Source organism: Juglans microcarpa x Juglans regia, chromosome 5D (assembly GCF_004785595.1).
Source record: "Juglans microcarpa x Juglans regia isolate MS1-56 chromosome 5D, Jm3101_v1.0, whole genome shotgun sequence".
Taxonomy (NCBI): domain Eukaryota; kingdom Viridiplantae; phylum Streptophyta; class Magnoliopsida; order Fagales; family Juglandaceae; genus Juglans; species Juglans microcarpa x Juglans regia.
The window spans coordinates 15,273,431-15,417,609 of record NC_054602.1 but is presented as its reverse complement, the minus strand read 5'-3'; the positions used below and the strand labels follow the sequence as shown (position 1 = coordinate 15,417,609).

Genomic DNA, 144,179 nt, shown 5'->3' with positions numbered 1-144,179 from the left:
TTATCTTTTCAATTTGTAACACCTCAATGGAAAGTGCAAGTCACAAAGTCTATACTCCAAAAAGACTAGCCAATGATACAATTAGAGCATCATTGAAACATTATAAAAAGTAATAACTTCTCATTCCCAAACAATATGGCATACACCACATACCCTCACTTATCATATGGGGTATCACATTATTCTTGTAACTCCCAAGTTTCTTCTTTTTTTAAAGAGTATTCATCCGTCATAAATTAGGGTTATCGATAAAATTAGGATACCAGTCTCTTTTTTTAAAGAAAAAAAAATCTCTCTTAAGCCATGCACCTTCTGCTTCAGAGCTTCAATAGAGGGAAAGTGATATTTAAACTTGCAGCATTTTTTGCCAACCATAAACCTCATATTATGAAAATTGGGAGTAGTTGATCAATCAAGTGATAGCGGTAAAAATAAAACCAAAAGTTTTTAGCCACATCATCATGACATGAGTCCAAAAACACATGATTCGCTGATTCACAATATTGAACGAAACAACATGCACAGATCGAAGGAGAGGTTATACCACATTATTATTAAATATTGTCATCTAAATGAATACCATTTATATGCAAAAGTTTTCACACAAAACAACAATCTTAGTGGAAAGAAGATCATTATAATTCCAAAATGGGGAAAACGGATAACTTCTTGGATTAAAGAAGGATAATTAACCAATAGTGGAAAGTTTCAAAGCACAAATGATGAGGATATTTCATTTTTAAATTCAAGATTTGTACATAATTAAGAATATCTCATTTTTAAATTACCTTTCATTTTATATCTTCCTTTAATTACTGATTTTCTTGCCATGTGGGGCAATTAAACAGGATATTCAAATTTCAGATGTAGCTTATGTGCATGCAGATGGCTAATTTCTTTGCAACATAAATAAATAAATAACGGAGGGGAAGTTTAAAACAGGAAGTTTATGGTAACGTACGTTATCGACATTTCCAAATAATTAAAACCATGTAAGAAACTGACATGAAGCTATTTTTTAGAAATTAATTTCATAAATAAATTTCAAAATTTTGCATATTAATTGTACGTCCTATATATGCAGAAATTAAAGAGGGGAATAAAACTGACAGCTCATTTACTTAATTTGTTCGATTTAGGACATTATTATTGCTTATAAATAGCATGCAGCGAAATTGGCATTAAATGAAAATTAAGTCGATCGACCGTCGATTTAAACACCAGCAATTGACCCTGATGATCTCGGGAACAAGAGCTCGCAACGAATTAGCAAAGGAACTGATCTAGTCCAAACAAGATGAAGGCCTCATGCCCACCTTCACTCCCAATATTATTCGCGATTATTCTGTTCTCAATCTCATGTACAAATTCAGAGCAAGTTAATCTAAACATGTTTTTCCGATGCCTTTCAAATCATTCTTCAATCTTCCACCCAATCTCTGAGACCATCTACACCCCCAACAATGCCTCTTTTCTCTCAGTTTTGAACTCTCATATAAAAAACCGCAGATTTCTAACATCTGCAACCCCAAAACCGCTCACTATTATAGCTGCCAAACACCAATCTCATGTCCAAGCAACTATTGTTTGTGCAAAGCGTTATGGCTTGGAAACCAGGATTCGAAGTGGTGGCCATGACTATGAGGGCCTTTCGTACGTATCGAATACTCCATTTCTAGTCCTCGACATGTTCAATCTTCGTGCTATAGACATTGATATAGCATCCGAGACTGCATGGGTTCAGGCTGGCGCTACTCTTGGCGAGCTTTATTATAGAATCGCCAAGAAAAGCAAAGTTCATGCCTTCCCCGCCGGGGTGTGTCCTAGCCTAGGCCTGGGTGGACACTTTTCTGGTGGTGGATATGGAAACCTGATGCGAAAGTACGGCCTCTCTGTAGATAATATAATCGATGCGCAAATAGTCACTGTCAATGGATCGATCCTTGAAAGAAAATCAATGGGAGAGGATGTGTTTTGGGCCATTAGAGGAGGTGGTGGAGCAAGCTTTGGAGTCATTCTTTCTTGGAAGATAAAGTTGGTACGAGTTCCATCCATGGTGACAGTGTTCAACGTTAAAAGGACATTAGAACAGAATGCAACAGATGTTGTTTATCGTTGGCAACAGGTTGCGGATAAGCTACCTGAAGACCTCTTCATAAGGGTAATGCCACAAGTAGTGAATGGAAGTCATGAGGACAAGAAGACTGTGCAAGTTTCTTTCATTGGCCACTTTCTGGGGAAATCTAAAAGACTTCTCCCATTGATGAATGAGAGGCTTCCTGAACTAAGATTGGAGCAAAATGACTGCAGTGAAATGCCTTGGATTGAGTCTACACTTTTCTGGGCGAATTTCCCCACTGGAACTCCCACGGATGCTTTACTCAGGCCATCCAAGGCAGATTTCTTCTTCAAAAGCAAATCTGATTATGTCAAGGAACCGATTCCAAAGACTGGCTTAGAATCGATATGGAAGTTGTTGATTGAAGGAGTAAAGGTATTTATGCAATGGAATCCTTATGGAGGAAGAATGAGTGAGATTTCAGAGTCAGAGACTCCATTCCCACACAGGGCTGGAAACATATTCAAAATACAGTATTTCGTGTTGTGGGTGGAAGAAGGAATAGAGGCTACGAACTATTATCTTAATTTTTCAAGAACCCTGTACGAGATGATGACACCGTACGCATCGAAGTCCCCAAGGGAGGCTTTTCTCAACTATAGGGATCTTGATATCGGTATTGCAAGTTCAAGTAATAATCGTACGATCCTTAATAGCAGTGCAAGAGTGTACGGGGGTAAGTATTTCAAGGGCAATCTGGACCGGCTGTTGCGAGTGAAGGCAAGCATTGATCCCTCTAACTTCTTCAAAAATGAACAAAGCATTCCGCCTCTTCCTATCTAGCCTTAATCCTTAAGCGGTTCCCAAATCCGTAGACCGGTCGAACTTGTTAGAGCAAATGAGCCAATTTTAGTGGCGGCCAAGAACATTTATTTTTATGGGCGACTTACTTTTGTAATTTAATAAAGAAAAGAATAACAGTTCTCTTCGCGTCTGTTCATCTTTCCAGCAAAGTACATGCAGAATATTTACGTGGTTAGATTTTGAAGTTAATGAAAGAAGAAGATTATATACTAGTAGTGCAAGAAAGTCATACTAGCAAGTACTCACAGGTAGAAACAGAAGAGAGATCAAACTATATGGATATTGGAAATCATTTATAAAAGCATTATATCAAATATAGGGTTGGACCGCATTTCAACAAGATTGAAAAAATATAAAGCAAAGACGCGATATATAGCCCTGCTTTCATAGTAGATTTTGGGGATATGAGAAAATAAGTTGCATAGAAGCAAGCCTTGGTTCTAGAGCTAGTTTATCTTTTCTTCCTTTTTTTTTTTTTTTTTTTTTTTGTAGTGAGGAAAATGATACTCTAATTTATTGATAATGAATACCTCATATAAAAGCAAGTCAACTAATGCCTAGGATTGGGAATACCTATGCGATCTAAAGCATCAAGACCAACCATATTTTGAGGACTTTGTAAAAGGAAAGAGAAACTTACCTCATTACCACGTGCACCGAATGAGACAAGACTATCAACTAAAGCATTGCCCTCCCCATAAACATGATGGACTCTAAAAGAGAGAAACCATTTTTTTGATGCAAAATATTATCTCAGATATCAAAAAATGGCCGAGGAGGCTAGGAATTGGAATTAAACGAGTTAAACACAAGCAGGGAGTCTGATTCCACAATAAAGTCCGACACATCCAATCGGTACCATAAAAGCAAGTCAATCTTTAAAGTTGAAAGCTTTGCGAAAGTGTTGTCCCAATGCCCAATAAACAAGAAAATCAAACAATAACAAAGTTATTAAAGGCTTCCTTAATATGCCCCCACAACCGGTACGACTAGGATTACCTTTAGAAGTACCATCAATATTAAGATTGAGAGTTCCCACGGGGCAGAGATCCACTTCACAACGAAATGCCTCTTAGTTGGAAATATGAAAGAGACTTGAGGACCGAAGCACTGGAATAGGACAATAAAGATTTCGTGACACCCCGGTTTATAATAGTTAAGAATACAATGCACCTAATATACTTCTAACAATATGAAATAATCGCAACTGGTAGTTTTTATTTTTAGCAATACACAATGTACCAGAATATTAATCCCAAAATAGAGACACTTTCTTTAATATTCACATACACAAAAGTCATAACATTTGTCCAACTTGTCTGTAAACAAAATAACACACTATTGAAGACAAATCTCCATAATTACAGACATAATATAAAACTAAACTAAAAACCAAACCGCTCACGTAGCTCAGCTATAAGCTCCAAAATAAAATCCAAAAGTTGGAGGACCAACTCTGGCCATGACCAACCCAAGGTTCCTCCTCAATACTATTCAATGTCATCCAACTGAGGGTGTACGGGTTCTCTAATCCCTGACACATCGTCTACCATTGAAATTTATAAATCTCAACAAGTAAGGCTCTTAAGCTACTAATAGTATAAATAAGTATGCTTGATAATAACAGGACATGTATGCTTGATGCACGTGGACTTGCTTATGAAAGACATGGCATGTTTGCTTACTTAAGATAGACTTATACATAATATCTTGTCCCATGGGGTTGCCACAGTGTAAACTTGACACTTTTTGCTTAACTAAAACTTATTTCATGACATGCTTGCATGCTTCATGACATATAGTCGTAACATGTGACATATATTCATGATTGATATACATAATAGTATGACATTGCATAACATGATTCAATTTAATAAAATTAAAGAAAATATGAATATAACTTGCATGAACATTACCATCATACATACATAAGCATATCTTAAGTAAGTTAGGATCTAACTTACAAAATTTCATGCGTAATGTAAATGTAATATAGGCTAAAATCAGAGACGTTCTAGGGTTATATATTCTCACTCAATCCTCATAAGAACATAATCATTAACTTTGGGCTAAATTTTCAAATTTACCCCTTGACTTTTGGAAAATTACAAATTAGCCCCTAAACTTACGAAAATTGCAAATCGACCTCAAAACTTATCAAAGTTTACATACTTCATGTAAATTTCATCCTAAATCTAAATATGGGCTTAGAATTTTTAAAAACTAAGGCATTTGGTTATGCAATTCAAATGAGATGAGATGAGATGTTTTGTTGAAAATTGAATAAAATATTGTTATAATATAATTTTTAATATTATTATTATTTTGAGATTTAAAAAGATTGAATTGTTTATTACATTTTGTGTGAGACTTTGAAAAAATTGTAATGATGAGATGAGATGAAATGAGATAGGTGTGTATCCAAACCGAGCTAAACCCTACCATGAGAACTCTTGGCCGATTCATATAAAGGCTAAAAACTATGATTTTGCTTGCTATTTGGTCATTTAACACGCAAACATGCATGACCGAAATTGAAAATTCTCCGATATCATATTTTTATTTCTAAAATCATGCCAAGACGTTAAATCATATATTTTATAAAAACTCAAACTCACCATTTCAAAGAATAACACAAAACATCAAGTTTTGGTCAAGCCGAACCTATGCTTTGTATTCTCAGCCTAATACTTTCATTTCTTCGTACATCTTCCTTGCTTTCTGACACCCGTTCACTGAAGACTTGAACCTCATCCCAAACCACTACGTAATTTGTCCTTATTAACGGTCAACTCATCTGTTGGAGGCCTTGTAGTCGTGGGCCCTTCATCCTGGCCTAACCCACTATTGATACTCATAGGTAAACTAGTCATATTTTCTTCATTGAATACATAATTACCTTGATATTCTCCCCTTACGCCTGAAAATCTTCCATTAAGTCAACTGAATCTCCATTTTGAAATCCTCCCTCCAACTCCATTAACTCGTGAATTTTTGTTCTTCCTATAATACTGTTGATATGCATTGCCCATTGTAGCCGTAGGACTCTATCCGGAGCTGTGCTAGTCCCCACCTGCCCCATCCTTTCTCTTCTCTAATCCACCAAGGTCTTTCTTGGCCTGTTTCGTATAGATCACATTACTACGACGTCGTCCATAAGTCTCTGCTCGAAACCACGACCCAAACTGATCTGCAAGTTCTATCCTAGTAACTCGCTAATTATCCCTTTGCTTACATTCCTGAGTATCATGTAAGATCCGTCGACATTTAAAGCAAAATCGAGGCAGCTTTTCAAATTTCAACAGAACCCAAACTCGGGTACCATTAACGTTGATTGTTAGACCTCAAGCAATCGGCTTTGTTAAATCAATTTCAACTTTAACATGTAGAAAATTCCCCCACCCCACACCTTCATCTTTCACATCCACCTCTTCTACCTGCCTATAGAACTTTCTATCTGCTTCCCAGTATCTCAATTCATGCACACTAGAGGAAAATTATGCAACTGTACCCACACTGAGGCGTGTTCAAAACTCACCTTCCTTGCTTGTATAAAGCCATCAAACTATTTATTGTGATCAAGCTATTGTCAAACAACCATGGCCTACCGTCTTCTACTCTCTATTTATCCACGAGTATCAAATGTAATAATAAAGACATTTGGTTCGACCTCCTGGAATGTAGCCAGTTTGCTCAACTCCACACTTTCGCCATTGTGGAAGAAATGAACATCTTGCCAATCAGGCATTCTAAGCACACCTTACCGACCAAGCATTTTTCTTCTTTCTTCTGCACATCGTTTATAATCCCTCCATCTGGTTCAATCTCTATATGCTTTTCTTCTATTTACCTCAGTTGTTCCCATAGATATTTTATGCCTTCCATGTCTTCCTCCTACTACCTTCGACTACACACTAAAAAGAACACCTCTCACTCCAGAAGGAGACTCGAAAGAAGAAACTCTCACACACCTCTATTCTCTCAAGAGAGAAAATAGAGAGGAGACTTCTGAACTATAGAAATGTTGAGTTGGGTACCAATAGGGTTGGGAGTTGTAGCTACTCAAAAGCTAGTTGGAACACCCTGCACTCCCACGGATAAGAACGACATTATTTTTATAAAATCTTCGGGAACTGACGTGCTAATACTGATCTTGACTTAACAATTCTTTTCCTAATGAAGTGTCAAATACAGAAGATTACGTAAATAAATAAGTCAACCTTTATTAAATACTTAAAATCTAAAAGAGAATTTGCGGAAACACTTCTTTAAAATCAATAAAGTCTCACATTCTTATAAAAAATAACTTATTAAATTAAAAATCATAAAAATGAGCATAACATAATCTGTCTAGGCCTCTGTCTCGCCTTCCTGGGCCAAGTCTTGTCCTGTATTCTCATCCTCACAAGGATCATCACCTTGGGTGGGTAAAACATAAAAACATACAAAAATGAGTCGAATACTCAAGAAACAACACATCATACAGTAAACATAATAAAAATAAGAATTCTTAGAGAAAATATGCATATTCATGATTACGCAAGCAAATAACATTAACTTGAACTTGAACCGTGCATGAAATGCATTAACTTATCTTTTACTTATCGTAGGCCGGTACCCACTATTGACTCCCGTAAATTAGGATTAGCGAATCTAACTAGATTTTGATTTTGCCTATGGCCGCAAGTAGTGGAGTCCATATATAAGGAAGACACACAGACTGGGTGCACTACCAGCATGTACAACCTGCCAATGCAATATGCCTATAACATATAGTACCGTCTTCATATCATAATATAGGCCGTTATGTAACAACTGAGCCTAGTGCCAAGTTTTTTTTTATATTTTCAGGTTAAGTATATGAAAAAGCCGGGGGAAATTTTTCGAATATTACTTTATGGACGAAGATAATTTTTTTAAACAAGTTGGATTTTTTTTTTTATTTGAGTTTGAGTCAGGGCATATAATTCGTGGAAAAAGCCCAAGCCTGTGTTACCTTATTTTTTTTTTTTTACGTACCACCCGTTTCACGTTCGTTTGTTTTTCCTCTCCATGCACGCCACTTTCCCTCAACTACACTTGAATCAGTTTTTCTCCACAGCATGCACATTACTACCTCATTTCTCTAGGATTTTTCCATCGCCAATAAATAAATAAATAAATATATATATATATATACGTACCTGCATGTTAGTTTACCAAGCCTATAGCTGCCACAAAAACTCCCGCGGCAATCTCCACCCACGCACTCACAGAAGCAGCTCCATCCGCAAACCAACGTCCACCACAAGCTGCCACCCTCCACAACCTCCATCCAGTTACAGTTGTTGTCTCTACACCTCCACACCCACAGCGTTAGACCTAGTCTACAGCCTAGTTGCACGACCTCACCATCACAAAAGCCCATGCCCGTATGCGCTCAACCGAACGAAAACCACCCCCGTGCGATTTTCCCCCTGCACAACGGAAGCCTCTGGCCTTTGCCCAGCCCCTTGTGAAACCGTAAGCCACCGTGCCTAGCCACACGAAGCCGCCTACTGTAACCTCCGTTGCAAGCCACAAAACTCCCCTGTTTTAGACAGCCGAAACAAAGTGATTGTTTTGCCCTTCGTGAGCCACCAAGCCACCCTCACTCCTCACCTCAGCCGTGAGCCACCCAGTTGCACCACCTTTCCAGAGTCAACAACAGGAAGCGACGCTAGAAGCCTCCCACCAGCCCATATTCGCCGCACTATTCTCTCTCGGTAGGCCCGAGTTTCTCTCTGTCCCTCTCTCCCTCAAGGTTGACTCCCTCTCTCTCTCTCTCTCTCTCTCTCTCTCTCTCTCTCTCTCTCTCTCTCTCTCTTTGTGTTTAGCCGCCACCTCGCCGACGTAATCTCCTCCACCTCCCAATCCTCGCGCTGCTCCTCCACTCTAGGCGAGTATGGCATCTCCGTTGCATGTGTTTGGTCTCAGTTTTTCATTCCTTTTTTTGTGTTTGTTTTCCCAAACAGTACAAACTTTTTTTTCTCCAAAATGCCCCCATATCAGAATGGTTCAATGGGCATGAGTTTTTTTTTTTTAAAACTCGCTTGCATAGTTTTATTTGAGGTATAAGAATATATATAGAAAATATTTATGCTTTTAAAGCAACTAGTTGAAATATTTTACTACCAATTTTCAGTTGAGAATAATAAGATGTTAATTTTATTTTAAATACTTTAAGACGAATTAAGTCTATTTTAATTAAATGGCATTTTTTTTTTTTGCCTACCTTAATAGATTTTTGATATAATTATGTTACCCAATTTTATAAATTGATCTCATTAGTAAATAAGTTAGATTTTGTGTTTTGTTCGGCCTGATTATTGGGACATTGATGAATTTGAAAAATGTGACGATATTTTAGGATTACGTGAAGTTAGGTTTTTGAAGAAATAAAATAGGTCATTTTAGAAGCTTAGGATTAAATCTCGAAATACATAATTAATTGGAAATTTACGAGAATTACGTGATCATTTTATAGGTAACGATTAATTAGTGTTCGATATTTTTTAGGAAAATTCTGGAAAAGCTAAGAAGTTCAGGTAAGTGGGGTTCTTATACTAGACTTTGCATAAAATAAAATGAGTTGAGGTTGACTTTTGGAAAATATACATATTTGGTTACGAAAATAAATTTGAACTACCTCAGTTATTTGTTCTGCATTATTCATGAGATTCTGTTTAAGAAGAAAGTATTTTCTGTCATGACTGGTGTAGAAATGAGCGTATTTTTGACATTCTGTTTCTAAACTTTGAAAAGAGAGCGAATATGAAATTTTGTGCATAAATTATGTTGTGATATAATTTTGTTCTATTCTGAAGATTTTCTATACTCTGATATGATCTGATGTGATTTCTGAAAACCTCTAGCATAACATTCTGTTTTTGTTTATGTTCCGTTCTGACCTTACCACGAGTGTAAAATTGTGGCCTCCGTTTGGGTTGGTACCAACTTTTCTGTTTCTCGTGCACCCACTTTGGAAACAAAGTGGTTTTCTGTGTGGTCTTTCCTATGTGCACACTCGGGGATCCGAGAATGAATAAGGGGAAGATTCACATTTTGTTTCTGCTTGGTTAACTACCGGAGTTTGCACAACCCTATCACGGGGGTTAAACATTGTATTTGTTCTGATATGATAAGATAAGATATGATGTTTCAATTTATTTATGCCAAAGGGATTTTGATTATAAATATTTTCGAATTTTCGCTCTAATATTTTTTATAACACGTTCTGACACTTCATTTTGAAAACATTATTCTGATTCTGCATTCTGAACTCTGTAAATACTTATGTTTACACACTAGTATATGTCCTCTGCTTACTGAGTTGTTAATAACTCACCCCTTATCTTTATATATTTTTTAGATAATTTTGATGGTTCAGATATTTTTCAAAAGAGTATGAAGTTTTAGCAAGGTGTGATGATCGTAGTGGAATAAGTGTCTAAGGGTACAAGTGCTTATTTGAGAGTCATAGTTAGTAAACTGATTTATTTTTCGGGTATTTTGATTTGATGATTTAAGGATATTTTCGAGTTTATGGAGAATTTCTAATTTATGTTATTGAAAATTTCTTTATTGTCCCCATGGAGGAACTTAGATATTTGGATTGATTAAATGAATTAATATTTTATGAAATTTTCTGGATTTTATAGTTGTGTTGTTTAAGTTGATATTAGGTATTAAGAGCTAACTCTCCAGACCTCCGGGAACGGGGCATTACACGTTACGTATCTTATCATTCACAATTTATCATAATCATACTTGCATAATTATCATATCTTGTCATATCATACCATAGGTTTCAAATGAAATTGCATATTTCATAAAATGTCATGATACATGTTTCCTTACATAAATCAAGATTTCTTATAAATATCTTGATGCATAACTCTTCACATAAAATCATGAATTTTCATAAATATTTTAATGCATTAATCTTCACATATAATCATGATTTTTCATAAATATTTTAATACATAACTCTCACATGACATCGTGGATTTTTCATAAATGTTTTAATGCATAAATTTGCACATAAAATCATATATTTTCATAAGTGTTTCAATGCATATGTACAGCTAACATGAAATATATGCATAAATCATCACGTTCATAAATTGATCATGGCTTGGGTACTTAAAAATGAGATTCCAATAGAGGGTGTACATACATAATACTTTTATAAAAGACATGTCGTTTACCGTACATGCGTGTAAGGGTATGGTCATTTTACTTACCTCGTAGCGTTAATCCAATATTTTCTAGGTGCAACTAATTATCAAGAAAGCTTGAGGGCTACATACAGTTGTGCTCAGGCAACCAAACGGTGCACAGCATTAAAATGGGGTAGTGGGTGTGTAATACCCCATATGATAAAGATAAAAATAAGTAGTGTATGGAATCCCACATTGCTTGAAAATGAAAAGTTCTTGCTCTTTATAAGGTTCCAATAAGGCTCCAATTATATCATTGATTAATTCTTTTGGAGTATAGGCCATGTGGTTTGGACCTTCCATTGAGGCATTACAGGGTCAGGGTGACACCTTCCATCGTTGGCAACAGAGGTGCAACGGCTGGTTTTGATGCTCTGTTTCTGTAGGGCTAGAATAGTGCCTCTTTGGAAGTGCAACGATGGCTTAGGGTTCACAGTACTGAAGACTTGTTGTTGTAGAGGGGTTTGTTTCCAGTGGTTCTACAATGGCGTGGTTGAACTTTACCCATCGATACCGAGTGCAGGAATGTGGGCATGTGTGTGCGTGGGGCTGGTCTACTTGCAAGAGTGAAAACAGGGCTCCGTTGGTGGCCCTCTGCTTGGTTGTCGGACTTGGGAGGAGCATGCAATGTTGTGGTTGCTGGACTTCACATGGGGGTGGACGGCTTGGGGCATGGGTTGGTTTGAGGGGAGAAGGAAGTAGCAACGTGTTGTCTTGCTTGCGGGAGAGGAAATGCCATGTAAGTGGGTTGCTGGATGTGCTATAAGGGCTGAGGGGAGGTGGTTTGTGAAAGGGAAGGGCTACTGTGCATGGGTTAGGTCTCTTGGAGGTTGCTACGTGCTGGGTGTAACCAAAGAACTAAACTAGGGCTTAAATAAGAATGTGATGCATGTTCAGTGCATGTAGCTAAGTGTGTGTGTGTGTGTGTGTGTGTGTATATATATATATATATGAGGAGTCGGTTGAAGAAATTTAACATGAAGAGACTTGCAGAGTTGTAACTCTGTTGGGAGAGAATTCTATTAGGGTGTGAATCTTAGTGGAAAGTGGAGACGTGCATGGCTAATTAGAATTATAGAGAAACCAACATTGGCCTAACGAGTTTGGATTCATCCCATGGATCAAATTACCAAATAAATAGATTTCACTTGGTTTATAAAATATTAAGTGAATTTAACCTAAATATCAAGCCAAATAAAATTTTGTAATTTATCATAAAAATTTTGGACATGTGACCTATTTAAAATTATTTGTTAAATCTCAAATGAGTTTTTCATAAATATTAACCTCGATAATTTAATAGTTTGCGGGCTATTCTAAAATGACCTATTAAACTTAATGTAAGCCCAATAAAATTATCCATATTTCATCTCTAGTAATATTGGATAGGGTGGTTGGGAGACCAAGTATTTTAGGGAAAATTTCGACAGGTTGGTAAAAGACTTTGGTAGAGCCAGATAACTTCTTTCGATATGAACAAAGCATCCCTTCTCTTGCACCATGGACAAAGTGTACAGGTAGGATAAAGCAAATGCTTCGAACGCATCTGATGATCAGCCTACGAAAGATGCAAAATAATGTCATGTAAAGTACGACCCATTTTCTGTTTTAATATTCACAATGCTTATGTTTTGTGATAATAATTTAATCTAAATATTATAATATTAATCTTAAACTATTAATAGGCTTCAATGGTTAGATTTTAATGGCTGGAACTAAACGTCTATAGTGCAACCTTTCCTAATTTAGGGATACAGAGTGTAATAATTCCTTATTTATAAATTAAGTAGACCCTTTGATTAATACTCCTGAGATTTTTTAATCCTATTGTTTTGCTCCGCCGAAGCTGATATGTTGGCACTACTGTTTAGATATCTTTATGAGAAATGATATTTGCCGTCGTAATTGATCTGTAAGCGCTACGCAATTTTTTTTAAAAAAAAAAATGAATAAATACAGGATTCATATAAAAAAAATAATTAACTTTTTAATAGTAAACTTCAATATTTTTCAAAAGGATTGTGCAACACTTATGCACTACACGACTGTATCTATCATTATTCCATAAAAATAGGCAATTTTCATGTCACTTGTGCATAATATATATTCTCGGGGCTGTCATTGCTTCATAGCAAAGAAAACTATTTAATCTCCAGAAATTTATATTTTTTTCATATGTATTATGGGTGGTTAAAATTTTCAAGATTTTGAAAAACAAACTTCAGATCATATCATTTCAGACTATTTTATTACTATTTATTATTATTTAATATTTATTTATTTTTTTTATTACTATTTATTATTTTTTTATTATTATTCACTAATCTTCTCATGTCATCTTAATATTCAAAAGCAGCGTTACTCACACGCAGTTAAGGAAAGAGGTAAATATCTTCAATACTCCACCTTTTGCATCCTTGGATAGGATGATAGGTGGACAACAACCAATTTCCAGTAAAAGAAAGCATCAACGCGTATGAGGAAAGCATTGAGATGATGAGATAAGATGAACTGAGATTATTTCTCAATTCAAATGGAACAACGTGAAGTTTAAATAGTGAATTGAGATGAAAATTAAATAAAATATTATTATAATATTAGTTTTTAATATTATTATTACTTTTAAATTTAAAAAAACAAAATTATTAAAAATTATAATAATTAGATTAAATAAAATAAATTAAAATAAACTCTCAATCTAGACTGAACCTAATTTGAAAGTGGTAGCAGCATGCAGTGATTGTGAGACCCACACTCTGCAAGCATCTGGCTCACGTGCCCAACGAAGATGCTCGGGGCTTGCTTCACGGAAAATATAACAATGAAAGGACCAAAACGAGATGGGCGGGGTATGGTTGATAATGGAAGCTAAAAACGTGTGGATTTGAACAGCAACATTATTGTTAATTAGAATATTACAGTACATAGAATATAGTATATATGGTAATATAATTTATTTTCTATTCTATTTAATTAATTTAGTGTATAAATCAATCATATCAATAAATAATATCATCGATTTATTGTTTTTACATTTTTTTTTCTCCAACTTCATTTACTTTTAAATAGAGGGATATGTTATATACTAAAAAGTAATTGACAATAACAAAGATGTAGTACAACTCCACAAAATCTCTTGAGAAATGCTTTCGGAATCCAAAAAAAATCTCGAATAGAATTTTTTTTTTTTTTTACCGAATGATTAAAAAAATATTTTTTTAATGATATTATGAATTTTTTATTTTTTTTAATAAATATTTATGATGATTAAAAAAATACATAAAAAAAATTTATACTATTTAATAAATTTTTTAAATCTTGAATTCGGGATCCGTAATAGTACTCAAATCTCTTTTTGTCATTTTCTGTTCTTCGTCTTTTTTTTATTTTATTTTTATCATAATATCATGGCATGATACCGAATCCCGATATCTCCCACGTAATTATTTCTGTCTGTACTCTTTTTGTTAGGAGGTGTGTTCCTTCATTTTGATATTTACATAGAGTGGACACCCACCGAGCGGGTGCCCCCGCTGGGTCAAATTTAAAGGTTGTTTTTTTATTTTTTTATCACATTATTCTTTTAATATTTTTTAAACAAAAATTCATAATATTATTAAATAATATTTTTTTAATCTCTAAGTTAAAAAAAAAAAAAAAGGTAGGGGAGCTCCCAGCGGATCCCTAGCTTTTTCGATTTACATAACACACCACGTCTAGTTTTACGATATTTTCGTCTTTTAGCGTGTTCTTTAATAATTAGTACTTTTTCACAGAGATTTTTGTTGCCGAAAATAACTACTTTCGGCAAGTTCTACTCGTCAAATATGGTCTTGCAAGACAAAAAACTATTTCCGTGGACTTTGTGGCTCGCAGTGCCGAAAATTGATTAAAGAATTAGATTTGATCAGGAATACGACGAAAAGTATGTATTTAGGAATGAATTAATTATAAAGAAGATGTATAGACTCTAGCTAGCTAGCTACAGCATGCATTAACAATTTTCAATAAAATATATTTCCTGATATGCTTAATATTATAAACTACAGCAAATTGGTATAATTAATTTTTGTAGCACCAAAAAGGAAATAATTATGATTACAGAAGAGGTAGGTATCATTATCATTTTCAAATAAAAACCATGTAAACAGTTGAGAAAGAAGATCTATTTAATTGGATTTGATTTCATAATTAATTAATGATCCATTAATTGTTTAATTACCTTGCATGCAACGAATTAATAGCATTAGTTGAAAGTTTATATAAGTATAACGTTCATGATGTCTTAGCCATGATCAGTACTCTCATATTGATCTTATAATAGTGTTGCAGATCACACAAACAAGAGCTCAAACCAACGAATTATTTGGCAGAATGAAGACCTCATGCCAGCGGCCAACTTCAATCCCAATCATACTTGCAATCATTTTGTTCTCAATTTCATGTGCAAATTCAGAGCAAGTTAATCTAGACATGTTTTTTCGATGCCTTTCAAGTAATTCTTCACCATTTTACCCAGTCTCCCAGGCCATCTACACCCCCAACAATGCTTCTTTTCTCTCAGTTTTGAACTCCTACATAAAAAACCGCAGGTTTTTGACATCTGCAACCCCAAAACCTCTTGCTATTATAGCTGCCAAACACATTTCTCACATCCAAGCAACTGTTACTTGTGCACAGCATTATGGCTTGGAAATCAGGATTCGAAGCGGTGGCCATGACTATGAGGGTCTTTCATACGTATCAAATAATCCATTTATAGTCCTTGACATGTTCAATTTGCGTGCTCTAGACATTGATATAGCATCCGAGACTGCATGGGTTCAGGCTGGCGCTACTCTTGGCGAGCTTTATTACAGAATCGCCGAGAAAAGTAAAGTCCATGCTTTCCCTGCTGGGGTCTGTCCGAGCGTAGGCTCGGGTGGACACTTTTCTGGAGGTGGATATGGAAACTTGATGCGAAAGTATGGCCTCTCTGTGGATAATATAATCGATGCGCAAATAGTCACTGTTAATGGATCAATCCTCGATAGAAAATCCATGGGAGAGGATGTGTTTTGGGCCATTAGAGGAGGTGGTGGAGCAAGCTTTGGAGTCATTCTTTCATGGAGAATAAAGTTGGTAAGAGTTCCATCCATGGTGACAGTGTTCAATGTTAAAAGGACATTAGAACAGAATGCAACAGATGTTGTTTATCGTTGGCAACAGGTTGCGGACAAACTACCAAAAGATCTCTTCATAAGGTTAATGCCACAAACAGTGAATGGAAGTCAGGAAGGCAAGAAGACGGTGCAAGTTTCTTTCATTGGACACTTCTTGGGAAAATCTGAAAGCCTTATCCCTTTGATGAATGTGAGGTTTCCCGAACTAAGATTGCAACAAGATGACTGCAATGAAATGACATGGATTGAGTCTACTCTTTTCTGGGCAGATTTCCCCCTCGGAACTCCCACGGATGCTTTATTAGTCAGGCCATCCAAGGCAGATTTCTTCTTCAAAAGTAAGTCTGATTATGTGAAGGAACCAATTCCAAAGACTGGTTTAGAATCCATATGGAAGTTGTTGATTGAAATAGGGGAAAATGGATGGACGCAATGGAATCCTTATGGAGGAAGAATGAGTGAGATTTTGGAATCAGAGACTCCATTTCCGCACAGGACTGGAAACATATTCAAGATACAGTATTTCGTGAAGTGGGTGGAAGAAGGTACAGAAGCTACGAACCATTACCTTGAACTTTCAAGAACTTTGTATAAGGTTATGAGACCGTACGTATCAAAGTCTCCAAGGGAGGCTTTTTTCAACTATAAAGATCTTGATATCGGTACTGCCAGTTCAAGCAATAATCGTACAATCCTTATTGACAGTGCACGAGTGTATGGGAGTAAGTACTTCACGGGCAATCTAGACAGGTTGATGCGTGCGAAGACAAGCATTGATCCGTCCAATTTCTTCAAAAACGAACAAAGCATTCCCCCCGGGCCTTGAGCCTTAAAGCGGTTTCCAGTACATTTCTATGGCTGACTTAATTTTAGAGTTACATAAAGAAAAAAACAACATTTCTCTTCGCGTGATTGTATTTCTCTCCCATGATCACCTGCACAAACCAATTTATGTACGTGGATAGATCAAGAAGTTAATGGAGAAGGATTCAAAGAATTTAATTACAAGAGATCAGTATTCTCAGACTTATTCAGCTAAGATAAACATGCCTTTCAATGTGACCACTGATCTTGCATATAGAAAACATGATTAAGAAGATCTCATTTTTAAACCTTTCATTTTATGTCTTCCTTTAATTACTGATTTTCTTGCCATTTAGGACCAAATTAAGGGTCATGTTCAGGTTTCAGATTTAGCTAGATTTGTACATAATTAAGAATATCTCATTTTTAAACCTTTCATTTTATATCTTCCTTTAATTACTGATTTTCTTGCCATGTGGGGCAAACGTACAGGATGTTCAAATTTCAGATGTAGCTAGCTAGATTTGTAGCATTAGTGGAGTAGTATATATAACTTATGTGCATGCAGATAGCTAATTTCTTTGCAACATAAATAAATAAATAACGGACGGGGAGTTTCAAATTTGGTTTAGGGACTTAAAATATGCCTACTTTTACAACAGGAAGTTTATAGTAACGTTATCATTTCCAAATAATTAAAACCATGTAAGACACCTTTTTCACAAATCGCAATCTCTTTTTTCAGTAATTGTATGGAGAATAAAAGTTGTATAGATGAGAAGTTATATAGTGCACAAAAAAATTTCATAAAATTAAATTCACAAATTGATGTGTTTTTATATGATATGTTAGTTTATTAGTTTACAATCAAACATATCACATCGATATATGTCAGTTTATGAGTTTATTTTTATGAAATTTTTTTTATTACTAAAGCATTTCTCTATATACAAACCGGTAAACTCACAAAGAAAAACCAAAAAACTAGACTATCTGATATCCATGCTTGTTGATTTTTACAAAGACCGTTGTACATACAACTAGTAAATTAACGTGCCTCAGTAAGTACAACATAATATCCCACAAAGTAAATTATATGGCAAGGCATAACAACATGACTAAACCAACAATTATCATCCACCTATGCCTGTGGTAACACCTTCAAGTGGATGCAAAATGCATCAACATATGAAATTAGGCAATGCCCAAGTACATAGGAAGTATATTGCAGATGAATCTAATTACAAGCTAAGCGTTGTGAAAAACAACATAAAAATCATTAAAACTAGTCTCATTCAATATAATAGGCAAAGCCCAAAGTAACAAAATTTGAATGAAAAAGTCCGTAAAGCCTCCTGATGAGCATTCCCTATTATCAAAACAGCAACCATTCATCTCATTCCAAGTACACCACTTTAAACATAGAGACACCATCTTCCAAACAGTCACGATTTGACAATTGCCCCGAATTCCTCTCCAACCTGACAATTAAATCTACCACCCTCCTAGGCATTACCCAAGTAAAGCCTTAACTACTTAAATCTACCCCGAATACCAAGCCTAGTGAAGACTTCATTAAATAAAACCTTAACTACTTCGCAGTGAAGAAGAAGATGATTCATCGATTCACCGTTTCTTTTACACATAAAATACCAATATATTATGTAAAGACCACACTTGCTCAGCTTATCGGTAGTCAATGTTTTCTCATGGGAGGACAACCGGCCGAAGAAAACAATCTTGAGAGGAACATTACTCCTCCAAGTGCACTTCCAAGGGAAGGCAATGGAAGAATGGGATGACATAATCTTATAATAGGATCTGACCGAAAAGTTATTATTCCCCGAATGAGTCCAAAGCAACCTATCATCCCCTCTAGCCTTTAAATTTAGCGCGTATAGTGCACTATAAAATTCAATAATATCACCCACCTCCCAGTCCTAGGCAGCTCTAATAAACCTCACAGACTATTGAAGAGAATCAGTAGAAATGTCCATGTTGTCAGCCACTGAGGCACCCTTATCCAGTGCAATCATATAAATAGAAGAGAAAGCATTTTTCAAGACAACGTTACCACACCAAATATCGTACCAAAATCTGAGTCGTGTTCCCCTTCCTACCTCAAATCTAAAATTACTGAAGAAATCTTCCCATCCATTCTGGATAAATTTCCAAGTTCCCATACCATATGCCACTTTTACTGCATTTGAGCACCAACCTCCCCCAAATACACTCATATTTAATATCGATAACATTCATCCAAAGAGCATCCACTTCCCGATGATACTGTCATAACCATTTCCCAAATAGACATTATTGAAGGTTCTCAACTTTCTAACCCTCAAACCACCACAAGATAAAGTGGTATAGATCTTATCCCAATTAATCAAATGGAATTTTTTTTCTCATCCTCTAAACCTCACCACAAGAAATCACGAAAAATCTTCTCCAATCTATTCACCACCTTTGTAGGCAAAGAAAATAAAGATAGAAAGTATGATGGGAGGTTGGATAACGTGCTCTTGATTAGGGTGATTCTACCACCTTTGGACAAATAAATCATCTTCCAACCTGCCAACCTACATTCAATCTTTTCAAAAATCTCATCCCACGTTGCCTTGGATTTATGAGGAGCCCCTAAGAGCAAACCAAAATACCTCATGGGCAAGGATGACACCTTGCAGCCCAAGATAGCAACCAATTCGCCTAAATTATTAACCAAGCCAACAGGAAACATTTTAGATTTCGATAAATTCACCTTAAGGCTAGAGGCAGCTTCAAAACAAAGCAAAAAGTCCTTAAGAAATGAATTTGGTCAGGATCCGACTCATAAAGAATCAGCTTGTGAGCCAGCACCGAGACATTTATGATACCATTCAATGAACCAGCACTGAGAAACCTGAGATAAAGCCCATTTTCGCCACCACCTTCAACATTCTTAATCAGCACATCTATTACTAAAACAAACAAGAAAAAAGATAAAGGGTACCCTTGTCTCAAACCCTGAGAGCTATTAAAAAAACCTTCAAGAGTGCCATTAACCAAAACCGAGGATCTGACGATGGTGATGCAATGTTTCATCCAATGACACCATCTCTCCCCTAATCCATACCTACCAAGTATATAAACCAAAAACTCCCAATTAACATTATCGGAAGTCTTCTCCATATCCAATTAATATAGAATACTTGGGACATCGGCTCTGACTCTACTATCCAAGTATTCATTAGTAATGAGGACCGAGTCAAAAATTTGTCTTCCCTTGACAAAGGCATTTTGTGACTTCGAGATGATCTTCCCCATAACTTCACTCAACCGATTAGCTAGAACTTTTGAGTGTGCTCTCCAACACTCTTAACACATGAAGCACCTATTTCTCGTCAAACGATCTCTCCAACCAAGTAACGCTGGATAGATCAATCGAATAAAAAATCAACCTGTCAACCTTAGGTCTCCAATGGTATTGCTTCGTGAGAAGCTTATCATAAAAGAGAACAATGTAATTCTTAATTTCAACGCTGTATGTAAGTACCCTATCTTCCAAACGAAGAACCTCAATTGCATTATTCCTTGAATGGGAATTAGCTACTTTGTGAAAAAAAGTGTGTTCTTGTCCCCTTCCTTCAATCAGAGAGCTCGAGATTTTTTTTTCTCCAAGAAATCTCCTCCATAAGAGTGATTTTTTCTATCTCAGTCACAACAGCCATTTTCCTTGTCTTATCTTCAACTGAGAGGTCCCCATCAACCTCTTTTCATCAAAATAGTGCAGCTCCTGAAAAAGAATATTCCACTAATCATTAATGTTCCCAAAGACTTCTATATTCCATTTTTTCAAGTCTTTTTTCAGGGCTTTATGTTTTCCAGCTTAAACAAAACTAGGAGTGCTTGAAAACTGATATGAGGACCACCACGATCTAATCTTGTCTGTGAACCCATCTACCTTTAGCCACATATTATCAAATGAAAAGTGTCTCCACCCCTCATGAAGACTCTCACAATCCTATAAGAGGGAGAAATGATCAAAACATAGCTTAGGAAGGCATTTTTTGCATAGTTAGCAAAGTGAGCCTACTAAGAATGAGAGATAATAAATCTGTCCAACCTAGACCAAGCCCTCTATTAGACCAAGTGAAGTCTCCCCAACCAAAAGTAGATTAACCAAATCCAGCTTAAAAATTAGAGCTGAGAAATTAGTCATGGTTGAACCCATACTAAAGTCCCCCAACCTATCACTCAAAAACCAAGTGATGTGAAAATCCACTCCAATACACCATGGGTAATCCCACCAACTGCACAAACTAGCAATCTCATCCCAAATGAGCCTTCTATTACTATCATCATTAGGCTCGTATACGCCAACAAAACCCCACCCTAAACCATCTTCAACATTCATGAAACACCAAGCCACCAAAAATTCACCAACATACTCCTCCACCAAATTAACTACTCTCTTATCCCACATAACTATAATACCCCCTGAGTCACCCTTGAAAGCATGGGAGGCCTATCCCGCTAAGACCAACCCGACAAACTTCTCATTAAATTTCTATCAAAAATATTTAGCTTTGTCTCCTACAAACAGATTAGGTCAACCTTCCATTTTTGTATCATATTCTTCCCCCTTGAGGCACTTGCTTGGGTCCTTCAGCAGCCAAACATTCCATGAAAGAATCTTAGGCTTCAAAAAATCCCTAGGAGTCTCCTTATCATTGTGCCTCCCCCTACTAGCACTTTCTTCCCTTACATCATAATTGATAGAACAAGAAAATCTCTTAAGCTCCCTTTCTTTTTTGGAGGCAGATCTAGCTAAAAGGGGTTGCTCTGCTTCAATGGCAATGAGAGAAGCTTTAAACTGATCTCCAAAACCTTCGCAAGAAATCCCTACACAATTGCGAATTCCATCCATCTTCTGAAGGACCCAATCTGAAATGTAAGCCAGCTGACGAAGGCGCTGGAGGCAAAGAACAGATAAGGCTAGGCTCGTCCCCAGAATCCTCGAATTCCTTTAAAGAAACAACAACTCTAGACTCCTTGCAAGCCAACTGCAGTTTAGGCCCATCCAATGACCCATCGTCCGAGAGCACCACATCATCTAAAAGAGCCCCATCCTCTTTTTCCAAAGTACACAACACCCTAGAAGGTACCTCAGCAAAGGCAGCTACAACTAAGAGTGACCCCATACCATCATAGGAAAATGATTGAGGGCAGTCAAAAGGCTGAAAAGAACCATTGTTGCCTTGAGGATAGGCAGAAACTCCAATCCAAGCCAACCCAACGGAAGCCATCGCCTTTTCGCAGTTGTTCACCCCTACTTAGGTCGAGAACTGCTCCTCATTTCGAATTGGAAGGTCATAGCAGCCAGAGACCCTTTTTTCTGTCAAGGACAAGCTGTCGACGACCTGAGGAAAGGCAGCAACTACATTTCAAGCCAACCCAGCTAACGATGTCATCTCATCATAGTTGTGTACCCCTCATAAGGCTGGGGACTACGCCTTATTTGGAATAGAGGGTTGTCGGCGGCCAAAGACAATTTCAGTGTCATCAACAAGGTGACCAGAGTAACCGCCGGCAAGCTTGAGGTCATTGAGCCCAAGATAGATGGCTCTCAAGCCCGATATGGACTCTTTAACCTGCCCCTCAAGATGGACAGGCCTGTGAGTTAACCCCCCAATATTCGAGCCCTGTCCTTTCAACTTGTTTGTTCTTAGATCCAGCCCATTGATAGATGTTGTGTTTAATTTAGGTTTCACCACAAGCCCAGGCAACCCACAACCCAAACCCATAACCAGGCTCAGACCCATGTCAACTTTGTTCATTAATTCACTAACTTCTTCCATGACTCCTGACAGTTAAGCTTTAACAGCCCACAAGACCCCTTCCACTTCTCCCATCCTCGAGCACCTGCCAGAGAAACCCCCCCCCCCCTCGCACCACCACCACCACCACCACCACCCATGCCAGACTTCACAAAGCGATAATTGGCCACAGATGGAGTATGATCCTTATCACCTTCACTCCTTATTAATGCCTTCCCACTATCAACTTGTCAACCCCTATGACAAAGCTACTCCCTACTAGAGAACACATTGGTGACCTCAAAACCGATGCAAACGAGGCACTTTTGGAAGGGAAGAACCTCCATGCATTCATCCCACTACCAAACTCCCCTCCTCGTCCAACACCTACACTCTATTTGCATTCTCGAAAATAGAGGCTTTGAAGCCAACAACCAATCTAAGGTAATATGTGAAACCTTCCCATCCTTTACCCTTCAAACCTTCAAGGTTAGCCAATAAACCCCTTCTCCTACCATTCTCGAACTCAAAACAGTTGCAAAAAACAACCCTTGAGTTGACTTGGCTTTGAATGGTGAGAACTCTGTTACCCATCCTCAATGTTTTGAAGAAACCTTCACGCGGAGAAAAGTCTAGGCATTCCTCCACCATCTTTGCCACCCATAAAGTTGATATCTCAATTAAGAAAATAAACATAACCAGCCATCTACTGCTTTCGGTAATGCGAATGCTGTTACCACCCTCTTTCGAAAAGTCGAAAGTTTTGTATTCCACCGTTAAACAACTATCACCCTCCAGAGCAACTCTAAAAGAAAAAGGAATAGAAACAAAAGAAAAATAAAGAGAGGAAAAAAAGGGATGGAGAAGATTTCCGACGAGCGTCATGAAATTAGAAGTGAAAAGGAGTAGAAAAAGCATAGAAAAGAGACTAGAGGGCTTGATTGGGGAGTGAGATGAGATGAAAATTTTGTGAATAATAGTACGATAGTTTGTGAATAGTAGTGAGATAGTTTGAGTTCAGTATTTTTTAGGTTTTGGGAAAAGAGAGAGAAAAAGTTGAATAAAAAATATTATAAAGTTTAAATATTGTAATAATATAGTTTTATAATATTATTTTTGTTTAGGGATTTGAAAATGTTTGAATTATTTTTTTATCTTTTATTTGAAAGTTTGAAAGAGTTGTAATGATTAATTTGAAAATTTTATATTTGAATTATGTTTGAAAATAAGATGGTGGAATGAGATGAAACGAGATTAGATAAAAATTTTGTGTCTCTTCTAAAACTCCAAACTTGTCTTAGATAGAGATAAATTAAGAAGGGAGATTTAGCCGGAGACGGAGTTACATAAGAACATGACGACAGAGAGAATTCAGATGTACCTGCACAGCATATTGTGACAGCCCAAAGCATGAATAGAAATTAATAGTTTGTATTTCTCTTTATTTTTTATTTTTTTATTTAAAAAAAAATTGTTTGGGATAATAATATATAATAATTTGGGAATTAAAATGAAATTACATATCATTACAAGACAGACTTTTAAAATAGACCAAGGTTATCCTCACTATTCAACTGTCTCGTTTATTTTCACAAATAAGATAAAATGATATCAGATAAATTGAGATAAATATTGAAAGTTGAATAAAATATTATTAGAATATATTATTTTTATTTTAAGATTTAAAAAAGTTGAATTATTTATTTTATTTTATTTTATATAAAAATTTAAAAAAATTATAATAATTAGATAAGATAAAAAATTTTGTGAAAGTGATGGAGTCAGACCTGTCATATCTTCCAAGAAAATAAGAAACGAAAGGAAAGAAAACTTAGGCGTGTTAAAAATGTGTATCACAGCTCATCCCCAAGATTTTAAGAACCGAAACTTCCTACTCCTTTCTTGCCTTTCGAGTTCCCTGTGTCTCTCTTTACATAATACATCCATCATGCCAATTAGAAAAAACGTTGAAACCCAATTAGTGCTGGAATTTCATAATATTAAAAACGAAAAAGCTGGGGAAACAGTCTAACCCACACCAAATGAGGACACAAGCGTTATCAATACTAGCAATTTTTGTTATTTTTCTCGCCCATGTTTCGATTGCTGCTTCAGATCGAGCCCAAGAAACCTTCTTACAATGTCTTTCCGACCATTCTCAATCCTCTCTATCGATCACTTCTGTCACCTATTTCCCCAACAACTCTTCATACACAGATGTCTTGCAGTCCTATATTCGAAACCTCAGATTCATGTCTCCTGCAACCCCAAAACCACTGCTCATCGTAACCCCCACCCATGTTTCTCACATCCAAGCATCGATAATCTGTTCAAAAATCCATGGACTCGAAGTCAGGATCCGTAGTGGTGGCCACGATTATGATGGCCTTTCGTATGTATCAGATTCCCCGTTCATTATCATTGACATGTTCAATCTAAGATCCATATCTGTCGACATGAAAGATGGAAGCGCTTGGGTGGAGTCCGGGGCAACACTCGGAGAGCTGTACTATAGAATAGCTGAGAAGAGCAAGATCCATGGCTTCCCGGCCGGAGTTTGCCCCACAGTTGCGGCTGGAGGCCATTTCAGTGGAGGTGGTTACGGCAACATGATGAGAAAGTACGGCCTGTCGGTGGATAATGTCGTTGATGCAAAAGTTGTCGATGCTAAGGGTAGAGTTTTGGATAGAGAATCTATGGGGGAAGATCTTTTCTGGGCCATTAGAGGAGGAGGTGGAGCCAGCTTCGGGGTCATACTTTCCTGGAAAATCAAGCTGGTTGGCGTCCCAGAAATTGTCACGGTCTTTAGAGTTGAGAAAACCTTGGAACAAGGTGCTACCGAGATTGTTCATCAATGGCAACATGTTGCTGACAAGATTGATGAAGATCTCTTTATCAGAGTGGTGGTGCTACCTGTGAATAGAAAGCAATATCAGACAATAAAAGCTAAATTGGTGGCTTTGTATCTTGGAAATTCAGAAGATCTCATTTCTGTTATGGATCAAAGTTTCCCTGAATTGGGTATACAAAGCCAGGACTGCATCGAAATGAACTGGATTGAATCGGTGCTCTTCTGGTCTAACTACAGAAACGGTACATCCCTGGATGTTCTGCTTGAGCGACAACCTCAATCGGAAAAGTTCTTGAAGAAGAAATCAGACTATGTCCAAAACCCCATTTCAAAAAAGGGTCTTGAAAGCATATGGAAGAAAATGATGGATTTAAAGAAGCCAGTACTAACATTCAATCCCTATGGGGGAAAAATGAGTGAAATTTCTGAGTTTGAAACGCCATTTCCACACAGAGCAGGGAACATGTACAAAATCCAATACTCAGTGAACTGGAAAGAGGAAGGTGTGGAGGCATCAAAGCAAAACTTGGATCGAATAAGAGGGCTTTATGATTATATGACACCTTTTGTTTCAAAGTCACCAAGGGGATCATATCTGAATTATAGAGATGTTGATTTGGGTACCAATGGGGTTGGGAATTCAAGCTACTCAGAAGCTAGTGCTTGGGGGACCAAGTATTTTAAGGGAAATTTCGACAGGTTAGTACAAGTGAAGACTTTGGTAGATCCAGATAACTTCTTTCGATATGAACAAAGCATCCCTTCTTGCACCATGGACAAGTGTACAGGTAGGATAAAGCAATTGCTTTGAACACCGTACCTCTGATGATCAGTAATCAGTATAGGAAAGATGCAAAAAATTGTGATGTAAACAAGTACATATTTATTGACATTTCAAACTGAAAAATCCATAGTAATGCTCCTTTTGATATTTCTAGTATTGCTGAATTGCCAAAGTTTCTTTTAGCAATCTGTTGGAGGCATTAGGCTCTTAATGGTTTTAGTTGATTTTCTTTTAGCAACAGTTTCTCTTGGTTTTGAGGTTTGTTTTTATAACCCAATGCTTTGAACACCTCTAAAAAAATGTTTCTTTTGTTTGGGAGTAGAAGAAACCCAACGCTGAAGCTGATCTGTTAATGGGGATACTGGTTAGATATTTTTATAGGCAATTCTCATGTCAATTGTACAGAATATTTTCGTGGCTGATCATTGCTTCAAAGCAAAGAAAACTATTTTCCAGAAATTCATATTATTCTCATATTTATTGTGGGTGATAATGGAAGCTAGAAATGTGTAGATTTGGTCTGTGTCTGCTCATGGCGTGGAATGTCTTTCACAAAAACTAATTTTTAGCGAAACAAATGCACAGGACAGTGTTAAAAATCATTAGAGTGATATTATAAATAACTTTTTTATAAGCATCTACACCATATACTATTTATTATTTACATGACATAATTTGATTTAAAAAATAAATTTTAAAATTTGAATAACTCTATTATAAATCAGTTAGTTTGAAATAGATCAATCATTGGCTCTGATACATATATCAAATCACATTATTTTGAGCCTTGATTTTCGTAAAATTTATTTATAAATTTAAAATAAATCTACAATAAGATGAGATTAAATTATTTCTGTATCCAAACGAGCCCGTCTCTTTCTCACTTGAGTCTCCCGAATCAATTAGAACTGAATTCATGTAGTATTTAGCTTAATAAATAACTTGCATGATTATTTTTTAAATTAATCGAAATTTTATTCTTGAATATCAGATATTAATAAAATAAATAAATAACTTGCATAAAATATTGTTAAAGAGATTGCAATCATTATACAGTAGAATAAATATAGATAGAAATCACTGTTAGGAGCAACCATTTTACACACATGATGTGGTATCATCTAGACCACATATCTCTCGAGTCTAAAATAAAAAAGTAGAGAATTAAAAGTAATCATATAGTGAATGTAAAGTGTGCACTGCTACAATAACTTCTCTCTAACATTACTCAAATTTAAAAGTCTTGAAAGAGTAATTAGTCAATGGCAGTATTGGTATGCATGTGGTTTTAACGGGTAATTCCAAAAAATAAAAATAAAAAACAGTCAATTATGTCGCCAATTAAAAAATTAAATAAAGAATTATGTCGCCAATTAAAAAAGTCGTACTTCTCGAAGCAGTTGCCCGTGTTGTCTACTTTGGACTTATGGTTACTACTATGAGAGCAAACAACACTGTAAATTAAACAACTTTAGGCCAAACCTTTCTACAATCATACCAACCTCTCAACTTGGAGGCTCTTAACAAAACCCAAAAGCGAAAATCTCCATGCACTTTTGTCAAATACAAGGTACGGAATTTACCCTGAATTTCCAACTAAAATTTCTAAAAAGAAAATGATTAGAGCGCCGTGATTTGCTGTCAAAACAACTTGGGTTTTCTGAACAGGAACAACCTCAGACCTATACCAATTAGCATTGTCTCTATATAAAGACAATGAAGTTTTCAAGCTTGAAACTCAAAAACAGTTTGGTTCCTAAGAGAAAGAGAAACTAAAAGATATTTCAGTTACCGATGAGAAAATCGGGCTGTTCTACCTTTCTTTCTGTGCCTTCCATGATTCCTCTGTTTCTTGTTCTTATTCTTCTCTCTGCCTCATGGGCAGCCGCAGACTCGGTGTATGCTACGTTTGTTCACTGTCTGTCTAAGCAAACAAACAAACCCAACCAAGTTTCCCAAATGGTTTATGCTCAAACCAACGCTTCCTACACATCTGTGCTCCGAGCCTACATCAGAAACTCCCGCCTCAACACCTCCTCTACCCGAAAACCTGTGATCATTGTGACCCCAACGCAAGAATCCCATGTCCAGGCCGCCGTGATTTGCTCAAAGAGCATTGGCCTTCAGATCAGAACCCGAAGCGGCGGCCATGACTACGAGGGCATCTCTTACATCTCCGATGTGCCGTTTCTACTCCTCGATATGTTTAATCTCCGATCCATAAATATCGACCTTAAGGAACAAACAGCTTGGGTTGGAGCCGGCGCCACGCTCGGAGAGCTTTATTATAGAATCTGGGAGAAGAGCAAAGTGCACGGCTTCCCAGCCGGTGCTTGTCCCACCGTTGGCGTTGGTGGGCACATTAGCGGCGGAGGGTATGGTAACATGCTGCGTAAATATGGGCTGTCGGTGGATCATGTAATCGACGCCAGGATTGTCGACGCTAAGGGTAGGATTCTTGACAAGGCTTCAATGGGGGAAGATCTGTTTTGGGCAATCAGAGGAGGAGGAGGAGCAAGCTTTGGAGTGATACTTTCGTACAAGCTTAATTTGGTTCCTGTTCCAGAAACGGTCACAATTTTCCGGGTTGAGAGGACATTGGAAGAGAACGCGACCGACATTGTTTACAAGTGGCAGCAGGTTGCCACCACAACCGATGACAACCTTTTCATGAGGTTGCTCTTACAGCCTGTGCGTTCCAAATTGAATAAGGGGGAGATGACTATTAGAGCTTCGATCATAACCTTGTTTCTTGGAAACGCTGAGCAACTTGTTTCATTGTTGGGTAAAGAGTTTCCTGAATTGGGTTTGAAGAAGGAAAATGTCACGGAAACAAGTTGGATTGAATCTGTCGTTTGGTGGGCTAACTCCGACATTGGGACGCCCCCAGATGTCCTGCTCGACCGAAATCCCGACTCTGCAGATTTCTTGAGGAGAAAGTCAGATTATGTGCAGAAGCCGATTTCCAAAGATGGGTTGAATTGGCTATGGAAGAAGATGATTAAGAGTGGAAAAACAGGTTTGGTTTTCAACCCGTATGGTGGGAAAATGAGTGAAATTCCTGCTTCTGCTACGCCTTTTCCACATCGTGCTGGAAATTTGTTTAAGATCCAGTACTCCCTAAGTTGGGAAGAGGAGGGAGTTGTGGCAGACAAGAATCACACTACTCAGATAAGGACGCTTTTCAGTTACATGACTCGATTTGTTTCCAAGAACCCAAGAAGTGCATATCTGAACTATAGGGACCTTGACATTGGTGTCAATCGCAATAATAAGAATAGCTATGGAGAAGGGAAGGTTTATGGTGTCAAATACTTCAACGACAACTTTAACAGGTTGGTGAAGGTTAAGACTGCAGTAGATCCTGATAACTTCTTCAGGAACGAGCAGAGCATCCCAGTTCTTCCAAGTAAGGCATAGGATTTAATAGTCACACAGATTAGTTGCTGTATGATTGGCATTGTTAGCATAATTCAGATGAATTGAATTCCGTTGCTCTGTGGAGTGATTGGTTTAGTTAGAATCTGAAATCTCTCTTTGTAACGGTCAGCTAGTTTTATCTTTATCTTTATCTTTCTTTCTTTTGTTTCTGAGGCATGATTGGAATCGATCTCTGTTAGTTCTGGAATCAGTTGGAAAATAAAACCCTTGCGTGATAGACGGAAGTCTGCCTTGACTGAAGAATGACTTGACCATAATAATCAAGTTGCTCTCACTTTTTCTTTTCTTCTTATTGGTTCCTCGTGAAGATTTTAGTTGTTTGGAAGCTTCACAGGTCTTTGACTGGCTTTATTCCTTACTACACGGTTAAGCAACGAGCAGTGCCTCCTTTCAATTTATTTCCTGCTATCAAGTTTCATTGTCACGTGCATTTTCTGATGTCTCTTGACTTCTACTTACTCCATCTCATTGGATTCACATGCAATGGTTATGGACCCTCCTCAAAATAAGCACAAGACAGATTATGTTCTTCTCATCGGTACAGCTATAGAAGTGTCTGAACTCTGTCTTCTGCCAAACCCTGTTCCTAATTTCCTATCAATGAAGATGGTGTTCATTTTGTTGTTTCTATTTGCAATGAAGGCACAATGTAGCCATCTCAAGCTTGTCAGGTATTATTGCTCCATCTAGGAAAGGCTTCTTTGTACATGAGCTATACTAAGGTCATATCATTAAAATTATTTGTATAACCACAAGTTTTTAATGAGAATATAATTTTTTCGAACTGCAAAACTGCCTGATAACTACTCAGGGTTGTGGTTTCTCATTAGCCGTTTAGAGCTGGTTTCTTGTTAAGAAAGCAGAGAAAGACTGTAGTGCTTATAAAATATCCCTTTCCCCTTCTATTTAGTCTCTGCTTTAGTGATGTCCTCTCCTCTGCATCAGCCTCCCAATATGACTATACATCGGTTAATGCTGATTGCAGGATTCCACTCAGGCGTGAGCGGCTGGTCCACGTCCATCTTATCATCATGGAGATTAGTGGGAGCATCTATGTGGACAATGCTATTTGTAAACATCTTGAATATATGAACATAATATTCTGTTTCTCATAGTTAATTTTACTTTTACAACTTGATTGTTCGATTGCCAGAAAATAAGTAACCATATTGTTTGATTTTTTTTCCTTTCAAAGAAAATGCACGTGCATGGAAAAGGAAAAGGCTCGCAAGTGAAAGCATTTGAATGCCATCGGGGATGCTTATTTATATTTCTTTCCTTCCATAGATATTGCCATGCCATTTCAGATATGGTGTTCAATGAAGCTGCTTAAAGAATTCTAAGAAGAACAGATTTTCATATTGATTGAATGTGGGTATACACGTCTATATAAAGAGTTTACATGAGTACAATAACTGTTATTTGAATATTTGAATTATACAAGTGATAAGTGATAAGTGCTATCTCTCTGACTCATTAGATAAACTTAATCTTGAATCTTGAGCTGTTGTTGAGGTTGTTGCCGAGGTTCCAGGATGAGATTTATCTTCAATACGCCCCCTCAAGCTTAGCGGGAGTGAACATACAATGAGGTTGTTGCTGAGAAGTTGAAAACAAGCATGTGACAGGGGCTTGGTAAGAATGTTTGCAATTTGGTCTTTGATGGGCATAATTGAACTAAGAGTCTTTGTTGAGCTACAAGTCCTGAACGAAGTGAAAGTCGATCTCTATGTGTTTCGTGCGAGCATGGAATACGGGGTTGGATGAGAGGTATGTTGCACCAATATTATCACACCACAAAACAGGTGCAGTAGTGATTGGGAAGTAAAGTTCTCAAAGTAGTGATTGAATCCATTGAAGTTTAGCAGCAATGTTTGCTAATGATTTGTACTCAGCTTCAGTGTTGCTGGGAGCAACTATTTGTTGCTTTCTAGAGCACTAGGAAATGAGGTTGTTGCCGAGATAGATGCAGTAAGCACCAGTGGATCGTCGATCATCTGAGCTGCCAACCCAATCCGCATCAGAGAATGCTTGTAAGGAGAACTTGGAGGATTTGGAGAAGAAGAGACTAGTGGAAATAGTATGCTTCAAATACCTGAGGATTCTCTTAACGGCCTGCCAATGTGGAAGCAAAGGATTGTGCATCTATTGACACACACAATTCACTGAAAAGGATATGTCAGGCCAAGTAAATGAGAGGTATTGAAGGTCACCCACAATGCTGCAATAAAGGTTCGAGTCAGAAAATGGTTCACCAACATGTGCAGAAAGAGAGCAAGTGGATACCATTGGAGTTAGAGAAGGTTTAGCATGGTCCATCTTGCTACGACACACCAAATCAACTATATACTTGCATTGTGTGAGGAACAAACCATTCGTAGATTGAAGTGCTTCCAAGCCAAGGAAAAAGCTGAGTGTACCAAGATCCTTAACTGCAAAGTCAGCATGAAGCAGCTTAATGATTGAGTTAACAACAGTTGTGTTGAGCTAGTGAAGAGAATATCGTCTACATAATGAGAACATAGACTACCAACGATTTCTTCTTGAGAACATAATATCGTCAGCTTTTGAACCCACAAAGCCAAGTGCTTGATGTCGACTGCCCTAACTTGAGAACCAAGCTCGTGGGGCTTGCATGAGACCATATAATGCTTTATGAAGGTGGCAGACATGATGAGGCAACTAGGGAGGAGAAAAGCTAGGAGTCTGGGTCATATACACCTCTTCAGATAAAAGGCCATGGAGAAATGCATTCTGAATACCAATTTGTCGAAGGCACCAACCTGAGGATATGGCAATGGATAACACAATTCTAATGGTGGTTGGTTTAACAACTGAAGAGAATGTCTCAGAGTAGTCAAGACCTTGTTGTTGGTGATAACCATTGGCTACAAGTCTAGTCTTGTAGCGTTCTATAGAGCTGTCAGCACATCGCTTAATGCGAAAGACCCAACGACACCCAACGATATTTTTTTTGTGTTTCGGAGGAGTCAAAGACCAAGTGCCATTACGAAGTAAGGCATTGAATTCAGTGTTCATGGCTTCTCGCCACTATGGATATTTGACTGCTTCAGTAAAACAAATTGGCTCAGATGGGACATCAGTAGAAGCAGCCAATAAAGCACGGGGAAGGGGATAACGAATGGTACCATTGGTGGCATGTTTTGGCTTAAAAATGTTATTTTGTGATCTTGTGACCATTGTATGAACATGTTGATGGAGCAGCAAAGGAGGGAGCTGAAGTGTCAGACATTGTTGGCTGAGTTGCTGGCTAAATCTTCAACTGTAGTGGAGCACACCAGAGCAGACCCTGGTTGATGAGGTACACTAGGGACAGATATATCAGATTGTTGTAGTTGCGAGGTGTCCTGTACAAAGGTGCTAGTTGCTTCAAAACAAGGTAAGGGTGAGAGATTAGAGGGAAGAGAGGCAGTGGCTATAGAGGATGAGTTCATATTTGAAAGAGTAAGATAAGGAAATAGACGTTCATTAAAAAAAAATGCTTGGACACATAAACACAACCAGAGGAGACATCAAGACATTTATTATATCCACGATGACACGAACTGTATCCAATGAAAATGCAAGTTTTGGAACATATTCAAGCTTATGATTGTTGTATGGACGTAAGCAAGGCCAACATGCACAACCAAAAACACAGAAGAAGTTATATGGAGGTTTTTTATGGAACAACACTTCAAATGGAGAGTGATTGTTTAAGATAGGAGTGACTATATTGTTTATTATATAGCAGACAGTGGTAAATGCTTCTTCCCAAAATTGATGAGGCATAGAGGAATGGGCAAGGAGGGATAAGCCTATTTCAACAATATGTCAATGGTGGTGCTCAGCGGATCTATTTTTGTTGGTGGGTGTGTGGGCATGTAAGACGATGGATAATGCCATTTATTTGGCAAAATGATTGAAGCTGATGATATTCCCCACCCCAATCACTTTGAATAGATTTTATTTGTAAGTTGAACTAGCTTTAAATTGAAGGAAAATAGACATAACATCATATTTGAGTTTAATTGGAAATAACCAGATAAATTTACTGAAGTCATCAACGAAGCTTACATAATAACGACACCCAGAATGAGAGATAGTAGAGGAAGGCCCCCATACATAAGTGAAAATGAGATCTAAAGGCTTAGAGGACTTGGACGTAGACGTAACAAATGGTAAATTATGGCTCTTGTCCATTTGACATTCAAAGCATACAAGATCTCTTTTATTGGAAGACAAAGGTAGGTGAAAACGAAACACTACTTTGGACACAGTTAGATAGGCTGAATGACCAAGACACCGATGCCAATCTTTGAGAGAAACACGAGCACCGAGAAGACCCCAAGGAGAGAAGAGGAGTGAGAGGGTGGTTGCATGGAATAGAGACCGTTATGAAGTGGTTCACGATGAAGTACCATTTATGAAGAACAATCTTTGATGAGAAAATGATTGGCATGAAATTCAAAAAAGATATTGTTATCTTTAGCAAATTGTTGCACAGAAAGAAGATTTTTTGAGATGGCAGGAACATGTAAGATGTCATTGAGCAGAAAGTTTTTGTTGGAAGTAAGGAATTGAGAGGAACCAATGTGAGAGATAGCCAAACATGTGCCATTGCCAATCTGAATTTGATCTGTACCAGTGTACTCATATGTCCTGAGATTCAAGTTGCTGAGATCAGTAGTGAGATAGTGTGTTGCTCCTATGTCGGGATGCCATTCATTATCGGAACCTTGTTGGGGTGTGGCTAGCAAAGTTTAGGAAGGAGACTGGGAGGTGTTGTTAGTTTGATAGGAAACATCAAAACGATGGAAGCATTTTAAGGCTGTATGGCCAAGCTTCCCACACACTTGACATGTGGGATGAGAGCTTCCTATGGTTGAGTTTCTAGAAGAGGAACTTTGGCCTCTATAAGAGTTGCGCCCCTTGAATCGATGTTCGGAACTTGGAGAACGTTGACCACATGCCCTGTTGGAGTATTGCTGAAAAGCCATATTTGCTTAAGAGGTTTGCAAACTAACAAAATTATGTTGGCGCTCCAGAGAGAGAAGAGATGGTTGTAAAGCTCTTCAATACTCATAGGGTCGATGTGGGTGGTGACAGAGTATGAATAATACGCGCATGAAAATGAGTGTTGTTCATTCTCTCAAGGGCTAGCCAAACTTTACGAGAAGTGGTATATCCAATCATTTGGGCAAGAATTCCGTATGTCAAGGAAGACATGAGGATGCTGAGCAACACAAGTAGGCTAGTGTGTGGCTGCCATTAGTGTCAAGTATGGGAGAGGGAGATGGAGTGGAACCATCAAGATATCCAAATACTTTCTCGTCACGTAAAAATGGAACTATTTGAGCTTTCCAAAGTAGAAAATTGTCCTTGCCAATTTTGACAGTGATTGGTTGTGGGATGTTGATTAGGGGAAATATAGAATGGGTACGTTAAGATGCAAAGGAATCATTGTTAACAAAGGAAGACATAATGACATTGGTCGGATTGGCTCTTGATACCATAAAGAATTCTAAGAAGAACAGATTTTCATATTGATCGAATGTGGGTATACATGTCTATATACAGAGTTTATATGAGTACAATAACTATTATTGGAATATTTGAATTATTCAAGTGATAAGTATTATCTCTCTGACTCGTTAGATAAACTTAATCTTGAATCTTGAGTTGTTGTTGAGGTTGTTGCCGAGGTTCCAAGATGAGATTTATCTTCAATACTGCTTTCTGAAGCAACGAGTTAAAGAGTCTATGCCCCGACTACTTCAGGCACATACAATCCATAAAATACCACATATCCATGGCACTAAAACAGTAAGGTAATTTGCATTCAATAGCATAACCTGAATATTTAATAGAATGGCTTGTATAACCTACAGGCTATACGTTCCTCTAGGAATCTGGCTTCTAGGATAGTGTTCGGTGTTCCTATATAATCGAGAAATTGGAAAATCAAACTCGAAGCAAATAGACATACATAGTCACAAATGGGAAATTCAAGTCTGTTGCCGCATCTTTCTACACCACCAATATTTCCTCTCATTCTTCTTCTTCTCCATGTCTCTGTTTCATGGGCAGCCCCCGATCCAGTCTATACCTCCTTTTTTCAATGCTTCGCAGCCCAAACAAAGCAACCAAGCCTACTTTCCTAGATTGTTTATGCTCAAAACAATCCTTCCTACACATCAGTCCTACGTGCCTACATTCGCAATGCATGGTTCAACACCACGTCCACGTCAAAACCTGTCATCATGTGACCCCAACACAGGAATCCCACATCCAAGCCTCCGTGCTTTGCTCCAAGCAAAGTGGCATTCGTATCAAAATCCGTAGCGGTGGCTATGACTATGTGGGCGTCGCGTACGTCTCCCAAGAGCCATTTATCATCCTTGATATCATCCTCATACGTCTCTAAGACAAGTGACCCATGCGTGTGGGGGGGGGAAGAGAGAGAGAGAGAGAGAGAGAGAGTTGGGCCCATGGATGCCCCCGTCCTAATACCATGGGGGATTTGCCCCCAAGGCTGTCCACCAACTCCACCCACTGCCCATAGCAAGATATTAGAGAGCTTCCACACACACACACACAGAGATTGCGATCGCGACCAAACAGGACTTTAAAACATAAAGGGAAGAGAGAGAGAGAAAGAGATGAGGGGGGAAGGTTTTAAAACAAAACCGTACCCCTCTGTGTGAGAACGAGTGCCCCCGCCTGCCCCAGGCAAGGGTCGGACTAGGGGCAGGCCTGCTGGATACATAGGCCCAACGCCCACCCCAAGTTACTGTAGAGGAAAAAGTTATTTTCTTAGATATTCATTATGATTACTACTAAATACAATCCTAGCATGTATAAGTCATATATAGTTCCTTTGAAAAAGGTGAGGCCTACAATGAAAATGTGTACTTTTCATGTGGGTCCCAGGTGTACCCCACTTTTACACTTCTTTTCAAATGGACTACATGGGACTTATATATATATATATATATATATATATATATATATATATATCCTAGGATTGTACAAATCATTTGTCATTAGTTATTTGTTGCTTTTGAATGGACAGCCACTAGCTTGCTAAGGGTGTAAATGAGTCAAGTTCAAACGAGTAGTGGATGGTAAAGACTCATTCGTTTAATTCTTATTCGAACATGAGTCAAGCTCGTGCTTTTCATCGAGTCTAGATTTTGTGTTAGCGAATAACTCATTTAATATTCGAGAGAGTTTGAGCTTGTTCACGAGCTGGTTCATATAGATAGAATAGGTTAATTATATTTTACTTTATAACTTTATCTACAAGTTTTGACAAACAAATTTTGCCTTTTTGCTAATATCTTTATAAAGTTTATATATACATATATCAATTATTAGATTTATAATGATTCAAGTAACATGATTAGTATTAGGAACATGATTTCCTCTTATATCTTTAAATATTTTAAACATTCTCATTATAAATATAGAGATAATACTATAAAAATAATAATAAATACAAAGTTATTCAAGTTTCTAGGAACTTATACAAGTCGAGCCGAGTTTATACGAATTTTATAATTTAATAATTGATTATAATCTTATGTTTGTGGACAGGTCATTTAATAAACGAATCGAGCCGAATTCAAATTTGATGAAGTCGATCGATATTGAGTGGATTGTTGAGTAGTATTGTTTATCTATGGCTCTTATTTGTTCCAATGCCGTGTTTATCTACATATATTGTTTGAATTCCCATGGGATTTGGTATGGGATCAATATGGCATTGAATAAAAGTGTAACCAGTCCGGTCTGGTTTGATTTTGAACAAAATTTAGGACCGAACCGGTATGCACCGATTTGGCATTTTCAAAAATTGATTACACACTAGTTACCCTCCTAAACTGGTACCTCTGGTTTTATCAGTTTTGGTCCGATTCACTCCGGTTTTCCGATTTTAATAGTATTTGTATTAGGGCATAAAATGTAATTAATATACTAATATACATTATTAGTGTACTAATTAATTAAAGTAAAATGTAATTAATATACTAATGTATATTAATATTAATAATGTATTATGTATTTTTTTTTTTTTAAGAAATAGTCGAGGCCACATGTCCAAGAGTGGCCTCTACCCAAGATTATTAATAAAAACCCTCACTTAAGGCAGAAGAATATCTTAAAAACAAACCAAACCATCCAAAAATCAATTAAACAAAACCAACCACTAACTCCTATACAATCTGCCAGCAACAGCAACCAAACTAAAGCAAAAACAAGCCTATCTCACGTAAAACCAACCAGGTCACAGAAAAATGCAAATGTAATACCCCAATTATTCTCCAATACTCAGCAGCCCTAAATAGTCCAATCTCGGCAATCCCCTCGTTGGACGAGGCAATTCATATGAGTTCCTATATGTACAATTGATACCCTCCTTCCCCAATCTTGCCAAAAAATCTACCACTTTATTTCCTTCGCAAAACTGATGAGTTACCCTGTATTCAAAAATCTATTTAACTTCCTTGAGGTCCTCCCAATAGTCTCATAAATACCACACTGTACAAAAACATTTTTCCAACCATCGCACTACTAATAGAGAGTCACATTCTATATGCACCTTTTGTAAACCAAGCTCCTTACAAATCTTTAAACCTTGAATTAAAGCACGAAGCTCTGCTTCATTGTTGGTACCATAGGAAAATTTTACTACAAAAGCGACAATTAATTTCCCTTCATCATTATGAACAACACCACCTCCTCCACAACTCCCCGAATTACCCCTACAAGCACAATCAACATTTAATTTAACCCATCCAGCTCTTGGTTTACTCCAAAAAATTACTTTTAGGCGCTGCCGACTGCCATGGATTATAAGAATGCCAAGTTCCTTCAAAATCTCCCCATCCAGTCTTGATGCAGAGCCAACCCTTTTCAGTTTTCCAGAAATTAAACTCAACCATTTCTTGATGGATATCCACACACTCTCAATTGATTCTTTTTTCCCTTCCATCTTAGCCAAACATCTCCATCTCCAAAGTTTCCATGATATCAAAATAGGCAACAAAACTATTATGACCCCCTCTTGGCTAGTCTTCCTTGCACATCTAAACCAAAAAATGACCCGCTGCCACCAGTTTAATGAATCTAAATAATTTACCCCCAACTCAAGGGATGCCTTCTTCCATAAAACATTAGCCATATCACCCGTGTTCAATACATGTTCCCTATCTTCAATTGCACCCATCTGACAGCAACTACATCTTGATACTAAAGAAACACCAACTTCTTGAATCCGTGCATCTACAGGCAAGCAATTAAATTTTTCTTTCCACATGAAAATTGAAGCTTTTTTTGGAAGTTCTAGTTTCGGCCCTTTCAATCTAATCAATTCCCATGCTGAAGCCGTAGAAAAACGTCCATCAATGGATGGCTTCCAAACCCGAGTGTCTCCACCTCGACTGCCACAAGGGATAGTAGCTCTTATTTCATCGGCCATATCATGTCCTACTAAATTTTCCAGCAACTGCACATCCCAAGTATTATCCACCCAAACTTCTTTAAGTAATAATTTTGGAGTTAACACAGCATCAAAGAAACAGCCAAAGGACCATTCGACAACCATTTGTCAAACCAAAGGAAATATTTCCTTCTCTAACCTTAATAATCAAATTCTCCAATACTTCTGATAATATTTTGGATATGGACTTCCACAATCTGGAATCCGTACTCTTGCTCACAGCTCCTGTACATTGGTCTCCTCTAAAATATTTTGCTTTAAAAAACTTTATCCATAAATTCTCTATAGACAAAATTCTCCAAGCTAATTTCATGTGCAAGGATTTCTAAATATCTTCAAAACTTCTAACACCAATTCCTCCCTTCACTATAGGCCTACACATGGATGCCCATGAGCACCATTTTCTCTTAGAGTCCCCCCAAAAGAAACCCGATAAGATAGAATTCAACTTTCCCAACAAAATCTTTGGCACAACCAAGACAGCTAACAAATGAGTTGGCATACTACATAAGACATGTTTTAAAAGAATCAGTTTACCTCCTTGAGAAAGAAGTCTCCCCTTCCATCCAGCCACTTTGTTCTTCACCTTCTCCACCAACGAGTTTAGCATACGAGAATTGACTCTTCCATCAGTTACCGGTGCCCCTAAATACCACATGGGTAGGCTGCCTTCCAGAAAACCCATCATTTTCAATAAAGTTGTACATCGAGATGCACTTTTTTTTTTTTTTTTTTGAGAAAAACATAGAAGACTTGTCTCTGTTTATCAACTGCCAGACCAAGCAGAATAAATCTCTAGAATTTTTGAAATACCTCTTAAAGACTTCCTTTCCCCATTAGAAAAAATTAGTAAGTCATCTGCATATAGCAAATGCGGAATTAGCGGAGCACCACGGGGATGAACATAACTCCCTATCTCATTTTCAGCAAAACCTTTATGCAACAAAAGAGATAATATCTCTTCCATTAAAATAAACAAATAAGGCGACAATGGATCCCCTTGGCGTAGTCCTCTTGAAGGTTGAAAAAATCCCTTATATGTCCAATTCATCATTATGGAAAACCAAGATGTTTTAATACACAGCCCCACCAGTTTGCAAAACTTATCCGTAAACTCGAAAGCCTTAAGAACATGGATTAAAAAATCCCAATTGACTCTGTCATAAACTTTGGCCATATCTATTTTCATCATGACATTATCTCCACAATGCTTCTTATTGATCGACTGAATCATTTCCTGAGCCAAAGAAATATTTTCAAAAATGCTACGACCTGGAATAAAAGCACCCTATTCTGGAGAAATTATTCTGGGCAGAAACAGTGTCAATTGCATCACCAAGATTTTTTTTTGTAAGCCACTGAACACAAACTAATTAGCCAGAACTTGTCAAAACTCTTCGAATTCTGCACTTTTGGAATCAAAACTATGAACGAAGAAGAATAAAATCTCGGCAAAGAAACTCCCAAGAAAAAATCTTCTACTGCCTCCACCAACTCATTTTTCACAATATCCCAACAGTGCATAAAAAATGCCGACCCAAATCCATCAGGCCCAGGACTACTGTTCTTCGGTATAGACCACAGTGCTTCCCTCACTTCCCTTTCGAATGGTGGTCCGCAAAGTCCCTCATTTTCCTGGATTGAAATAACTGGCCTCACTAACAAAGATAAATCAACCTGTAGAGTTGCCCCTGCCCCATTCAAAAAAAAAATTTAAAATGATTAACAGCCCCACTGTGTACCTCCTCTGGCGATCCGAGAATAACCCCATCAGCGAGTGTCATGGAAGTTATCATCGACTTTCTTCTCCTCATATTGACCACTGCATGAAAAAACTTAGAATTCTGATCTCCATCTTCTAACCGTTTTTTCTTGGTAATTTGGGATAATCGGATCTCCTCATTGCGCTCCCAATAATTAAGCTCAGCCTTCAAAACCAACAATTCCATCTCTAACTCTTCCTGGAAACCCGACTATAATTGAAAATCAACTTGCTCAATCCTCTCCTCAAGCTCCTTAATGGAATACAACACATGCCCATAAATCTTCTTATTTCAATTCTTCAAAAAAAAATTTAATTTCTTTAATTTGGCCGCAAGCTTCAGAAGACCCTTCCCGCTTACAGATTCTTTCCATATCAACTCCACTTCCTTCAAGAAAGAAGAATGTTGCAACCACATGTTTTGAAATAAAAAAGGCGTAGCTCCATATCTCTCCACACCACTCGGCCCTTTAATCAGTAAATGTGCATGATCCGACGATTTCCTGGACAAGCACTCCAAAAATACTGACGAAAATGCTTCCAGAAAAGTCGAATTCCAGAAAAGCTCGTAGCTGGGCTCAATTGGATTTACTGGTGCCCATTACACCAAGTCATCAATCTGCCCTTAACTGGCAAATCCATTAATCCACAAAAATCCATACACTCGTTAAATTCATCCATCATAATGGATGGTCTAGGCACTCCCCTATCCTTTCTCCGTCATTACAAATAATGTTAAAATCTTGAGCAACCAACCATGGAATGTTAACACTAGCCGTGCTCCTCAAAGAATTCCACAGCTCACGCCTTTCCACATACCTACATTTGGCATAAACCAAAGACAGCAACACTTTCATACTACCTTTTGTGATTAAAACCGTGATAACCTGATCAGTCATATCCACCATATCCAACATTAATTCCTCTTGCCAAAGAAGCCACAATTTTCCATCCATTGATGCATTTGAACAGAAATTGGTAAAGCCCAAAAACCTTGCCAAATCAGCCAATTTATCTTCCCCTACAAATGGTTCTGCAATTGCAATAATCGGACACTTAAATTAAGAAACCAAGCTCTTTAACCGACACTTAGAAGTGCCAATTCCGCGCACATTCCATATCATCAAGTTATCAATCATAAATTCATTTTAGCAGGGCGGGATAAAACCCACTGAGAATGACGGAGTACCTAACCACTATTATGTTTCAACCTGGAAGCCAATGCCTTTTTTCCACTCTCCGAATCATAGTCTTTCTCTTGCACAATCTAATTTAATGAACCTTCCACTTCCTAATCAGATTGATGCTCCTCTTCCACGATATACTCCATTCCCCCTCCTTCTGAAGCCAAAACCTCATCAATTGCCTTAGTTGATCCTCCAACCTCCCAAGCCAATCTATTCTCATCATCTCGGACCAAGAAATCCACAACTGGAGAACCCATCAAGACAAGCGGTGGACTATTTTCCTGTCCCTACGCAACCACCTCATTTCGCCCATCTATAGTACCCTCATCTACAACACCCACATCCTTACCCCCTGATTCTCCCCACTTGAGACAATGGTCCTTCCTTCTCAATACAAACTAAACCATTCACCACGGGTTTATTCTCCTCCACCCGAACAATTTCTTTGCCCTTCTCAATTTGACTTGATATACTAGGTTGGCCTTCCTGCAACTCCTCCGCCACTGGTGGCTTCAACAAATTCACCACAGGATCCTTCTTCTTCTCACGCCACATTTCTCTCTTGCCCTCATTTCTATCCGGACCCACTCTTTCCTCCCTGTTTTTAATCCCGCGTTGTTATCCCACCCTACAAACCACCGAGGTATGCCCCTGCCTCTTACATTTCTCACAATAAAAACCCAATTTCTCATACTTCACTGGCTGCCAGATCTTCTTATTAGCCACAACGATCGGAAAACCTTGAACCAACTCAGCCGACAAATCAATTTCCACACAAATACATGCACCAGTTGCTCTAGAATCGGCCAACGTTGTGTGATCTGTACCTAGATACCTTCCAAATTGACTAGCCAAACCTTGGAGACAATCTTTCCTATACAAATGCATCGGCAATCCTGGAAGAAAAACCCATTGAACAGCCGAAGCTGGTTCTGCCTTTAAATCAAACTCTCTGGTCCAATGCAAAATTTGAAAGCTGCAACCATCTATTATTTGACCTTTCCTTGCCCAGCCATGGACGAAATCTCTCTCACTACCCATTTGTACTAACACATGATAATTGTCCATAAAACTCACTGTCGAGATCTCCAGCAAGCCACAAGTTTTCACAATGGCTAGCCTCACTCTATCAATCAATGGTCTTTATCTAAGGAATTTCAAAACCAAAGCAAACTGAAGATCCTCTGCAGCCTTACTCATCTTTGCCTCTGAGAAAATAAACCCCATTTCTCCATCCACCTCCATCAGCAATCGAAGCGGAATCTTAAAACCCTGAGCATAATTTGATCTTGCTACCGCCTGCGCATAGGATTTCGGAGGAAACCCCCACCCATCTCCCCTCCACGCCCGCAGTCCCACCATCTGACCCAACAGGCGCCGATGACGCCGAAAGGCCCGAGGGTGCCCCCATGAAGGCAAAACCTAGGCAAAAACAGAAACACGAAAAAATGCAAGCCTTCCGAAATACGCAGACTGAAAAAACATTTTACCTTTGCCCAACCAGAATATGTATTATGTATTTATCAAAATGAATATGTTGAGAATTTATTAGGCCATAAAATGTTATTAATATATATATATATATATATATTATGTTTAAAGCATATGATCAAATAAATTTTCATGTTATAAATTATAATAACATTATCTTATATATAATTATAATTTATATTATTATATATATAAATTATATATAATATTAAAAAAAATTAATTTAAAATATATAATATAGTGAACCGGTCAGGTCCTAAAAAGCATAGAACCAGAACCGAACTGGTACCGGCTGGTTTTGGAACTAAGGGAACCTGTCTCGGACCGGTTCCACAAGTTCAGGCCGGTTTTCCAATTAATTTTTACACCCCTAACTTTGAATACTAATTGTTACGTACCCAATTACTCGAACATATAACAAGATATGTTAGTTAATTAGAGAACCCTTCTTTGTATAAGGACGCTTCAAGAGGTCATATGCCTCCCAATTAACAAAGTTAGGTGATCATCATGATATTGATTCGGTGTATGTTTGATGCCTTTATTATTAACAAGAATGGTCTCATAAAAGCTTACAAAGGAGATTTAGACTTCATTTGGGAATACAATTGTTCTCATCTATTTTTAGATATTCTCAAACTATTTTACTATTATTCACAGAACGTTTTATTATTATTTATAAAGTATTTCATTACTATTCACAGATATCTTGAGATATTCTTAGTATCCAAACGAGCTGTGGCCAAATACTGCCTAACTTATTTAAAAGACTCTTAATATTAATCCACTCCCTTTGTGGGTAAAAACTAATATAAAATCATAAATATCATCTTAAATTATTCTAACTAATTATTATTAATTATCCCTATATATATAATAAATTGCATACATAATTATCCCAAGGTAAAATACGATCAAATACCTCATGACACATGCATCCCTTTTGCTTTTGGGAGAATTATTAATTGGTAGGGTTTGAGAGGAACCTTGAACTTCTTACGATTTTTAATAGAATCCTAAGCACCCGTTGATCGACGTTAAAAGTTGTTTTTGTCAAGATCGATCATAAATATTCTTCTCATTCTTTCTATTAATATGAAAATAAAAGTAAATAGACCCTAAACTCCAATTAATACTATGACTCTAATTAAGATCACCACTTGACAAGACTTACAAGACTCCAGCTTATTTGAACACGCAATTTGTAATTAATTAGACGCCAAGACTCCTTACATTAACGTAATAAATAAACTAAATAACACGAACATGATGACTCTTGTAAATAGACTCTAGCAAGTCATGATCCCCTTGCATGTCATCTTCAACGGTACTCATCATGTCGTCACACCCGGCAAGTTTCAACATGCAGCATGTCTTACCATGTGATCAAAAGAAATTCCAAACGGTTTGAAACCTCTGAATTCTAAAGGTTGACCTCACACAATTTGAAATTTTGGACGGGTTGAAACCATAATCAATGCCAAATATCTCGGATTACTTGGAAGTCATTACAATATATATTAGACGACTTTGGGATTTAGTACTACGTACAGATTATATATATATAGCTAAAAATTATATGGCATTTAGGAATGAAGCACAGAAGCCACTGATGGCATTTAACTTTCGAGAATAATCATGTATGGATCGACTTAATTAGAGATAATGTTATATTTATTATAGATTATGATATTAAATATGTGAATTTATTAGATGTGGATTATTATTTATTTTCGTGAACCATTATCTCAAAGGGATGCATTGGTTCAATGGTAATGATGTGTCCTTTCAAATGAAATGATAGGAGTTCAAAATTTCACAAGTGCACTTTGATTTATTTTGTGGAATAAGTGAATTTTTGGACTTGAACAGACAGAATGCTTAGGTTGGCCAAGCCTTGCACGTGGTTCAAAGAGTCACATCGCTCGGGTGGTTGCACATGGGCTGAATAGACACTTTGATAGGGTGCACTGCATCATTTAATTGAAAAGATGCTTATGGGGATTCGAACCAATGCCCTCCATTCTCCAAGGGAGGCACCAGACCACTAGGCTAAGCAAGCCCCCTTGGTCTTTAAGTGAAATATCATGACCTTTAAACTAGTAACTGCTAGTTGAAAAGTCACAAGTTAAGAGTGGTAGTCTTTCACATGGTGTCACTTCATTCTCTATAAATAGAGGATGAGATCCACGAATTGTAACATTTCATTCTCTCATATTTTCAGTCACTTACACAATTTTGTAAAAAAACTTTGAAGGAAAAACTTCAGAATTGTTATCTATAGTTTGTGACTTTGTTGTATCCTAGAGGTGAATTGTTTGTAACCCAGTACCAAACTCTTGGAGTGGGGCAATTATCACATTAAAGATTGTGTTCTACAAACCTCAAAGTTGCATTCATCTTTTTAGATTATTGTATCTGCACAATTGCTTCAACAATTTTAAGGTGATAATCGCAATGAGATCAAAATCTGATATGGCAACTTTCAAGATAATCAATCAAGAAAAATTTACTCACTGGAAAGACAAGTTGATGAAAATTTCCTACATTTTAGATTCGAATTTGCCGATACTTCCAAAACCCAAATCTGACGATAATGATCAAATCAAGGCAGAATGCAAGAAGCGCGAAGAAGATGAAGTGGTATGTAGAGGACACATTCTAAATACACTTTTCGATTGTCTCTACGACTTGTTGATATCAATCAAGTCAACAAAAGAGTTTTGAAAGGCATTGGAATTCAAGTATAGAACTGAAAAGTAAGGTACAGATAAATTCCTTTTTATGAAATCTTTTAAATTTACAATGAATTATAACACTTCTTTTATGGATCAAGTCCATAAATTGTAAGTTTTGGTGAATAAATTTTGAGATCTTAATGTTGAAGTTTCTGAACCTTTTCAAGTTGGGGCTATTATTGTCAAACTTCCTCCAAGTTGAAATAATTATAGAAAGAAACTTATGCACACAACAGAAGATTTCACTATAGAGCAAATTCAAAAACATTTATGAATTGAAGAGGAAACTAGAATTCGTGATAAGAAATTATTTTCTCAAAATGGCTCTAAAGTGAACTTCGTTGATGAGAAAAATAAGTTTCAAGGTATTTTTGGAGCAAATAAGAGAAAATATAATGAATTTTTCAACAATGGTGACAAGTCCAAGAAAATAAAAACTTGTTACAGTTGCGGAAAGAATTGGCACTTTAAGCATGAATGTAGGTATAAGAATAAATATAAGAAAGAAAGTGGCAATCTCAATAGGGCAGATCTGATCGAAAATGAGACATCAGAAATAGTGCTCATGGTCTCTGAAATGCATATTAGCTTGATTACAGAGTTAAATATGGCTACAATAACCGAGTCTTCTAATTGGTGGTATGATTCAGGTGCTACAGTTCATGTTTGCAATCAGAAATGTCAATTCAAAAATTATGAAGATGCAGCAGATGGACATGTAGTACTAATGAAAAACCACAACTCTGCAAAAGTTGTGGGAAAATGAACTGCGGAACTTCAGTTCACGTCTGGAAAAAAAAACTTATTCTTGTCAATGTTCTTCATGTCCCAAAAATAAAGAAAAAAATTTTATCTGCAAATTTGCTTTGTAAGAAGGGTGTCAAAATAATTCGAGTCTGATAATGTAATTTTTTTCAAATGGGGTGTTTGTTGGAAAATGGTACTTTTGTAATAGGATGTATAAACTAAGTATTCATAAAATAAGTTTTGATTTTTCTTATATTGTTGAGTCTTCTAGTTTGTGGCATAATCGTTTAGCACATTTGAATTTTAAATTTTTAAAGTTTATGTATAAACATAGTTTAATTATATATAATCATGGAAATGGTGCTAAATGTGAAATTTGCATTCAAGCAAAAATGTCGAAAAAACATTTTTCTAAAACAGACAGAAATACACAATTATTAGAACGTGTACATTCTGATATTTGTGAACTAAATTGTATTTTAACTAGAGATGCAATAGATGTTTTATTACTTTTATTGATGATTTCTTAAGATATACGTGTGCATACTTAATGAAAAGTAAGGATGGCACTTTCAATATGTTCAAATCTTATAAGTCTGTTGTTAAAAATCAAAAGGAAAAGAAAATTAAGATACTTAATAATGACAGAGGTGGTGAATATTTTCTTACTGAATTTTCTTTATACTGCGAGGAGCATGGTATAATACATCAAACTAGTGCACCCTATACCCCACAACAAAACGGTTTAGCAAAAAGAAAAAATAGGATACTAGCTTATATGTTAAATGCTATGATTTTTAATGTAAAATTGCCATTTAATTTGTGGGGAGAAGCATTGCTCACGGCATGTTATTTGCATAATAGAATACATTCTATGAAATTCAAAATTTCACCATATGAATTATGGAAAGGTAGAAAACCAAATCTAGAATACCTAAGGGTATGGGGCTGTTTAGCCTTATATAGAGTTTCAGACCCAGAAAGAACAAAATTAGGTCAAGGGCAATCAACAGTGTTTTTGTATGATATGCTAAGAAAGCATATAAACTTTGGATTTGGATTCTAATGTTATAGTAGAATCAAAGGATGTGAAATTTATTGAAGATAAATTCTATGATGACTCTAAAGCAGTAATAGATCTTACTCAAACACTAAAATCTGACTTGAGTTTGAAAAGGATTTGTATCATTCCTAACACATTGACTGAACCAAGTAGAAGTTAAAGAGTTAGAAAAGGGAAAAACTTGAATCCAGATTTTGTGTCATCTCAGGCTATTATTTTCCTTTTGGAAGGAAATGGAGATTACGTTTTAAAGAAGAGACTCATTCTATTAAATATAGAAGGAGATCCAAAAAAAATTTAAAGAAGCTATGACTTATGGAGATGTTGCATTTTGGAAAGAGGTGATAAATGATGAAACAGACTCAATATTGTCAAACAATACTTGGGTTTTAGTAGACTTGCCTCCTGGATCAAAATCTATTTGTTGTAAATGGGTATTTAGGAGAAAATACAATACAGATAGGTCTCTTCAATATTTTCAGGCCAGATTAGTAGCCAGAGGTTTTAAACAAAAAGAAGGCATAGACTATTTTGATACGCATCTATTAGAGTGCTTATGGCATTAGCTTCAATATATAACTTATTTGTACACCAAATGGATATTAAAATTGCTTTCCTAAATGGTGAACTAAATAAAGAGATGTACATGGAACAACCAGAAGGATTTGCTATGCATAGGCAAGAAAAGAAAGTTTGCAAATTAATTAAATCATTATATGGATTAAATCAATCACCACAACAATGGCATGAGAAATTAGATTTGGTAATTTTATATCATGGATTTAGGCATAATAATACTGATAAATGTATTTATTCTAAATTCACAAATTGTTATGGTGTTATAATATGTTTTTATGTGGATGTCTTGCTTATATTTGGAACAAATATGGAAGGAATATCTGAAATTAAGAAGTATTTATTTTCAAAGTTAAATGAAGGATCTTAATGAAGTTGACACTATTTTGGGTGTCAAAGTAAAGAAATATATTGGGATTATGCTTTATGCCAATCTCATTACGTTGAGAAAATACTTCTTAAATTTCAACATTTAAAAATTAAAGAAGCAAATACCCCATATGACTTTTCATTTAAATTAACTAAGAATGCTGGTAGAGTGGTTGCTCACTTAGAATATGCTAGTGTAATTGGTATTTTAATGTATGCAGTGCCTTACACTAGGCCAAATATTTCTTTTACAGTATGTAAACTTTCTAGATATACGAGTAGTCCTGGAACGGAGCATTGGAAAGCAATTGGTGGAGTCATTGGGTACCCTAAAAGAACTAGTTTGTTTGGACTATATTATACTAATTTTCCTATTGTACTAGAAGGATATTGTGATTTTAGTTGGATTACTAGTGCAAATGATAATAACGTTACGTCTAGTTGGGTTTTCACCCTTGATAGTGGAGCTGTTTCATGGGCTTCAAAGAAACAAACATGTATTTCACATTCTACAATGGAATCTGAATTTGTTGCCTTGGCCGCAGCGGGCAAAAAGGAAGAATGGCTGATGAATATGTTATTTGACATAAAATTATGGTCATAACTGATGCCAGCCATTTCTTTGCACTATGATAGTGAAGCTACTATGTCTAGGGCTTATAGTAAAGTCTATAATGGAAAATTTAGACATATTAGCTTGAGACATGAATATGTTATCACTATTGTATATGTGCAATCAAGTAAAAACTTGGCGGATCCTTTCACAAAAGGACTCTCGAGAGATATGGTGAATAGTACATCTAGTGGAATGGACTTGAAACCTTTCTTTTAAAAAAAAAAAGTCATCTATAATAGCAACCAAACCTTACACTATTAATAAATAGTCTAAGATTTAATGGATAATCACAAGTTATAGTTATGTGGCTGGGATAATACTGAAATTAATTTAATGTGAGAAACCCTTCCAAGATGGTCAGTGCCGGCTATTACGCTAATTGTAGGATGAGTATTATACTCTTAATGAAGTTCAATAGTTGTATAAGTGTGTAAAGTAACAGAGACAAAAAATGAACTTTACCTATATGAACATAAGAGGTGGGGACAACTTCTAGCAAAAGTTTAAGATTTACTTTTATAAAATGTTCATGAATGTTGGGATGGAGCACTTGGATTAGTACAAATAATTGGTGAGTTGTCTCGCTAAAATTGAATAGAATCATGTGTGTGGTATTTCCATTCTTAACGTATCGAGTCTATAGAGTCTTGATTTAAACCTAGGCCACCATTGACTTTGTTACGAATTTGAGATAGTTACACTAATTGAAGGTTTAAGTCGAGATATACCTTCTTGTATGCTGAGGTTATTAGTATTTAACTAAAATTTTAATATCGCAATCTAAGTGGGGAATTGCTATATTTATTATAGATTGTGATATTACATATTTGAATTTATTGAATGTGGGTTATTATTTATTTTCATGAACCACTATATCAAAGAGATTTATTGGTTCAATGGTAATAATGTGTTGTTTCAAATAAAAGGATAGGAGTTTGAAATTCCACAAGTGCACTTTGATTTATTTTGTGTATTAAGTAAAGTGTTGGACTTGAACAGACACAATGCTTGGGCCCGCCAAGTCTTGCATGTGGACCAAACAGTCACAACACTTCGGTGGTTGCACATGGGCCGAATAAGCACTTTAATAGGGTGCAGTCTTTCAAAAATCAATTTAATTGAAAAGACACTTTTGGGGATTCGAACCAGTTCCCTCCTTTCCCCAAGGAAGGCACTGACCCCTAGGCTAAGCATGCCCCTTGGTCTTTAAGTGAAACATCATGACCTTTAAACCAATAACGAGCAGTTGAAAGTCACAAGTTAAGAGTTGTGATCTATCTGCAGTTGGTGATTTTGTTGTGTCCTGTAGGTGAATTGCTTGTAATCCAGTAGTAAATTCCTTAAGTGGGGGCAATTATCACATTAAAAATAGTGTTCTACATGCCTCAAAGTTGTATTTATATTTTCAGATTACTGAATACGACACAATTTCTTTAACATATAACATTATTGATAATCAACTTGTTTAATAGTCTGTCGATCACACCGGTCTTGTTTAGTTATGGTACTGATCATGAATATGTAGCGCTATATATATATATATATATATATATATATATAGCTTGTTGATCATTCATGATACATGTTTTTCATTTGGGCCCTCGAATCATTGAAAACCAAACATGACGGCCCAAAAAAAAAACAAATTAACAACATATATATACAGGGCTGTAAAATGAATAGGCTACTCGACAGGCAGCTCGAATTTGACTCGATTAAACTCGAAATCGACTCGAATCGAATATTAAATGCGCCGTTCGTAAACACAGAATTAGGCTCGATTATTAAAGGATACAAACTCGTATAAAACACGACCGGCTCGAATAATGTTCGTGAACAAACTCGTATGAAACTCGACTCGACTCGTCAGCTCAACTCGTATATATTTATACATATATAATACAATATATTTATATTTATATAATAGCCAAAAGTTATTTATGTATTATTAATCATGTATATAGAATTATAGTGATTATAGTTATAGTCCAATACATATACTATAAATTTAATTTATAATATTAATATATCATACTGATATATTTATCTTATTCTTATCAAATATTGAATTGTCATATAAATTTTATGCTTACAGGCTATAGGCTATAGAATATAGTCATATATTGACTTATAACTCATCACTTATGATTCTATCATTCTATGAAGTATTATTGAAGACTTTACAATATTGTTATTAATCTATCGTAATATCGTAATATCATTATATCATTATTAAAGGCTTATCACTTATGATTCTATCATTCTATAAAGTACTATTAATAACTTATCACTAGTTATTAATCTTATTACTTTTATATGATTAATCACTAGACTTTAGTAATATAGTATTCCTAAGATTATATAAACTATAGTAATATATATATTTAGTGTTAATATCTATTGTTATTAATTAATAAGCTCATACTAGTAGACTACTAGACTAGTGTCTATTGTGTAGTGAGTCTAGTGACTAGTAGTAGTAGTCTAGTATTAATTGTTAAATAATACATATGCATTATAACTACAAGCATAAATAATATTATTATTTTATACAAATATAAGACCGTAGGGTATCAATATTTAAATATCAATATACTCATTTTCCTGTTAATATACCGTATTGGTACATATAATAGTATTATTATATTATACTAATTAATATAACTATAATATTATATTATGAGTACTAAATTATAATCTTTGATAAAACATAATGTTAGACAATTTTATATAATTAAATGCTATAAATAAATATAGTATTTTTTACAACACTACTTGCTAGTTTTATAAATTATAGTATATAACAATTAACATATATTATAATTTATGGACTATAGTATTTTTTTTTTTTTAAAATAGAATAGAGTAGTAATAGTATAGTATTTAATTTTGTAGTTATTTAACTTACTTTGGTGCTATGGAGATATTGAGGGCCTAAGGCCATTGGATCGAACAATCTATATTGTGAGCCGTTGATTCCATACCCTAAAGCTAGGGTTGCAAACTTACGCCCCTGCTTAGTCTTATGCTGTTTCACTGTCACTGTCTCACACTTCGACTCACTTCTTCAGACCTTCTCTTAGAGCCATCGAGAAACCCTAGCCTCCTATGCTTACGCCAGTTAGCTCCTAGTCGATTTTCATGGAATCAAGGGTTGAATCAAGAGCCTTGATTCTTGAAGTCTTGCAGCTAGGGATTCTCAAAGGGCCGAGAGTGATACCGACTGCAACTGCAAGAAACCCTAGCAGATACAGCCAGCGACCATATTTTCAGGGAGCCGTGGCCATAATCTCAGCCTCTGAGATCGCAGCCTGGCCTCGACAAATGGGTCATTAAATGCATGCATTTATGACTCTCAATCAACTGAATCCTTGATTATGTGGTTCGTGGTTCTTTGGTCCATTGATTCGTCCGTCTATGAGTCGATTACCCAGGTTCTTTAAACTGTTGGTTCAAGAAAAGGCTATATAACAAAACTGTTGGAGTCAAATTTTTTTGACTTTGACATCTTTTAGTATCCTTGCTTCTGGAGGCACCTTGAGCCATCAAAACAAAGTTGTTTTGATTTTAGTTGATTAATATAACCTATATGGTCAATGTTTATATGCTTATTTTATGTTTTTGTTTTGTATTTAAAAAATATTAGACCCTAGCAAATGGATGATTCTATGAACGAACTTGATCCGATGGAGGAGTATGAAAAAGAAAAGTCGATTGGGATTAGCTTAGTAGAGCCCATAATTGATGATGATGGAGACACTGCAAATACTAAGGCCCCTAATACTGTCTCTACTGAGGGCCCAGTAGAAGTTCAAAAAGTAGCATATGATAGAAAGAAAAGAAAGAGGACTTCTATTGTATGGAATGATTTTGTCGAAATTGAACGAGATGGGACTAAACAGCCTCAATGTAAGTGGCGTAAAACTTTTTTTTAAAACATCTCGATCAAGTTCTATGACTATACTACGTAGGCACTTGCTAACTTATTTGACATACATGGGTTCTAAGAAAAAATAGATAGTCTTAGCAATTGAGTCTAAGGAGGCAGATGGTGGCTTCACTGTCTCAAACTTTACTTATGATCGTAGTAGGGTCAGAGAGCTTGCCTCTCATATGACATTTTACCATGAATATCCATTTTCTTTAATGGAGTATATGGTATTTAATAAGTTCATGAGTACAAACACTCCATATTAGGAAAAAATATCTCAGGCTGCTGTAAAGAATGAATGCATGAGAATTTATAAGACTGAAAAGATAAAGTAAAAGGCTTTGCTTAAACTTAATAACAAAGTTCATACCACAACTGAGATGTGGACTTCTTGTCTAAGACTTTCAAATATGGTAGTAACATGTAATTTTATAGATATTGATAGGCATTTTCAAAGGCGTATGTTGAACTTTTGTTGCCACCTCCACATACTGGTCTTCTTATTGCTGATGCTTTAGAAAAGTGTTTTCAAGATTGGGGAATTGAGAATAAAATTAGTTCAATTACTGTTGTCAATGCAAGTTCTAATGATGTTACCATTAAGATCTTGAAAGATGAATTTAGATTGAAGAAAACATTGTCTATTGGGGGGAAATTGTTTCATGTATGCTGTTGTGCGCATATAACTAATTTGCTTGTGCAGTATGGACTTGGGGAGATTAGGCAGATCGTTGATTGTGTCAGAGATGGTATAAAATATCTTGTAGCATCATAGAGTAGGATAAAATAATTTAGTGAAATTGCAAAACAGTTGCAATTGCCCTCAAAGAAACTGATTTTAGATGTGCCTACAAGATGGAACATCACATATTTAATGTTGGATGCTGCAGTTCAGTCCAAAGAATTTTTTCCTAGATATGGTGATGGAGATAACAGTTTTGAATGGGTTCCAACTGTTTAAGAGTGGGAGCAAGTTGAAAATATTTGTCAACTACTTGCGATTTTCAATGAAGTAACCAATATTGTATTTGAAAGTGATTACCCAACAGTAAACTTATTTCTTTCTAAAGTATGGAGAATGAATGACATCTTAGGTAACAAGAGTAAAGATGAAAATGAGTACATTAAATCAATGTTAAGAAAAATGAGTACTAAGTTTGAGAAATATTAAGGGAATGTAATTTATTGATGGCAATTGTTGCAGTGTTAGACCCCAGATTCAAGATGGTTCTGATCCAATTTTATTTTCCTTTAATTTATCAAGAGCTGGAAGCGTTTAAGAATACTGAGCATGTCTCTCAAGTGTTGCATGAGAGACATGCTCCCTGCTAGGAGCGGTGGCTGTAGAGCCACCCATATATTTAATTTATCAAATTTAGGAGTATGCAATTATCACATACTCAATTTACAATTAGAGGATCCAAATGCAATCCCCTCAAATTAATTATCTAATTTAACACTCCTTGGCTATTTATTAATTTCATATCCACATGATCATGATCTTTATTACCTTTAATTACAGTCCTATGATTTGAAATGCACCATTAATTTAATTGTAAACTGAGTGTGATCTTACATGGCATATATACTTTTAGCAGATGATCTAGAACTAGGAGGCAAAACTGGTACAACAATCATCCACTAATTATTGGAATATGGATCCACAAAGTAGTGGCCATAGTTAAAAGAAAGCTCAAACTAAGATAACATTAAAATTGGTGCATGCACTACTGTACTATGATACATATCAAATCATGGTGGCATTGTTGAATCCTCCGCATGCAGGGGCGCATCTTTTGCATTATTCCCATAATGATAATAAGAGATCTACCAAAATTAAGTGGAGTTTTGATTTAATGAACGAGATATCATGTGTTTGTATAGAGAGAGAGGGGTTTCAAATCAACAAATATTATTAATATATGCGCATGGTAGGTGAGTTGAGTTGATTTGTTTGACTACTCATGATTTATATAGACTATAGAGAGAGGTTCGGTGCTTTCAAAAAGGTTGAAAATGAAGTTTCGTTTTGGTCTTCTTCTGCAGGTAGGTACGTAGCCATGGCATAAGTGGCTGTGCAGTGTGCAGTACTATTTCTGGGCTAAGAAGTCTTGCAGGCGATCTGGCGCATTAAGCGGCATCCATCCTCAGAGCCCTACATTGGTTTTTTCTATGGAAAATGATAGGCCAGCGGCATCCCGTTACATGTCCCGTTCCCTTTTTTTTCTTTTTTATTTTCTTTTTTTTGTAGTTTTTTTTTTTTTTTTTTACTAGTGATTAAGAAAATGAATTTTTTTTAAAGTTTCAAATATTTTTAAACAACATTTTCCTTACTATTTTCTAAATCATTGAGTAAAAAAAAAAAAAAAGAGCGGAACATGTAACGGGATCTCTAGTATTATCTTTTTTTTTTATATGCATATATAAATTTTTTTTTTTATATTTTACAATTAGCATCATTGCAAATTCTATAATTTAGCATCCACTTGAATTTTTTTCCTAAAACTTTATCGGATGGTTGGGAGAGAGGAGGGGAGGAGAGAGAAAAAAATAATAAAATTAGATTTGGAGAGTGAACAGTATATTTTTAAATTTATAGAAACTCTTCGTAACTATGCAAATTTTGTTATATCATAATCTAATGCAATCTAATTTATAGTCATATTATGTAAATATATAGATGCATATGCAGATGCATAATTCAATGTTGGTCGGTGTGCTTGTCCAATAGAGTATGATTTTATAAGGCATATATATGTGTGTATATATATGTTTTAAATTTGATCATCTCATCACAATATTGTTGTACGTAGTATATTTTATATATGCTGTTATCATTTAAGAGATGAAATCACTTGAAATATGTCACGTCAATCAGGGATGTTTGGGTTCAAAAATATTCGCGTCTCATCTCATCTCATCTCATTATTATAATTTTTACAAACTTTTAAATAAAATATAATAAACAATTCAACTTTTTCAAATCTCAAAACAAAAATTATATTCTAAAAATATTTTATTCAACTTTTATCTCATATCATCTCAAGTTCTCGACTCAACTCATTATCAAAATCTCCCCTAAATATGATTAGAGATGAGAGTTTTAAGATGAAAAGTAGCATTACACTAATCTCTAATAGATATGCCGCATCAACAACTATAACTAACGATAGATGATATTTACAGTCGTTGAATATGTAAGTGTTATGCAATTACTTCAAAAAAGTGAATAAATATAATACCCACAAAAAAAAAAAAACTAATTTTTAATAGTAGAGTACTCCACTTGTTTTTAATAAAGAAAATTATGTAGAGTTTACGTATTTTACGATTGTATATAGCGTTTCTCATAATTATTTGAAGAATAGTAGTGTGATGTAATACTAAGGCAGAATGGCTCTTGCGTCATGTTGACGGTCCAAAGAAAGCATAAATAGAAGTTCATAATTTTAAGTACAGGGGAAATTATATATAGGGTCCAAACCTAGAACTTGCCCTTCAATGGAGAAAATTAAAGCATAAGAGTTATTAAGTTATATGTAGAGACAAAAAGTGATCACCAAACGATAAATGATATACATTATATATTCAATCACTTTATTATAATTATATTTTAATAATAAAAATATATAAAAGAGAAAGGAATAAAACTCAAAATAATATTGTTGTCGATCGGTAGGATGATCTAATAATTTTAAGAAGAAATAAGTTGTGAGCATTACATAAGGTTGACGTGGCACTGTGTATCCTAGCTAGCTGTAGGCATGTAGGTACGTAATTCACGACTCATAAAATCATGTGTTGGCATGGCCACCTTTTCAATTATCCAAAAAAAGAGCATAATATTAATTAATTAATTACAGGTCATAATTCTTTTTTTTTTTTTTTTTTTTTTTTTTTTTTTTTTTTTTTTTTTTTTTTTTTTCAAAAGAGGTTTCCCCATGCAGATTCAGGCCATGATCTTAAACTTGTTTTATCATAGGCACCGACAGTATAATTAGTACAACGACATTGATCATTCACTAAGCTAAAATACAGTATTATTATATATATAATTTCATCAATATATATATATATATATATATATATTGATTGATAAGCTAGATCTTTTCATTCATGTCTAATAAAAAGAAAGTTTACCCTCGTGTCCTACATTGATCAATCATGTAGCTAGTAGGTCATGCGGGTCCCACGTCCTACATTCTTTTTTAATTTCTTGAACAGTTTATGACATACTTTATTTGATTGATATACTCTAATTAATTAATAATCGAGAAAAACAGCATTAATGTATTACCCACTTTATCTGTTCTTTTCTTTCCTCCAGATTTTATACCCCACTTTGTAGCAAAGCTAACTCATCCGATAGTTGAGATTATAAGGTTAGGCCCCGTTTGGGTTAATTAAGAGATGAAATTGAATGGTTTTAGATGAGTTGAATAAAATATTATTTGAATATTATTTTTTTGAAATTTAAAAAAGTTAAATTATTTATTATATTTTGTATGAAAATTTAAGAAATTTGTAATAATGAGATGAAATGAAATGAATTGAGATCACTTCTCAATCCTAACGGGACGGATTTCATTATATATTCATCCTTGAATATATTGTGCATATATTTTTACAACTACACAGCTCCAACTTCAAAGTTCAACAACTTAGGTCATGTATTTAAATCCTTTAAATATTTTTAAGAGCTGAACTTTCCAATTTTTTTTCCTTTCCATTTGATCCTATTATTAACCCCATATATATTTTGAGAAATATTTTATACAAAAATAAAATCACAAATTGACGCTACTTAACGTAATATATTAGATTATAAAATTATTTTTATCGTAAAATAGATATAACAGATCGTATAAAGTTATATCAGTTTCTAAATTTCTTTTATATAATCTTTTTGAAACTACGTCACTTCTCATATATTTGTGTACCGTATGTATACGGATGTTTATGCCTGTAGATGTTTCTTCTGCAATTATTTGAAAACTACTTTAATATATAAAATAAATAAATAAATTCCTATAGCTCACATGTGACTGCCAGGAAAAAAAGGGTACATTAAGCTTAAAAAGATTAATGATACGAATTCGAGTTTCGCTGCTTTGAAAAAGTATGGAATATTTTATGAAGATTTGAATACATATAAACTGCTTAAAGACAAGAGTGGTTTCAATTTCAAATGCTTCCCATGTTTTTCTTTTTCTTTTCTTTTCTTTTTTTTTTTTTTTCCCCTTTTCTTTTTGGCTATCTTGCTTTAATTATATGTTGCTTATCCCAATGAACTTGAGCAGTAGTTGCAGGTGGCAACATCTTACATCTTGTGGCCAACCCAGAAAGTTGTTTCAAATTGATTGACATAAACAAACCAGAATTTCAGATAAAGAAAGAGTTCCTTTCTTAAAAACTTCCCTTAAGCGTAGAGAGAATTGGATCATTAAAATTTACTCTTAAGAACACGCATATCCATCTATGCAGACTCTGGCCAACATCAAGTCAAGCGTGGAGTAGAGGTTTTTTTAAAAAAAACTTTAAGCAACAATAATGCATAACTCCCAACTTTTCATGACTTGCACGTTCTCTAAGTGAATCATAGGTCGTCACTTCAGAGAAATTTCTCTTAAAAAAAAATGTTAGATTCTTCATGGAATTATGCCTGTAGAGGAAAAAAAATGAAAAGGAAAAAGGCTTGGTCATATCTATTAGACACAAACCCAAGCAAATTTACAACCCTTTGGCTAAATATATCAACGCATAATCATCAAGGGACACTCAATTTCTCTTGAATCAGTCGTTTATATGACATTGAAAAGATAGTCTGACTCAAATGTGAAAATGAACTTCCACATTATTTTTTTCTACAAAAAACAACAGAAGACATGATCATTTAACGCAAGTTGAATGGAAAACATTTGGGGTTTCTAGAATTTGTGAATAGCATGAATGGAAAACCATGTCACAGAGAAGTAGCAGATTCTAGATTTGAGTGTTGTATACACGGTGATGTACTGGAGAGAAGTGCCACAATATGAAGGTCGTTTTCCAAAGAGGGTTATGTAATTACGATGAAGACCCTTGACCCAAATCATCAAAAATGTACAGTGACAACCTTGACGTTTGCCTTAGCTCAAGCACACGTCGGTGTCACCGATTGCCCATAAATAAGGGTGCTTGGGTCACCTTTTTTTCTGCAGCGCACCAAAACAGAGGAGTAAGAACCATAAAAATGGTGTCCCCAAGCTCTAGTTCCTTGTTTTCAGCAGTTTTATTCCTGCTGTCTGCGTCATTGGCAGCTTCAGCTACGATTCAAGAAAGTTTCATCGAGTGTCTCACTCTCAATTCTCAAATTTCCATTCCAGTGGCTACTGCTTTTTTCAGCCCAGATAATACTTCCTTTCACGCTGTCCTCGAATCCTCTGCACAAAACCTCAGGTATTTAGTCCCTTCAGTGCCAAAGCCTGAGTTCATCTTCATGCCGGTGCATGAATCCCATGTCCAAGGATCTGTAATCTGTTCCAAGCAGCTTGGAATACATCTCAGAATCCGTAGTGGAGGCCATGACTACGAGGGTCTCTCTTACGTATCCGAAATTGAATCACCTTTCATCATTGTCGACCTGGCCAAGCTTAGGTCTATCGACGTTGATATCAAAGATAACAGTGCATGGATTCAGGCTGGTGCCACTATTGGGGAAGTTTACTACAGAATTTACCAGAAAAGCAAAGTCCATGGCTTCCCTGCCGGTCTTTGCACCAGCTTAGGCGTTGGCGGGCACATTACTGGAGGTGCATATGGTCCCATGATGAGAAAATATGGTCTTGGCGCTGACAATGTTGTTGATGCTCGAATTGTTGATGTTAATGGCAAAATTCTCGACCGGAAAGCCATGGGAGAAGATCATTTCTGGGCTATTAGAGGTGGGGGAGGGGCAAGCTTTGGAATCATTCTTTGGTGGAAGATAAAGCTGGTTCCTGTTCCCTCAACCGTGACAGTTTTCACTGTCACCAAGGCCTTAGAACAGGGTGGAACAAAGATCCTCTACAAATGGCAACAGGTTGCAGACAAGATTGATGAGAATCTCTTCATCAGGGTCATAATTAGCCCGGCAACTGCTGGAGCTAAAGGTGGAAAGACAATAACAACTTCGTACAATGCTCTTTATCTTGGTGGTGCTGAGGAGCTTCTCCAAGTTATGCGAGAAAGCTTCCCAGAATTGGGTTTGACAAAAAAAGATTGCGTCCAAACAAGCTGGATTAAATCAGTGCTTTATATTGCTGGTTACCCAAGTGGGACACCCCCGGAAGTTCTGCTCCAAGGGAAGTCCACATTCAAGAACTATTTCAAAGCTAAATCAGACTTCGTCAGAGAACCCATACCAGAGACAGCACTTGAGGGACTCTGGAAAAGATTAATGGAAGAGGATGGTGCTCTGACTATCTGGAATCCATACGGAGGAATGATGAGCAAGATTTCAGAGTCTGAAATTCCTTTTCCTCACAGGAATGGAACTTTGTTCAAAATCCAGTGGCTATCCAATTGGGAAGATGGTAAGGAGAAGGCGCAGCCTCATGTTGACTGGATTAGAAAGCTTTACAATTACATGGCTCCTTATGTTTCAAAGCTGCCCAGGACTGCATACGTGAATTATAGGGATCTTGATCTGGGGATGAACAAGGGCAAAGACACCAGCTTCATGGAGGCAGCTGCATGGGGTAACAGCTATTTCAAGGACAACTTCTACAAATTAGTGAGAGTTAAGACCAAGGTTGATCCAGGCAACTTCTTCAGGCATGAACAGAGCATTCCACCTCTTCAACTTTCTAAAGATTCCGCAAAAAGCTAGAAATAGGGTTGGCTTGTTGCAGTAAATGGCTACACGACTTTGGTCAATGGTTTTCCCCCCTTGGTCTAATAAATGCTTAGTATTGCAAGTCTTGTATGAAATTTATGTTATGGTTTTCCTTCTTTTTTTCCCCTCATAAAGTTCGTTACTTGAGTTGCGCTCTCTCTCTTTCTTGTTCATAAACTTCCCAACCCTCCCTCCTCGTCCATTTCTTGTTCGTCTTTTTGTGTAGATTTTGAAAACTCACCCATCGCTGCTTTCGAGCTGTCTAACACTCTCTACTTTTTAAGAGCACATCGGTGCTCGTTTATAGAGAATACAGAAATTGAGATCTTCAATTGCCGCCTTACCAAATATAAATTCAGTTATGGGATCCACTCACAAGGGTCGGTTCTAATATTAATCAAACAATTTATTTTGCTACAATCTCCCAATTTGTTATTTTATTTGTTGTGCTGTACCTGCAATTTTAGATTCTTATAAATAATATAATAATTTTGGCCATAATAAATAAATAAATAAAGATGATTAAATTAAACTTCTCACCTGTCTAAACATTTATTATAGAACGATATCTTTCCATAAAAGCTAGAACCATACCCACCCGTAACTAGCCCAAGTTGTAAGGCAAATTTGTGTGCATGAGCCCCATGTCACTCGATTCTTGCTAGAATCAAACTACGATTCAAGTGGGAGGTCATGATGATGGGTTGCTATGCTAGTCTCTCCGAGAGTTTAGATTCCATAGATGAATCCTAAGGACTCCACCAATTCAAGGAGGAAAAAAAAAAGCTAGAACCATGAGGTCAAAAATGTCACCTTAGCACGATTAAAATGTGATGGTTAACGATAACAGTTGAAAGATGATAATCAATTTTAGATGGTAAATTGATTTGGGCTGAAAATGTTTTCAACTTTTTGAGTGTTTGGTAGGGCAATGTCAAGGACAAATGCTAAGTTGGTCAGCAATAAAATCAAGTCCCTACTTCCTAGGTCCTAGGATGTAAGATGTCAAAGGAATAAGACATTCTCCAGACCATGCATTATCTCCCAACACCCCGAATCCGACAACCAAACTTTTCAATCCTTGTAACTTTGTAGAGACATCCAACCACCTCTCTATTACCCGGCTGCCGCCATCACTCTTCCTACTACTGCTCCGCCTACACAACTCTGCCTCATCTCGACCCTTTATCCTATTGAAACTGCCGACTGTTATAAATCTGAGTCAGATTCTAACGCATTTAGGAGTAATATTACGTACAATTATGAAATGCGTAAGTACCGTACAATTATTTTTAAAAAAGTAAGGTTTGCTATTAAAAAATTAATTTTCTTTTCAAATAGATCTCATATTTATTAAATTTTTTCAAAATAATTACACGATACTTACACACTCATAATTGCAACTATCATTTCTCCGCTTTTCATCTTTCACTCTTCTTTGCCACTTCTCAAACTCTCCCACCTCAACGGGATACTTGATGGTGGTATTCATAAATGACTTGCATGATGCACAAAGATATTTGAGCCTTTGTTTTTTAATTTTCCACCAAACAAAGGAAAACAATTTGATTATCTGAAAAACAAGAATGCTATTTATCATCCTCTCATCCTCTTAGTCTATCATATTCTCAACATTCCCCTACGTGGTATCAAATAATAAGATACGTGAAGGTTGATGAATACCACATTAGAGGATGATGGGTAGCACTTTAATCTTTAAATTATTAAAACCCTAAATAATTTTTCTCATTTTACGTTGAAACAAAACCAAACTATTTTTTATCGTAGAATTTAATCTTTTCAACACTCAACTGAACTTTCCAATGAACTCCAGTTAAATGTGTCAACAACGATCATATCACATTGATAGATTCTCTTCAGGGGATGCAGTATGCACGGAAACAACAAAGGAAAAAACAATGCCGGCTAGGGTAGAGAATAAATTGTTATTAGAGAAAGTCTATTATGCCGCCACACAATGACCGCTCAATTTGACCACTGGTCAAAATTTTTTTTTTTTTCTTACTTAGTGGTTAAGGAAGTGATTTTAAATATATTAGTGTATTTTTTTTTTAAATATTTAAATATATTAAAAAAATATGAAAAAAAAAAAAGAAAAAAAAAAACAAAACAAAACCGCCCAGCGGTAAGAGTGGGGCAGCATAGTAGCCCCACTCTTAGCCCCACTCTTGTTATTAATATGGAATTCTCCATGGGAATTATCACTTCACTTTTGTTTGGACGCAGATTTTTATAACATGCCGATCTAGGAAGAGCTTATATGCACAGATATTCCGCCATTACTGTTAAATCAACTCGAAGTGTTAAATCTGTAAGCCTAATCCCACAAAGACAGAAGAGAGAAATGATGAGTTACATAGCACTAGCCTCTCTTCTTTGGCTTTCAGTTTCATTTGCAACTTCCAATCCAACTCATGAAACTTTTATGCAGTGCATGTCAACACAATTTGGTGCCTACACCAAATCTGTCCAAATAATATTCCACACATCAAACTCCTCTATCTATTCAAACTTGTTGCAATCTTCTCAACAAAACCCTAGATGGTTGAATTCAACGACAGCTAGGCCTCTACTTATCATTACACCATTCCATGAGAGCGAAATCCAAGCAGCCATTCTCTGCAGCAAAAAGCTTGGCTTACAAATCAGAGTCAGAAGTGGAGGCCACGACTATGAAGGCCTATCCTACCGATGCAAAACCCCATTTATAATTGTCGACCTCATCAATCTTCGATCAGTTGAGTTAAATCTTGCAGATGAAACAGCCTGGGTTCAGTCTGGGGCTACACTTGGGGAGCTTTACTACAGTGTAGGGGTAGGAGGGATATGCCAGTGTAGGGGTACGAGGGCACTTTAGTGGCGGTGGATTCGGTACCTTATTAAGGAAGTACGGCCTTGCAGCAGATAATGTTCTAGATGCTTACCTGATTGATGTTAATGGAGAAATTCTTAACAGAAAAGCAATGGGAGAGGATTTGTTTTGGGCCATTAGGGGGGAGGTGGAGCAAGCTTTGGAATCATTCTTTCATGGAAAATCAAGCTGGTTCGAGTGCCGCCAACGGTGACAGGCTTTCACCATTTCTAAAACACTTGAGCAAGGTGCCACCAAGGTTGTCAGCAGGTGGCAATACATAGCAGATAAGCTACATGAAGATCTCTTTGTTAGAGTCATAGTTCAAGATGGGGGTAATGGGAGTTAAAAAACTGTCCAAGCTTCCTTCAATTCACTCTTTCCTGGAGGAATTGAGAGACTAATTCCATTGATGAATGAAAGCTTCCCGGAGTTGGGACTGCAGGCCCAAGACTGCAATGAAATGAGTTGGATACAGTCCGTACTCTATTTTTCTGGATACCACAAGGGGGATCACTTGGAGGTCTTACTGGACAGGAGTACTCTCTACAAGAGCTTCTTCAAGGTGAAATCTGACTTCGTGCAGGAACCCATACAAGAAGTTATACTGGAAGAGATATGGGAAAGGTTTCTGGAAGAACAGTTAGTGTTCATCATCATGGACCCTTTTGGTGGACAGATGAATGAGATTTCCGAATCTGAAATTCCTTTTCCTCACAGAAAAGGCTACGTTTACAACATACAGTACTTAGTGAAGTGGGAAGTAAATGGGATTATGGCATCCAGCGAGCACATAAACTGGATTAGATTGCTTTATGACTACATGAGGCCTTATGTTTCCAAACATCCTAGGGCTGCCTATCTCAACTACAGGGATCTTGATTTAGGTGCCAACAAGCAGGGTAACACAAGTTACTTGGAAGCAAGAGTTTGGGGCACAAAGTACTTCAAGGGTAACTTCAAGAGATTGACGAATGTGAAGACCAAGGTTGATCCAGACAATTTTTTCAGAAATGAACAGAGCATTCCTGTGTGTACTGCACCCAATTTCTTCGGATGCAATTAAATTGACAATAAAATCGCTCATTTCCTGGCTTTCAGCTTATATGACTTGTAACAAGGAGAATTCAAAGCACGACCATAAAAGATTCACATTTCAGATACCAAATTTTGTTGATCTAGGCAGATTTTTTTTTTCTTTTTCATTTGTACAAGTACACAAAATGTTTACAAGAGGGAATACCCAATTAGAAATAGAATGATCTAGCCAAAAAATATGTGCATGTCAGGAGTGTACTTGACAGCAGATGAGCCCAAATTGTATTTTTTAAAATAAGAAAACAAATGAATGAACCCAAGTTTCTAATAGAAAATCAAAATACAAATATTCCAGGCTGTCAACTAGCCCAAGTTTGAACCCAGGCTTTTGAATTCATCCCTTCAACAAAATTCAACTAAATATTTTTCTAATTAATCAGGATCGGTTCTATAAACCCTTGATCAACAATTTGAGATTGCTAAATATTTCTTCTTCTAGCTCCGATATAAGCATACTCTCACTTCACTATTTACCATCTTATTTTAGACCTCTATGTAACCCTTTGACCTTTTCAATGTAACTTGTGCCAATTTGAGAAAGAATATAAATGAAAAAACAATAGAGCCACTATTTCTTGCCATGCTGGGTTACAAGACCTTTGAGGTGGAAGGGGAAAAAAAAACAAAGTTTCCATTAAGCCTCCAAATATCTTGGTGGATGTGTGCATCACCTCAGTGAAAAGCTACAGTTCAAAGATAATTAGATGACATGATTAGATGTCAATTTTTAGCTTCTGATACTTCTGAAGACCAATCCTAGGAAGGGATCAACAATTCAACAGGCTTAATCATCATAGGTCAGGAAATTTATAAGCAATTGGAAGAAATAGAAGAAAGAAAAAAATGCTCAAGGAAGAAGTTACCCTTATTCGAGGAGATCAGGCGAACCCTCAATGCAACATAAGAACGGTGGAAGAAGCAAGTGTTTTCCAGAACCAAAAACTTGTCCACAAATGATTTAAAACAGATAGCGACAACCTGTATTGAGGAGAGAACAAAATTACAGATACCATGAAGAAACTATACAAAGAAAGGTAACGATCTACAGCTTCGCTCCTTTAAATTCCAAGCACTGAATTGCAGGAGGAAAAAAATCAGAAAAAATAAAATGAGAAAAAGCAATAATAACCAATGCCACCTAAGTGCAAGTTTGAATGAAAAGCTAATCACATAAAATAGGCCCAGCGACAAAGACGGACTGGAAAAATTGCCCCAAAAGAAACATTATTAAGCATTTTAATTTGGAAGTACCAGAAAATCCTTAAAAGTCATAAGACACTGCCACATGAACCCGTAATGCTTGCAGTAAAGATCTTCACAGTAAAAGCCTCGAAAAAAAATATGGTACACCAAAATAAAATAAGAGCCGCCACAAAATGTCAATTTTCACTGATATTCCAAACAATTATTCACAAATAACTTACAAATTGGGAAACAGGTAAGTTGAGACATAATGCCTAAACTTTCTCCAGCAAATGAGCAAACAATAATTATGCCCTCGCATAATCTGTCCCAGAATCTTCGTATATGCTAGCTCTCAATGCCATCAAAACAATGCAACTGTAGACAGTGGCTAAAAGATCAAAAACTTCTCCACCAAATGAGCAAACAAGTAAATAATGCCATTGCAAAATCCGTATCAGAATCTTCATCTTCTGGTTATACACTAGCTCTCAATGGTGAATGATAAAATTTCTTACTTCAATTCCAGTTGAATAAAAGAACTTGCACAACTTCCCACTTCAAACTCCGGTAAGAATACCCAAGCAGTAATACCCAGTCTCAACTCTGTAGAGATCCTCTGTTCCTATTTTTGTTTTGCACCAGCTGTTTGTAAAAGCCGTACTGACAAGTCCTGTTGCTCCTTGCTCAGCAAAGAAAACCACTTCCTCATAGAATCAGCAACAAGAGACTGACTTGCAGTTACCTGAATCTTCACATTACTCTGAATGAGTGTATCAATATCATCAGGAAGAAGCCCAAGCAAAGCAGTGACAGTGGCTATTTGAAGGTGTAGACCTGCTTTCAAGATGGTATAACGATTCAGAAAAGTATACAAATTACATCTCAAATTTTCAACTCCTTTATCTTCATATCCACCAGCATCAACTCCAAGCCTGAAATTAAAATCAGAATTACATTATAGTACATCAATGAAACTGAGTCTTACAGCCCAATATGAAACTCAATATCTCAGTGCTGGTTGAAATCAAGATAAGCCCAAAGGTTTTGCTTCTTGCTATGTGATAAATAACATATCAATAATTTTTTACCCTCATTATAATTATTTCAAATCTTAATTTTAAAAAAATCAAAGAAACAAACAAAAAATATAACCAAAAGGCTGATAGTTTAGCATAAGGTGGAGCAATATCCAAAACCACAAACATAAATGTCAGCCAACATTAAAGTAAATTACCCATAAAAAAAATTAAGGTAAATTAAACATAAACCTACCTCCCAAGTTGTCCAAGGAGAACAACAATAGCAGCAGCAAAGTCCTCCAACACACACAACTCCAAAATTTTCAACAGTTGAGGGATCATTTTGATGCTTGTCCAGTCCCATCTCTGTGATAAAAGAGCAAAATAGGCAGAAGATAACAATCAGAAGAACAGCTCTGCTCAAGAAAAAATCTTCAAGACATGAACAGAGTCTCTAAAGAATATACCTTTAATACATGAACTACATCAACCTGGTATCATTTTTTTTTTTTTTTATAAATAATAAGTTTTATTAATCCACGTAAATAGGCAATGCCCGAGTACACAGGAAGTATACAAAAAAATAGCCTAGTTACAAGCTACTCACTACGAAAAGTAGCATAAAAGTCATTAAAACTTGCTCCGTTCAATACTATAAATGAAGTCCAAAGCAACAATGTGTGATAGAAAAAGGCCCTAAAACCATCCGGAGAGCGTTTCCTATTTTCAAAACATCGACCATTTCTTTCAATCCACGTACACCACATTAAACAACTTGGTATCTATTCATTAAACATCACAAATAAATTCTTCTCAATGTAATATAGTCTATATGTTTTGAATACAAGTATAACTTTTAATAACAGGTGCAAAAGGCACAACCCAATACACATGAACTAAGTCTCTAAAGAATTTAGCTTTCAACACTTGAACTAGATCAACCTCGTATCAATTCATAAGATATCAAACATAAATTCTTCTCAATATAATTTGTATGTTATGAATACAAGTCTATAAGATATACAGAATTTTGATATCAAAGAAAAATGAACTACATATTTATTGGGCATTAAAACTGGAGGAGTATTTTTTCAACTTTGTTAATTTGTATGATCAAAGTAATTAAGTAATTAAAATGATAACGACCAGCATCAGGTAAGCCTGTCAGTTTCTATCATTATAAGCACAAAAAGGACTATATCAAAATGAAAGACTTATAGCTGTAACCTGTTGCATGATTTACTTATCAAAAAAAAGCTGTTGCATGATTAACTTTATTTTCTCATAGTTTGTTGATTGGTAACATTTTTTGTTTTTTGACAAGTAAAATTCAGTTGCCGGGACTTGATTGGTAAAACAATTTTTTAGTTGTAGTTGACATTTTATAGGTTCGAAAAGTAGTATTAGCTTATTTTGAAACTTTCCATCGAGGTTATCAAATTCTCTCTAAAAACTGTTGATTCAAGGAGAATGCTTGTCTATTTTAAATCATGCTCATAAGACTGAGTTTCATCAACATGTCACAATACAAGTCCCATTGTAGTCAAAAGACTCACAATTTTAACATCAAATGACAACATGCTGCATAGTGAGACTAGGGCCTGGTTTGGTTTTATAAACCTTTCAAACCATCTCATCTCATCTCAATATCATTCAAACACAAACATTTTTCAATTTTAAATTTTCAACTTTTCATTACAACTAGACATTACCTAATCATTACAACTTTCTCAAACTTCCAAACAAAACACAAAAAATAATTCAACATTTTCAAATCTCAAATCAAAAATTATATTCCAACCCTTTTTTAACTTTTTAATTTTTTTATTCAACTTTTTCTCTCTCCTTTCTCAAAACCCCATAAAATCTTAACTCAAACCATTTCACTATTATTCACTAATAATCTTACTACTATTCAAAGATTTCTCATCTCATCTGTGTAACCAAACAAAGCCTAAAAGTGATATCTAGTACTCTTTGTGCATGCTTTGGATTGCGGTGGGTAATATAGCTTTTTGCTTAAGGTTTATAGTTCTAGAGCTTAAGTAATAAGCTCCACTATTAAAAAGCTATTTATTATTTAGTAACCATATATCTAAAGAACTTTCAAATATGTTAAATTTGTTTGAAAACAATATAAAAAAAAAATACTTTTTGAGGTAAAATGACATAAAAGGTCATATGAAAGTTGTATGGGTACCTTCGCCCATTGACAGTCTTTTTAAAAATTTGAACTACGTTCCACATTATCCGAAAAAACACGTTTGAGGAAAAGCATCATTTTGATGTTTTTCCTCGAATGCACTTTTTAGCTTATTTGACATTAAAAAGTACTTAATATGTAACACTCAAACAACCTAATTTTATCATTAAAGAGCTTTTAAGACTAATTAAGCACTTTTTAAGACCCCTATCGCAACCTCAAACAGGCCCTTCGACATGGGAAAGCCACCACATCAAACGCAAAGACCAAGTTTCCAAGGCCAGCAACTAAGATTACACGTCAAGACATACAAAATATTTTTTCACAAGCATTATAAAATCCTTAGAAGTGCAAAAGGCACAATCCCATCACACAGGGCATATAAAAGTGACTCACCTATTTAGAAAGAGAATTTTCAACCTTATAGATTGTCAGATACAAAACAATATGTTCTTTGTTGAATCACCACTTGTGGCAAAAGCTTAAACTAATAGAAAGAGGTGCATTTATTTATTTTTATTTTTGTCTCAACACTAGTCTTCACTTGTGGGCCAGTCCAGACTCCCTCAATAAGTGGGTCCAACATGTGAAATATTTAACTAAATGGCATAGTGTAGAGTCAAGATTTGAACTCAATGTCTCTGCTCTGATAACAAATTAAATCACCACTTGCCTCAAAAGTTAAAACTGATAGGAAAAGGTAAATTTAATTATTTAAATTTTTGTCTTAACACTTCAATGAGCTCTATGGCATAGGAACCAGTAATCTTGTTTCAGCAGCACACATCATTCCCATTGAGCTAATTTTAAATAGACACCTCTTTTTGCAAAATACAATAATCACTGTTTTTTTTATTTTTAAGTACATTTTTACCTATTTATTTTTCATGAGAGCTACACACATACCCCTGATGACCTCTAAATCTGATTACCTAATACCAGCCAAGTCCATATATTACCTTTCATGTGATTATCAAGCCTAATTCAAACATAACCACTTAGCAAGGCTGCTAGCACATCACCTCCTTATACACAAGAAATTCTTCTCTTAAACAATAAAAGTAAATAACTCTTTCACATCAAGTTGATTTTTTTTAAAAAAGTTATTTCAGGTTGAATTTTAAAACTTAATGCCCCGTGTGTAAATATATTTGAAACTCAAGAAAAAAAAATTTTGAGTTGTACGAAAAAATATATATTTAAAACTCAAGAAAATTAGTCCAACATAACAACATCTTCACAGGGAGCTGCTTAGACAATCCACATTTAAGGGTGGCAAGCTATAAGTGGTCAATCCCACAACTAAAACACATAAAGCAAAGAGTCATAAGATAGCGGAACAATAACAAAGAGAATCCCATACCGTGTTGCATGCAACCAGCTCCACCAACGATAGAACATCAGTAAGGTGACAAAGACGCATACTAGAAATGGAACGTGATTGAGTAGTGGGCATCTCATACTTTTCCAAGCAACAGGAGGCATCAAAATTCCTATCAGTGGCACAATAAAACCCTTCATGGCTTGAACTTTCTCCAGATTTAAAACTGTCATAAAGAACTTCAGAATTCAACATATCAAAGGATTTAATCACGTCATAGTTTGTGGTTTCCAACCCAGTATTATTCCAGATGAATTTCAAGAGCAATGATGTTACAGTATCTATAGAAACAGCATCCTTCGAAAATGGGCATTTGGTGCATGGATGGAAAAGAAATTGATCCTCGCTTACAGATAAAGAATGAGAAGCAGCAAGATCTGAAGAATTTACTCCCTCAAGTAACATCACTATTGATTTGAAGACAGTCACCATCAAACCATAATTCGTGATGCTGAAAAGCTTTTCTCCACACAGATAAGCAAAAACATGAAGAATACTAAGCACCAATGAAGAATCACAAGCATGCCTCCGAAAGATGTTGTAGGATGCCTCACATATAAAACCAATCTGGTCTATTGCTGCACATATTGATGCTAATATAATGCTCCCAGCCACCAAATGATCAGCAGAAGAAACTTCATATGACAAACTAATAGTCACACCATCCAAGAGGAAGTTAATTCTTGTATCACATTCGATAAATGTCTCGGACGATATAATAGTGTACACCAGAACTCTTCCGTCTATAAGGAATTCCTCAATGAGACTAAGAAGTTCATCCAAAAAATCAAAATCTGCAAGCATGCTTCTAGTCTCCACATCAGACATCACTGCCAAAAAGAAAAGGATAAGAAAAAAGAAAATGACCAGTTAACAGAAATCTAAACAATCAAATCAAGCAGTTGTATCAACTACGGCAATCATATATAATGTGTAATAAATGAACAGACCTGCACGTATGTGCCCAGAGAAAGAATCCAACCAGAGGATGGAATCCGTATTCAAACAGTTCCCAAGTTTCCTTGGAGCAGCAGTGGACAAATTGAGCAGCACCAATGTAAAAAACACACAGACCTTTTCCCTGAAACATGTCAATGATATGAAAAATAAATTAGTTCCAACCTTAAAAAACTCATTGTCTCACTGACTTCAAAGCCTCCATATACCACTAAAGATCAGTCATGCAGCTTTTTTTAATAAATAAATCAATCTTATCAAAGCATAGAGGGGCACAACAATACACATGAAATACTATATTAGAGAAACCCCCACTTATAAAGAGGAACAAAAGCGCACCCATAAATTCTACAAAGTTAGCAAAATGAAAAACTATTGATGGCTGACATCCACCCATAAAGAGTCTTGTATAGTTTTATTAACAGCAAGAAAATCGTATCAACTTGGATGGCAATGAATCACTTACACAAGTAAAAGATTTTCTTCCATCACAAGAGCAAGCAGAATCTTTGGCACCACCCACTCCGTTTGAGAAAGCAAACAGCACCGAGATATACAAGTTTTGGTAGTTTTAAATATCCTAGAAATGATGTTACGATCTCTCATGTTAGGAGACACGACACAGTATTTTGGCATAGTGTCACGTGCAGATCCAAATTCACTTTCAAATGGAAAATTAACTTCCTCGTCTCTTGATCTAGGCAAATTACTAATGCCCACAACCAGACCTGAGTTCTGGACCTGCTGAGGACTAGCATTTCCTGCCTCTACAGTCCAGAAACCATTTCCAATGACAGCAACGGAATCAACAGGGTCTACATTCTTACGCAGTGACAGATTACAGGAAGTTCCTACAGCAGTATGTTTTAGCTTATTGGACTCAATTTCAATATCAATTACATCAAAGCTGTGCTTAGGCAACATATTTTCTTCATCAGTCGATACCTCTTTATAGACCCATTCCACTACTAAAGCTTCAGAACTATCCGCATCAAATATTTGCCTGTTATTAAAGTCAATAATAGGAAGACTTGGTGACACAGGCCTTTCGGTCGCCATCCTGTAACGTTGCTCGTCAGCAGCATCATCCAAGTCCAGCAGTTTCATGTAGTCACCATTAGCTACATCCTCAAAACTCGCCATCATTTCAAGATCACTTGAATCCTCCAAGACTTGAGTTCCAGATTTTTCTGTCTTCTTTTGCTCGTCACTGACACAAAAATGCTTCTCATGTACCTCTTCAGGAGATACCTTGCTCTTTTTGTGCAACCCATCAAGCTTACCATGTGGAATGCATTGCAGATTAGGAGCCAGACATCTTACTTCTTCAGAGGGATTGCCTATTCGTCTGTCTAACATACCATGCAACAAAGATAGATTCTCTTCTATCTGCACACACAACTTCTTACCCTTGGAATACAAATATTCAATGGGCTCAGCAGAATCAAATAACCACTTTCTCTTCCTACTACGATCATCACCTCTGCCAACATCATTGCTATCAGCAATTTTGACATTATTTTCACCCACCACTGCAGATTTTTCACAGCACCTTAATTTAGTATCTTCGCCAGACAAGTTGGATATTGTTGGTTGTGCATTCAAGTTCTCATCAACTAATTTTGTGGATGTAGTACCAGAAAAAGCACCCTTCTCCTGTGAGCCCATCAACTGTCCATCAGAAAAAGATGCCATACTAGAATTTATTGCAGAAGTCTGTAACATTTTCCAGTAAGAGCATCCAAGCGGAGACTCCAATTTAGAATTAATACCTGAAATGGACTCATCAAAATTTCCTCCAGATATAGGTAGCAATTGTGCAGGATGTTGGAGGCTTTGCCTGAGAGAATATGAGACATCCATATCCATGCAACTAGGTCTCACAAGTTCATTTTCACTTTGAAGGTGTGCCCGAGTTGGTTCCAAACTGCAGAGTTTCTTCATCATGTTTAACCTTTGCATGTATGCAATCGACACATTCTGCAAAGCGCATTAAACCATCCAGTATATAAGAACATGAGTAGATGCACTTATAAAAAAAAATATGAGTAGATGCTTGTCCATGTTTTAAGGGCATTAGGGAACAAGAAAACAAATTTTCAAGCCCATAATAAGAATTAAAATGTGAATGTTCATAACTGTGTAGCAAACAGCCAGTGCATTTAAATAATTCTAGCTAAAAAGAAGGCAAATCTGTACACAATTGGGACGATTGACTTATTTAACAGAATAAATGAGATATAAGACTATTACTTCCTGATTACGAAGAAGAGAAGGGACAAGAACGCAGGCTACTTCAATAAACCAATTCAACTGTTTCAAAGAATATTTAGGCTGTGTAAGCTGAGAACAATTCTGAAGCCGTCCATGCATTAATAGTAGTTTTAAAAAGCAAACTTATGCTCTACCGACCAGATTATTACACTAGAAGGCCATTTAACTGAATAGTTGGGTTCAACTCTCATCAACCCCGCATCTAAGAAAAAATCAACCACTAGCAGATGAAAGTAAGAGACAGCAAAATCTGTACTCATGTTTCAATAACAATTCCCATGGAAAGCAACATTACTTCAAAAATCAGATAAAAAAATGAAAGAATTCTATTTAATGAAACAGGAAACTAACCTTTTTTGGGTCATCTATACCTTCGGCACTAGGTGATAATGACTTATTCAGTATATCCAAGCGATTTGCTAATTGATCAAACTCCAGCTTCAAGTGACCAAGTTCGTGTTGAAGGACGCGGTTATGACTTTTTTCCAACTTGGCCACTCTTTTGGTATGCTTTGCTTGCTTTTTCTCAAACTTCAGTTCTTTTTTCAAAAGCTTCACATTTGCATTTTCAGAAGTGACAGTTTTAACTGGTGCTACAGTAGATCTCTCAACCAACTTTCTAGAGAGCTGAAGTTCATGTATCTTCTTCTGCAATTCCTCAATAGTTTTTCTGTTTTCTTGTAACTGTTGAGACAACTGATCAGCACGACATTTTTCTTGCATGGCCTTTTTCCAATTCACTTCTGCAAGATTTTTCTGCTCTTCTGCTTTTGCCATCTCTGAATCTGCAAGTTTTTTCTCCTTAATTGCCTTCTGGTTTTCAACCTCAAACATTTTGTTTGACTCTTTCAAGAGCTCCAAAACCGATTTGTGTTCATCCACTTTTCTGTTTAATATCTCGCACTGAAGCCTGTTCTTCGTTTTAACAGATTTGGGATTCAACTTCTTATCAGCCCGGCCACCAAGAAAAGCCAAATTTTGAAACTCATGTATCCCCTGTAACTCCTCTACCTTTTGTCTATTCTCTTCCAACTGCCGATACAAGTTATCAGCACGACATTTCTCTTCAACAGCCTTCTTCCCATTAGCTTCTGCAAGCTTTCTTTGCTCCTCTGCTTTGGCCATCTCCAAATCTGCACGTTTTCTCTCTTTGAGAGCCTTCTTTCTTTCTTCTCCAAGTCTTTTGTTTGCTTGTTCAAACTTCATTGTTTCAGCGGCTAACTTTGACTTTGCTTCATCAGCCTCTTTCTTCAAAATCTCCAGCTGAAGCCTGTACTGCTCAGCCTTCTCTCCTCCAGTTCTGGCAATCCTTCTTTCTTCATCCTTCTCGGCTTTTAAAGATTTGAACATTTCTGCAGCTTTCTTTTTATCCCCCTCAGCATTCTTCCTTTCGGTATCTGCCCTTTTTTTCTCTTTCTCAAGAAGATCCTCCAGCCGATTGATTTCTTTTTCCCTTTCAGAAATGCAATCTTGAAGAAGCCTCACTTTTTCATCTCTATCTACAGTATTTAAGCTTGCTTTCTGCTTTACTTGAGAGATCTCAGATTTCAAAACAGTGATTTCATTCTCCAAAGATACTCTAGCTATAGATTCTTTTACCCGCCCCTCTTTCTCATTGTCTGCTCGTGCTTGCTCCTCCTCAAATGCTGCAAAAGCACAAAGTTACAAAAAGGGAGAGACAAGTGCAATGTAATAACCAAGATACCATGTGCACCCACACACACATGCATACAGAGCAAAATATAAGGCATAAAGACTCTTTTCACAAGTACTTTTCATAAAATTTTGCTCATTTTTTCCTTTTTGGCCTGCCAGTATTTCTTATTTTTTCTATTTATTTCTATCCTAGAAATTTTATACCATATAATGTCAAGAGCCTAGTGGCATGTCCAGACACTTCATATCTCTTATCACACGCACATCATTGTCTTTGACTGAATGAGTGCAATATTATGCCATAATATTTATATGCCATAGCTATATCACTCTATCTTGAAATTATTCATAGAAAGGAAACAAGAAAGTATAAAACATGTAAAGAAATCAAACACATTTAGGTTGAAATCAAAAGTCAGTAGACCCCAGAATATGTTAGGAACCTAACTGGTTGAGTTGGGGTAGGGGATGAAGTGAACCTATTGCAGCGGTCTGCCGAAGGATGGAAGTGAAGAAGAAGTTGAATCTCATTATGTTGCCATTTGAAGCTAGGAAAGAGACGAAGCTATGTCATTTGGGAAAAATTAATCAAACACTGCATTCATTTTATTAAAGTTGTTCAGGTTGAGTAAAGCTGTGCATTTTGTGCCAGCCTTTCAATTATCTGTCTGTTATTTTCCTTATGTTGTCGTGTTCTTCTGTTTACTTCCTGTGTACATGGGCTATGCCTATTTCATTCATATATATAATATTTATCTTACTTATCAAAAAAAAAAACAAATTCCTTATGTTGTCTGGAGTCATTTTATCTTTGTCCTTTGTCAGTTGAGGTGGTAACATTGTGGGTGCTGAGGGAATGTAAAAGGGGGCGCGAGCTGAGAGAAGGGATTTATTCTGGAAAATCTTAAGTGTCCTGAGTGTTCTTCTTGGAGGTTGGGGTACATCGAATACCCTCAGTACAAACACAGTAGCATGAATGGAATGAATCTGGTTTTCATCACAATCTACCTCTAGTATTCTGCATTTTTATTGTTTTATTTCTACTGGGTTCATAACAGAATAAGCTTCACACATGAGCACCTATCTCCAGCCCAATTATCTCTCATCTACAATTGACCCCACTTTGGAACTGACTGAATAAAATCAAAATTTAAGCCACTAACCTTTCTTGAGATTGGCATTCTCAGATTGAAATGCATCGATTTGTGGTGTAAGGATGTTCACCGCTTGCCGCAGCGCATACCTCTTCTTTTCAAGATTCGAGTATTTCTCCCTCCACTGAAGGCCAAGATTTTGTTTTAGGTCAAAACTAAGAGGTTTCCAGAAAAGCATTAAATAAAACCGATTAAACACACACACACACACACACATGAGCGAAAAACATACCGCTTTACAGCAGGGATTCTCCGCCTCGAGCTTTCCTGCCAAATCCGCCGCCATTTCTACAAGTTCGCGACTTTGGGAAACAATTTCAAACAAATAAACAAGTCTAAAAGCCACAATAATATATTAACAACATATTTAGGGCGATAAAGAAGCGTAATGTTTCGAAATGTTGTTTTCTGTAAATTTTCTTTCCTAAAGCTTCTCGGCAAGAAAACGGGGACAGAGAGAGAGTTACTGGGTTTTTTATGGTGCTGGTATAAATTTGTTGATGAGATGCCCCATTGAATGACGTAATAGTAAGAGACAAAAACCCTAAACCCTAAGATCTCTAAAGAGCACAAGAAGCAGTGACAGACGAGGCAGAATAGTACCCTGTACCTAGGTTTTATTCTAAAAGATAAAACTACTGTACCTCCTAATTTTGATAGCTCTATTTTATCACTTATCTAAAAGAAATTTATTTAGTAATTAAGAAAATAATTTTGAGTGTATTGATATATTTTTAAAAAAAAATATTTAAATATATTAAAAAAATATGAAAAAAAAAACCACTAAACTTCATGCTCAATAATAAGAGTGGAGCGGCATAATAGCTCTACTTTATTCTAAATCGTCACATGCTTTGATATTGGTGTGCGTGTTAGCCACAGCTACGAGGGTTGTAAACTTCCAAGATTTGGATGATCAATTCGACTTACCCTTTTACTTTTTTTATTTAAACAAATCTTAAATTACTCAAAATGTGTTTTACAAATAATCAAAAGAAGTGATCTTGAAAGCTTTTTCAAAGCGTATTTTTTTTGTAAGTTTTGAAAATAAAATTGTATATTGATTTTGTTGGGCATGAATATATATGTTTGGAGAGGATTTGCTAGACGGAAGGCAAAGGCAAAGTCACAAGAGATTCACGTGATAGCAGGCGATCAAATAATAGAATGACATCATACACACCTTACAGGCCCAAAGTAAAGCCCAATAAGACTTCGTGCTCAATAGGTAAGCTCAATCGACCACATTCCTATAAGGTCAGGATTCATAGATTTAAGTCCAAACAAGATACTCACACTAGAAGGATATTATTAGCAATGAGATACTCGCATCAGAAAGACGCTATCATTGGCAAAATCGAGCTCAAGAAGGAAACATAGCAAAATAGGCACCAATAACTGAGCCCCCAAAAGGGTAAAACCACAGCAGAACATCTCAATATTCATAAATATCCTACTAGGTACGTTCTAAGGGGATTCTAGTTTGATTACGAAGAGAAGTGATTACATCTTTAACTTAACCATCGGAGGCATCCTCCATCAGGTTCCCTTAGACGTTTGCTCTAATTCCATGTTAGTAGAGTATGTGGAAAATATCACTAGAAATTGCATCAATAGTTTCTACCAAAACGCAGGCTGAGCTTCGGCGACCAAGGGTAACACTCGCCTTGGCGACCAACTTGCATCCAAAGCTTGGTGACCAAGGCTGACACGCAACTTGGTGACCAACTCGCATCCAAAGACCAAGCCTAGCAAAGTGTAGGCTTAGTTTTTGGCGATCATTGTGATCAAGGAAACTAGCGAGGTAAAAACAGTAGAAAAAGAAAAGGCAAAAACAAAAGTAGTAATTGACGTGAAAGAAAATCCGCAACAACCATTAGTCACAAAATATATCTATAAAAAGGTATATCCCTTACATAAGTCCGTTGCAAAATATATGTCAAATAACATTGTAACTAGTGCGAACAAAGGAAGGAGCTAGTCCCGAGGCTAAGTTTTCAGGCCGCCATCAAGAGGAGGAGGAAGCAAAGGCATCAGGCATCACGTCGGCTTCTAGAGAATCCATGATGGTCAAGTCTGTCTCGTCGAGAAAGACATTATGCAGCTCTAAGGACCACAAGTCTTCTTCAAGATGAGCTAGCAAGAACCTTCACAAGATCCAAAAACCAAGGTTACCTTGTAAATCGCTTACAAAAGTTGGGCATCAAGTTTGCTGACATACTTGTTAGCATTTGTGAACTTCTTTCACTATGTTTCAGTAATTTCAAATAACTTCATATAGAGCTTGTCTGCCTTGTGAAGTTCCTCCCTAATAGTTAGCTGGTTAGTATCAATTTGCACCACCTACCCCTGGGCAGTGTCAAGATGATATGAAGTTATTGGCGAGACTCAACTTTTAAAATTCTCTTTGCATAGGCAAAGCAGTTCAGCTCAAGAGCAACCCTCACCGCCTCCTCCAATTCAACTCACAACTTGCCATTGAATTGACGCCCAGTAGTCAACTCATCCTCCAAAAACTATGTAGTTTGGAGGGGCACCCACCTGTGCGCCAAGGTTCGGTCCAAGTCACCTTAGGTCTTTACCAATGAAGATCCCTCTCATGCCAAAGTGCACTGAAAGTCTGACACCTTGGCCTTTAGCGTGGCAATCTCCACCTCTTACACGCACAAGTGGGCGCCTAATCAGGAGTAAGCGTCCTCTCATTGTTTATTCTCCCCTATTGCTTCAAACACGGCTTGCTAGGCTCCTTCCATTAACAAGCAAGAAGACTGCACCTGCTCCTCTAGTCCAAATTGACATCGAGCGACCCATTGAGCCAAAGAAAATAAATCCTACAATAAACAACCTAGGTTAGATATAATAGGCAATTACAACACACTAGTAGCAAAGTTACATATTGGAAAGAACTGGTCAAGTTCCCTAGCTATTTGGCAATGGGCATAACCTAGGAGGAACCATAAGCCTCTAAACTAGGACTAGGCCCCTAAGGAACTACCTTAGGCGAGGGAGTTCCGCTTGCTCAGTAGGTCCACCAGCGAGGCCATCCTCGAAGGACATTCAATATGGGAGGACATTCCTTTGTTTAGTGAAGGAACCACAAGTTGAGCCCTCAAAGGCTTGGCATAAGCATCCTCGCCCCACGAGATGTTGGCTGAGTCAATAACAACAACAACCACAGAGACTTCCTCCCCAAAGACAATGAAAGGCGTGGGTGCACCCTCTAAGGAGATTACCACCCCTGCAACAATCTCACCAGTGGCAGAAAGGACTCCATTGGCCAAAGCCACAAGTTTTCCCATGGATGCAAGTAGGTCGACAGCACCTTTAGTACTCCCTATCGCTCATGAATGCTTAGAGCAAGGTTTTAGTCGACAACTTCCAACACCTCAACAAATTTATTTAAAGCTAAAGAAGATGACGATGGCCCAAAATTATTGGACAGTGCATCAAGAAATGAGCTCGAGAAGACCTTAGGAATCATGTCAAAGAAGTTGGAATCTAGCAATAAGTCCATATCCTAAGCCCCTTTGCCGATCACGTCCACGAGGCGATCGGAGTGCAACGGTGGTGGTGAGCGTGGAGTCTCTCTTTTTTGCCTAGAGGGAAAGATGGCAGGAGTTTGAGAACTATGTGGTCTTCTCTAGGCAAGCGGGGTTGCGACGAGCACGTGAACCGCCATAGGTTTCATTGCCCTCTGCACAAGGTCTATTTCCCTTGGCATCTGAAGAGATAGGGGCAAACCTCTTACCCTCACAAATGAATCTTGTACCCAATGAGCCCGGAACTTGATGGTCCACAATGCATGACCAGTCAAGTAGGACAAAAAAGCAATCAACGTACTCTCGGATAAGGACAACCTCTTAGCGAAGAGAATCTAGGTTCTCCCTTACATAGGAGTAGATAAGATCTAGACGAGTCACCCCCCCCCCCCAGTAGGCTCCACTTCAAAGCTACGACTATTAGGGATAGAATGCCAAGAGGCCCTGAAAGGAAAATTGCGACGGATTGCCTTACCAATAGCAAATTCCCAACCAAGTAGCGAGATTTTAGGTGGATGACTCGATAACCTATATGCAAATGGAAACTTCATTGATTCCCATTGTGCATCCTCACACCATGGATGTAAAAGAACTCTTGGGCAGTAAAATCAAAGTTCTCTTCCCCTATCACCTATAGGGCTTGCCTCCAAACAATAAAACGGAATAACAAGATCCTCCAAGCGTTAGGCAATAGCTAAGTTAAAGTCATGCCTAGGTAGTTCAAAATATTGTAAACCAAACGACAAGAGGGGTGCCTCAGACTGATCAAAAACATGCCAATGTACAACCTAACATGTCTGATACCCCCTCTAAGTTGACAATGTTGTTGCGAGAGTCAGGAAGGATTAATCTCACCAACTCAAGAATGTCCTACCACTCCTTAACGAAGTCCAGTTATACTTGGGTGGTGGTAGTAGTCTATCGGCTCCCCTCGAAAGCAACAGGTCAAAATGAGTAAACACTGTGAGAGCCGTCTAGTAACCAACATAAACAAGAAGAATGATAGGTATTATGAGAATGGCTTTTAGGAGCCATAAAGGCAAGAGAAGTGCAAAGAACTAGAGGATAAAAGAAATCGAAGATGAAGAAAAACTAGAAATGATGAGAGATGGCCAAATGCAGAAAATAAGGAAAGAAAAATAATTGTGGTTAAAGGAAGATGGGGGACAACATAAGGATGCAGGCGGCGAGCCAAGGGAAGGACGCCACATGGCGAAGTGAGGGAGAGTACGCCGAACAAAATCCCGCATTTCACGTTGCATGAAGAGAGAATGATATCTGTCAAATGAGACAACGAATTTCATGTTGCATGATGAGGTAGGTGTAAAGGTGTCCGACAAACCGTCAAGCAAGAAAAACACCCAGGGAGACAAACTATGCATAGCACGGAAAGGGATGCACGTGTGACAAGAACTTGAAGAGTAACTGTTGGCATGAATGTATGTATGTTTGGCGAGGAAAGGCTAGTTGGCAAGCAAAGGCAAAATTATAAGAGATTCACGTGACAGTGGACGACCAAAGAATAAAATAACGCCATACACACCGCATACTAGGGTTGTGCAAATCCTCTGCCAGCTCCGACTCTAGCCGACCAACGCTCCGATTCTGACTTTGAAGAAGTCGGAGTATTCAAAACTCAAAGTCAGAGTCAGAGTTCCTCCGAAAATGTATGTCGAAGTTTGGAGGCATTTGAGTTCCTAATTTCGACTCCGAACTCTGATATTTAAAAAAAAAAAAAATCAGATGTAAAACAATCTGAATTTTTTAAAAAAACCTAACTAAACGATGCCACTTTATTTCAAGTGGAACGATGTCATTTTATTCACACAGGGGTCCAAAATGCATGACCCCTCTCACTCTTTCGCAACTTCTTTGTTCTCTCTCTGTTTCTCTCTTCCCTGTACGTTGTTCTATACCATTTGTCGTCATCACGAACCCAGGCCCACAATAGAATACTTCCTGTCAGCCTTTGCGACACCGTAAGTATATTACCACCTCGTCATTTGATTCGTAATTGGTGTTTATTTTTTATGATTTCAAATTTTAGGGTTCCAAATTTTGGAGATTTTGTTATAATGACTTCATTGTAAATCTAATTTAATGATACTGTTGATTTTGTTGTTTGAAGGCTACCTAATTTGTTGCCCTATTGTGAAATTTTGATTTTTATGGTTTGAAAATTTTTAGGACTTTTCTCCCAATTTCGATACCATGCATAATGACCATGTATATTAAAATTTGATTTGCAAATAAGTTGCCATATCAAAATTGAAGTTTTCCATATTGAAAAATTTAGCCATATTGAGATTTTATTGACTATTTATAGCTATTATACTAGAGTAACTTGATTGGCAGATTTTCATTGACATAAGATTTCAATTTACTTGGTAATTGGCCTTGTTTTTTCTATTTTTTAAAATAAAACTATATTCACAAAAACAATAGTTAGGTAGTATGAAAATAACACTTAGGTTTGAGCATAGGAAAAAAAATGTAAACCACACCTCAATCATGGTTAGGCAGAAACCATGGACCATGATATTATTGCTTTGGATGATAAACACACCAACAAGTTAATCAAAGGCCACATAGCCACTGACAAGATTTACACCCCCCATCATGGCACTAAATCCTGAACTTTTAGCATGCCATTAAACTCCAAGAGTTACATCCCCATTATTTTTATCACACAATATATCATTTTGATATTGTCTTCGTGATGGAGCTTTCAGTATTAATTAGTCACGACTTGGCTTTTTTATCACATAATTTTTATCCCCTTTTTTAGACCTCTTTCTTTTATGATGACTAAAACGATATGATTCTTATATATAGTAAGTGCCTCCAGTCCTTTCCAATGTGTTAAATGGATTTTCATAAAAAAAATATCAAGGGTCCACAAATAGGCCATAAATCAAAATATTTTCATTCAGCAGAGAAGTTGTTGATCACAAGGGTTCATCCATTACTGAGATTGATAAATGTATAAAAAATTGAGAAATTAGAAAAGTGCTTTGTATCATAGTTGATAATACCAGTTTTAATAACACTACAATTGATAGGTACTGGTAGAATGCGACGGTAAAAGATAATATCATTCGTGCATGAATTGTTCCATGTTCGATGTTGTACTCATATCATCAACCTCATAGTTGCTGAGGGGTTAAAAGAAGTTGATGATTCTATTACCAAAGTCTGAAACCTTGTGAGATATGTGAGTGATTCCCCTCAAAGGCTTGACAAGTTTAAAGCAATAGCCAAACAGTTTAAGATCTAATGTTCTAATATGTTGTACCTGGACATTCTGACTCGATGGAACTCTACATACATGATTTTGGACGTGGCGCAGAAGTATCAAAGAGCGTTCGAGCTCATGGAGGTTGAGGATGGGGGTCTGAGGTATGCTTTGTTGGAGTCAGTAGAGGGGAGAATGGGGCTCGGTTTACCGGACACAGTTGATTGGGCCAATGTGAGGTATTTTGTTGAATTTTTGAAGTTGTTTTATTACATAACTCTATGAATATTTGGATTCAAATATACTACTGCAAATTTGTACTTCAATGAGCTATCGGGACTTCATAAACCACTTGCAACAAAGTTGTGCTGACACTGTGGGCTTGTTATTTGCCATGGCTACGAGGATGAAATCCAAATATGATAAATATTAGGGGAATGTTGAGAAGATAAATAGATTATTATTTGTGATTGCAATCGTTGACCCCCGATATAAGTTAGTCATTATAGAATTTTGGATTAGGGACATCCTCGGGGAAGAGAAGGCTGAAGAGTTTATTAGAGAGCTAAAAGTGATATTGATGACTTATATAGCCATTACAACAACATTAGTTAGTCTTCAACCGCAGGTGGTAGCTCCTCACACTCGATCAGCTCAACATCTTCCTTAGATGACACATCCATAGAGTTCATCTATTTTGATGTGCCAGTATCATCAAAATCATGCATCGAGAAATATTATACAGTGTAGGTCTGAGGTTGAACGTTATTTTATGAAAGATATCGAGGCACCTAGTAATGCATTTCATTTATTAACTTGGTGAAAGGTTAATTCCACTAAGTTTCCAATCATTTCTCGAATAGCTCGAGATGTGCTAGCCATTTTTGTCTTTATGATTGCCTCTCAGTCGGCATTTAGCACCGAAGGTCTCGTGTTGGATGCTTATCAGAGTTCATTGGCACCAACAACCATGGAGGCTCTCATTTGCACACAGAACTAGCTAAGTAAAACACCTATTGGACTAGATACCGTTGACGCCGAGAGCTATAGGATTGAATCGGCTAACTTTATATGCTTTTAAATGATTATTTAAATATTTTTAATGTTTTAATTATTTAAGTTCTAATTTTTATGATTTTTAGACCTAATTGTGAACCCTAACATAATTGCGGATGACTGAGACAGAAGCACTGTGGGATGGAGAATCCCCTTTATTGGTGAAAAATGAAATACTATTAGCAAAAAAACCTTTATTTGTTTTTATTAGATCAAAATAATACTTTAGTTTTAATTTCCAAAACAACAATACAGGATGCTTGGGATTGGAGGCTGAATGGCTGATAGTGATGAAAAATTGGAAATTATGGGTTAATTACACTTTGCCCTCTCCAACTATCACCTAATTCACAATGTACCCCCGAAACTATTGATTGCATCAAAGTAGACCCTCTTACTTTTATATAGTCCCAATCTCCCCCTTCCATTTACAATGAGAGTTAAATCAAACAGAGGACTCACCCACCTGCTTCACATGCTAATCCTTTAATGCAAAGACAAAATCACCCCTCACTCCATCGGCTTCAATTTTCCCAAACTGAACTTCATATCTGAAAATCTCTAAATCCAAAATTCGAAAACCCTAACTCGAAAACCAGTGACCATCGATCAATTGCTGTTGGCATTGGTGTTTCATTCGTCTTCGCACCAATCTGAGTGGCTTCATAAAATATTTTCGTTCATCTTCATCGAGTTGGTATCTGTCTTCTTCATGTAGTGGATGTCACAGAGGTAAGTCCATCTCGAAATGACTTCATCTTTGTCTTCATCAAATTTGTATGTTTTTCGTGTGAAACTGAGTAATTTGGAATGTCAAATGTTTCGAGTTTGAGGATGTCCTTGTCCAATGTTGCACATGGGTGGGTCCAATGTTGTATGCCTCCTAATATGACACTAGTGTATTGCTGAGTAGCGTTAGTTGTCCCAGTTTGAGAACACAATAACATGGGGGTGTTGTTATTGTCTTTATTGTCAGGTTGTGACAGAGAGACCACCTCTGTGGTCCCTTGCATAGGAAAAGGCACAAATTTATTTGTTTAGTTCAATAGTTTACTTTTGTTTACTTTATGAGTGGTCTAATAATTGACTACGGTCCATGACTAATTTAATAAACAATATTTTATAGGATGGCTACGAGGAATTTGTTATTTCAAGTCCATCATGGCGAGGTAATTGATAGGCGGCAAAATAGGGAATATGTTGGGGGTAACACTGATGTGTACCATGAACCATATGATGAGGATCAGCTATCATGGATTGAGATACAAACGATTATGACCAAATATGGTTACCATCCAGGTGACCTAGGCTACTATAGACACCCTGGCTTGGGATGCACAATAGTTTTAAATTGCTTACATCTGACCATGATGTGCTGTCTATGGTGACTGTGCTTCAAGATCAACAAGTGGCTTATTTGTATCTTGTGTCTCATTCTCGAACTTCAGTGTACCAATCTTTTTTGCATTGATCATCACGTCGAGGATGATGTGAGTGAGGATGAGGATGAAGCAGAAGCACGTCGCCTTGGACTTAATGATCCATTTTGGAAAGAAGTATTGAGTAGTGAGGATGAGTTGTATGACATTGATGTCAACATTGTGGGCACATCGAGGTCAAAGCCCGCACAACCAATGAGTAAAGGTGTTGAGTCTCAAGTGACAGTTGATAATAAAGAGCCACAATCTTCCTCAAATGCTGAGGATGAAGGGAGGAATCAAGATAGAAATGGTCCAATGTGGCCAGAGGAGGATGACATAGGTATAAAATAATCTTCTATTTTCTTATTTATTATTTTAGTGTTCATTTTTCAGAACTTTCTAAATAGTGCTTGCTTTCACAATTAGTAGGTAACTTATCTGATATGACACCAAGTGACGTCCTTCAATCTCTTATCCATAGTGGTGAGAAAGGACATCGTGATTTTAAGTTCCTCGAATTTCAAGCTGTTGACTTGAAGAAGCCAAAAATATCTGCTGGAATGAAGTTTGGATCTATAGCACAGTTTAGAAAGATAATAAGAAGGTTGAACCTAAATATAGGTGAGTCTATAAAATTTGCAAAGAATGATGGGGATAGGGTTACTGTTGTCTGCAATACCCCTAAATGTCCTTACCGGGTTTATGGGTCTTGGATTAAAGGGCAACAAACTTTTCAAATAAAGTCTATGAATCCAAGACATGATTGTAGCAGGAGTTATAAGAACCCCATTATCGTCACATCATCCTGGATTGCAGATAAGATGATGTCACTATTTATAAGCCAACCTAATGTGCCTATCAATGCACTTGCTGATGAGATTAAGAGAAAGTGGGGAGTGAAAGTTTCTAAAATGAAGTTGTATCGTGCTCGAACGAAGGCTCAATTTACCATATTTGGTAGCCATAGAGAACAATATGCCAAGGTATGTGACTATTGTGAGACCCTGAAACAAAGGTAGTTGTTTGTTAGTTAGGGTGGAACGAATAGCTCCTAAGTTACCTCCTATTTTTCAAGGATGTACGTAGGATTGACAGCCTGTAGAGAGGGTTTTAAGGCTGGTTGTAGACCATTGATCGGTTTGGACGGTTATTTCTTAAAAGGACCATTTAAGGGGCGGCTCCTATGTGCTGTTGGTAGGGATGCAAATGATAACATATACCCGTTGCAATGACCATTGTGGAGGCAGAGTTAAAGGATAGTTGGGGATGGTTTATTGAGACACTTATATCCGATCTTGGACAGCAACCTGAAGACGGGTGGACATTTATCAGTGACAGACAAAAGATAATTTTGTAAATCTTTCAATATATTCTATTAACTAAAACCTATTAAATGAGCCACTCATTGAATATTTTTTGTAGGGTTTAAAGCCAGCAATGGAGGAGTTGGTGCCTTACAATGACAGTCGTATTTGTGTCAGACATTTATATGCCAATTTTCAAGATGCTGCCCACAGGGGTGTGGCTTTGAAGGAGAAATTGTGACAAGCAACCACAACATACACCAAGAGGGACTTTGAGAGAGCTATGGAGGAACTGAAAGCCCTCAGTCAGCCTGCATATGACTACCTGAAGGTCATAGACCCATCACAATAGTCTAGAGTATGGTTTAACACATTTTCAAAGTCTGACCTAGTAGTAAATAATTTTAGTGAATGTTTCAACGTGTATATTCTGCAAGCATGAGATAAGCCAATTGTGACTATGGTGGAGACCATATAGAAGAAACTGATGGGATGATATCAGTTGAGAAGGAAAGCAATTGGTAAACGGAAGAATACAATCACGCCTCGAATAGTTGCGAAGCTTGAACTTATGCATGACCTGTCCATCTATTGTACTCCAATGTATGCAGGATGTGGTCAATTTGAAGTTAACAATACTGGTAGGCAATATGTGGTTGATTTGGAAAAGAGGACCTGCTCATATTTGAGATGGGACATGACAGGTATTCCATACCTGCATGCATACACATGTATTGTATATTCTGACCAAGATCCCAAGGGATATGTGCATCATTACTATAGTGTGGAGATGTGGATGGCAGCATACGAGCCTTTAATTTATCCTATGCCAAGTGAGGATCAGTGGCTTATTACTACATACGAGAAGCCCACTGCTCCTGTGGTTAGGAAACAACCCGGGAGGCCAAAGAAACATCGAAGAAGAAATAAGGATGATCAACAAGGAGCAAACAAGTTGAGGAAAATTGGTGTGCATATGACCTGTTCGAGATATAATCAAGTTGATCACAATAGAAGAAAATGGCCGCGTGGGAACGCATGCACACCCCCATTCACTTCTATAGCAGAATTTCAAGCTCCTTCATTTCCAGATGAACAAGTTAGTGGCTACTTCTTCCTTATTTACTATACAGTATTCATTTACATATTGCTTAAAAATGTTGAGAATGTTAATGAGCCTTTAAATGTGGTACTAGGTCATTTCACAACCTCCAATGTCAGAGCATTCACAGCTAACAATCCAATCTATGCAAACTGAGCACGCTCCACCGTCGTCGCCTTCGCAGGCAGCATGGCAAACAAGTCAGGCAGGCCAAACTAATCAACTGCAAGCCAATGTGGGTCGTGTAAAGATGTTGGCCAAACGACCACCCAGGAGGCGGTCTGCAAGACTTGGGGGCCACCACTCACAAACTAGTACATGTAGACCTGTGTTTGTGGACTTAGATGTTGATACAAGCAATCCAGCACAAGGAAGACTGTGTTCTTGGGGCAATCCTGGAAGTGGAGGCATGCAATTCCGAGTTGGTCAACTGCCACCCAACACCCAAGTGCCTCCTGCCAAGGCTAATGCATCAATGTAAAAAGGGAAGGGTGTAGAGTCATCTTCACGTGTGAAGAGGATGAACGAAGATAAAAATGGGAAACAGAAGCGACCAAATTGGCAATATTGACTTGCTGTTGTAATGGTGTAGTTAGGGTTTAATGACATTACTGTTATTGGAAAATTTTTGTTGTAATAGTCCATAGTTTACATTTTTGGTTTTATAGTGTTATGGTGACATTCCAATTGAGGAATTTTGATATGTAGGGTGACATTATTATTAATCATTATCAACACAGTAAGTTGTTGCCAAAAAATTCATTCCATAACCAAATTACATACAACAAGTGATGTCCAATACAATAATCAAATTCAAAACAACAACCACAGTCAATACACATCCAAAAAATTACATTAAGCAATTCTACGCTATCATCAAGTAATGGCGACCTTCATTAGCATAATGAGACATTTTCATGCAAATAACAGCAACAACCAAAACAATTACAATGACACCACATCATATGCAGTTATTGTATTTCTTGCCCAAATATTTAGATTTTTCCTTCTCCTTATACAAAAGCTGTTGGATATGCTCCATGCGCTCCCTCTCCATCATTAAGTTAGCCTCCAATTCCGTAGATTTTTCCTTCAACTTATTGCACAACTCTTGGATATGCTCCTTGTGCTCCCTCTACATCACTAAGTTAGCCTCTAATTCGAACTTCTCAATCTTAAACTCAGACTCCGTATCCGAAGTCTATCTCGTAGCTGGCCAACGACATCTCCGCACGTGGAGTAAAAATCATCATCTACCCAATCAAAAAATGTACAAAACTTGTCTCCACCCCCATGTTAACAACCAGGAGTCCAATATGGGCATCTCCAGAACTTCATTTTATAGTTATCATCCGTAGTTGACACTCTTAGACGTGCTCAGAGATTTCAACGGCAAAATGGGTCATCTAGTGGTGCTTTACCACCCCAGCTTATGCTAGATGAACCAGTAGACACCTTTCACAACCTGTTAAAATATGTCAGGATTATGAGTGTAGAAAGGAAACAGTAAAAAAAAAAAGGTTGATGAGCCAAAAAATTCTGCTCTATAGAATTGAATCGATATTATTCTTTACAGACTACTGCAGCTTTATACAAAAGGAGAAAAAAATCCTAATAAACTAAACTAGAATATTGTCTAAGCATAGGATCAAATCAATATCATGGAAAATAAACTGGAACATTGTTGAGCTACAATATACAATCATTTATAGCATTCTTGAGCTATAATAAACTCGAATCATTTTTTCATCTAACAACGTACAGTCATTTATAGCATTCTTGAGCTACATCGAGGCGAGAGATTTGTTATCAATATTAACAGTCACTGAGATACCTGCGATGGAGAAAGCAATTTGAATGAGAGCTCTACCAAAAAACTCATCTGCAATGGAGTCACCGACAGCTCGAAGGGGACGCTGACGTCATGGTCGACAGCTTTGCTAGGGTTCGTCGTCGCCCACCTTCTTTGCAATCTGCCCCAGCTTATTTCTCCATCGCTCCCAATGGCTTCAAGTTAGACGTTCTTCACTTTGAAACAAAATCGTTTTTGGGCAGTAATAAAACAAGTCGTTTTGGCCATGGAGTTTGGGGATTTTTGGATATGAAGTTCAGTTTGGGGAAATGGAAGTCGATGGAATGAGGGGTGATTTTGTCTTTACATTAAAGGATTAGCATGTGAAAAGCATGTGGGTAAGTCTTCCGTTTGATTTAACTCTCATTGTGGACGGAAGGGGGGGATTGAGACATTATAAAAATAAAATGGTCCACTTTGATGCAATCAATAGTTTCGAGAGCACATTATGAATTATGTGATAGTTGGAGAGGGGAAAGTGTAATTAACCCGGAAATTATTTTCAATTTATAATTACTAATTTGTAGTATTTTCTTTTATTCTGATACATTATTACATTTTACAATGTAAATTGGTTGAGGACTTTGGTTGTTTCATTAATGTCTGGTTGTTGGGGGCTCCTTTGCATTTTTTAGTTATATTGTGTTTGTTATTGTGCATTTACTTCTTTTTGGTTTTGTAATGTATGTAATTTAGTCATTATATTTAAATTTTCTAATTATTTTTTACAGCATTTTTTGAAAATTGGAAGCTCATCTATGGTGTTGGTATTTTTTTTTTCACAGTATTTCAGAAGCTCAAATATCATAATGGACGTTGGGCCTTTGGAAGTGGGCCCATGGATTCAGAATTGGGCGTTGGGCCTTTGGAAGCGGGTCTAGGGATTCGGAATTGGGCATTGGCCCAATCACACTCCGATCGGAGTCAAACTATCAGAGTCAGAGTACATGATGACCTCCGACTACATGAGTCGGAGCCCACCCCTACCGCATAGGCTCAAAATAAAGCCTAGGAAGACGTCATACTTGGTAGGAAAGCTCAATCAACCGTATCCCTATAACTTCATGATACACAGAGAAAAGTTCAAATGAGATACTTGAGCTGGAAAGAAATTATTAGTGGCAAGATATTTGCACTTGAAGGACACTGTCAGCAGTAAAAAATATGTATTTACCGCTTAACCATTGGTATTGGACTAGTCAAATGCCAATGCATTTTTATACTTCGCCTAGGCATAAGTAAAATCTTCTACATTGGACTAGCTAAACCACTAAAACTCAACATATGATATACAATAAATTAAGCTCCGTGGTCATCTTTGGGTAGACACTATTCACTTACCAAAATAATATTTTAATCATTTCCAACAACTATTATATTATCTGATTATTTTAAAAGTATATATTATCCATTTCAATTTTGATAAATAATCTGTTATTTTCTACTTTATTCTATTTCATTACTAATAATTAAATTATGAAATTAAAATTAAATTATTAATTAATATATAATTTTATTTTCTACCTTATTTTAAGTAAAAATTAAATTATTAATTAATATATGAAGTGTATTTGCAAAATATTACAATTTTTTATTTGTAAAATATTATTATTTTAACTTTAAAATGACTAGTCCAATGTACATTCACCCAGCTAAATATTAATGCTATAGTCAAAACTTAAAATTCTAACCAAAATTTGAACTTGATAATGGCTAGGCTATTGCAATGCTACATCCGAGGGGTACAAATTTGGCCACTAAACTCGTGAGAGCAGTGTAGAGGTGGCCCCCGCCCAAAGAAGCCCCCTTTATTTATGGTGGCCGGATTGGGGTATCTGGAGGTCGCCCACCCAACTGCCACCATCATCCACTTGGATTTAGAAGTTCACATTGGATAGTAATCCATACATACCATGAACCCAGCTGCTACTAATTGTAACCAAAATCAAATTCAACTATTCTCCAATTGCTTCACTACCAATTCTTCGCTTCGCTATATATAGGAACAGTTTACTTCCTCATTTCAAACTTCTCAACAAATCAAAAGCTTTGAAGCTTGACGGTTTTAGACTGTCAACTCAGCAAAAATCTAAATTACATATTGCTGCATATAACCTGCCTCTTCTTGTGTAACTCCTTGGCTTGCTTGGCATCTATTTGAATTTTGAAACCCCCCCCCCCCCCCCCCCCCCCCCCCCCCCCCCCCCCCCCCCCAAAAAAAAAAAAAAGAGGAAAAGAACAATATTACAAATCAAATAATATAGTCAACACTCACAGCAGACTGCAAATACAACTCACAGTGACATGGATCGGTTTTATAATGATGTGAAGGTCAGTCACTGGAACAATAAAAAAAAAATGTACAATTCTAATTCTCTCACTCTTTTGTCTGTTCTGTAATTCCCATGCCAGATTAGGATGTCCGGTTTTTTCTCTGTGCACCCAAACTCTGCGAAGCAGGCTTTGCTCGGCCTCTGCCAGCAGCCAGAGGCTGGGCTCTGGTTACAGGTGCGGGAGCAGCAATGGCATTCCAGAGATCATCATCACCGGCTGTCCCAGCTCTTTTCACATTTAAAGGTTTTGATGCTGTTCTAGGAGCAGGGGCAGCTATGGAATCCCACAAATCATCATCATCGTGTTTGGTGACCTTGGCTGTAATCTTAGGCTGTGAACTTGCAACTATAGGAAAAAAAAAAAAAAAAAAAACCATTGAGAGCCTTCTTGAATGAAAAATTAGACAATTAAACAATTTTAAACAGAAAATTGTATATATGGGGAATGATTGATGCTTGAATATATGTGCACAGGTGACAAGAAGAATTTTCTTCAAGTCGAAATGAGAAAATAGATAGAAGAAAATAACAGTAGCTATAAACATTCTACAACAGTTACTTATTAAATAAACAGATTATGCAATTGTATATTTTAAACTTTAGTTGCTAATGTGTATATTTTGAGTGACAAGACACAGCTATAATGCCAAAAGAAAATGTAATACACGGCAGATTTATTACCCACTCCAAAGGAAATATTTTGCTCAATTCGTTTTAACATGTGAAGTTCAGATCTCTGACCTAAGCTGCTATTAATCTAGAGAAGAAACACAGTCTTGTGCAATTAACAGAACATCCAAGTTAAAAATGACAATCCTAGCCCAAATGTCAATTGATTTAGTCCATATAAGACATGCCAAATGGCAGGAGCTTAATGGAGCATCTTAGTTCAAACTTCTAACAGTCATTAGATTCCCTACCACCAACCATCGAATTCAAAGCTGGACTAGGAGACAACAAACAACTTTACACCAAATTCATCAATTGATCAGTCTTTGCAGATGTTTTGGTGACACAAGTGGAAAGCATGCTTATTGAAATTCCATTATAAGTTTTCAGTTCACAGACCAATTGCTTGACATTTGGGTCAGCGGCTCTACTCTCAAATCCACTTCCCACCAAATTTTGCTGGCTAGTTGAATGGATAATCTACCTTGTTTTGGCTGCAAAGCAGGTTGTGAGACAGGCCGCTTTTGAGCTGCTTGAATGTTTGCAAGAGCTGGAGATGGCTTTAGCTCTTCAAGGGGTTCGATATCATCCCACCCATTCTTGTCAGCTTCATTTGCTTCGTCAATTCCATTTTCAAGCTCTCCCCAACCATCCGTTGATGTAGGGGATTCAGGTACAGGTTGATCAGCAAAATCTGAGGTGGAATGCTCATGGACAGGTGCTGTACTTGGTGTATCCATCACTAGGATTGTGGCAGAAAATTAATATTATTGAGATGCGTAGTTGAATAAATGCATCCATGCATTTTTTGATAATAATAATAAAATAAAATAAAAAAAAAAGATAATAAATAAATGCATCCGTGTCAAAATATGCATACAGAGGAAGTAGTAATAAATTGACTGCACCATCTAATACTAGTGCAGAGTGTGCAAATATAACTTCCAGAATAAAAATGATAAATATATTTGCTCTATCCTCTTCTTAGAAAATGTACTATGCATAAAGCAAGCCTTTCTTGGCAGACCCATCCCCTTTTCTTTCAACAACACCATAAAAGGAGCCTACATCCATATGCATATCGCAAATGATTAACCAATACATTTCATTTTTACCCTCATCCTTAATAATTAGCAAAAGATAGACACACAAGGCTGTATCTTGTACATATAGACATATAAGTTATATATATATATATATTGACAATATGACAAAGATCTATAAGCTATCCAACTAGCAAAGTTGGATAAAACCACCTTATGGCTCTATTAATAGCCATAATAAGTATCTTTTCAACCAAATTTTTGAAAAATTATCAACATTCAAGGCAGGCATATTCAATTGCCTAGAGGTGTGCTAGAGTAAAACAAGAGATCACATGGCCCAGATTTACAATAAGCTGATAAAGTAGAATGAAAAATGCTATCGATATGCCTACCTGAGCTGGCATTGGAAGAAGTTGAAGTTAGAGGTACGCTCAAAGTTGCAGAAGCTTGTTCAGAAGGTTTGCCTTTGAGAGTCAAGGAGCTCATAGCCCATCTGTATAGTTTACACACGTTTCAAGACAATAGTAAGTTAAATATGAATTTTCTACTATCCCTAGTTGAGAGCCAAATATGGAAGAATGGAATCGGGTAAGATCTCAATAGAACTATCTGAAAGCAATTGAGATTAGTAAATTAAGGGCATGTTTGGATGTCTGGATATCCTATGGTCTCTGAAAAAATAATTTTTGATTTTATAATACAAAATCCCAATTGCAAGTTACACTTAGGATAGGCAAGATAAAGTAGAAGATTCCAAAAAAAGACACTAATTACACGAGATGGCTTCACCCATGCCCCCTTACTTCCCAGTCTCACATAAAAGACACCCGCCCAGAATCATTCTAACTAAGCTAATTGCCTCCAATTAACCTAACCACGTGTATTCCTTTGAATGTAAAGAGCACACGTGCATACAAACATACACACACAAGTATACACTAAGAATTCCAAAATAACTCACCCGAGTAAACTAGCATTTGCTGGAATCGATGGCATTCCACCTGCAGCTCCAGTGGTATCTCCTGAATTTTCCTAAAAAGGACCAGTGGGGTAAGAAATCAACATTAAACACTAGGAACGAAAGAAACGGAATGAAACATGTTCATCATTGAAATTTATCAGAGCCTTCTGAGCCTGACTATTCAACCATTTCAGACTACAAATAAAATTAGCCTGACTATTCAACCATTTCAGACTACAAATAAAACAAACGAAACAAAGAAGACAAACAAAAAGAAATGAAGAGAAGGAACGGGATTAGAAATAAAACTTTCTTTTGATATCAAAAGCACCACTAGAAATGCACGAGCCACTGAGTCACAAATAGAATATGTACCTTTCTACATTTTGCCAAGAACATCATCTATGATAACATTTAAATAAAACCCACAGCATAGCATAAAGGTTAAGGCAGGAAACCCTATTTTATAATGTAAATGGCCACACACTCATTTAAGCATCATACACAGAATTGAAATAATTCCTGTTCTTTTTGTTAAGCAGAGATAGGTTTCCTTCAACAAGCAAGGAACACTTTGACAACACTAACTGTGCACAGACATTCTGACTTAAAAAAGACTCAGATCATTTTGTATCAAGGGCTGTTCTTCAAACAGAGGATGCTGGAGTTCAGAACAAAAGACAACAGCTTGGAGGGTGCTACGGTCAACCAAGGGAAGAGTGAGATGGGGAGGCCTGTGTAGGTGCAAAGATATCTGTACTACAATGCCATACAAAAATGATGTCTCAAACCACAAATTTACCAAGTGTTCCGTCATAGGTGACATGTCAACAGAAGAAACATTAATTCAAAAAATAAGTGGAAGACAAAGAGCATAAACATAAGCCGCTATGAACTCAAGCAATGCTTTTCTTCTCAAATATCTACATGCAGATTTTAGAAACAGAAGATGTACTTCAAATCAAAAGAGCGAAGGATTTACATACAAACCTTTTCTTGGTATTGCTTCAATATCTGCAAAAATTGATCGACCGCCTGAAATGCCTTGGACCTTACATCACTGTTCATTTTAATTTCTTTAAAAGGCAATTCAATAGCTCAAATGATGAACACCTTTAAGGTGCAACAATAATACAAGTACACATTCTTAGGAAACTACAACCATGAGATTTGCATCAAAGGGATCAGAGAGAGAGAGAGAGAGAATGGGGGGGGGGGGTTTGAAATGTCAGAGGAATTCAACTTATACATCGACGATGAGAAATGTCTTGACAGAACTATGGTTGATGCAAAATAACACTTGATCAAGTTCATTTCCTAAAGTGAGTATTTTTTCAGGACCCCTAATTTATTAATCTAGACCACTTTTTTTAAGTGTATCACATGTCATACGAGTTGCTTAACTTCTCATCTTAATAAAGAAAAAATCTATAGTAATATAGTTAGGTCAGGCAACACTTAGTCCATATGTGTGTGATGGTACAACACCTAAAATAGCAAATGACACGGTAAAGAAACAATTTTTTATTAGTGGTAAAGAAACATAAACAAGTTCCAGGAAATTCTCTTTCATAGAATGTAAAAAAAATAATCCCTTCCCCCTCTCTTTATGTGCGTGATGGCACAACACCTAAAATAGCAAATGACACGGTAAAGAAACAATTTTTTATTAGTGGTAAAGAAACATAAACAAGTTCCAGAATCCTTTTTTTAACAAGTGATCACATTCCAGGAAATTCTCTCTCATAGAATGTAAAAAAAGATAATCCCTTCCCCCTCTCTTTATTCATTCTAAAATCCACATTGGGCCTTAAATATCATTTTCCTCCTAGCTTTAGAGCAGAGTAACAAACAATTCATTAATACCTATAAAAGAAAAATACACACGCACACACACACACACAAACTATTCAATAGTCTAATTAGAAAAGAGCAGACCCCATCTTTACAATCATTCAAAACAAATAATCTTTAAAATCAAATGTCCCCAAGATGCTTACCGAAAATTGACAAAATATTTTCAAGAAAATTTCAAGTGTGTCGAAAATTATAATATGTTTGAGCCTTATCTTGATTTATAAATATGAATGTTATTTCTACAGATAGAAGCAAAACTATTTAAGCCTAACACTTCTATGACATAGAAAGTCCCAGGATGACAGGTGTTTTTTTTTTTTTTTTTTTTTTTTTTTTTTTTTTTACGTCGGGGAACCTCTCCCAAGGCAAGGCCCTTCGGACCCACCCCTGCAGAGTAAACTCTGGTCCCGTGCACTGCATCCTCGAAAGTTTCCCTTCATAGAACTGGTTAAATCGCTGGCTTTTCACCAAGGGGTGGGCCCCAAAGGATTGTTTGCACCCATTTGGTGTTGAACCTTAGACCTTGAAATGAGTGATACCCCAAGACCAAGGCCTTCACTACTAGGGCCAACCCCTTGGGGTTACAGGTTTAATGTTAATAGCATAAACATCAAATTAGGTTGGTGTTCTAATCCACCAGCAAAGTTCCTTAAGAACTATAATGTAATGTGTGGTTATCAAAATAGTTTTTTTTCTTTTATCAAGTTCTTTCCCAACGTGATTTCTTCGACTGGTTTTTTTTATCTCTTGCCCAGTCACTGTCCAGTGGCCTGTTGCTACACTAAGAAATGTGCATTTGATTTAGTGGTTTCCTCCATCTTTGACTACTATAATTTGATTCATGATAACTATTTAGAATAAGTACATCAAGAAAAAAACAAAAAATAATAGACAAATCATCTGAATAATTATTAACCTGTCAGGATCAATCGTCAGTACGACAACATTTGGAAGAATCCGAGTCGCTATCTCAGTGATGTCATAGTAAGAACTGGTGGCACAAAGAGCCATGATGCCTGGCACAGTATACTTAATGGTGAATGAACAAATGATATGAAACTAATAAACATCCAACACAAAGAATGGAAGATGAACCCAAAACCCACAATTTTGTTTTGTGCCAAGAACTCTATGAAAACCTAAGTGAAAGAGATGAACATCATATAGAGTTCTAATATACCGGCTCCTCTTGCTGGCGAGAAAGTATCGCGTAATGCACGAGCTGTAAATGCATTAATCAAAACTCTTTTCCTTGTCTGCATTGTAGATCCAAACCCATCAGTTGAGATTCTCACAAAAGGAAATTCAACACAACATCTTCTCAGGAATGATCAGAGAATGACCAATAGTACTATCTTAAAAAAGAAAGAAACAACCCATTCAAGTTACTCAGGAAATCAATGAATCAGTTAAAGCTGCAACTTGCGGATACTAACCCCTTCATTTAGGTAGCTTGCAATATTCCCAAGCAAAATGGTAGTGTTAGTTCTAATCGCTGGCTCTTCATCAACCTGCAAGACTTACAAAATTGAGAACCAGTACAACATAAAGAGAAAATTAATTATTCTATAAATTAAAAATTTTATTAATAATACTTTGTTAAACGGTTCATGCATGTTTGTTGCCTGGGGCAACAATATCAAGTTCTAAGGATTAAAATATCTCTTCATTTTTTCTATTGATTTCTCTGATCATTGATCATGGAGTGCCCACTTTAACTTCTGTATAAATAAGCTATTCTATTTGTACTGATATAGTAGAAGGTTGTACTCAAAAAACAACATGGGTGCTACCCAAGTACACATAGTATCTCTTATACATCTAAACGAAAAAAGAAAAAAACAAGAAAATTCTGAAAACTAGAAAGAAACCAACAATGATCAGACATCCAAAAATAGAGGGTATTAAGGAAGATGGCCCTTTGATCATCCACTGGCCTCTCAAGATCCTCAAAATTCTGGTCATTTCCTTCCCTCCAAATGCACCACATCAAAATTATGAATATGCATTAAACTACCTCAACTGAGGCATTTCATAATCAATAAAGCCAACTTCAAGAATTAAACAGTGTGCTAAAAGTATAAATTAATAACCAATCTTTATAGGCTTCACATCTCTATGGAAATGGTTGAAGCTATTACCTGTAACTTTGAGAGATATTTCAATAGTGACCCTGAAATAGTGCGCTGAGAAAGCTGCAATGAAAGTGAAATAGAAACATTTAGAAAATATTACCAAAAACAATTCCTACCAAAAATAGAACAAGTATGCTAACTGTTGCCTGATTTCAAATAGTAATAGTGGTAAAATTAAACCATGAAATCTTCACATCATTCAGTACCAGAAAAGATGTTGAGCATCACAAAACAAAACAATAATAAGAATCAGCATTACTGTCGTGGTAAATCTCATATAGTAAAGGGTTCTCATTGCATGAACAGTGGATTTCATCGATACATCTATTACACAGGAACAGCAGGAAATAAGAGTCTAAAACCTAAAGATATGATACACATACCTTAGGAGATATAACAAGCATAGATTTGAGAGTCAGTTCCCGAAGGAAAGCAGATGTGTCGGAGAACCCTGTAGCAACATGAGGGTAAACCTAATTGCAAATACCAAATGGAATTTTAGGATTTTCATATTGATAATTTGATTAACTAATATCATCAGGACTTGGATCCTGAAGAAAAGTAACTAGAATTCACATTTATAAGAAAGAGTCGTTAAAATCTGTCATTGACTGCATACTTGCTCATCAACAATTTGTGAAGATAATGATTCTCCATATTGATCAATATGCTGCAGCAGACCAACTCTTATAGCTCGGTCATTGGAGGCAAAGAGTTTCACAATTGTTGGCATTACCTATATAGAAAAGCAAGAAATTAGCTTGAAAAAAAAAAAAAAAAAAAAAAAAAAAAAAAAGATCCACAATGAAAGAAAGGAGGGGGAAAATAGCAAAAAGTGCTCCACATGCTTTAAAAAAAAGTCTAAAAAATAAGAAAACTGTAAAGGTACAGAACGAGCATGACCTTGGCACTGAATTCATCAGTTGAAAGCCAAGAACCCATTTTCAACACTGCAGTCAAAGCAGGGGCCGCAGCTGAACCAAATTCAAGGGCAGAAGCTAATAAAGGAAGCAACTGTGGAAAAAACATACAAGCATAAATGGGGATTCAAAATATAGATGATATATTTAAAGTTGACATATCACATTAGAATTTCTGAGTCACCTTTTTCAAGACAATTTGGCGAGGAAGCTGTTCTGCTAAATTCGGAAGCTTGCGGAAGAAAGTATCTTTTTCAATACTGTCTTTTAAATTTAGAATTTCCATGAAATGTATTGTGTCCACCAATTTATTTTGGAAATATTCTGCCAATCAATTGGACCTCATATTACAAGGAAAAGAATGGAAGAGAAAAGAAAACCCAAGAAACAATACTACAGCAGAAATATTAGAGACAAAACACAAACATAAAAAGAGATGACTAGATGAGTTTATAGGACCTACTGAAGCTGGACACAAAAATGATAAACTTTACATTATTTTAAATAAACTTTACATGAGGTTTATAGAACCTACCGAAGCTGGACACAAAAATAATCATATATATAAATAAAGTATCCCATGAAATTGTACTCCAACTTCTAAATATAAAAGGAAGATACAATTTTGAGCAAAATAAACTACCATAAGTTCTACTCTAGACTATAATAAACAGGTATCCAGGATAATATATTATCAGATTGGGAAAAAGAAAAGAATCCAGGATAAGGTGTTATAATAGCATAATGATGCAGAGAAATCTTCAATCACGAGGCCTACCACATTTACTAGGACTAGAGTTTCTGCAACACCATTAAAAACAGTTAAGAGCTCACCACTATTTTCGATAAGCTTTGATGTATTTAACCTACGAGAAGGCATAGCGCTCAAAAGCCGCTGATAATCTGGAAGCAGAGACTGTGAGGCAAGAAAATAAATAGACGCAAATGAAAATCAGATCAGAGCAACCAAATGCTTGCACACTAGAGCAGCCACAGCTAAGTATGTTACTCCAAAAGTAAAGGTTGGGTGGAGGGGGAATGGGGATTGGGAAAAAGTAGGGATCTTGTTACCCAGAAGCAGATAAACAATAATCTAATTGTCCCAAAAATTAAGAGACTAACCTTTGGAATGGAAGCAGTGTTTTTTAGTTCCTCTGTTCTGCCTAACTTCATGCCAGAGAATAGTTCATATATAAGACAGCCTGTCAATTATAATAATAAACTTAGATGACTTACAGAAGGCTACCAAAGAAAGATAATAATTAAGGAAGAAGACATAACATATACAAACATCTAGTGAAGCTGTAGAATTTGCATAAGTTAGCAGAGGTTCAGATTGGTTTCTCCATATTATGCAATTCAAGTGCACACGGATAAAAGGACTCAAACAAACTTTGAATTGAAAATCCTGTTACATAAGTTACTTTTTAGATAACGTGGACCCCAAAGACCAAGAAAATGCAACGTCTTTTACCCAGTTAAACCTTGGACCCGTGTAACACGCCCACATCACCAAATCAGGTAAATCATCGGATTTTTCACCGATGGGATGTGGCCCCTAGAAATTATTTCCACCCAAGGTATAAACCTGAGACCTGGGGGAGCATACCCCCCAGACCAAAGCCCTTACCACTTGGAACAAGCCCTAGGGGTTAAATCTTATTACATAATTTATTATTGGCTTCTTCTCTTGATTTCTATAAAGGATTGAATTTCAAGCTGTAATTCGTTAGGGAATCTAATCTACAGATCTGCATACTCGGATGTCTCTCTTTTTTTTTCATAAATCATTTACTTATCAAAGTAAGTTAACAGTAAGATTAATTCATGACGACGAACAAATAATTCAAAATTAGAGAACTAGAGGCATATAAACAGAAGCCTACAAAGCAATCTGGTCTCAGCTGCTATCAGTACATTGATCAGTAATTGTCATTTGCCATAACCATGGCAGCTCCCTTTCACATGTTCATGCAAGAAAAAATGTAATCTATCAAAGTCTGATTGATACAGATCAGCTCGACATATAAGGGCTCATAACAAGGATTAAAAGACATGTATACCAACAATCATGCTAGGGCGACATCAAAAAGGGAATTTACAATCCACCTCAGATACCAAACCGTCATGCTTTATTCTACCCAAAAAAGGATCTATGAGAGACTTACCCAAGCCCCAAGAATCAATAGCCCATGGTGGAGATTTTTTGATCGCAGCCCAGTCGGAATTTAACAACTCTGTTGGTTTGTATTGTGCTCCAACAAGCCAAGCATATGGCTGAAAGGAATATAATAAATTAATATGTGAGAAAAAAATCCCAAACTAACTCTCACTATGCCATTTTTTATGAAATCCACCGCGAACCATGAAAACTAAGAATAGACTTCACACATATAGAAAGGCTACAGGAATCATACTTTCAAAGTTGTGGGTTGGGTGGGATTGGTGATGCACTGCTGAAGGTAGGGATTCAAATAAGGATACTTTAGAGAAGTTCATTAAGGTTGGCTAGGCTGAAATCCAAGTTCATTAATTGAAGTAAAAATCATTTAGGAACCAGATTTTGAGGTTAAAATGTATTCATCAAGTCTTGAAGAGGGGAATGGGCTCAATTTCCTCGCAAAAATATTTTGCAGGCTATGTTTTCAGAAAAAAGTGGCTTTCTTCACTTGGCCAATGTTGTTTGACAAGTCCTGACTGAAAACTGAGTAAGTGCAGAAAAGTGACAGCGGCTGGTTTTGTGTAAGCTAAAATAAGTGGCAAAACAGGCTAAGCACATTAAGTTCCAGGAATGAAAAATGCAGAAGTTTTGAGTTCACAGAAATAGTATGATACAAACCATTTAAGTCATGGAGAAATTAAAACTCAAGAGGTCAAATCCAAACACAAAGATTACCAGCATTGGTACTGTGGATGCTTCATTATTCACATCAAACTCAGACAGAACATCGAAGGCATGCAATTTCCAATCCAAAGTTTGCGTGACAACAACACTTGCCAAACTTACATTACCGTGAACCTGTAGTAAAAGCGACTCAAAAAGTAAATTGAAGTTTATAACTAGAGAGAGAGAGAGAGAAAGAGAGAGTGAGGGAGAGAGATATAAATCCAAATCCTAGGATACGTACAAGCTTACAGTCATTGTTTAAGAAGCTCACAGCTTTGGCTATCTGGTGCAATCCCCACGCATAATACTCATCCCTGTAACCAACTCAGATTATAACAAGTCAGATGAATAAAATCCACAAACCAGTTGATAATGATGCTTCAAACAGCTGTCTTAATCCTACCTTTTGCATTTGACATCATATATAGAGACCAAAAGACTTTGGGCATCTGCTGCCCAAATATAAATCAACAAAACGATGATAGAGTTGGACCAATTACATTGAATTGATAGAAGAAAAGGAGAATGGCGGGCAAGCTACAATATAAACAAGTCATCCCTACGGGTTTGAAGGAAATCACGATGCATTGATGCCCCCATATGCGAATGTGAGTTACATAATCTGAGGTTAGTTCTCCTACTGCTTCCTCTTCTCTGTTCGATTTCAAGAGGGTTAAACAATCTGATGATGATGCTTTGGTGGATGTGGAAGTGTTATCAGCGGAGGCTGAGTTTCAGCCCCACCAAGAACCATGAAAATTATGAGTTGGAACTCCGAGGGCTTGGCCACGGGGTTTTCGTTTTCTTCGGGATCTAGTCCAAAGAGAAGCTCCCGAAGTGGTTTTTGTGATGGAAACCAAATGTTTAGCCCGATGTATGTTCAATTTGAAATTTTCTTTGGGGTTTACGGGTGTCTTGCTGTTAATTTTGAGGGGTGAAGTGGTGGCCTAGTTATGTTTTGGTGAAAGGAAATCGATTTAGAAGTTAGTTCTTATTCAAATCATCATGTTGATGCTTGGATTCATGATGCTGATAAGGTATGCACATGGCGGTTCACTGGGGTTTATGGCCATCCAGAAACAGGGCTTCGCAAAGAGGAATGTCAGTTGCTGAAGCATTTATCTAAATTTTCCGCTTGTCCTTGGTTGTGTTTTGGGGATTATAATGAGATAGTTTTTGATAAGGAGAAGAAGGGAGGTCAGGTTAGATTGGATGGACAGATGCAAGAGTTTAGGGATGTGATAGATTACTGTCAATTTCAGCAGTTATCAATGGAAGGTTCTGATATTACATGGTCTAACATGCGGGTAGGCAAAGCTCATATCCAGGAAAGGCTTGACAGGTTTTCTGCAACTATAGATTGGATGACATTGTTTCCATCTCCCAAGGTTAGTAATTTACCTACATCTTATTCTGATCACAATTGCTTAATCCTCAACACTACTGGTTTTGTTAGTATTCCAAGAAGGGGTAAGAAACCTTTTAGATTTGAAGCAATGTGGGTAGCGGTTGAAGGGTTTGTGCTGAAGTCATTTCTAATTCCTGGTCTGAAAAGGGGGGGGGGGGGGGGGGGGGGGATCTGAAGAGGTTATGAAATTGGCAGCTGGAATGTCTAATTGTCATAGTAACTTAGCTGAATGGAAGCATTCTCATTTTGGTAATATTTCAGACTCGATTGAAAGTTAAAAGGAGAGAAAACTGAACCGATTAATGGCTGTCCTTCTTTACCATGTTCTTTGTCTGCTGTGAAATCCACAAGACATGACATTAATCTGTTATTAGAAAGAGAGGAGTTAATGTGGAAACAGCATTCTAGAGCTTTATGGTTACATTCGGGGATCAGGAATTCTAAGTTCTTTCATTACAAGGCTTCACAAAGGAGGGCGAAATACCATAATTCAGCTCAAGGATGATTCCATTCCGGTGTGGACTAAGGGGTTAGATATGGAAGAAGTTATCGGGTCATATTTTTCAGGACTGTTTACCACTTCTAACCCACAGGGTATGAATTTTGTACTTGACACTTTACAGACTAAAGTTTCAGCAACTATGAATAATGATTTTATGAAGCCATTTTCCCAAGATGAGGTGCAGCAAGCTTTTTTCCAAATGCAACCTATGAAGGCACTGGATCTGGATGGGATGCCTCCTGTGTTCTTTCAGAGATATTGGCATATTGTGAGGGATTTGGTAGTTAAGGTAGTGCTGTCTTGCCTTCACCAAGGTAAGGTTCCTCATGAGTTAAATGAAACTTAACTTGTTCTAATTCCCAAAAAGAAAAAGCCTGAGAAGGTTACTGATTATAGGCCTATTAGTTTGTGTAATGTGGTCTATAAGATCCTTGCTAAGGTTCTTGCTAATAGGCTAAAACTTATTTTGTCACAAGTGATTATTGAATGCCAATGTGCTTTTGTTCTGGGGAGGCTTATTACTGATAATATTTTAGTTTCTTTAGAGACTGTCCATTATATTCGTAAGCGGAGGAGGGGTAGGAGGGGTGTGATGTCTTTGAAGCTTGATATGAGCAAGGCCTATGATAAGGTAGAATGGTGTTTTCTTGAAAAGGTCATGCTTAAATTAGGCCTTGGTAAAAAAATGGGTGGATTTGATATTATCTTGTATAAGTTTAGTTTCTTATAAAGTTCTCCTTAATGGTTTGCCTACTTCATCTTTTGGAGCATCTAGGGGTTTGAGGTAAGGTGATCCTTTATCTCCCTATTTGGTTGTGTTATGTGCTGAGGGATTATCTTGTCTTATTAAAGATGCTGAAAGTAGAAGATTAATTAAAGGTGTGAAGGTGTGCAATGGTGCTCTAACAATCAGACACTCGTTTTTTGCAGATTATAGTCTATTGTTTTGCCAAGCTACTAAGCCTGAAAATGAGTGTCTTTGGCATATTTTACTACAGTATGAAATGCTTCAGGGCAACAACTGAATTTAGATAAAACAGAATTGTTGATTAGTAACAATGTCAGGATCAATGAAGTCAATGCAATTAAGGAAATTTGGAATGTACAATCTGTCCAGCATCATGATCGTTATTTGGGGCTCCCATCATTTATAGGTCGGTCCAGACATGCTACTTTTAGGGAGTTGAAGACAGGGGTTTAGAATAAACGACAAGGATGGAAAGAAAAGCTACTTTCACAAGCTAGGAGGGAAATTTTAATGAAGGCAGTGGTTCAAGCTCTACCTACTTATACTATGAGTTGTTTTCAGTTACCTAAGTCCTTTCGTAAGGAATTGGAAAATATGTTTGCTAGATTTTGGTGGAGACAACGTGGCACAGAACGTAAGATGCATTGGGTGGGATGGAATAAGTTGTGTAGTTTCATGGAGGTATGGGTTTCAAAAACTTGGAAATATTCAATTTATCTTTACTTGCTAAACAAGGGTGGAGACTTATGCATGATTCTCAGTTTTTATTGTTCAAAGTTTTTAAGGCGAAGCATTTCCCTCACCCAACTTTTTTGAAATCAACTTAGGTTAATAATCCTTCATATGTTTGGAGGAGTCTTTATACTGCAAAGAAAATTCTCAATCAAGGTTGCACATGGCAGGTTGGTAGAGGGGATTCCATTAATATTTGGCAAGATAATTGGGTTTCAGTAAATTTGTTACCTTATTTTCTTGCTGCCGATCAATTTTTACAGATGGATTCCAATGTTAGTGAGTTGATTGATAGTGCTTCTTGTACCTGGAAGGAGGGATTAAACCGTTCTGTTTTTTCCACATATGTGGCAGACCAGATAATTCAGATTCCTTTGATTTTAAAATCTAATGATCAGCTTGTTTGGGATAAGAATAGAAGTGGTGTGTATACCGTGAAGTCAGGCTATCACTCTGCCATGAATTTGTTGGATAAAGAAGGTAGAATTGAGAGTTCTGGTGCACAAAATAACCTTGAGTTATGGAGGAGATTGTGGAACCTGAAGTTACCAAACAAAGTGAAGAATTTTGCTTGGCGGGCTTGTACTAACAGTTTGCCCACTAAGTTGAATTTGATGAGAAAGCACATTCTACCCAATGATCCATGCAAACAGGATGTGGAGAGTTGAAATCATGTTTTCTGGTGGTGTTTGTCTACTCGCTGTTATGGGAAACTAGATGCCCCTTGGTTTTTCAGTTTTTGCATGCTGAAATGGAGTTTCAGGACTTATTATGGACTGTAATGGAGGCTAATGTCCCTATTGTTCCTCTTGTACTCACTATTTCGTGGGTATTTGGAAATATAGGAATCTTAGCATCTTTGAAAATTCAGATTATGCGCTTCAAGAGATTGTTGATAATTGCCTTGGGTATGTGGAAAGTTCCATTACCATTAGACCAAACCAGTCCATTGTTAATAAGGAGAGGGTTCTCTCTTGGAAGCCTCCACCATTGGGTAAGGTTAAATTCAATTTTGATGGGGCTTTATTTCGACATTCTTCAACCGCTGGAATTGGGGTTATTCTACGGAATGATAAGGGTGGAGTTCTGTTGGCTGTGAGTAGAAAGGAAGTGGGTGTGTTTGAAGTGGATGATATTGAAGCATTGGCAGCTCTTCAGGGTTTACAGATGATTCATCATTTTGGTATATCTAGTTTGATATTGGAAGGCAACTCTTTATCTATTATTGAAGCTATGAAATCCAGAGAACCTAAACTCACTAAGCAGGGTCCGTTAATTATGGAAATTCAGCTCCTAATTAGAAGATTTCAGGACTATGAGGTTCTTCATGTTGGTCATCAGGGTAATGAGGCTGCCCACTTGCTTGCTCATCATGCTAGGCTAGTGGAAGATACAGTCTAATGGTTGCATCAATGTCCAGATTTTATTATTGTCTAGGATGCTATTGGATGCTGCCTTGTAATTGATCTTGGATGCTGTATTTTAACTGAACTCATTTGTATTTGTTTCATTTCATATGAATGAACTCTGTTTCTTATTAAAAAAAAAAAAGACCTGAAACTATCCATGTGCAATCATGTAATGCATGTGCCTCAAGTATTTCTCAATGCAGAAAAGAAATAAAAATAGATGATCCTGTTAGGAGTGATAGACATGGCAATAGTTAAAATAAATCCAGCTGAGTAGATTGTCCGTACCTTTGTGTACCTTCTAAACCTAGTTCCTTGATCTTTTCAGACAGCGGCATAACAGGCTCTGTGACAATATAGATGGTAACCTTTGAAGTAGAACTATCAAATGTTTCAGTCTCAGTACTGTGAAGAAATGATAAAATATTGGGATGTCTGACCTGGAAAAAGAGCAAAGTCTGCTTTATATGCTTGAAGGTACAGAATAAAAATCAACTTCCATAGATTTTTTTTTATAGGTAAACGATTATTTTTTTTTAATAAGAATAAGCTTAGCCCAGGTACACAGGGGATATACAAGAGTTAACACCTATTTAAGAGGGAGAGAGAGAAATAAGAAAATCATGAAAGTCTAGGCCGTTAAAATCTACAGCTTTGGCCCAAAGAAACAAAGTACTAACAAACAATGATCTAATCTCCTCCAATGATCTCTCTCTGTCTTCAAAGGCCCGGTCATTGCGCTCTTGCCAAATTCACCAAAGAATACATATAGGAATCATCTTCCACATAGCTGAAATTTGTGGAACACCGCCCAATACTCAACCAACATGCCAGAAGTTCAACCACTGTTGCATGCATAACCCATGCTAATTCTGTCCTTCTGAATACATCGATCCATAATGCTCTTGCGATCTCACAATGTAGAAGAAGATGATCCACTGTCTCACCACTTTGTTACACATGCAGCACCATTCCACCACTATCACCCAGCATCTCCATAGATTATCCGTCGTCAAGATCTTTCCTAGAGATGTTATCCATGCAAAAAATGCCGCCCTAGGAGGGGCCTTGTTTCTCCAAATTCTTCTCCATGGGAAATGATTATTCTGCGATTGTGTGAGGACCTTATAGAATGAACAAACTGAAAATATTCCTTTTCTGGCAGGTGACCACCACAATAGATCAGCTCATTGTAATCTTGGTCTCACGGAATATAGGAGTTGGAAGAAGTTTACAAAATTACTTACTTCCCAATCTTGGGCCGCCCAAATGAAACTCACATTCCACTGAAATAAGTCACCATCCGTCTCCATGAGGTTCGCCACTGAAGCTTCTTTCTCACATGCGAGTGTGAACACTATAGGGAATGAATGCTTGAGGGCACTATCTCCACACCATATATCATGCCAGAATTTAATTCTTGTGCCATCTCCCATCACAATTTTGGTATGACAGACAAACACTTCCCAAGCCCACTCTACAGGAAATCACGTTGCAGTTTCTCAATACGTGTTGCCACACTTGCAAGAATTGGAAACAATGATAAGTAATATGTAGGTAGATTAGAGAGATACTTTTGATTAAAGTAATCATTCCTCCCTTCGAGAGATACAAACACTTCCAACCTGCCAATCTTTGTTCTATCTTCTCAATTACTGCATCCCAAATAGATTTAGCCCTAGAGATGGCCCACAATGGAAAGCCAAGATAATTCATAGGGAGAAAGGAGACCTTACAACCAAGGATATTAGCCAACATCCAGATGTTACGAACGTTGCCAATTGGAACCAACTTTGACTTAGATAAATTCACTTTCAATCCTGATACCGCCTCAAAGCAAAGTAGTAGTGCCCTTAGTACCTTAATATGATTTAGGTCTACCCCGCAGAAAATAAGAGTGTCATATGCAAACAACAAATGTGAGATGTGAATAGTACCTCGATGTCTATCACCCACCAAAAATCCCTCCAAGAACCCCCTGTTAACTAGCGCTGAAATCATTTTGCTACAAGCCTCCATCACTGTGACAAAGAGAAGTGTGGACAATGGATCTCCTTGTCTTAGACCTCGGGAGCTACCGAAAAAACCAACTGGGCAACCATTCACTAAAACTGAGAATCGTGTCGTCGATATGCACCACCTATGTACACCACCTCTCCCCAAAACCATATCTCCCAAGCAAATACAACAAGAAATCCCAGATGACATGATCATAAGCTTTCTCCATGTCCAACTTACACAGGAGACCCATATTACCAAATTTTAATCTGCTATCTAAACATTCGTTAGCAATGAGAACTGAGTCCAAAATCTATCTTCCCCGTACAAAGGCATTTTGAGGTTTTGTAATGATCCGCCCCAACACTCCTCCCATTCAATTTGCTAGCACCTTAGAAATAATCTTATACACCCTATTCACAAAGCTAATAGGCCAATAATCCCGAACCTCTGATGCCCCCACATTCTTGGGAATTAGTGAAATAAAAGTGGCATTGAGACTTTTTTCAAATTTTCCAACCAAAAAAAATTCATGAAATACCTTCATTAATTCCTCCTTCACCACTTCCCAACAAGATTGGAAGAAGCCCATAGAAAATCTATCTGGTCCCGATGCTTTGTCATGTACCATCTTCCTCACTACTTCATGAACCTCAACCTCCTCAAACGGCCCCTCCAGCCAAATGGCATTATGCTGCTCAATGGACTCAAAAGCAAGCCCATCAATCTTCAGCCTCCACCCCATTGGCTCGGTAGGCAACTTGTCAAAATAACCAGCGACATGTTGGATCTCAGGGCTATCCGTGGAAACAACTCCACCAATATTCATCATTTCAATGGCATTGGTTCTCCTATGGGAATTTTCCATTCTATGAAAAAATTTTGTGCTACGGTCTCCTTCTTTTAGCCACAACACTCGAGATTTTTGTAGCCAAGAGATCTCTTCCAATAGGGTAACCCTCTCTAGTTCTGAAACTAGTTCTGTCTGTCGAGCAACTTCCTCCAATGAAAGGGCCTGTCCCTCCTATGCCCTCTCTAGGTCATGGAGCTCCTCCAATAGTGACTTCTTGCAGTTACCTATATCTCCAAAGGACTACGCATTCCAAAGCTTTAAATCTGTTTTTAAAGCTTTCAATTTACCTGCAAGAATGAAACTACGGCTACCTTGAATCTTATAGGAGGACCACCATTGCCCTACCCATTCCACGAAGACTTCTTGAGGAACAACGCTTCTAATGAATATTTAAAAAAAATGCAGAAGTATTTTCTAATAGGCGTTAGCAGCATGTTGGCAACACTTTCCATGCTGGAAGTGGGAATGAGAAGAATCAACTTCAGTTGGCAATATAAAAAGAGATGCCTCAAAGTAAATGGCCTAGGTGAATTTGTTTAGAGGGTTTTAAACCTCAAAAAGTCTATAAATGGGTAGGCCTATACTATCAATGAATAACTGGTTAAATCCCAAAGATGGCAATCAAACAAATTATAAGATTTTGAATAATTTATTTTCACATTTTCTAAGATGTGAATAACATTAACAGAATAAATGGTTCACTGAGTGCTGTGCTGGGTTCAATTTTTTAAGTGACACAACAAGACATGAGTTCTCTCAACCACAAGGAGGGGTAAACCAATTGCATTACCCTTAGATTGATGTACATGGGAGGCTTTTTACAAACATAACTGCAACAGCAGCACCAATTCCATTATTTTTTCATGCTAAGCAATTATATTAGTTAGTTTGGCACTACAAGTAATTAATTATAGTAAAAGAGATACATATATTTAGCCAATAATAGTGTATGACTAACCCCTTGGGGTTGGCCCAAGTAATAAGGGCTTTCTTGGGGTATTCTCCCCTAGTTCTAAGGTTCAAACTCTTGGGTGCCAACAGTTTCCAAGGGCCACGTTCCATTAATGAAAATTTGATAATTTACCTGATTCGTGTGATGAGGGCACGTTAGGTGGGTTGGGACTTTGACGGGGTAAAAGGAATAATGTGTGCACGGTCTCTAGGTTCCTCATCATCAAAAAAATAGTGCATGACTATTGGGATAAGGAAAAGATGGTAGTGACCCTTAAAGATTTCTTTTTCAAAACCCTCTATCATTGGGTGCGTGCTTGTTTTGGTTTTTCTATTTCAAATTTTTCATGATTTGTGCATGACTATTGGGATAAGGAAAAGATGGATATGCCCAATGTACTTGATAAACGCCTTGTGTATTCTCTCACTTTTCCTTTTGTCAGCTAGGGTTGCTAGAAGAATTGAGAAAATTTATCATAATTTCTTATGGGAAGGAATAGGAGAGGACAAGAAGGTTCATTTGGTTAGTTGGAACAAGGTTTGTCAACCGGTTTCTTGTGGAGGATTGGGAGTGAGAAATTTGGGGTTGTTTAATAAAGCACTCCTTGGAAAATGGCTTAGAAGATATTATGAAGAAAGAGATGCTTTATGGAAGAATGTTGTTGCTGTTAAATATGGGAGTGGGTGGGGGGATTGGTGTTCTAATGAAGTTAGGGGAGCGTATGGGGTGAGTTTGTGGAAGTTTATTAGGAAAGATTGGGGGGAGTTTTCTAAACATATTAAATTTAAGGTGGGGGAAGGGAAGAGGATTCTCTTTTGGCATGACATTTGGTGTGGGGAATCAGCTCTTAAATCAAATTTTCCATCTCTTTACAGGATTGCAAGGGATCAAAATATTGATGTAGCAGACTATCTTCAATGTACGCATAATAATATTCTATGAAATGTTGACTTTATTAGAGATGCAAATGACTGGGAAGTGAATGTTGTTTCAGATTTTTTGGGAAGAATTTATGATTCAAAAGTGATGCAGAGAAGAGAGGACAGGCTACTATGGGACCATGCTGGAAATTTCAGGTTTTCAATAAGTTCTTTTTATAAGGTGCTTAATTGTCATTTTGGCAGTGTATTCCCTTGGAAAAGCATTTGGCGGGTGAAGGTTCCTACTAAGGTGGCGTTCTTCAGTTAGGTGGTTGCTCTAGGGGAAGTATTAACCACGGATAACCTTAGAAAACATGGTTTGTGTATAGCTGATTGGTGTGTCATGTGCAAGAAAGATGGTGAATCTATAAATCATCTTTTTTTACATTGTGAGGTGGCAAAGTCTTTGTGGAATGAGGTTATTGGTCGGACAGGTTTATATGGGGTTATGCCTAAGGAAGTTGTGGATCCTCTTGCATGTTGGTGTGGTTTTGAGACAAGGAAAATGTGTAGCTGCCAGATGGAGAATGATTCCTTTATGATTAATGTGGTGTCTATGGCTGAAAAGGAATGGGAGAAGTTTTGAAGACAGAGCATTCTTTTGAAGATCTTCGGAATTTTTTCTTTTCTACTTTGAGTTTGTGGGCTAAGATCTTTTTTTTTTTTTTATAAGTAAGTGGGCTAAGATCTTTGTAAGGAATGATGATAATGTACTGAATCTGTTTCTGTTTTGGTTTTCCTGCTTTCTAGAGTGTAGTAGGTATTTCCTTTGTATATATCCTGTGTACTTGGGTTGTGCCTATTCTTGATAATGAAACTTTTTATTAATTATAAAAAAAAAAATTGTAGAACTAAAGGTTTCTACACGAAGGATTTCTGTAGGATTCAATAATATCTCAAACAACCAAACAAGTCAAAGAAAATATACTTCTTGTATACTTCGGAAATGCCTTATTTTCTTATGAATAAAACTTCTTGATTACCTATCAAAAAAGCGTACAACTCTAGCAAGGTTTTTTCTCTTATACACATCCAGTGTACTTGGCTAGGCATATTAATATTAATAAAATTTTACTTAAAAAAAAAAAAAAAAAAGGGTGCAACTCTAACCTCGAGTCACGGAACTTAAAATTCATATCATAGAAAGGAAGGCTTAATTGCAATTAAAATATTGTTTCCACTAAGCTCTGAGAGCTCTCAAATATGTTGTCTACTTTTTTTTTATAAGTAAGAACATATTTTATTGATCTAGAAATAGGCATAACCCAAGTACATAGGAAGTATACATGTGATTACACCTAATAAGGAACTAGAAACAGTTACAAAGAAATCGTGAAAGTTGAGACCATTAAAGTCTATAACAATGGCCCACATAAATAAAGCCTTTCAGAAAAAACTCTTAAACTCTTCCAAGGAGCGCTCTGGATCCTCAAAATCTCATTCGTTCCTTTCACTCCAAATGCATCAAAGTAGACAAATGGGAACCATCTTCCGCACAGCTGCAATCTGTGGTATCCCCGTGATCCCTCTCCAACTAGCTAGTAGGTCAACCACCCTCCTGGGCATAATCCATGGTAATACCACCTGGCTGAAAAAGTAATTCCATGAGGCCCTTGCATGCTCACAATGTAGAAGTAAATGTTCCACTGTTTCACCGTTATTTCTGCACATACAACACAGTCAACAATGATAAGCCCACGTTTCCTTAGATTGTCAATGGTTAGAATCTTCCCTAAGGATGCAGTTCAAACAAAAAAAAGCAGCCTTAAGAGGTGCTTTACTCCTCCAAATGCTCTTCCAAGGAAGTGATTACTACCTTAAATAGTGAGAACCTCATAGAAGGAGCGTGCAGAAAATTTTCCTTTGCTGGAAGTCGACCAAACCAACTTATCCACCACTGTATCAACAGGTCCAATGGTGTATAACAAGTTAAAGAACTCAACAAGGACACCCACCTCCCAATCATGTGCCTCCCTAATGAACTTGACATTCCATTGTTGTGAGCCATTAGTAATTTCCCTCAATTCCGCCACCAAAGCATCTTGTTCCTATGAAATTATGAAAATAGAGGGATAGGCATCCTTAAGAGTCATATCTCCAACCCAAACATCATGCCAAAAACTGATTCAGTTACCATCCTCCAAACACAACCTAGTGTAGCTAGAGAAAGATCGCCAACCTTTCCGGATATTCTTCCATAACCCTACTCCATATACCCCTAACTTTATTAGAGCACCAGCCCCTCCTTATACTCTCGTACTTAGTATCAATCACCACTTTCCATAATACTTTCCTCTCTTAATTATATCTCCATAGCCATTTCCCAATGAGAGCCTTATTGAAGACCAACCCCCAACCTGCCACCCCTCATTGGAGAGCACACCTTGTCCCAACCAATTAAGTGAAGCTTAAACTTGTCGCCAAGTCCACTCCACAAAAAATCTCGTTGGAGCTTCTCAATCCATAAGGCGATACTAGCTGGGAGAGGAAATAATGATAAGATATATGTGGGAAGGTTTGAGAGAGTACTCTTTATTAAGGTAATTCGACCCCCTTTAGACAAATACAACCTTTTCCACCTAGCCAGCCTTTGCTCTATCTTCTCTAACACTTCATCTCAATTATGTTGTCTACTATCACATGAATCTCTCAAATTGCATATGAAAAACCTCAACAATTGGCAGGAATAACTACCTGTGAACCAATGAAAACAGGAGTTCCCAAACCTTGAATCCAGCCTTGGAGAATGCAAATCTAGCGTATTGTCATGGAATTCATAGTTTACATCATATAAAGGGTTGCTAAGGTGCAATTAGAATATTGTTTCGATGTAGTTTTGAGACACAAGCATAAAGTTGAATATCACATACACCCTCCAAAATGCACCTATTCCATGAAAAGATTTCTACAAATGGCAGGGTTAGCTGCCTGAGTACCAATGAAAACTGAATGGGAGATAACCTATCAGAAATTGAAAAACAAAATCATTTACATTGCATAATGTTCCTTCAAAATTGTATAGAAAGGAAAAATCAAATCAAAAAGTAAAACTGGTAAGGGATAAAAATTTATAAGCATTCAATTAAATCTAACCCCATAGCTATAAAAAGCTTACAGTGCGGAGACGCTTGACACCGTTTCGACCAGCAGTTAAATGTCCATCTTGGGCATTACTACCAGAAAGAGAGAATATAGACACTGGAGACCCATCATCCTGAAAATCAAGCCAGAGTTTGGAAAGTTCTTCAACTTAAATGATGAAAATGATGAACAAAAAAGACAGAAAGGAACTTTGACTTCTTAGGGTTTAAAAAGTTAATCCTCTAAATACTACAGATAGAAAATTATTACAATCATTTCAAGTGAATATAGTAAATTTACATGAGTACTCTGTATATCTTTTACGTGCATACCGGCTCCACAATAATTCATGTGAAATTCAGATCTCAAAGTTGGTGCAAAAAAACTCTAGTTTTGCAATATTACATAGCGAAATGCAAAGCAATTTAGTAATTAAGCCACGTTATCTTCAAAAAGTGGAAGAATTGCAACTATAAGATCCAAGAATTGATTTTGAACTGTAGCTCCTAGTGAATTCTAAAATCAATTCTATGAAACAAAATCCAGAGGAATTCAATCCAATTGTGGACCCCATAACAAACACCATAAACGAAACTACGTTTCAGGGGTGCAAATCAACGAAACCTGACCCTAGCAGATCGTTAAAGCCACTAAAACCACGGAATTGATTAAACAAATAAACACACACATATGTGTAGGCATGAGAGAGAGAGAGAGAGAGAGAGAGAGAGAGATGCGGTGTGGAACCTTGGAGGTGGCACGGAAGTGTGTCCAGGAGCCCCAAGCGGAGGGATAAGGGTCGCCAATGTTGTAGGGTAGATCTTTAATTCCCGTGCTAGATCCACCCACTACTCCCTTCAAGAACTTCAACATGTTCCTATGCTCCTTCTTCTTCCTCTTCTACAAATTGGGAGGGAGAGAGCGCGAGACAGAGGAACCGAAGATAAAAATGCAACAGAATCAACCGAAAAATATTCGCAATCACGTATAGTTGGACCCTCGGACGGGCACCGTCTTTTGAAGCTACTCTTCGCAGATCGTTATTTTATTTTTTTTTATCGAAAGAGCTTTTGCGATTGTTGTGCAGCAAGTTTTTTTTTTTTTTCTTTTCAAATACTTTTATATTCGTAGCCACATTTTAAATGCTCAAAATATATAAACACACCGTACTTTTCATAACACTTTATTTTAAAAAGAGAGGTACTCTTGTAATTTTGAGTCTCGTCTCTTGCTCTCGCTCGGAGACGAGAGGTGGTGAAAGAGTGTGCTCCTACTAATTTTTAGAGTGGAGTTGGTATTATTTCATTGCAGAATGGCAGAGATTAGGGACTAATGGGGGTAATTATCTCTAATAGAGGAGGAAGATATACCAATTGATATCGGAGGGAAGGCCTGAGAGAATGCTCAACGTAAGAGTGAGAGATGTTTAATTGAAAAAGTATATATGGAACATATGATAACAAAAGCTACAATTGATGCAACGATGGCTAAGGTGTAGAAAGTTGGAAACTGACAAAGCCGGCAAATTTTCAAGAGTTGGGAATAGAACATATTTATTATCATCTTTGAAACTCATGCTGACAAACAAAGGGTAGAAGGGGGTTGCCTTTGGTTTTTTGACAATCATGTCTTTGTTCTTAAGTCGTTTGATGGGTTTACACAACTTCACAAGATGGATTTCAATCATGCATTGTTGTGGGTACAGATGCATAATTTTCCATTGGCTTACATGACTCGACAGATTGGAGAATGGCTTGGAAATTCAACGGGGGAGGTGGAAGAGGTGGATGTTGATGAAGATGAAATAGTATGGGGGAAGAGTTTACGTGTGAAAATTAAAATGGACCTCACAAAACCCATTGCAAGTGGGCATGTGGTTAAGGTGAATGTAAGAAGTGTCTGGGTACCAGTGTGTTATGAGAAACTACCAAGGGTTTGTTTTGATTGCAGTCATATTTTGCACTATGGATTAACCTGCTCAAAAGGCATAAAACAGAGGAGTGGTAGTAAGTAGTTTGGCACTTGGCTTCAAGCAAACGTCTATGCGAGGTGTTGAAGTACTCTAGTTTAGAATCCAGATCCTATGGATGAGAATGGAAAAAAGAGTGAAGATCAGAATCCAATTCAGACTACAGATGAACAAGAAGAAGCAATTCCCAATGGCCGGAAGGCCAACGACGAGAACATGGAAGACGTTACTTATGGAGACGTTACTTGACCTAATTATGGAGAATGAATGGAAGAAGGTGTGATTGGTGCTGATGATGACGAGGAAAATCTGGGAATAGTGTCATTGAAGAAGTTGGTGGGGAAAAGAGTTGAGAAAAGAAAGAAAACAGTTGTAACGGTTGATTTTGAAACAGATAATGGGGGAAGCCTGGAGAAGTTATGCGTTGAAATTGATACTTGCCTAAATGGGCCAATGCAAATGTATTCATCTCACTTGGGATGCTTAAGGGAAGAGCCCAATCATGACCCTAACTCTAGTTTGGGCCCATGCACTGGCCTTAAGGTCCCTCCAGATAGTCTAACAACTACTCAGAAGAATAATTCAACTCCCAAGTCATGACAAAAGCAAGATTAGCCTACTCATGGAAATTGGAAGAGAAGAGCTCATGCCACAGGTCAGAATCTCTCTCTCTCATAAGGGTGTTGCTAAGAAAAGAGTTGTTGGTGAGGGTTCTGTTAGTGAGTTACATTTGCAAGAGCGTAAGAAGTTAAAAGTAAGTTTAAAAGAAACTGAGGGTGGCAGAGATAGAATTACCCAAAATATATCGATGGAGGCTGGGTCGCAGACCCGCCGGAAGTAATGAAAATTCTAAGTTGCGATTCCCGTGGGCTTGGGACACGGAATTCGTGCACTTCATGATCTAGTCAGAAGTGAAGTTCCCCAAATAATGTTCCTTATTGAAACTAAGTTATCAGTTTAGAAGATGGAGTTTGTGAAAAGGAAGTTAGGGTTTGAAGGGTGTTTGGCAGTAGACAGTGTTGGTAGGAGTGGATGTTTGGCTCGTCTATGGAAGGAGGAGTGCCAAATTCATATTCAGAATTACTCAGGATACCATATTCATGCTTGTGTGAAAAAAGATTGTGATGAGTGGTTTCTAACAAAGTTATATGGACATCCTGAGGTGGCTCAAAGACATGAGTCTTGGGCACTTATGCGTATGTTAAAAGTACAAAATCCTGCTACTTGGCTTATTTTTGGAGACTTTAATGAAGTGTTGAATATTCAAGAAAAAATGAGTGGTAGAGGAAGATCTGAGAGACAGATGGGCGAGTTTGGAAATGCTCTTGATATTTGTGGATTGTTTGATCTTGGATATTCAAGTTCCAAATATACATAATGCAATGGTAGAGAGGCTCATCATAGAATTAGTGAGAGAATTGATTGATTTTTGACAAATGAAGGATGGTCTAATATGTTCCCCACTGCTAGAGTTAAGCAGGGAATAGCTGCACATTCATATCACTCCCCAATAGTATCATATCAAAATTATGAAAGTGGTTCAAGTGGAGGGAAGAGGCCTCTTAGATTTAGCAAGAATGTTACAAGATCTCAACAGGAGGAGCTATTGGCATTGTGGAGAGTTCATCAGTTTCAGCATTATGATAGGTTCCTGGGGCTGCCTCCAGTGGTTGGTCATGCAAATAATCAAGTTTTTTCTGAGATTAAATATAAGGTGTGGCAAAAATTGAAGTGCTGGAAGAAGAAGATGTTGTCACAAGGGGAAAAGAGATTTTGATTAAGGCAGTTGCTATGTCTATTCCAACCTACACAACGAGTTGTTTCAAATTACCAGATGGTCTTTATAATGATTTAGAGAGAATGATGGCCAAGTTTTGGTGGGGGCAAAAGAAAGAAGAGAATAGGATTCATTGGGTTAGTTGGAAAAAAATGTGTGAACCTAAGAAAGATGGAGGTTTGGGTAAAGGCCTCAAGTTGTTTAATATGGGTCTTCTTACAAAACAAGAGTGGAGAATCATGTGTGAAGAGAATACACTTTTTCATAAATTGTATAAAGCAAGATAAAATACTGAATTTTTGGAAACAAAGTTGGGGTCCAACCCCTCATATGCATGGAGGGTATTTGGGAAACAATAAAAAGTTTTAAGTTGGGTTGTCGTTGGAAGGTGGGCAATGGATCTGATATTAAATTATGGATAGACTATTGAGTCCCAAATTATAAATACTTACAGTATAGTGTCCCTGAGGTAGTGCTGGATACTCATCAAACTATTGAGAATCTTATTGATAACAATACTTTTTTGGTGGGATGTGGATGAACCAAATTCTCCCATCTCATGTGGCAGTAGAGGTCTTTAAAATTCTTTTGAGTCCTAGTGAAAATGCTAATAAACTGGTTTGGGAACCTGAGCAAATGGAAACTTCATGGTTAAGAGTGCCTACAAGCTGTTAAGCTCTCTTCAAAGAGATACCAGAAGTTGTGAGCCCTCAACTGCACAAGAACAGAAGAAGATGTTGAGTGGATTGTGGAAATTACAGATTCTTAATAAGGTTAAAATCTTTGCTTGGAGGGCTTGTCAAAATGGGTTACCTATAAAGTCCAATTTAAAGAAAAGACAAGTGGCGTTGGAGGACAATTGTGTTTTTTGTGGCACTGAGGAAGAAGACATAATACATGCAATTTATCAATGCAGAACAATCAGACAATGTTGGATTGACTTGGGACTTGGTTTGCAACTTGAGGCAAGATATATAGATTTTGTAGAGTTTGTTACTATAGCACAAAAAAATGGCAGCAAAGAGGAAGTTGAAAAATTCCTAGTCATTGCATGGGGGTTTTGGTATAGGAGCAATAAGAAAATGTTTGATGATTCTGAAGTTCATCCAATAGCAGCAGTACATCAAACATTGGCCTTATGGTCTGATCTAAAACAGTTGAAGGGTATTGGCAAGAAGAGTAATGGCAGGTGGATTGCTCCACTAGTTGGATCTTTGTAACTATGTTGATGGTGCTCTTTTCTTTGACCAACAAAGAGCAGGAGTGGGAGCTCTACTTCGAGATGAGAAGGGGGATGCCTGCTAGCAGCTACTAAGAAAGAGATGGCGGTTAATGATCCACTCGAGATTGAACTATTGGCTATTCTTAGAGGTTTATAACTATGTATGCATAGAGGTATACTAGAGTTGGAGATATAGACCGATTCACTCATTATGGCCAGTACTATTCCGAGTAAGGAAGCCTATTCAAGATCTATGATGGTAAATATGATCAAGGAGATACAAGATTTGATGAAGCTCTTTTACCAGTACAGCATTCAACATGTTGGACACATAAGTAATGTTGGGGCACACAAGTTGGCAAAGTATGCATGGCATATTGATGATATCAGTGTATGGGAAGGTTCTTTCCTTGAATTTGTTGAAGTTGTTATATGGGTTGAAAACATTGTTTGTAATGCTTTGTTGATTAATGGAATTCTTATTATAAAAACAAATAAAATGAGAGGTACTTTTGTAATATATCTTATAAAATTAACATTATTTTAAATTATTTTTGCCAATGCCGTCTATGGATATGATTAATTTTCAAACTATCCTAGATATTAAGGCCTCATTTGGATAGTAAAATAATATGAGATGATCTATTAATAGTAATGAAATAATTTAAGTTAAGATACTTTATGGAGTTTTAGGAAATGAGAGAGAAAATTTTAAATAAAAATATTATAAAGTGAAAAATATTGTTAGAATATAATTTTTTAATATAATTTTTACTTTAAAGTTTGAAAAAGTTGAATTGTTTTTTTGTATTTTATTTAGAAGTTTGGGAAAGTTGTAATAATGAAACAATGATTAGACAAAAAAGTTAAAAATTTGAAATTAAAAAGGGTTTTATGTTTATAGTATTTAGATATTGAGATGAGATGAGACTGGAGGCTCTTGCTATCCAAATCAGGACTAAAAAAATGTTTCAAAACAATCTCTAAGATAAAATTAATATATTAAAAAAGAAGTGTTAAGTCTATACACAAATTTTACATAAAAATATATATATATATATATATATATATTGATATCACTTAATACAATACAAATACATTAGATTTATTTGACAATAAGAAGAGTTTTATAATATAATGGATCGCATTAAAGTACGGCAGTGTATGTAAAATTTCTTATATAAGATTCATATGTAGCCTAAACATTTCTGTTATAAAAAAAGTTCCGCAATCATCTATAGAAATTGTTGACTTGGCATGTACTTAATATTAAAAATTGGAGGAGATGAAAATAGAGAAATGATATATAGAAGTCTCAAATATATAAGTCCCAAGTAAGTCTTTTATAAAAAAAGTAAACTCCACCGTAAAAAAATATAAAAGAAAAAACTCACTTTTTATTGATGAGACCTATATTTTTACAAAAAGCTCGTACAAGGTTAGGAACAACTGGACAAGGTCTAGGCTCTTTTATATTTTCTCAAAACTAATCTCTTATTTTAGCATAAAAAAATTGAATAGAATTTTTTATTTTTTGCATGACACTTTAGAAAGACATGCTCTTTTCCTTTTACTTGAGGTGAAGATTTCCTTGCTGTCCTAATTGCAAATGGTACTCTTCCTCTAGTTTTTTTGTTTACTTTCTTTTTAATAGGGTCCTCTCTTCTCTCTCGATTTGCCGATTTGCCCTCAGATTTCTCTGTTCTGGTTACTCTCTTTTATATTTGGAATTCCACCATTATGTCCCTCAATTTCACAGCATCCTTGTTGGGTGGGTCTCTTTGTAGGCCCACATGCCGTGGGTTTTTGGGCTTGAAATTAGTCTTGGATAACAAAAACAAATAATGTTCTGTAATTATAATAACAACAATCACAAGACAACCCCTATATAATATTTTATATTATTCGTGAATAATGATAATATTATTAGTGTTAAATGGAAAATTCCATTTAACATTAATATTAACATTAATGTATCCGAAAAAAAAATTATTATAAAAAAAAGAAAGAAAGTCGAGCATATAAGCACACACACACAAAAAAAAAAAAAAAAAGGCCTTACTACCCAGAAGAATCTTGACAACAAATCCCCAAGTCCTTTTTCTTTCCTTCTAAAAGTTGTAAACCAATGAGAATTCCAGGATATCAAAATTACTCGGGGGACATAGAACAATGAACAAGCAATCTAGACAAATTGGTAATTAGACAAGTATGAGACCTTTCCCTTCACAAACAAACCTGATGACATACATTTCAATTATAAGGTACTTTCCACCACAGCAAAGGCTTCAAGAAGAGACACAAAATAAATTCACAACAGATGAAAGATCGCTTAAAAAAAATATTAGTTGAATACCCTGAAACTAGCTACTCATAGCCCATGAAATAGATGCTACATTCCATATATTATCTACTTTTCTCAGCTGTTTTTGATGAAGGAAGTGTTCCAAACACCTTGTCCCATAACGCTGATGTGATCCCAAACCCTTTATTCTGGACCCGGAAATGATGATTCAAGTGGTATTTCTGCCAAAAAAGAAGAAAAAAGAAAACAAATCAATCCTTAGCTTACTCTAGAAAAGAAAATTTCCGGAAGCAGAAATTCCAGATTTAGGTGCGATTTGGATAATGAGTTAAGATGAGATGAGTTGAAAGTTGAATAAAATATTGTTTCTTAATATTATTCTTGTTTTCAAATTTGAAAAAGTTTTTTTATTCTATTTTGTGTGGGAATATGGAAAATTGTCATAATGAAATGAGATGGGATGAGATCAAACGCTTCTTGTATCCAGATTTCGAATTGTTTATTACTCTTGGTGGATGACTTTTCTAATGTAATTACATATCCACTACTGACAGCTAACTCCTCTTTAAATTCTTATGACCACCCAAAAATATATACATGCTTGAACAACATGGACATTCTAATCAGGGATATTAGTGGTACGTTTAATAATTAAATATCTGTGCCAGTCTGCAATCTGAACTAAGCTGCTCTTACCTTGAGATTTCGTGGCACATTGCTCGATGGTTGACCATGGTGGAGGTAGTAATGGGTGCAATCATACATCACATAACCCAGTAAACCGCCTCCAAACAACGCAGGAGTGGTTGTAGGAGTAGATATAAGCTTGACGAAGTTCCAGAACTGGCAGTGATGGGAAGTAACAGTTCAAACAAGTAGACAGAAACTTTATACAAACCTCAATATGCAAAATGAGGGAAACTTATCACAACTAAAATCTCAACTGCCTGGAACTTCATAGAATAATAAGTATCAGAACAGTGCACAAGTTTGTATTGTCTTTTCCAATATAAAGGTATGTACAACATGAACGCACATAAATATACTTAGCGTGTAGCATTTAAATATTGATCCCACCCATTTAATTTGTTTGATGACGTCAAATATCATCAATACAGGTGTCTATAACCCTTCAAACCTACCGGAACTCAGCATATGATGTCTGATTCTTTTTTCTTGGATAAGTAAGAAAGCTTTTATTAATATGAAAATAGGCATAGCCTAAGAAATGATGTCTGATTCTATAGCTCATTCCCAGCTCACCCTTTGACAACTAGGTTGCACACTAGCGGGTCACCCATAAATCTTATTTTCTAACATGGTGGTCTCTGTAAATCCAAACTTAATTTTTGAATCCTAAATCGTCACCCATCTCGACCTCCAGGAATTCATAAATATATTCGCCACCAGTTTTAATACAGGCACATGGAACTGTTTAGAATGCTAGATTATTAAGCCATATATACCAATACGCATCAGTACACAAGTTGGTTACAATAAAATGTTTCATGTACAAGACCAAAATGATCCAGCTAATGAAGACAATATATTAGAGTCTGTACACTTTGGACATGTAAGTTTTTCTTTCCACAAACTGATTTTTTTTAAAGAATAATTCTTCATTGATTAGTGTAAAAGGAGCAACTCAAGTACATAGAGCAAAATAGACACCTATCGAGATGGTGAAAAAGATACTAAAACTCTGTAAATTTTTTCCATTAAAGTCTACAGAATCAGAAAAGATTAAGTCAAATGCTTCAAGACTTGGGTATTATGTTTCCTCATTTTAATAAGTAAAAAAGCATCAGCTTGAATTCGTATGGAAGTGTATAGGATAAGAAAGAATAGACATACCGGTACACAAAGTATAGCTGTTGCAGCAGGTGGGAAAACAAGTCTCAAGCCATCCATTGGGTGCTTATGATGGCAGCCATGAAGAAGATAATGCATGGTGTTTCCCCTTAAGTAAATGCCAAACAGAATTATTACTATCAGATTTTGAATTAATGCAACTTAGTTGGGTAAACATACTGGAACATCATACAAATTCTGAATGTGTCAGAGAGAGAGAGTAATGTAATAACTAACCAGTATGTCTTCGTTTTGATGTGGAAAAGGAAACGGTGCAAGGTATACTCGACAAGTGTCCACACAAAAATGCCAGCGACCACCAACAGAGCTACCTGAGGAAGTGTATGGCCCACTTGTATTGAAATGGAGATGCAAAAGCATACAACTGGCAGCCAAATGGTTGGAACTGCCCACCAAACTGTGCGGGTCAAGAACTGTTTCAAATAGCAACAACTCAAATTTGCAGCTCTATACATTCTCAGAAAATGAAAAATTCAACTACTGATTAAATAAGTGCATAAACAATACTGACAGATAGATATGTGTGTGATGAACCTAGACCTAATGGCACTAAGGTTTTTATGACAAGGATATTTTACCTCCCAAAAATCACTTTCAAAGAATCGAGGGCCTTCCTTGCCAACAATCGGTTGATGAACCCACTCCTGATAAGCTTCTCCCAGATGGCCGACCTGTGAAAGATTGGCATAAGTAAGCATGTACGGCACAACAATAAGCAAATGAAAATTTATTGCAAATGTTTGAATCAAAATGTGGTATCATTTTATTTTTTGGGGGTTCCTGAACTTCAATGGAATTTTAAAAAATCAACAAGATAAATTACTGTATACTGAAAAAATTGGATGAGAACAGAGAAGTGGTAACTTCTGGCAATATAATATGGAAATTTTTTATCACACTACATCCAAAAAATTAGAAAAGCTATAAATCCAAAGCAATGAAAAGAAAAAGAACATGTTTAAGGTAGCTGACACTTATCTCTTTTCATACAAGGTAAATCTGTGCGGAAATGGAACTGTACCTGGAAGACGAGGGGTTTATTCAAATCTACGGTGAACTCCTGTGCAACCATCTTGTTGGCTTTTAAAGATAGCTGGAGGGAAATGAACATAAAAGGTAAGGAAAAAGGGTGAAATGTCAACTTAAAGCATTTTAGCATGACGGCACAATTCATATAATTTTTTAGATTGTAGCAGCTGGCTGATTTATCCAAAATAAAAATAAAAAACGCTTTTTGCCTTTCAAATCAAACACGTTAAAAATCTTAATTCAAATATGCTTGTGAAAAAAAATCATGCCTCTTTATTATGATGTCAAATTCATCTAAATCTTCTTCTTCTTTTAAATTTTGGTAAGTAAAAATACCAGAAAATCCAAAAAAAAAAAAATATATATATATATATACACACACAACAAAATTTAAAGATTTATTATTTTCTTCCCTTCTCCAAGACATTTTCAGCAACCAAATAAAGAGCTAGCTGCAACCACAAACGCCTTTCAAAAAACCCCGATAATGTAAACATCCTCCAAAACCACAAATCAATCCAAAATCCCCACGAAAATTATTTTCTTCCAAGAAAAGAAAAATATTTGATTGCTTATCGACCAAGGTTCAGAATCCAAAACACACAGCATATAAATCAGAAGATATACAATCCTCATTTTTATCTTCTTCCATTTTCAAGTTTTCTCAGTAATTAAACGGCAGGTTCACATAGAATATTATTCATCTCCGGGAACGGGAAATCCTCTAAGCCAGCCTACACAGAGAGAGAGAGAGAGAGAGAGAGAGCACGCAGCAGCATAAAACGCATTCAGGAACAAAAGCCCACAATGTAATTCTAAAAACCACCCCAACAAACAATATCAAACCAAAATTCCCAAGAAAATAAAAAATCTCCCAAGAAAACTTCGAAACGAAAAAGAAAAATAAAGACACAGATAAAAACCCAGATCTACAAAATTTCTCGAATAAAACTTGTAAAACGAAAAGGAAACATCAAACAACGGAACAACCCAGATCTACAAACATACCTGAAAACTCAAAAGAGAACGAAAGAACTAACCGAAGAAAACAAAATGTAGGTGGGATACCAATCCAACAGAAGAAGACGGCCCACAACCAGCACTCGGTCGTGGGGAAGTTTCCTCCGGCCGTAATTGGGTACGAGGATTGAGCGGTGTCGAGTGTCAGCTCTGTATGTGGAGGAGAGAATAATGGACTGGGAAGCGCATCTATTTATAGTTAAATTTTAAAAACCTCCCCAAGGTTTAGCCGAATATCAAGCTCTATCCCTCAAAATCAGAAAATCTTCACATTCACTCCCTTATTGATTTCGCTCTTTTCTATTTATTTTATTTCAGTTTGCTCACCATCATTTTTGTTTATTTTGATACTAAAAATATGCCAGCATTTTTGCCATGCGAGAGACTCGTACATTTTAAATTTCTATCTAATATTATTTTATTAATAATTTATAATAATCAACAATAAAAACTAATTATAAAAAATTCAACACGTCAATCTTTTGTTTCTTCGTAAATTTATTCCATTCTCACACCATCTTATTTTAAAAAATGAAAAAATAAAGATTTTCAATGCACTTACTAAAATTGGCCAAATGTCTTTGGAGAAAAGTAACAAATTAAGATAGTCTTGGAGGGAATTAATAGACAATATAACATTTATAGCTCGTTTAGATATTAAGAATATTTCATAATATTTGTGAATAAAATAGTTTAAGTTAAAATATTTTATTAAATTTTAAAAAATAAGAAAAAAAAATTAAATTTAAAAATATCTGAGTACAATTATGTTTCCGAACGACCCATTAATCAATTGTATCAATCTTCTTTGTGGGTGTTTGTACAATGTTTTCTTCTAAAGGATATATTTGCAAAGAAATTGAATAATTGATCTATAATAATCACAGGCTATTATCATGTCATCAATTTTTTAATTACTTTTATCCATGTTATTGATCTATACATTGCATCCCCTCTTTTCACTTCGGTCAAATTAAATTGCATCATCAAAAGAGTTTACACATAAAATATAAAGGGGGGAAAGTAGAAACTCGTACACCCTTTCATTTGGTTGTTATTGACTCTTTCCAATTCTGATCCAAGAGGAAATGAGTACTTGCCCCGTTAATATAGACGTGGATGTATTACCAATCATCTAGACAGCATGAGATTAGTTTTGTTCAATAATATACTATGACAAATATGTGGTTAATAAATAAAAGTAATCTTATAAATTAACGTGACTTCATTTTTTTTTTTAGTTTAAACTAATTGATCTAAAATCACATTATTTTATACGAAAAATGTTAAACATGTAGATGCGAAGTAGTACCATATGTTATTAGCATGAGGTAATTTCTTTTTCAAAAGAGGATAGTTACCAAAGTCTAATTTTGCTTTATATCGATGGTGTGAAACGATACTAGGGCTACTAAGTAGATATGAGAAAGCTCCGGGTTAGTTCTTGAACAAGTAATTAAAGATTATTGTATTCTTCAGCTCAAATATTGCTATGGTTTTTAAAAGCCAAATCATAGAGGCAACTGAGATAAAAGAATGTAAGTAGATCCAAATATAATATATTTAGACATTAAAAATAAAGAATATAGGAGAAAAGTTAATAGCTGGAAGAATAAGTTTTTGTCCCAGAAAGGGAAGAAAGTGTTGATCAAAGATATGATACAAGCAATACATAAATTCCCAATGAGTCTCTTCAAGCTATCCAAAAAGTTGTGCAAGAATATCACTATACTCATGTCAAAATTCTGGTGGGATCACAAGCAGAATGATAATAGAGTACATTGGAGGAGTTGGGTTAAAAAAAAAAAAAAGAGGAGGATTAAGGACTCGTTTGTTTTTAGAGATGAGATGAGATGAGATTAAAGTTAAAAAGTTGAATAAAATATTATTAGAATATATTTTTTAATATTATTTTTGTTTTGAGATTTGAAAAAGTTGAATTGTTTATTTTATTTTGTGTGGAGATTTGAAAAAATTGTAATGATGAGGTGAGATGAGATGAGATGTTTTCTAAAAACAAACGAGGCCTAAGTTTCAGAGATGTTGAATGCTTCAACAAAGCTATACTTGCAAATTAATATTGGAGAATGCTGAAACAACCTCACACCTCGATTGCTAAAGTTATGTATGATAAATATTTCAAATAAGGTGATATGTTAAATGTAAAACTGGACAATAGACCTCTACTAATATGGAGGAGTCTATTGTGATGTACGAGTTATAAATATGTAATCCAATAAGACGAAGTTATCACCAAACTCAAATCATTCTAAGGCAATAGAATGGATAGTCATGATGATCCTTCAATATTCTCATCCTTGTTGGATCTCAACGGAAACTTGTGGTGATTGGTGAACTCTTTTGAAATTCAAAAACCAGATTAGGAAAAAAAAAAAAAACCAAATGACCATCTCTCTTCTTTTGTCATTTTTGTTTCACTTGAGGGTGAATGCTGGGATTAAACCAAACTTTGGGGAGGGTTTTGAAATTTATCAATAATAATCATGTGCTTACAGAGTTCTGCCGTTGGAGGAGCATCCGATCTCACGTTGCCAGCCTGGCACTTTTGACAAATACAGCTTAGAGGTGGATGTGACAGTTTTGGGTGGGGGAGCATCTCGTGTTTGCACTGGGAGGGAAATAGAGGGGGTTTGAGGCTGAGATTGTGTCGGTGATGACGTAGCGTGAACGGATTGGGTGAGTACGGACAAGGTAGTGGTGCAAAAGTAGAAAAAATCTTATTTATTATTTTAATTTTTATTATTGTGATATTAAATGATAAATTTATAAATAAAATATAATAAATAATTTTTAATAATTTAATATTATATTATAAGATGATAAAAAATAATAAAAATTGAAATGGCGATTAATTCTCGCAAAAGTACACCTCACTCAACAGCCAGTCAGCGCCAACAATTTGTCATGTAACTGGCTTTTTCCTCGAGAGAGCTAGTTGTCTTGGTGGCCGAGACTTTGATTTAATGCTTAGTTGCGTTGAATTTTTTTTTTTAAATAATAATACGTTAAAATAGTAGAGTAAGTTCTATGAGATCGATTTAAAATGAATTTAAAAGTATTTAAAAGTTTAGATATATTTATGAGAAGTTAAAAAATATTGTACTTCATGTGTAAAGAAATATTAGGTTAAAAAAGTTGTGAGTAACGGCGAAACCAACAATTGTGTTGAAGGGGAGCCAATTTTTCTTTTATGTGATATATTTATGTAAAGAGTAATGATAGATACAGTTATAGGTGTGCAAGCACTATGCACTTCTTTTGAAAAAAAAGTAAAGTCCACCATTAAAAAATAATTTTTTCATATGAGTTATAGATTTACCTATCTTTTTCAAATAGAGTGGGAGGGACTTGCACATCCTAAGACTGCCAACATAATTTCTCTTATGCAAATTAAAAAGAGATTGAAAAATCATAAAAACATAATTACATATAAAAGTATATCTCGGTAATTTGCTACATACATGTAGAAATAAAATTATAAAAACAAAACTTAATATATGTTTCATATTCTGAAGGTAATGTTTTATGGAATAATATTCATCCATTGTTATTTTTGTAATGAAATATTTAGAATTTATTTTCTTCATATGAACTATCAAGAGATCTTTTGGAATGTTATCTTTTATTTTAGTATGTAAGTTAATTTATCAGATTTCATGTAAAATCTAAATATTTTTATATCACATTAAACATATAATGCTATAATTGAAAGTTTAAATAAATTCTTTTCTTATTCAATGAAGTCTAGATGATAAAATCTCATAATTATTTTTCATATAGATCATCGACCTGAAATAATTTTCTTATATTTTTACTTTGGATTCCATATTGTATAACAAAAAATTATGGGATCCAAGCTTATTATTTCTCTAAACTTAATTTTAAGTTTAAGTTTGAAGAGGTCACATTTTTTTAAAATAAATAATATATAGAAATTATATAGAATTTTGGGACTATAAAGAAAAAAAGAAGGCATTTTTAGGAATATTGAAATTATATGGAGATTATAATTTTTTTTTTTTTTTGGGGGATATTTTCTATACTTACATAATTATATATAAAATCTACGGGCCCTCAAGTCTAACGTGGGTTTGTCATTGGTTGTGGATTCTATGTATAAAGAGTTTTTAAATTGAAATGAGTTTAGTGATTTGAGAGTTGAATATTTAGATATTAGAAGAAATATAAATCTAAACCAAATTCAGTTGAGCTGAGTACAGTCAAGGAACCAAACCAATCCTTAGGAGTAGAGTTGCTAAATTTATTATAAATAAATAAACAATACTATTTAACAAGTGGTCAAGATCACTCAATTTATTTACTAAAAAGTAATATTACGCGCAGTCGTTGAATGTACAAATGATTAGTCATATATCTCAACTCATCTCATCTTTGAAAACAAACAAAGTTTCAAATCTAAGGGTTACTTTTTCACTTTTTCTTTATTTTTTTAATAATGTTGTTTTTAGAAAACTATTTACTAGATGTCATGCAGTGATCAAAATGTTTTTGCATAGTTTTCGAGGTTCGTCTCGATTGGTAAAATTTTTATTAGAGCATCTACAGCTTCTTCATGATATATAATTTTTCTAAAAATTTAAATAATCAAATATAGATTTTTTTAAAGAATATTATCTTGTTCACTAGTTGTCAATTAGTGGTTAGGGCATTTAATTAATTGGTTGTTACAAATTTACTTGTGCCTAATATTATATAAAGTTTATTTGGTTTAAAGTCTCTTAGATAAGAGTACTGCTAGAGCCACCGCCGCTGGCTCTAGCATATATTTTTTCATGTGTTTTTTTTTTTTAGTTATTTTTTACAAAGATTTTTTTAATATTTTTTATTTTACTTATTATTGATAATATTTTTTATTTTAATATTATTGATATTGCCAACGACAAGATATCTGAATCTCTTATTCATTCGGATGCCAGTTAAGTCGTTTGTATCTAGGACTATTTTTACGGACTCATTCACTTCTCTATTACATCGAAAGAAACAAGATTTTTATGGATTAAGGCCGTGATTATGGGTATTATGAACTGTTGTCAATCACATTTTTCTCTCGACTTTTAAGGTATTAATCTTTGCCTTATAGTCCGTTTTTCCTATCGGACATGATTTGGCGATATTCAACGTCCTATTCCGAGCTTTCCCACCACGGGTACAACCAAGGGTGATATATGTGAGATTCATCCTCTCCCCTCTCCCTCGACTTTTAAGGCATTAATCTTTACTTTACAGTCCGTCTTTCCTATCGGATATGGTTTGGCGATATTCAAAGTCCTATTCTGGGCTTTCCCACCACGGGTACAACCAATGATGACATATGTGACACTCATCCTCTCCCTTCTCACTCCGTTGTGTCATCATTCAAAACCCGCAGTTCTTAGCATATTGCTTATAATAACTTATTAATTTATCAAAAGAATTAAATTTCATCATTGACTTTGGCTCCTTAATTATATCATCACCATTCATTTGCACTAATTGAGGTTTCTCGTAAATCTGGTCTATCATCTTTATTTTCTTCATCAACTCTATAGGAGATTCATGGAGCTTCAATTTCCCTACAATTGGATGTATCCTCTTTACCAACTCTTGCGCTCATTGCAGAACTTGTAGTGATAAGAGGAGTCGGAGGTCCCATTCCATATTGAAATGGGTAACCAGCATTCTGCTTTTTTTTCAACAATTTTTTTATATATATCTAAACATTTTTTTTAAAAAAAAATATCAATTCAATAATAATCATTTCCTTAACCATTAAATAAAAAAAAATACAATTGGTTAAGATTGTGGTCACAATCCTCAGTTCAAGAAATATTTTCCATCTGAAAATCATTGTTTGCCTATCTCTCTCGACAGCAAAAACTACCTCTATCATCCCACAACCATTTCTAGTAAACTTTTGTGAATGTATAGGCTTTCGATCAAACTAATCACAATTTAGAAAACAATAACAAGTTTGGGGCCTGAGACGAGACACACAATTTTCATCTGATCTCATTTCATCTTATCTCATCTTATTCCTAAACATAATTCAAATACAAAATTTTCAACCTAATCATTACAATTTTTTCAAATTTTCTAATTTTCAAATAAAAAAAAATTTCAACTTTTTCAAATCTCTAAACAAAAATAATATTATAAAATTGTATTATTATAATATTTTAACTTTATAATATTTTTTATTCAACTTGTTCTCTCTCATTTCTCAAAACTAAAAAAAAGACTCAATTCAAACTATCTCACTATTATTCATAAACTATTTTATTACTATTCATAAAATTCTCATTTCATCTCACTCCTCAAACAAGCTGGCCATATATAGTAGTGAACTAACTTCAGCCAATTGTGCAAGCCAAAGTTCAAAGGTTGAGTTTATTGAAGTATATATTGGTCTGGATTATTATGTAATAGTTTGTTTAGCACTAATTGAATTCACACTAATCTTTCGATAAAATAGACAAGCATTTGCTGGGCAAGTTGACTTGCTTCAAAACCCATTTAAGTTCAGGTACTTCTTTTGCCACCCTCAATAAATACAACAACTTTCAAACCAACGTACGTAGAGGTAATTATCAATAAGAAAAACCACAAAATTAAAATTGGAACTAACTTCTAAGAACACTCAAAAATAAATGAAAAACCCCCATAGCAAGTAAGTACATTGTTAGCTGTTCTTAGCCTGAAAAACCAGTTAGCTTCAGTACCTCTTTTGCCACCCTTATCAAATACAACAACTTTCAAACCAACCTACGTAGAGATAATTATCAATAAGAAAAACCACAAAATTAAAATTGGAACCAACTTCTAAAAACACTTAAAAATAAATGGACCCCCCTTGCAGAAAAAAAAAAAAGCAAGTATATTGTTAGCTGTTCTTAGCCTGAAAATCCAATTAGGTTCAGGTACCTCTTTTAAATGAAACCAAACCAACCCCCCCCCCCCCCCCCCCCCCCACCCTCCTTCCAAAAAAGGCAATGTAACAACCCCCCAAAAAAAAAGCAAGTAAGTACATTGCTAGCTGTTCTTAGCCTGAAAATCCAATTAGGTTCAGGTACCTCTTTTAAATGAACCCCCCCCCCCCCAAAAAAAAAGCAAGTAAGTACATTGCTAGCTGTTCTTAGCCTGAAAATCCAATTAGGTTCAGGTACCTCTTTCAAATGAACCCCCCCCCAAAAAAAAAAAATAGCAAGTAAGTACATTGCTAGCTGTTCTTAGCCTGAAAATCCAATTAGGTTTAGGTGCCTCTTTTGCCACCCTTAATAAATACAACAACTTCCAAGCCAATACCTAGAGGTAATTATCAATAAGAAAAACAACTAAATTAAAATCGGAACCAACTTCTAAGAACACTTAAAAATAAATGAAAAGCCCCCCATAGCAGGTAAGTGCATTACTAGCTGTTCTTAGCCTTATTTGACAAGATAAACAATTGAAAATGGATTATATATATGAATTCTAGCTCTTAGATTAGGAGACCAAAATGAACAAAACCACCAGACAAGTATAATTCAAGACTATGGATGATTTAGTACATCATAATTCACAACCACTCATTCATTTGCTCAACCCTTTTAATAAATGCATTAAAAATAACGAAATGTACCAATTAAAACTTTATTCATAGTCAAAATGTAGCATTTCACTTTACCACACATACCAGAAACTTGCTTATAAAATATGTTTTCTTAAATGCCCTTCTTTTGCTTAAACATATTTATCCAAGAAATTTAATTCAAATGTTTTTCTTTTGGTCACAACTTCCTCACACCACATAAATTGTCTAGGAAAGCAAAATCCTCCATAAACACACGCCATAATAATCACAAAGGCAATAATCCATAAACACAACCATGACTGAACCAACAAAGTTACATAGTTTTTATCGAAGCATAAAAACTGTCCAAAGAAGTCTATAATATTCTACTCAACAAACTTTTTAATAAAAAAATAAACATCTCAACCAACCTCCTCCATAAACATACACCATAATCACAAACGTAATAATCCAAGAATTGAAATATATAGAAAACGATATTTCCACAATTCCTTCTTAACTTAATTACTGCTCCCACACAAGGTACTGATTTTTCAACCCAAACATATTGAAATCCATATTCCAAATCAAATAACAATTTAAGAGTAGGGGTTTGTTCGAGACATAACCATGACCAATCCAACAAAGTCATATAGATTTCAAATCTCAAGTTGAGAAATAAAAATTTCAAATGGATTAGAGTTTAAAAATGGAGGTGGGAGATTTATAGGTTTAAGGTAGTTGAAATGTTTAAATATCAGTGAAGATAGATGTCAAGTTCAAGTTTAGAAGAAGAAAATGATTAGTTTGAGGAAATCTACAACCTCCAAGGCTTACTTACTACAACTATTTTCATATTTTTCTCATTAACATGAAAGACTTAAATATAACTGGAAAATAACAAATGACGGATTACAAGGACTCAATCCATAAAAATAGCATAACTACACTGATATTCAACAACCCAACTACACTGATATTCAGCTAATAACCCAACTTGAAGACCTATTCTTAAGCCAAAATACTTGGCTGTGAACCAACAAATTAAGAATAAGTCTTATTCTGATGTTCACGTACATTTATTGGACCCAACTAACCAGACTTGACTGAACTCAATTTCTATTGGACTACATAATAATAAACCAACAACTGGGCCTTTTGTGTAGACCATGACCCAGCCCATATGCACATGACATTGCCCCCCTAAATGACCTTGCCCACAAGGTTTGAGAACTCGTTGCCTAAGGTAGAATATTCCACCCAAGATGCTTCCTCCTCACCGAGCCCCTTCCATTTCACCAATACTTCGATCACCGCATGATTTTTCTTCTTCTCCAGCCTCTTGTGCAATATTTCTTCTGGTTCCGGTCGAATAACCCCATTCTTGTCCATTGGTGGAAGAGTAACAACCAGTTGGTGTCTTTCCCCCAATTTCTCCTTTAAGCAAGACGCGTGAAACATTGAATGTATCTTTGCCTCAGGATGGAGCTCATGCCGATAAGCAACAACATCGATCTTCTCCAACACTCGATATGGACCATAAAATCTGGGAGATAATTTTAAGTTCATTCTTTGCACCACCAATTGCTGCTTGTACAATTGTAACCTAAGGTAAACCCAATCTCCAATTTTGAAGCTTCTCTCAATCCTCTTAAGATCTACGAATTTCTTCATTCTATCTTGTGCCAATTGCAAATTCGCATGAAGGATGCAAATGATTTCGTCTCTGGTCTTCAAGTTATTTTCTACTTCTTGGAGTTGTGTGGTTCCTAGCGTATAAGTAATTAATTTTGGGGGTGGGCAGCCATAGACAGATTCAAAAGGGGATAATTTGGTAGAGGCATGAACATTGGTGTTGTACCACCACTTAGCCAATGGAAGCTATTTAACCCATCCTTTTGGCTTGTCCCTCGAGAAACACCTGAGATATTGCTCAGCCATCTTGTTGACAATCTCTGTCTGGCCATCCGTTTGAGGATGGTAAGCTGATGAAAATTTCAAAGTGGTTCCCTGTAGCTTAAAAAGTTCATTCCAAAATGTACTTGTAAAAGTAGGATCTTTATCAGTAACAATAGAATTAGGCAACCCATGTAATTTAAAAATATTGGTTAGGAACACCTGAGCAATCTTGGAGGCAGAGTACGAATGAGAAATAGGAATGAAGTGAGCATACTTAGACAACCGATCCATTACCACCATAACATTGTAGCTTTCAGAGTTGGGTAATCATTCAATGAAATTAAGGGAAATGTCAGTCCATACCTTGGTAGGAATTGACAATGGTTGTAGCAATCCTGTAGGGTGGATATTCTCGGACTTGTTTTGCTGACATACATCACATTCCTTGATAAACCTTCTGACCTCCTTCCTCATTCCTTCCCAATAAAACTCATATTTAGCTCTGTGAAGAGTCTTGTGAAATCCTGAGTGTCCTCCTTGTGGGCTACTATGCAATAACTGAAGAATCTGTTCTCTCAACTCCCTTGCGGCTGGAATGTACAATCTTCCTTTGTAAAATAATAATCCATCCCTCTATTTATAATTTTGGGACTCAAGACTTCCTTGTTCCAGCTTTTTAATAATCTACTGTAATTTAGGATCGGTAGCATAACTGGTTTTGAGTTGATCCAACCAGGTATTAGCTGGGGCAGTAATAACATATAGCCTTCCCTCCTTCTGATCTTCCCTTTGTCAGGACAAGGCGTCATCAACCTTGTTTTCCTTTCCTTGTTTGTATTCTACCACAAATTCATATCCCAAAAGATTGGTAATCCACTTTTGTTGAAGATGAGTGCCCGCTTTTTGTTCCAGCAAGTACTTGAGGCTCTGCTGGTTCGTCTATATCTTAAAGTTGTGTCCTAAAAGATAAGACATCCATTTCTTCACTGCTAAGACCAATGCCATCAACTCCTTCTCGTAGGTAGATAGTTGCAAGGCTTTTCCCTGAATTGCTTGACTCATATATGCTAATGGACTACCTTGTTGCATTAATACAACTCCAACACCAATACCAGCAGCATCACATTATATAGTAAAAGGAATAGAAAAATCTGGTAAAGCTAAGACAAGAGGGTTAGTTACAGCATATTTAAGATCTTGAAAGGCCCCTTTTGCATACTCGATCCATTGGAAGGAATTCTTTTTTAGAAGGGTTGTTAAAGGGGCTGCTATAAATCCATATCCCTTAATAAATTTTCTGTAGTATCCAGTTAAACCTAGGAATCCTCTGAGGGATTTAAGGTTGGTAGGAAATGGCCAGTTAAGCATTGCTTCAATTTTGGTAAGATTAGCTCGTACCCCATCTTTTGAGATTAGGTGACCAAGGTATTCAATTTCAATACATCCAATACAACACTTAGCTTTTTTCTTGCAAAAAGCTGGTGTTGTTTTAGAATGTCCAAAACAATTTATAGATGATAACCATGGTCAAAAAGGTTTTTGCTATAAGCAATAATGTCATAAAAAAAATGCCAATATAAACTTTCGTAAATAAGGTTTAAAGATGTCATTCATAAGACTTTGGAAGATTGCTAGGGGATTGGTAAGTCTGAATGGCATTTCCGAAAATTCATAATGGCCTTCATGGATACGAAAGGCTGTTTTAGGTATATCCTCTGGGTAGATCCTAATTTGGTGATATCTTGATCTTAAATCCAATTTACTAAAGATGGTTGATCCATGAAGTTCATCAAGAAGTTCGTCAACTATAAGTATAGGAAATTTAACTGTAATGGTTTCTTTGTTAAGGGCCCTATAGTCAACATAAAACCTCCAACTTCCATCATGTTTTCTCACTAATAGGACCGGGGATGAGAATGGACTTTGGCTAGGTCTAACAATACTAGATTGTAACATTTCATGGAATAAGTTTTCAATTTCAGATTTTTGAAAGTAAGGGTATCTATAAGGTCTTACACAAACTAGTTTTGCATCTGGCTGTAACACAATATGGATATTTAGGGTTCTAACTCCAATATAGGTGTTTCCTCCTTATATTTGCTTGCATTCCCTTCTGCAACTTCAGATTTGGGTACCTCATCATCACTTGATTCATCACACTCCATAATAAACAATCGGGCTGATTTGCACTTGTGCTCCAAGACCCATTTGTCATCACAATTATAATAAAGTCCCTTATCCCGTCGCTTCTTCATTTGACTAGGTGATAATCTTTGGACAGGAACAATGGCCCTTTTTTTGGGTGGGCTGGGGGGCCCAATAGCCAAACGGGTAGGAATAGATCCTAGCCTTGCAGTTCTTCTTAGAGCAGCCACATTCTCTTCCTGCATTTTTGCTAATCCAAAAGCAACATGTAAATTTGTAGGATTAAGCATACGTACCATAAACCAAATATCTTCCCACAACCCATTTAGGAAAGAACTGAGGTTGTAAGACTCAACCAATCCTCTAAGTTGATTTGAAAGAGCCTCAAATTGACTCTTATAAGCCTCCACTATTGAAGTTTGCTTTAGCCGAATGAGAGCTTCCATGGGGTCTTCATAAGGTGATGATCCAAACCTTGTCTGAAGTGCTTGCACAAATCCTTCCCAACTACTAACTCCCCTTCTGCAGCTTCAATGTCCTGAAACCAAACCAAGGCCTTCCCTTCCATATGGAAGGATGCCAATAGAACTTTGTGATGTGGATTCGTAAGATGGTAATTGAAGAATTGATTAGCTCGATAGACCCGCCCATTAGGATCTTCTCCATCAAATTTTGGAAAATCCAACCGCATTGCGCGAGTCTAAATGCTACCATTATCTTCAAAAAAAGGGTTAGTCACTTGTCGGTTAGATCCTTCTGGCTCACCAGAATCATGCTTAGTCTTCATCTGCACCAATGCCTCCACATTTGAGGCAACTACTTTTAATTGATGGCCCAACCCCTCCACCACGTGTTGCAAAGAATTATGATTTTTCTGATACTGCTTTTGATTTTGTTTGACAGTTGCCAAAGACTCTGCAAGCTGGGAATATCTAGTACCTGCACCCTCAGCCATTGGAACGACCTATCTCTGATACCAATTGTCAAGTTCAAGTTTAGAAAAGAAAAGGATTAGTTCGAGGAAATCCATAACCTCCAAGGTTTACTGACTGCAACTATTTTCATACTTTTCTCATTAACATGAAAGACTTAAAATACAACTGGGAAATAACAAATGACGGATTACAAGGACTCAATCCATAAAAATAGCATAACTACGCTGATATTTAGCAACCCAACTACGTTGATCTTCAGCTAACAACCCAACCTAAAGACCTATTCTTAAGCCAAAAAACTTGGCTGTGAACCAACAAATTAAGAACAAGTCTTATTATGATGTTCATATACATTTATTGGACCCAACTAACCAGCCTTGACTGGACTCAATTTCTACTGGACTACATAATAATAAACCAACAGCTGGGCCTTTTGTGCAAACCATGACCCAACCCATATGCACATGACAAAATAGGAAGTATTACTGAGGTGGTGTCTGTGGGACTATTATCTTCTCTAGTGGCTTGAAGTCATGCTTGTAACAGTTTGAAAGTGGGGGAACTAGAGGAATCAATCAAATGGAAATGAGTCGGTGGGGTGGTTCCATGTCGTTGACTACTAACATAGCTACAACAAACTAAAAAAATGGGGGAGGCGACTAGGAAGGGTTTGAGCAAGGGATGGCGGAAGAGAAAAGTGAAGTGAGTTTGAAATAAAAACATGGGATGGGAAGAGGAAAAGAAAAAAAAGGGTGGGCTGATCAATCAAAATTTCGTGGGTCAGATGAAGGTAGGGGGCGAGAAATGAAAATAGTGGAGGGGATCCGATGAAGGGAGCAAGAGAGAAATATAAAATAAGTTTTAAATGGAAATAGGGGAGGGGGAAAAGGAAAAGAAGAATGTTATTGGTAGGGGTGGCAATTCGAATTTGTAGAGGTCGTGTCCATATCGTGTCAAGTCATGAGTATAAGATTATATGGGTCAATTCGAGCACGACCCGTTTAATTAAACGAGTTAGACTTTAAAATCCTAATACCATCAATTTACATAATACGTGAAACGATACGACTCGCTTAACTTGTTTAATAATTCTGGACACTACCTATTTAATATGTTTCAACCTGTTTAACCTGTTTCAACCTATTTATAAATTTGTTTCAATCGTTCAACCTGTTTTGCATAATGGGTAGAGTTATCTTGTATATTTATTTTTTAATTCAATTAATATAACTTTATATGTAATACAATGAATCAATGATAACTATAAAAAATCATTGACAATTATAACTGGTTTCATGATAAAATGTTTTATTATCAATATCCAAACTAATAATATATAAGAAAATTAATATTTTCATAAAATAAATTACATATTAAAAAAAGAAGTTCAATAGCTTGACATATTAAGTAGTCAAATACTAATATTAATATTAAATTTCAACAATAAAAAAATGCATGTAAAAGTAAACATTTATAAATTTAAAAATACAATTTATTCGTGTTATACGGGTTGATTGCAGGTTTCACAGGTTTGCCTGAAATTGACTTGCTTATTAATCGTATCTTATTGGGTCAACTCATTTGGAATCAAATTCATTTATATCAAATCAAAACTCATTAATTTTATGTTGAGTTCACGGGTTGTGTCATGTATTGCCACCCATAGTCACTGGTCAGTCAACAAAAATTTCTCTTTCTACAATTGTAAATCAGAGGCAATTTTCAATTACAAGGAAAAAGCTCTTGCTATTAATAAGTGTAGTTGCAAGAAAAAAAAAAAGTCATGGGTAATATCATAACATTTGCAAAGGAGAAAAGCTCCCAGTCGGATGGGTTTGAAACCCATTTTCGCACCAACCACTAATATCACAACATGTAGGCATTTCTAACACAATTCTCCTGCACCCGACAACACCAAACTGACTCCATTTTGTGTTTCTCTTTTCTTTCCTTTGTTCGATTTTGTCCATTTGACCGAGTGCATTTGTTTGGTCCCTTGGTTGTGATTTCATCCCTGGCTGACAGAATACGAGCTCGGTTTCTCCTCTTCTTCGTTTATCAACAGCGTCTGCCTAGTTCTCTCAAAAGTTTAGGAGGAGCTTACTTTGAAGAGAGATTTGTCTCCATAGTTGTTGCTTGAGGTGGGTAGGGCTGTGCTAACCTTTTTCTTTTTCTTTTTCTTTGAGTTATTGGTTTCTTGAGAAAACCGTTTGGATCTGGAAAGGGATAAAATATTCTTTGCACTTGAAAATAAACAATGAGAGTCCGAAACAACAATTTAAAAGTAGAAAATGACAAGCAACGAACTTGGCCGAGATAGATAGGACTAGCATAGAGATAGGAGGGACAGACACATGGAGTTCGAAATAGGGAGTTGGTTTGGTGTTGCCGGGTGCTGGAGAATTGTGTTAGAAATGTCTACGTGTCGTGATGTTAGTGGATGGTGTGAAAATGGGTTTCAAACCCATCTGAATGGGGAGCTTTTCTCTTTGCAAAGAAGTACACCCGTTGGTATTAAAGTTTAGTACAAGGGAAAAGTTATGATACTACCATAATCACAAACACAAGAATCCAAGAATTGAAACATATAGAAACCAACATTTCTACAATTCCTTCTCAACTTAAGTACTGCTCCCACACAATGTATTGATTTTCCGACCAAAACATATTGAAATCAATATTCCAAGTCAAGCACCATCAATCCAAGAGTAGGGATTGTTTGAGACATAACCATGATCAACCAAACAAATTCATACATATTTCAAATCCAAAGTTGAGAAATAAAAATTTCAAGTGGGTTAGGGTTTGGAAATTGAGGTGAGAGACTCATGGGTTTAAGCTAGTCGAAATGTCTAAATAGCAGTGGAGAGAGAGGAAGTATACTTGAGGTGGCACTGGTGGGAGTATTTATCTACTTTGATAGCTTGAAGTCATGCCTATAATAGACTAAAAAGGGGGGAAGTAGAGGAATCTGTCAAATGGAAATGAGCAGGTGTGTCTGTGGGGGTGGTTCCATGTCGTCAGCGACTGACGTAGCTACAACGGACTAAAAAAATAGGGGAGGCGAGTGGGATCGATCTGAACGAGGGAAGGGGGAAGAGAAAAATGAAGTAGGTTTGAAATAAAAATAAGGAAAAATCTTCTTGCAGTCGGATGGGGTAATCGTGGTGCAGTCATTGTCTACGTGGAACAAATAAAACGGTTCATTTTATTCAAAATAACAAACAATGCTTTTTCGTTTTCATTTTCCTTTCAATTCTCCCCGAGGCTTATCTTCTCCCCTTCCTCTTATACTTGTTGCTATTCTTGTTCTTGTAATGGTAGACCTAGTAGTGCGATTTGGTCCGAATGCAAACTCCTCCAATGACAAGTTCCCTTATTTCCCTTTCCCCTTCTCTATTTGTGGGTTTTGCTCCTACAAGATATATTAGGTAGATTTCATGGGTTGGGTTTTGCGTACTATCTTAATTTTGTACTAGAGATGGTAGCATATGACAGAATATCCCAAATGGATGCCTGGTAATGTGTTAGGATCGGACTAATGCCCTAGGTCACTTGCGTAATAGTTAGCTTGGAAAATTAATCGAATTTGCATGAAAAAACCTTCTGTTTGTAATACAAAGAAATAATGATCATGAAAGACAGTTATTTGCAAGTAGACTTGTTATTGTTGATATTATGATCAAATTTGCAAGAAAAGTGTTGTTGTTGGTAATACCCCCACCAACTTTGCAAGGAGGCAAGAGGTCGCAAAATGTAATAGAATTTGTAACGGAATGTCTTCGATCCATTGTTAATTAATCTTACAAATGCCCCATGTTATTTGTGAGGGAGTAATTGGTTGGAATTTCCATCTTATTTTTTGTAATAATAAGGG

General features: G+C 36.4%; 9 protein-coding genes, 1 long non-coding RNA gene and 1 pseudogene across 16 annotated transcripts; 7 read left to right on the top strand and 4 right to left on the bottom strand.

The window, feature by feature from the left end:
• The first annotated feature begins 1,212 nt into the window (after positions 1–1,212).
• LOC121265304 (berberine bridge enzyme-like 8) lies at positions 1,213–3,059 on the top strand. The gene has a single exon (XM_041168878.1). It carries the CDS (start codon positions 1,298–1,300, stop codon positions 2,900–2,902), a length of 1,605 nt encoding a protein of 534 aa, XP_041024812.1. The 5' UTR covers positions 1,213–1,297; the 3' UTR covers positions 2,903–3,059.
• A 12,438-nt stretch (positions 3,060–15,497) lies between these two features.
• LOC121265303 (berberine bridge enzyme-like 4) lies at positions 15,498–17,169 on the top strand. Its single transcript, XM_041168876.1, has one exon. It carries the CDS (start codon positions 15,538–15,540, stop codon positions 17,149–17,151), a length of 1,614 nt encoding a protein of 537 aa, XP_041024810.1. The 5' UTR covers positions 15,498–15,537; the 3' UTR covers positions 17,152–17,169.
• Positions 17,170–24,797: 7,628 nt separating this feature from the next.
• Positions 24,798–26,697, top strand: LOC121265302 (berberine bridge enzyme-like 8). The gene has a single exon (XM_041168875.1). The coding sequence runs from the start codon at positions 24,967–24,969 to the stop codon at positions 26,584–26,586; it is 1,620 nt and encodes a 539-aa protein (XP_041024809.1). The 5' UTR covers positions 24,798–24,966; the 3' UTR covers positions 26,587–26,697.
• Positions 26,698–28,097: 1,400 nt separating this feature from the next.
• Positions 28,098–36,032, top strand: LOC121264323 (berberine bridge enzyme-like 21). Of its 4 annotated transcripts, none has more exons than XM_041167453.1 (4): positions 28,098–29,968; positions 31,308–31,330; positions 35,737–35,826; positions 35,892–36,020. In XM_041167453.1, the coding sequence occupies exons 1-4, from the start codon at positions 28,354–28,356 to the stop codon at positions 35,946–35,948; spliced, it is 1,785 nt and encodes a 594-aa protein (XP_041023387.1). In that variant the 5' UTR covers positions 28,098–28,353; the 3' UTR covers positions 35,949–36,020. The 4 variants fall into 4 exon arrangements, with proteins under 4 accessions (XP_041023387.1, XP_041023388.1, XP_041023390.1 ...); XM_041167454.1 differs by having other exon boundaries at positions 28,099–29,968; positions 35,737–35,831; positions 35,892–36,032; XM_041167456.1 differs by lacking the exons at positions 35,737–35,826; positions 35,892–36,020 and adding an exon at positions 30,986–31,055 and having other exon boundaries at positions 28,102–29,968.
• Positions 36,033–60,155: 24,123 nt separating this feature from the next.
• LOC121264324 (berberine bridge enzyme-like 15) lies at positions 60,156–61,955 on the top strand. Its single transcript, XM_041167457.1, has one exon. It carries the CDS (start codon positions 60,218–60,220, stop codon positions 61,832–61,834), a length of 1,617 nt encoding a protein of 538 aa, XP_041023391.1. The 5' UTR covers positions 60,156–60,217; the 3' UTR covers positions 61,835–61,955.
• Positions 61,956–64,035: 2,080 nt separating this feature from the next.
• LOC121264563 lies at positions 64,036–66,051 on the top strand (annotated as a pseudogene).
• A 6-nt stretch (positions 66,052–66,057) lies between these two features.
• Positions 66,058–78,269, bottom strand: LOC121264561. Of its 4 annotated transcripts, XR_005940524.1 has the most exons (10): positions 77,872–78,269; positions 77,649–77,763; positions 75,181–76,475; positions 73,022–74,535; positions 72,549–72,679; positions 71,581–72,428; positions 68,268–68,380; positions 67,235–67,927; positions 67,062–67,138; positions 66,058–66,788 (listed from the first exon to the last, which is right to left on the bottom strand). XR_005940524.1 is itself a non-coding variant. In XM_041167802.1 (8 exons), the coding sequence occupies exons 1-8, from the start codon at positions 77,923–77,925 to the stop codon at positions 67,618–67,620; spliced, it is 4,380 nt and encodes a 1,459-aa protein (XP_041023736.1). In that variant the 5' UTR covers positions 77,926–78,269; the 3' UTR covers positions 67,179–67,617. The 4 variants fall into 4 exon arrangements, 1 of the variants encoding a protein (XP_041023736.1); XR_005940523.1 differs by lacking the exon at positions 67,062–67,138; XR_005940525.1 differs by lacking the exons at positions 66,058–66,788; positions 67,062–67,138; positions 67,235–67,927 and adding exons at positions 70,614–70,700; positions 70,746–70,816.
• An 11,860-nt stretch (positions 78,270–90,129) lies between these two features.
• On the bottom strand, positions 90,130–91,597 carry LOC121264560. Its single transcript, XR_005940522.1, has 2 exons — positions 91,131–91,597; positions 90,130–90,761 (listed from the first exon to the last, which is right to left on the bottom strand). It is a non-coding gene; the product is annotated as an uncharacterized LOC121264560 (long non-coding RNA).
• A 1,797-nt stretch (positions 91,598–93,394) lies between these two features.
• On the bottom strand, positions 93,395–117,653 carry LOC121264559 (probable inactive serine/threonine-protein kinase scy1). Its single transcript, XM_041167801.1, has 21 exons — positions 117,307–117,653; positions 116,594–116,692; positions 109,044–109,195; positions 104,198–104,270; positions 103,966–104,088; positions 103,238–103,346; positions 102,192–102,271; positions 101,904–101,985; positions 101,254–101,393; positions 101,053–101,163; positions 100,769–100,885; positions 100,533–100,622; positions 100,156–100,209; positions 99,451–99,525; positions 99,195–99,270; positions 98,931–99,030; positions 97,148–97,217; positions 96,158–96,228; positions 95,589–95,689; positions 94,635–94,892; positions 93,395–93,827 (listed from the first exon to the last, which is right to left on the bottom strand). Exons 1-21 carry the CDS (start codon positions 117,430–117,432, stop codon positions 93,562–93,564), a joined length of 2,373 nt encoding a protein of 790 aa, XP_041023735.1. The 5' UTR covers positions 117,433–117,653; the 3' UTR covers positions 93,395–93,561.
• Positions 117,654–120,952: 3,299 nt separating this feature from the next.
• On the top strand, positions 120,953–121,525 carry LOC121265716. Its single transcript, XM_041169403.1, has one exon. It carries the CDS (start codon positions 120,953–120,955, stop codon positions 121,523–121,525), a length of 573 nt encoding a protein of 190 aa, XP_041025337.1.
• A 2,227-nt stretch (positions 121,526–123,752) lies between these two features.
• On the bottom strand, positions 123,753–127,933 carry LOC121264558 (dihydroceramide fatty acyl 2-hydroxylase FAH1-like). Its single transcript, XM_041167800.1, has 7 exons — positions 127,774–127,933; positions 126,726–126,797; positions 126,283–126,375; positions 125,921–126,117; positions 125,687–125,792; positions 124,529–124,675; positions 123,753–124,053 (listed from the first exon to the last, which is right to left on the bottom strand). Exons 2-7 carry the CDS (start codon positions 126,774–126,776, stop codon positions 123,934–123,936), a joined length of 714 nt encoding a protein of 237 aa, XP_041023734.1. The 5' UTR covers positions 126,777–126,797; positions 127,774–127,933; the 3' UTR covers positions 123,753–123,933.
• Between the last annotated feature and the right edge of the window lie 16,246 nt (positions 127,934–144,179).

Excerpts from the sequence above, each read along its gene's own strand:
- LOC121264323 (XM_041167453.1), top strand. The coding sequence starts at position 28,354 with ATGAGAAAATCGGGCTGTTCTACCTTTCTTTCTGTGCCTTCCATGATT. Across the intron at positions 31,331-35,736 it reads TGGTGTTCAATGAAGCTGCT|TTTCTGAAGCAACGAGTTAA; the intron begins TAAAGAATTCTA and ends CTTCAATACTGC. Across the intron at positions 35,827-35,891 it reads ATATCCATGGCACTAAAACA|GCTATACGTTCCTCTAGGAA; the intron begins GTAAGGTAATTT and ends TATAACCTACAG.
- LOC121264324 (XM_041167457.1), top strand. The coding sequence starts at position 60,218 with ATGGTGTCCCCAAGCTCTAGTTCCTTGTTTTCAGCAGTTTTATTCCTG.
- LOC121264561 (XM_041167802.1), bottom strand. The coding sequence starts at position 77,925 with ATGGCGGCGGATTTGGCAGGAAAGCTCGAGGCGGAGAATCCCTGCTGT. Across the intron at positions 77,764-77,871 it reads AGAATCCCTGCTGTAAAGCG|TGGAGGGAGAAATACTCGAA; the intron begins GTATGTTTTTCG and ends CTTGGCCTTCAG. Across the intron at positions 68,381-71,580 it reads AGCTGGTTGCATGCAACACG|AGATGGGACTGGACAAGCAT; the intron begins GTATGGGATTCT and ends CTTTTATCACAG.
- LOC121265302 (XM_041168875.1), top strand. The coding sequence starts at position 24,967 with ATGAGGACACAAGCGTTATCAATACTAGCAATTTTTGTTATTTTTCTC.
- LOC121265304 (XM_041168878.1), top strand. The coding sequence starts at position 1,298 with ATGAAGGCCTCATGCCCACCTTCACTCCCAATATTATTCGCGATTATT.
- LOC121265303 (XM_041168876.1), top strand. The coding sequence starts at position 15,538 with ATGAAGACCTCATGCCAGCGGCCAACTTCAATCCCAATCATACTTGCA.
- LOC121264559 (XM_041167801.1), bottom strand. The coding sequence starts at position 117,432 with ATGTTGAAGTTCTTGAAGGGAGTAGTGGGTGGATCTAGCACGGGAATT. Across the intron at positions 102,272-103,237 it reads TATTGATTCTTGGGGCTTGG|GCTGTCTTATATATGAACTA; the intron begins GTAAGTCTCTCA and ends TATAATTGACAG. Across the intron at positions 95,690-96,157 it reads GCAAATGCTAGTTTACTCGG|ATGGGCTATGAGCTCCTTGA; the intron begins GTGAGTTATTTT and ends TAAACTATACAG.
- LOC121264558 (XM_041167800.1), bottom strand. The coding sequence starts at position 126,776 with ATGGTTGCACAGGAGTTCACCGTAGATTTGAATAAACCCCTCGTCTTC. Across the intron at positions 126,118-126,282 it reads TTGAAAGTGATTTTTGGGAG|TTCTTGACCCGCACAGTTTG; the intron begins GTAAAATATCCT and ends TATTTGAAACAG. Across the intron at positions 125,793-125,920 it reads ATCAAAACGAAGACATACTG|GGGAAACACCATGCATTATC; the intron begins GTTAGTTATTAC and ends CATTTACTTAAG.
- LOC121265716 (XM_041169403.1), top strand. The coding sequence starts at position 120,953 with ATGGTTAAGAGTGCCTACAAGCTGTTAAGCTCTCTTCAAAGAGATACC.